General features: G+C 40.7%; 3 protein-coding genes across 10 annotated transcripts; 2 read left to right on the top strand and 1 right to left on the bottom strand.

The window, feature by feature from the left end:
- The first annotated feature begins 43602 nt into the window (after positions 1-43602).
- On the top strand, positions 43603-62336 carry GFPT2 (glutamine-fructose-6-phosphate transaminase 2). The gene is made up of 19 exons (XM_052772027.1): positions 43603-43710; positions 48649-48756; positions 49383-49481; positions 50160-50285; positions 50870-50928; positions 51442-51576; positions 53069-53130; positions 54679-54758; positions 55047-55164; positions 55868-56031; positions 56582-56677; positions 56787-56884; positions 57227-57347; positions 57664-57821; positions 57958-58072; positions 59263-59390; positions 60085-60252; positions 60697-60858; positions 61473-62336. Exons 1-19 carry the CDS (start codon positions 43704-43706, stop codon positions 61515-61517), a joined length of 2049 nt encoding a protein of 682 aa, XP_052627987.1. The 5' UTR covers positions 43603-43703; the 3' UTR covers positions 61518-62336.
- A 1928-nt stretch (positions 62337-64264) lies between these two features.
- Positions 64265-95536, top strand: MAPK9 (mitogen-activated protein kinase 9). 8 transcript variants are annotated; one of them, XM_052816143.1, is made up of 12 exons: positions 64265-64397; positions 68940-69114; positions 73948-74077; positions 75255-75313; positions 76346-76484; positions 78269-78434; positions 79445-79516; positions 84052-84234; positions 85167-85291; positions 85816-85879; positions 87517-87588; positions 88367-95536. In XM_052816143.1, exons 2-12 carry the CDS (start codon positions 68993-68995, stop codon positions 88507-88509), a joined length of 1275 nt encoding a protein of 424 aa, XP_052672103.1. In that variant the 5' UTR covers positions 64265-64397; positions 68940-68992; the 3' UTR covers positions 88510-95536. The 8 variants fall into 8 exon arrangements, with proteins under 8 accessions (XP_052672103.1, XP_052672102.1, XP_052672105.1 ...); XM_052816142.1 differs by lacking the exon at positions 79445-79516 and adding an exon at positions 79747-79818 and having other exon boundaries at positions 64266-64397; XM_052816145.1 differs by lacking the exon at positions 79445-79516 and adding an exon at positions 79747-79818 and having other exon boundaries at positions 64266-64397; positions 88362-88518.
- A 1708-nt stretch (positions 95537-97244) lies between these two features.
- Positions 97245-100537, bottom strand: LOC128154910 (rho GTPase-activating protein 24-like). The gene is made up of 2 exons (XM_052816151.1): positions 99576-100537; positions 97245-98371 (listed from the first exon to the last, which is right to left on the bottom strand). Exons 1-2 carry the CDS (start codon positions 99827-99829, stop codon positions 98164-98166), a joined length of 462 nt encoding a protein of 153 aa, XP_052672111.1. The 5' UTR covers positions 99830-100537; the 3' UTR covers positions 97245-98163.
- Positions 100538-104095: the final 3558 nt, after the last annotated feature.

Genomic DNA, 104095 nt, shown 5'->3' with positions numbered 1-104095 from the left:
CTTTAGCGTGGCTGTTTCCTGCCCCCGAGGCTGTCCCTGCACAGGCTGAAGCTGCTCCTGATGTGCTGGGGCGGGAGTGGGACATCATCAGGAGTGGGACATCAGGAGTGGGACATCATCAGGAGTGGGACATCATCAGGAGTGGGACATCAGGAGTGGGACATCATCAGGAGTGGGACATCATCAGGAGTGGGACATCAGGAGTGGGACATCATCAGGAGTGGGACATCATCGGGAGTGGGACATCAGGAGTGGGATATCATCAGGAGTGGGACATCATCAGGCGTGGGACATCAGGAGTGGGACATCATCAGGAGTGGGACAACATCAGGAGTGGGACATCATCAGGAGTGGGATATCAGGAGTGGGACATCAGGTGTGGGACATCATCAGGCCTGGGACATCAGGAGTGGGACGACATCAGGAGTGGGACATCATCAGGAGTGGGACATCAGAAGTGGGACATCAGGAGTGGGTCATCAGGCCTCTACACTGCCCAGGCTGTGGCGAGACCGCCCGGTGCCAGACGGTGCTAAGGAGCCTGCTCTTGCAAATAACGGACAGCAGGTGGTAGCACATGTTCATTTAATTCCTTTTTATTTTTTAAAAAAAAAGAATTAGGCTTTGCAAAGCTTCATCTTATTTTATAAAAAGGGGTAGGGGGTGGGAAAACTGCTTCCAAAGAGGACGAGCACCTGGCTTGCTTCCAAGTTTTTCTGCTTTTCCACAAAAGCTAAAGCTCCTCCCTTCCACTCTGACATTTCTAGAGACACTTTTCCTCTGTGAGCTCCTTCGCCGTATTACCAAAAGAGCTTGTCTTGGCTTGACTCTGTAATCCCGTGGGATCATTTTGCTGCGGAAGCATGCAGGTAGTGCTGAGCAAGCAGAGCACCGGGGCTGGGAAAAGCAGCGAGCTCACACAGACTGTGTGTACCTGCACGGGAAAGTCGAATTAAACTGGTTGCATCAGCTAGCAGTGCTGCTGAAAGGAAACAGTCTCTTCTAGCCCAAAATTCTCCGGAGAGGTGTGATGATAGCCAGGGCAGCGTTTCAAACAGACAGGGTCTGGCCACTCGGTTGAGTCTGCCCTCCAGCTGGCAGATAAAATGTACAGAGCCCTCTTCCCTACAAGCTGTACATCCACAGGAGCAATGTAAGCTATTTTGAACAAATATTCCTGTAAGTTTTGTGATAAGATGGTGCTTTGTATTGGCCTGGTGAGAACATCTGCATGGGACCGGACAAAGATGCAGATGCGGTTTTGAAGCATTCGGCCCAGTTAATCCATATGTCAATAATACATTCATCCCGTGATTTATTTAGTACAGACACTTTGTTTACTGCTTGCTTTGGAAATATTTCAGCTCCAATAAAGGTGCAAACTTGTTTGTTTTTTTTTAATAACTGGACCTTCATAATTAACTTACATGTTATGACAGGCTGCTGTGGCCCAAAAAGCAGAGCTTCAATGAAACATCTTAAATGAAATTAAGGCGATCTAACCTCAGGTTTCTCATTTGACTGGGTTTATAATTGCTTTCAGACTGCCCTTAAAAGCGCCCACATCTGGACAACAACATCTGCAGTTTGGCCGCTGGGATAACGACTGAGTTCTTTCCTCATCAGACCTGGGCCAGAGCACAGCTGACGTGTACCAGGAGGCTTAACCCTCCTGCATGGCATGTATTTCCAGGTGTAGCTGGTCGTGTAAAAAATATTATACATCTAATCTATTATATTTGTATATATCTATTTATAGTTGTGAGAGCAGAAATGCCAGCATTTTATGCTATAGGAGATGGATGCTGTCACAAGAATATGTGATCCAACTTGGCTCTGCTTATTTTGAACTCTTTAGTTTTTTTTCAGGATTGAACTATAAGCCTACTGTAATTAAACTGTGTTTGAGGTTTTATGTCTTGATTCTGACAAGCCAGAACTTTTCTTCTGCAGCAGCAGGCTGGGATCCTGTTCCCAACTTAAATGTAGAAAAAGTAACAATTCTCCAAGGAACTGGCCAGACTTCTAAATCTTCCAGAAGTTTGTTAGGTGTAGTTTAAATTAGTTCTTGATACACTGTAGTCACTGTTTTTCAGTGCAAACCTGTCTCAGGCAGGTGCTTATTACAGTATGCGGCAATATTACCCTTTCTTTCATTAAACTTTTACCAGTAAAACCATTAATTCTCATCTGGATAATCTAGAGGATGAATTATCACTGCAGTCCTCCTGTTTTCCGGAGTTCTAGCTGAGCCAAACACCAACTTTTCCAGGAAAGTGGATATTGTTTTTGTGTCCCAGTCAGCTGGTAAGCCACACGGTAAATGTTAATAGCAGGAATGGTTCCTCAATGAGGTTGCATGTTTCTAAGTTATTTTTTGTAAAGTTTACAGAAAAAAAATTACTAGCTGGCAAACTATCCTGTGAAAGACACATTTTAAGTGAAGGAGAAGGGGAGTTGCTAGTGATGACTTATTTGTTCTTAATTAAGTGAATGTAGAAGTAGCAACTGATATGAAGTTACTGGTCAAACTTAGCCAGATTCTGACGTGTAATTGCAACACGCTACTTCTGAAGGGTGGTGCTTGCAGAAATGTAAGTGCTTCTAAGTAAAATTCCCTTCAGGACAGGATGATAGGAAAGCTCTGGGAACAAGTCCTAACGTAGACTGGGTGTCCTGCCAGTAACCTTCACTGCGGTGACGTGGGAAGAACCACCCGTTGCACGGGTGCAGATGGCTCACGCTATTACAGACGTCCCTGACAGGCTGGTCAGCTCTTATTTAATTCCAGTACAACGGGGAACACACTGTTAATTGGGAACGTGGATGTGCTGGGTGGTGCCCAGCTCTGTAAACAGGAGCTAAAACCTGAATCTCCCCTCTGTCTTCTCCTACTTGGAGCTGATGGCATTGGGGGCTGGACCAGGGTCTACTAAACAAATTCCTTCCCTTGTAAGGTATCTTTTATGGCTTGCAGCAGACAAACGCAAGTTGTGGATAAACACTAGCAATTAGCAGGGACTGGGGCAATCTTTCTGGTTTTGCTTAGTGGTGTAAATGATCTTAACTTTGTTTCTAAGCTCTGTCTTTTTTAAAAAAAAATAAAAATAGAATTGCTCAGAGGCAAGTCACAGAGCCTCATTCAGGAAAAGAGGCACTTCAGTGTGAAAGTCCAACTGAGCTCATACATGTTTTTCTCTGATTTGGGAAGCTCTGCCATTCGACCCCCCCCTTGGTGGTGGTTCACATGGTGCAATACTTAAACATGTCCCTTGACTGCCATTTTACATTGTTTTCTAGCCAAAGTGAGAAAGTGTGCATGCCTAGAGACTAAAGGGATGCTTCGCTTAATTTTGGCAAAGAACATGGTGCTCCTATCGTTACTGATGGGTGGGCAGGTTAAAGGCTGTTTCCTTCGCTAGCTTAGCAAAGCCGTACATCAGCTCCGGCTCCTGCGGCTCTGGCTTTTTGCTGGGGATGTCACAGGTTCCGTTCTCTGGCTGTTGGCCAAGGCAGCCGATATCTCACATGGTGTCCTGCTATTAGATATAGATGAGGGCTGAGGAGAACATTAGTAATCAGAGCAACTCCACCCTACATGATGGAGATACAGTACTCTGCTGGGAGATTCCCATGGAAAACTCTAGTAAACCTGATAAGAACCCATCAACTGACCTTTGATGTCTGCAGGTTACAGCTGAAAAACATTTAACCTAAGGAAACAGTAAATCTGATGTGGTCCCAAGTGGATCTGAACAAGGGCAAGCTGAAAATGTATTTCGAGCTTTTACTATAGATTTGTGGGGTTAGTATGGTCCAGCCAGAAGGAAAAGGTTTTCTTTTCTATGAGAGGATTCTCTTGCCAGTTACCCTGCAGAGGCCAGATCCTGTAAGTCTTGTTTTGTTAGAAAAAAAGCTTCTCAGCTGGAGCTTTGCCCAAAGAGATTCAGGTCATGCCTGTGGGTTTTTTTTTTTCATATTAAATAGCTTTCATTTAAGTGTTTGTGGTGCTTAGGTGATGCTTGTGGTGGTCAGAATGGTTCAGGGGATTTTATTCTGTGCATTTTTCTAGTGTACATCCCTGGAGGCTTGTACAGCCCTAAGGAACACACTGGCCCCGCTGCAAACTGTATCTCACCACTGCAGAACTGAATGAAGAAAATCATAACACAATGCAGCAGGTGAAGTAACCTTCTGGCTCAACACCACGAAAGGGTTGGAAGCGAAGGAGGAGCAGCCCAGGCTGCAGACGTCCAGGGGGAGCGGAGGCGATTAGCATGCAGGAATGCAGAGGGGAGATCTGCTCCAGACCCCGGCAGTAATAAAGTCAAGCTGCAAAAATAGCCTTTTTTTTTTTTGATGGGAGATTTCAGGAATTCTGTCAGTTATTGCTGAAAACCAGACTTCAGCCTCAATCCTGCTTTCTCCAAGTGTGAGAATGTGTAGGTTCAGATCAAAGGATCTGGTTCATACTTACTTTGTAGCTGCTCATCATGGCCCTACAAAGCATTTCAGTGCTTATGCAATGAATGTGTAATTTCATTGATCTCATTGAAACTGCTGGTGTATTTAAAATTAGGTGTTGGAGTGCTTTGCGTAGTTATAAAGGCCTCTAGTAAAGAAAAAAGTGATTTAGTGGAAACATTCAAGTGCTTCTAAAAAAGAAAGTCCTCCTTCGTGCTGGACTGGCTGAATTCAAATGAGACTTATCAGACCACCTCTTCAGGTCAGATAAAAAAAGCAGATAATGCAGGGCAAAAGAGCATATTTTTAAAAGAAATTACTTCTTTAAGCATTGCTTCCAGTAACTTTGTTAGTGACGCAGTATTACTTGATGCGTCATAGGGTGTGTGTTGGGTGTATTACACTATATTATATGGTGTAAAATTGTTCTTATTTGGCAGGAGAAATGTTTGACAGTATTTTGAAGGGCCTGTAGCTTGTCCATAAAAGACCTCTAGTTCTCAACTGCTGTACTGCTATGCACAGGAAAAGTGACGTTCCATATAACCAAGCTGTAAAAAAAAAAGGCATTTCTGGTTTTAGCTCTAGCTGATTACCAGTATAGGCAGATATAAAAGACCTGCTTTTATTTGTTTGGTTTTTTTCTGAAAGAGTAATGATTAAAAGGATCGCGTCATATTTTTAAATGCACTAAAAGATAAAAAAGGTTGTATAAGATACAACCTATTCCTCAGATTTTTAATACAAGTTCTACCCACTCTGCAGTGTCTGGCCTACGCTGTTGCTCATGGAGGTGACTGAACTGATGCAGAAATTTTCCTTCCTACATCACAAGTAACAGCTGAACACACAAATCCCAGCGTTTCTCAGTCAGAACTGATCGGTTGCCTCATATGTAGCTTAGCAATATATAGAAAGTAGATTTGAAAACGTTCCAGGGAACTAAGCAATTGTCATTTTTGCCTCCTTTGTAAGCCAAACCACAGAATTCCTCAGGAGGTTTCTGTATCAGCCCAGATGCTCTAGTCCAGCTACCAGCTGTGGGGTAAAGATATGTGAGCTTCAGCAGGCGTAACTGCACCCAGACAATAGGAGGAGGAGTGGTAGAGGTCTAGTTTGAACACAGATCCACACTGAATGCCAGCTCAAAGTCACCATTGGTTTTGCCTTTGCTCATTTAAACCTGTTTCTTCCTTTGAATCGATAGCTGCCCTTATAGTATCATTTCAATTGATTGAAATGGTGATGACTCTGTTTCAGGTGGTCCTTGTGCACTTAACAGTATTAGAAGGGCACTATAATGTGCTCTCTCTCTTTGGCACCTTTCCCTGAGATAGCTATAGTAACTCCAAGGGACTACTCCTCACTTTGAAGCATCTATGAAAAAGTATCCCAGACGCTCATCTCTGGAAGACAGTGGAAAAGCTGAATCAGAGAACAGGCAATTTAAAAAGAAATGGTATAAAGCTATGCCCTGGTTTTGGCTGGGATAGAGTTAATTTTCCTTCTAGTAGCTGGTATAGTGGATGTGTTTTGGATTTAGTATGAGAATAATGTTGATAACACACTGATGTTTTCAGTTGTTGCGAGTAGTGTTTAGACTACGTCAAGGATTTTTCAGCTTTTCATGCCCAGTCAGCGAAAAGGCTGGAGGGGCACAAGAAGTTGGGAGGGCACACAGCCGGGACGGCTGATCCAAACTGGCCAAAGGGGTATTCCATACCATGTGACGTCATGTCCAGTATATAAACTGGGGGGAGTTGGCCTGGGGGGATCGCTGCTTGGGAACTAACTGGGCATCGGTGGGTGAGTGGTGAGCAATTGCATTGTGCATCACTTGTTTTGTATATTCCAATCCTTTTATTATTATTATTGTCATTTTATTATTGTTATTACTATCATTATTAGTTTCTTCCTTTCTGTTCTATTAAACTGTTCTTATCTCAACCCACGAATTTTACCTTTTTCCTTCCGATTGTCTCCCCCATCCCACTGGGTCGGCGGGGGGAGTGAGCGAGCGACTGCATGGTGCTTAGTTGCTGGTTGGGGTTAAACCACGACAAACTATTTGCACTGTTTGCCTTTTAGAAACCAGGTTGCCTGTGCCTTTTGCAAAGCGGCACAGGATACATGCCTGGTGTGATATTTCATGCAGTGTCCTGAAGATACTGGAGTCTCATTTCCAATAACCATCGCCAGCAGGAACAAGGCTGGCGTACCCTGCGGTTTGGCTCTACTCGCCGTGAGGCACTGCAGAGCTTCCCCACAGAGGACATTACGCTCCTTAAAAAGTTCAGCTCGACTGTGCCAACCACGAAGCAGAGCATTACACAGATCATTTGATTTTTCTACAGTTGTTCAGTCGCTTGTAAGAAATGGAAAGGAAAAGCAACTCTGTTATCACAGCTGCCTTTGTAGGGAAACTGGGTGACTTTTATGACCCTCTTACAAGCATTTTATTACTTAATAGTAATTCCTAAATTCTTCTTTTGTTTCCATCTCATTTGAAAGTAAGATGATTTGCGGATAAGTACCTACTTTTCAACCAACAGTCTTTCCTTGGGTTCTTAATAAATCTTTGGAGGTGTTTTGATTCACACACGTGCAAACCCACCTGCCAGGGCTTTTGTAAACCAGCACCTCCCTCTTCTGTCGCCGTCCTCTTGTACCTCCTCCTGCCCTGCACCGTGCCTGCTCCGAAAGCGATACGGCCCTTTCCCGTCGACGTGGCAGCTCCTTCCCCTGCCTCTCTCCTGACTTTAGTATCTTGATTCCCTGCCCTACTTCACTCAGAAGACCAGGACTCCTTACCCTCAGATCCCATTTTGATTTTATTTTTGCTGCAATGTCACTTAACTGCCTAGCTAGTGGTTGTCTAGCAAAAAGCCAAAGAAGGAGAGTTAGTGTTCATTTGGGATTAAAACACCCCACAAACCTTAGGTGTTTTAAAAACTTTATTATGTTGTATGCTATCCATCCTCCTGGCTCTCATAATTTATAAATGTACAGCTTTACAGAAGAACACACTCCTTGGCACAGCGGGATCCTTATTTGATCCTAATTGTGACTGCTGGGCCTGAATACGCTGTTTATAAGCAAACTGTACGCGTGCATGCAGCGGCAAGCCTAAGTGAGCCTAAGATGAGTGACCAGATTATCCGCCAGCCGTCACCTCCCTGCCCCACATCGTGCGAGACCCTCACTTACCCGCAAAGGGAGGGCAGGGGCACGCAGGCACCAAACCTGCTTGTGCACAAAAATTTGAGAGCCAAGAAAGCCCAATTTTGCTGGGTTAAACTCAGGACTAAGCCAAGCAAAGCTCTGCAGGGACCCAGCAATGCCACTAGAGGCTGCCAGGCAGCCTGCAAACCCATTTTTATAGGAGGCAAAGCCTCACCCAGGTCCCTGTGGACACGAGTGGGTGAAGGGTCCTCAAGTGGCCCTGGAGATGTCCCAGGGTGGCCGGCTCCTGCGCCGACAGCAGCCTGGCTGGGAGCTGTGCGGGGCTTAGCAAGGCTGAGCTGCCCCTTCGCGTCGCCCCTGAGGGCCCGTCTTCTCTTTCTGCTGCTTCTTGGGAATCTTGGAGAGCAAAGCCAAGGCATGAAAACTGTCCACATGTTTGTCTTAAAGGCAAATTACTTGGTGGTCTCCTGCAGCCTCTGCCAGAACGCTACAAGAATAAAGGCTCAGCTATGTCATAGATAGCTTGAAACCTTGTGTGTGAAGGTACTTCTGGGGTAATTAGGGTATTTCTCTACTTTAAGAATCCCGTTGGGATTGATCTTAATGCTCCCTCATGCACAGACCCCTCATTTGACTGCAGTCATCTTTTCATGGCAGGTTACTTGGCATAGCTGCAGACAGGGGCTAAAATCCACGTGCTCCTTTGCATTGTGGTGGTAACCTGCAGTTGAGGCACAGAGAGGTGGGTTTCAACCCTTTTTAACTGAGTGACCCCCTAAAATTTTTCTAGCCCCTTCTACAAATTTTGCATATGTTGATGGCAAAAGAGAATACAGACGTTTACAACTATGTGTTCCAGACCACTTAGTAGTAGTGTATATAACCTTAAAAATTTGTGAGGTGCTGGTTGAACTCCGCTAGAAAACATTACACTGCGTGTTGAAAGTCCTCTAAAACCTTCTTGCTCTCCCTCCCAGAAGAACAGACAAGTTATCTCATAGACTTATGCAATTCTTCTTCTGCATGACCACTGAGGGCCCCAATGAGCTCAGTTGGCAATGCCCCCGCCTCAGCCTGCCAGAGGAAGAGCTAATGCTGTGCAAACCCCACTGCATGTCACTGCGGTTGCCCCAGTGGAAATTGCAGCAAGATAAGTCAACTTCATTTCATACCAGCTGGAATTCCTGCAGTGTGTAGTTTTATTCTGATAATATTAGCCAGTCATTTTAGATTTTAACGGTTGCCTTCCCAATGGTGTGAAGGTGTAGGAGGGTGGAGTTCCCTCTCACTCACCAACATATACAGGAAGGGAGCACAGCACGAGAAGGTCAATGCTTGCTAAGATCCTGCAGAAAAATAACCTGAATGAGATTTGAAGTTATTTATTAAAACATTTATTATTCTTTTAGTCTTCTTCCATTAAACAAGTCACTTGTCCATAGGATGACCCATTTTGTGTCCCATAGTACTATAGAATTCAGCAGTGCCAGTGCTTACGGAAGATGTGCTAAATGGTGGATGCACAGAAAAATAAACATCATCTCCTCCAGAGCCAGTAGCAACAGCCTCTATTCTCTGTCAGGCTGGCTGGATTTAAACAAGTGATAAAGTGCAGGATTTTTCTCTAGCCTCTGAGGAACCTTCCATTTTTTATGTTTGTATTTGTATCTGCAGGTGGCATCTGATCCATAAGACAAGTTAATTGAAAACCTACTTTAATCATAAAATGTGGGAAATAGCTGGAGGGTGAAATATCAGGCTGGGATTATGAGACTAAAGCTATGTTTTATAAAGGAAAACCTTGTGCCTGGCAATTGTCCTTGTAATGTTGCAAGAGCCGGAGGCATTGAATTAATTCCCAATACAGCTGAGTTCTAATTATCCAAATAGATCAGGGGACCCAGCAGCAATACATCCCCCACTAAAGCTCGCAAAGCCGCTTCAAAGCGGCATGTCGGTGTTCCCTGAGATGCTGTTGTGCGTGCAGCCATCACTGGTGGTACCTCAGTCAACATAATCTCATACCTCAATGACATATTAAGTGACGCTTGGTTTTGTTGCTTTTAAATAAAAATGGGACATCCACTTATTTAGATAATGCAAGTAGGAGAACGTAACTCATGCTGAGATAATGGAGACTGGTGTACAAAAAGAAACCAGAAAATGGAGGTTTCTGCCGAGGAGCTTGCAATTTCTAGCCAAATTTCCATGTATTCTGAAGGAGCTACATTCCCAAAAGGACAAAGCCAATAGTTTATGATCTGAGGGTTTATCTGTTGCTTGCTGATGGTGTCTCAGTTTTCCTTCTTTCACCTCTTGTGCTCCTATGAGTGGAAGTCCAGGGAAGAAGGCAGAGCACACCTGTCAGCAGGGTTTCCAGGCTTATTGGTGTTGGATGCACACACAGGTGTCGGAGGAACTAGTATTCCTGCCAGCAGGGCAGAGGGAAAATGCAGAGGGGCGTTGCTGGTAGGTAGATGGAAAAGGAAAGGGAAACCACAGGACGACAGCGCACGGGCAGGTCTGCGCTGGGGTTGCTCATTGACTGCACTTTGGGGCTAAAATCCCGGGGCCTCTGGTATTTAACATGACATTATTGCTAAAATAATCAGTCGGTGACAGACTTGAAAGATTTAATGCAGGGTAGAGCCTAGAGACTGGCTCCTATAACCGCATGTATTTTGTTCCATTAGCAGCTTTCTGGTTGGAGAGCAATCATAATGGTCGTCTTCCTTAAAACGCCTTGTCTCCCAGACAGGTTGTCCAAGAAGAGTCATGGTCTGGTGGGTCGCTCTGGCATATTCACCACAAACAGTCGATATCTGAAATTCAGGCAGAGAAATGCTTTCTGCCAGGATGAGCATTGCTTCTGCAGCCAGGCTGCCCATGCAAATCCTTTCGTTACTCAGAGAAAGGCTGTGGCAGCAACAGAGGTCTGAAGGCAAGCTGCCCTGCTGATGTTCTCAGTGCAGGACACGTCCAAATCGAGCTTAAGGTTATCGTAGGCATTTATTTTAAATTGACAGAACAGGGTGTGGTATTTTGGGCGATGGGTGGAACGTGGATTTTTGGGTGTTTTCCTGGTTTATGATTGGAAATACTTAAAAAGCAATTTCTGTTTTGCAGAAGAATAGCTATGTCATCTTCCTGTGAATAACACAGGGTGTTCACATCTCCATGGCAATTGGACGTGATAAAATAAACAGATGTTCTGAGGTTCTTCTACAAGAAAAGTCCTGTAAAGGTTTGAGGTTTAGTGCTCCTAATACATATACCTCCCTTTGCCTTCACAGTTCTCAAAAATAACAAGGTCCGCCATGAGGCACACTACAACTCATGGGAGAAGCAAATACAGATCTGAAGAGAATTATGGCTGGAAAAATTTTCATTAACTTTGTTTTAAAAATATTGGAGAAGATTTTAGGAATAAGGCACTTGACTAAACAGGCCTACCCTTTATTTCCATCTGCCCTAATCCTGTCTTCAGCTTTCATTTCGTATCCTAATTCCTTTCCTTTTTCAGAAATGAATAGAGGTATCTCTTAAATTCCTCAGTCTCAATCCCTTGCTCTCCGCAGGCTGCAGTACAGCAGCCCCTCGAGGAAGAATACTTACGCTAAACGCCCTCCTGCCCAACACAAGCATGTTATACGGCTTTTTACCAGTGTGTTTTTGTGGACACGCACGCACGCACATATACATAGCCCCCTCTCCCCGCCCCCAATTTCAGGAAGCCGTAAGAGACCACAGCAGTCAAATGAATCTGAGCCTTTATTTGAACAAATGTCAGAATTTGTTGACCTTCTTGGCGCAGCTGCAGAGCCCTTCTGCCCGAGCCAGCTCCCGCGAGGCTCAGGGCGGCTCAGGGGGACTTTTGGGTCTGGGAAGGTGCTGCGGAGGTTTTGGGTTGCATTTGCTACACGGCTAGCGGCGATGAAGAAGGGGGGAGTGTTGCTGTCTAAGCCAATTTATTTTTGTTGATATTTCACTGGTGCCTAAAAGCCTGATATGAGAGCGTAGCTGCTTAGTGCTCTGTCCTGCGTGCGGCCTCGCACACACGCTGCTTTCCCAAAAGGCTCCATGCTCTAAACAGACGAAGCAAAGAGTGGAAGGGGAGCGTGGGGCAGCGGGGAGTGCTTCCCACCGCGCCTGGCAGGTCTCTGCCTGCGCTGGAGCAGCACCAAAGCCTCCCGGCTGCCAGGCCAACATCTCATCCACAGCATTTCTTATCTTTTTCTTGCATTCTTAAATGCAGTTGATGGACTACAGTTGCTGGAACACCCCGGACCTTGTAAGAGGCTCTCTGATGTGCAGTTGAGGATTGAAGTGTAAATAGAATATTTTTTGGAGAGCTAGGCCAGCTCCGGTGGTAAGCCTGGGGGAAGAACGGTTTAGAGTCTGTTCTGCACATCCCAGCCAAAGTGACTGCTGACACACGGGGCATCCCGTAGTTTTGGGAGTTGTCAGATTTGCTCTCACTTCGTGTAAATTGTGGAGAAGTGAGAATTTTATCCTCGAAGAACAATAGAAAGAAGTAGTGAAAGTACATTCACCACACTTTCCATCTTTTCAGTACCTTTTAATTTCAGATGCATTGTTCCAAGTTGTTTTTGCTGAAATAATTATAAGGTGTTGGAGTTTATCATCTTCCTGGATGACAGCCGTACCTGGAAAAAAGCAATGAATAAAAGCCACATTAGCAGTTAGCCCTGGGCTGGTTCCCACTGTGAGCCAAGCTCTCTGCTCTGGAGCTCAGCTGTTTGCAGTTGGCAGTCCATTTCTTTAAAAGCTGTTAAAATACCCAAATATTTTTTCCCTAGGAATCCGATGAAATTGAATGTAATTAATTTCCGCATTTCTAGCAAGCAGTTAAATTATTTTTGTTGCACATTAGCTAATAAAGCTCTCAAGATGGAAAGCTGTTTTCCTGCCACAATGAAGCAATAATATTTTGCTCTTGAAACACCAGCGTTCATCTGAGGGTCACAAAATATTTTGCAAAGGTGGACAAATGTAAGGGTTGGTATGTATACATACAGATAGATATATATATATATATATGTGGGCCATCTGTCACGGGCATTTCTATCACAATTTGTTGTCTCTAACTACCGTCACAGCTGGTTCCGGCTGGGGTGAAAGCTGACCCTCACCAAGGAAATGTGTTAACTTACAGACCTCTGAATTCTTCAGAGGTGGTTTAAAAAGCTTGAAAACACCCATTCAGTCTCTTTTCCCCTCTACCTCCATAAAAACAAAAAAGACTGGGAATTTTTTGATTATGCTTTTTGCTAAAAAAACCCAAGAGAGCAAACAAAACCCCTCGGCTCAAGTCGGCTGGAAAATTTATTAGGGTGAGTTGGGGGGAGCTAATTTTCTTGAACGGTTTCAATTTCATTTCTAAGCTGAAAGAAAATAAATTCTGAAACCTCCATTTTTTTATTAAACATAATGCTGTTTTCTAGCCAACCCTAAGTCGAAAAAAAAACCCAAACAAAACCTGACATGATCCAATCTTGGGAGCCAAGGAAAATCCTTTCTGACCTGGGTAAGAGACCAGTGTGCTCCAGGCAAGGGCAGGAGAGCAGGGAAAGGTCGGGGCAGAAGTTCTGGAGAGATTTTTTCCTCTCCAGGAAAACTCAATGGGAGGTCCATCAGCCCTGGATCTCTTCCCTTTATCCAACCAATACTTCAGGCTCGTAGTTCCCGGCCAAGTGCCTTTGGCAAGCCCTTTGGCCCCTGTCCTCTATGTCAAGAGACCGGTTCCCCCTTGGTTGTCTGAGCAGTTAATGGCCAAGCCTCTTCACCCGGGCTTGGGAGAGTTATCTTCTCCTGCATTTACCCTCGTGATCCTCACCGCTCTCTCCTCTCCCCTCGCACTGGCCGAGCCCGGCGTGGCCTCTCTTTTTTCAAACTTCTGAGATGCTCCTTCTGCTCCAGCGGATGAGAACTGTGACCACACACATTGAGAAACAGTCTGCCCCGACTCCTTCCCGTGGAGGCAGATTTGCTGGGGAAGGGGGCAGTGAATAGACTCTTTCAGTCTGAAGCCAGAAAGCATCTGTCTCATTTGCTGTATGACGTTTCAAAGGGAAAGTCGCATGATTCTGCCTGATGTCAAATGACAAAGCGTAGCCCTCTAATAGAAAATTGTTTCCAGTTGCTTTCCAGCAAGTGAAACGAATCCAACCCAAACCAGCCTGTATTACCCATGTTCACCCATCCGTGAGCAGATGAAGCTGCAGAACGGAGCGTTCAACGCTGAGCGGTTTCTAGAGTGAGAAGATAAGGGGATGTATCGTATTTAATTACGAAAGCAGCAGAGTCAGTTCAGAGATTTAGACTTATGAGCAGCTGTGAGGGTGGAAATAAAACAGACCTCTTTCAAAATATACTTTAAGATCCTTTGCCAAACATCTATTCTTATTCACCTTTCAATGAACACTAGCCTTTTTAATTAAAAAGGGAGCAAATTCCATTATTGTGAACTGCTGACTGTCAGTAGGAGAAGAAACATCTGTCCTGTGTTACCTAAACTTTCAGAAGGATTTTATTTCCCCAAAATGCCTCCTTTTTATAGGCTTTAGCTTTATTAATACTATAAATGCAACAAATTGTATCAATTTAAATATCCACCACATTTTATTCAAAATGAGCAGTACACCTGGCTTTTAATAACCATGGATGTAAGCCACGGAAGAGAAATCTTTATGAAATGCAGTGAAATTTTTATGAAATGCAGTGCAGTCACTGGAAGTTTTGCCATTAACTTTGCTGGAGTCAGCTTTTCCCTTCTGTTCACTTCCAACTCTCATTTCTTTCTCCAAACACGGGGACAATATCTGTCCCCTGCTGCCACCTGGACCTAAACCAGGCTGGCCAGGCCATCCCTTCCTTTCCATCCACAGGTTTATCAGCTTCCCCAAACCTCCACCACCACCACCCGCTTTCCTCCCTGTTGCTTTGCTGAAGGCAAATGCAACCCAAAGCAGTCTCCAGGCCACCTGCCTGGGATGCAGCCAGATTAAATGCAGGCAGGTCTCAGGTCTGAGGCTACATCTGCACCCTGCAGAGATCAGCAATGCCATTTCGGTGTCTAAGCAACATAAATTAGGCTGCCTGGAGCTTGGCAGTAACGCAGCCACTGATTTACTGAGGTGGGCAGGAGGACCTCAAGCTGTACCGCAGCATCAGCCGGTGCAGGATGCGTTCACCCATCCCTCGGCAGAATCATGGCCCCCACCTCTCCCTCCCTCCGTCTCTCCCTCCCATCCTTCTCTCCTGCAGCCAACTGGTTCCAGTACAAGAGCTGACACACCCCAAGCTGCCTGGACTATCTATAGTGGATGCTGCATGGTATAAGCTTGACAGATATTAATTGTCCTTCTTGGACTTACTCACAGCTTCCAGCAATACTGGTTTTATCAAACTGCAGTGGCTAAAAAGAGCTCTTTTCCCTCTTCAGGAACTCAGCAATCACTACCTTCCAGGGCATGTCCTAAAATGGAGAAAAAGACATGCACCATCACTAAGAAAACAGGAGTTATAAATATTGACCAGGTTGGAAAACAAGTGGTTCTTTTGTGTTCAGTGCTGGGCACAGCAACAGAAAATGACCCAAATGACTCCCATCATCAGTAAAGATGCTTGTTACCCAGAGCCTAGGAGAGGCTTCAGACTCTCTGGATAGCAGCACATGTTGCTACATATGCACAAAATGCCTGGCTTGGACATTTTATTTAGCTTGGTTTGTTTTCCAGTTTCCACTTCAGGCCTTGGAACTGGCCTGTTTTTCACACCTGAGGCTCACAAAAGGTCTGTAGATCGGTGCTAAACACGAGGGAAGGGGGCAGGAGATGGCTGGCAGGGAAAGCGATGCCTCCAGAGTCCAAAGGGTAATTATTTATGTACCCAAAATGTCACTGGCTGGACCAGTAATTGGAACAACAGACCAGAGCACTGAGAGCCGTTTCATGTTGAGGGAATGGGACTCCTCCAACAAGACTTGCACTCACGGGTGGAATTTCTAAAGTAAATGGAGCCACTGCTCTGCCTCTTGTCCCAGGGCCCTGACCCAGAGCCCGCTGCAGCCAACGGGAGTCTTTCCATCAACTTAAACACACTGGGATGGAATCTGAGGTACAGAAACACTAGATCTTGTGCACAGAAAAAATAATTAGAAAAATTCTGTTGGCTGCAGTTGTTACCATCTTGCATGTTTGTGGATTTGTCTGGCCGGACACATGGTTAGAAGAAAGAATTAGGACTACACACATATCCCCCTAGAGAATTAGCTTCCCTTACTCCCATCTGACCAAACCACCAACCCCAACAAACATCTTGACACCAGACTCTTTTCTAAGATGTTTGCTAATCAGCAATAGAAATGAGACTAAAAGGGCCAGATTCCATTGCTAAACTGGTGAGGGTGGACTGTGCATAAATCACGGTCAAAAATCTGTTTGAAGAACTCTAGATAAATCCATCTCGCCCACAAAAATCTTTTGGCTGGAGATATACTCAGCCAGCTGGGGCTTAAGGAGGCTGGGATCCTCACTCCAGTTTGGCCATGGGCCCACTGGGTGATCTGGGCAAGTCACCTTTGTTCTGTGTGGCTCATCGGAGGCACTTGAATTACACTGCAATTGGATGTTTCTGGCAGTCCAGATGCTTCACAGCCATTGGGTTTTTTTCCTTCACACTCCTGGGCACTCTGTAGAGAAATCTTGCATAACAGAACTCGGGAGGCACAGTCAAGTCAGAAGTAAATCCTGATGTCGGAGTGTCTCCAAGCCTTTCCTACAAATCTGATACTTCTGCTGACAGATCTTTTGCTCATGCCCAGTTTTACGCCCACTTAACCTGCTTTTATACATCTATTGGGAGAAATGGTTTCTTGCTGGAAAAAAAAAAGTTCATATATGATGAAATAATGATGGTGCTGGTGAAGCAGCCCTTAGTCAGAGACCTGAGCTGTGGGAGTTCATTACTCATAGTGAGTACAACCTTACTTTTGTCGGTACACTTCCTTGCTTAGGGTCAAGCTGAACACAGCCAGCATATCTTCACTGCGATTAATGGAGGTTCACCTGTTTGTGCTAGACTTGGGTTTGCCCCAGTATTTACGTGTCTGGTCCAGTTGCCTTTTTTTTCACTTGGGCTTTGGCAAATGCCAGTCAGGAGAAATATTAATCTGAAATGTGTGTACTAAACCTTTGATCGCCTTGAGCCAATGAGAAGCTGTGATTAATTTTAATCCTTTAAATGTTCAAATGCAAATCCAGAAATCTAAATTAATATATTGTGTTGGCATCACTAAAGGATTGTGAAACAGGAAATTAAGAGCACAATAACTTAAACAAAAGCTTATGGAGAAATAATGGCAGTGGAATGGGTAATGAGTCAGAGCGAAGGCTGGGTTGTTCAGAGAAGCCTGTAAGAGCTGGGTACCAGTTCAGCGGGATTTGGGGACCTATTGCCCCTTAAGTTTCTACAAAATCCCAGCCTAAAGCAGTTGCTAACATTTTATTGCAAGTTTATATCTTCATAGTAAAAATTCTTAATAAAATTAGCTTTCCTCTGACCTTGTGCTGAGCCCCAGCTAGAGCCTTTGCCTGTGGGTATTCCTGGAGCCTATTGTCTGCAGCAGAGGCTCTGATTTGTGTTGCACAGGAGGAGTGGAGACGGTCTCTGTCATCATGCCAGAGAGGCGCTACGGTTTAATTGCTTCTTGTTACTGATACTGGGCAGCAGCCTTACAAAATGCAAGATGTAAAATGTATCTGGGGTTTTGATCCTGTAAATTTTGGTTATGTGTTGTCAATTGATGTCTAGTGTCATTCATCATATTAAAAAGTGACATAAGGATTATTTATACATGACGGTTACCCTACTAAATTACTTACAAAGATTTAATAGGTGATAGATGTTTCCATGAGGAACAGGTGTCATGACTGAGTACAGTCATACGAGCAATAAATAACAAGTCATAAAAGACTAACTCTGTAACAACAGATTAATCATCATTAGCCCTCTCTGGAGTATTTATAATTGGAATCAGAGCATTAATTTTCGGCCTACAACCATCAACAGGTTAACCAGCCACTTTTATCACTGAGTGACACCTCTGGAGGCTTGATCCTGATCCTGTTTGCAATCCCATGGGGCTAGAAATGATGTTGCTCCAAACTCTGTGAACTGGTGCTCCTGGTGCAATGTGCTGGGCTCCTTCGTGGCTGCCACAGGCAGGGGACATCATTCCTCTAATGCACTCATAAAAATACCCCAAATATTTACTAGCCTGTGCGCTAGTCAGGTCCAGGGGGAATGAGTTTGGGAGTTCGTAATGTCTCTCTCTCTCATGCTGCCGGTCTTCGCCGTCTGTAGTAGTCTGGGATTATGTCTGAGCCTGCGGAGCTGAGGAATTGTGTGTGTGTGTGTGTGTGTGTGTGTCAGCCACTGCCGGAAATTCAGCATCTGGAATCGATTGTGCCACAGTCATCCTGAGCTGAGCTGGAAGCCAAAAGAGCTTCAGACTGCATGGGTGCATTTTTTTCCTCCATGCCTGTGGGATTTTTAAAGCACAGAGCAAATTCAAAAAAATCCAAATCCCAACATCTCTAATCCTCACAAGCTGACTTCACATTCTTTGGTTTTAAGGGTCAAATCGTGACCGTTGTGCAGGAGCCAGGGAAATCTCCCTCCTCCCGCCCTTTCAAACAGCACCCACCATTCCCAGGCACACTGTGCCCACAAAAAGCTGGCCTGGGAGAGTGCTGGCCCTACCTCCACACTGCCAGGGAAGGATGTGCAGTTGCATTTCACCTCTTTGCACCACTCACAGAGTGGTGAAAGGACCACAAAGGAGGCTGAAAACAGCCCCTCCAGAATCCCGCATCCATCTCCGAGATAGGCGTCTTCCCTGTGCTGTCTGCCTCCTCGTCCCCCTGGGTGAATACACACCAGGAAGAAAGATGGAGAGCAGAGGGAGGAAGAAGGTAGAAAGGGTGGACGGTGGGCTGCCGTTGTGCAGACCCTCATGAAGCAGCCATGGGACTGCTCTAGGTTACCCTGGGGACCGTGCCAGCCCTCCATTGCCTCCGGAGTGCCAGCAGCACAGGAGGATTTTTCCCCCTTTGGCATTGCTGAGCTCAGTTTTGCTCTGTTTTAGAGACAAGTTTCTCTCTGAGGTTTTTACAGGCTGCAACAGGATGCTTTTGTGCTGCAGGAGGCAGGAGCCAGAGGGTGGATTCAGCGGCCATGCCTGGAGGCCAGGGCACACAACAGGGCACTGGGAGAGGAGCTGGAGCATCACCCCGCTATGGCTCAGCCTGTGATACCTGTAGGGCTAAAGAACAGCTGGCACCTTTGTGGCACATGCTCCAAGGGTTTACAGTGGCATAAATCTGGGAAGAAATAATTCACCCTACGGCACAGTCCCCTCCTGCGTAATGCCACAATATGTGGTGCAGTTAGTTGGTTTTTTTGTCTGTTAGCGGCTATTCTAGAACCGCACAGCTCAGATGGTGAGAAAGCCCCCGATCCCCAGCCTGAACTGGTCTGTGGTCAGTTAACCTCATCTGTTCCCCTGCCAAAATTGCTCTTAAATAGTCGTCTCTCACATGCATTATCTTTCCAAGTCTTTATAGAAAGCAATTGGTGTCCATTCTCACTTGTGTAGAGTGAAGATGTCATTGCTCAAGATCTGTCTTTGAGGAACTCCCCAAGTGACGTGAGCAGTCAGTAGTTCCTTTTTCTGCTGCTGATTTGGTATTTCCCTTTTCAATGCAAAATTTGTGTTCTCTCTTTAGCTGGGGAAATTACTTAATCAACAGTTCCTTATTAATACCCATTTCCTCCAATTTATTTGATTTTCCTGGTGATACCTAACCAAAGGCTTTATTGAAGTCTTGGTAGCTGAGACCTACCACATTCCTATCACATATCAAGGGAAGATTCTGTTAGTGTAACTGGTGTTACCTGTGATGACTTGCAATATGGGTTTATCCTGTTTTTCTACATCTGAATATGGAATGAGACTTCAGGCACACTCAGGTGCTATAATGGTTATTCCATGTATGAAATGCAGTGATTAAAGTTAAAGAAGAGATTTGAAAGAGAAATACGTGGTCATCATCCAGAAGATAGATAAAACATCAGGAAATTAGGTTTGGAGCACAATGAAAATGCTTTGGGTTGCTAAATTTAAGAAAATCCTCTGTTCTGTTGGATTTGGGACAAGCAAAAAAAAAAAATCTGTGTTTCTCCTTTCAAGTTTCCTTTTGATACGTGACGCTTGGAAGACTTTGGGCCTTGACAGGGTAAATGAAACTGTAGATCTAGTGAAGGAGACCCTCCCCTAAAATCCATTATTTCTGCCTTTCTTATACTTTCTGGTCACTTTTCTTTCCCCTCTCTCATGAGCTGCCAAGCTGGGGGGGTTGGTGCCAGCTGGTGGAGAGCAAGGAAGACTTCTGCAATGAAAAACATGAATGCTCTTATTTCAAAACACTAAAATAAGCAGCAGGAGGCTCTGCCCATGTATGATGAGCCTTTGGGGGTGGAAGGGACTCGATCTGCCCATCCCTGATCAGAGCTGCCTTGTGCCAAAGAGATGGGAGAGATTCAGATCCAAGCCCCCAGGAGTCACGTTGGGTCCAATGCGGGTCTTCGAGAGCTCAGCACAGTTTTGCCAACGTGGATATCCGAGCTCCTAGTGGGTCAAATAGTATAAATTACATGGGAATGTCTTCTGTCTCTCTTGCGTGCTGCTTTCCATGCCAGTGACTTTGGACATCCTCTAAAGCAAGTCACCTGGAGCACAGTGTGCTGGCCCCACGCAGGGTCACTAGCACAGGAAACCCAAACGGCTCTTTCTCTGTTGGTACAAACCAAGGTTTGCTCACGTGTGCTCTTGTGTACTGCTCTTACGTACCACCTCATACGACTAACGAACAGCAGGAGCTGCCCAGGCATCAGGGTTGAATGTCACTCTTTTTCAGAGATGTGGGGGAAGGCAGTTCAGAGGTGAGGTCTGAATCTGGCTGGTTGTCCTGTGGCTTTGCTCTATGAGTATATCCAAACCCCTGTTTTATGGGTAGAACTGTGTTGCAGTTTATCAGGATAGATTAGCTAAGACTGAACATTCTAAGTGTCATAAGGAATTGAATAGCCTGTTACAATTTTTTGCTTTATTGCCTTAAAAAAGCACAAGTTGTAGGAGTAAAATGCCCCCCACCCCCAGCCCCCAAAGCTGACTTAGTGATTCAAATATTCCTGAGCTATCAGCTCCCTTGATCCTACCACAGAATTTCTGCCTAACTCCAGCCAGCAAGTGATTGCTGAGGGCTGTTTAAACCAAGAAAACAAATAAACCTTGGTGCATTCTGAAGGGATGCAGATTTTCACTGCGTATGAGTCTTGACAACGTACATTATGTCTACATTCAGCAACAAATCTGTTATCTCCTGGCCTCAAAAACATGCCACAGATGCAAGTTACAGAAAAACAGCTGCTACAAAAAGGGGATGTGTAAGTAGTTACCATCAAAAAAATCCACAAACCTAAACAAATGTGAACTACTATAATGTCTCGCTGCTTACCACAACAGAGAGAGCAAATCTGGTTTAGAAAGGAAATGATGCAAAGCACCGATCTCCAAATCAGGAACATCCCAGCAAGACCTCCCACAGCAACAAAAGAATCAAAAATTACAGGGAAAAAAGGAGAGGGCAAACAGCATTACCTGGGCTCCACAATGAGATCTAGAATCCCTCACTGTTATGATGAAAACATTTACTGATTAAACCACTTCCACCCTGACACTGTCGGTAGTGGCACTGCAGCGTGGTACTTCCAGCATCACTACTGTGAGCCTGTGCTCATACAATGGGAGGTCTCCTAGATATGGTCTTCAGTGCACTACCCCAATTACTAAAATCCAGACTTCTAATCATATAACTATATGGTTTAGGAGAAGGAGCTAGATCTAGAATTTAAAAGTCCATGGCTTTTAATTTGGCCACTGGGAACATTGCCTGCTGCATATTCGGGCAGGGGTTATGATGTTACATGAACTGCCATGTGAATATGTGACTAGAAATGAAGTGGGTCCTCAAGTACACAGAAATTGGCCATCTCTCAATTACAGGATTACTCTTTGAGAGGCTTGAGTGGATGTGGTCAGCTGTTGGCCATGAAGTCATGTCGATGGAAAACAAATGCCAGTGAATGAGCTCTTTGACACTGTACCTGGTAAATGATAGCTCTTCAAAGTGGGATAAGAACTAGACTATACAGAAATTCATTATGAAGCATTATACAACAGACGATGTATTCTGAGCCTTGGGTCTTAAAATCTCAAAATGTAGCCAGCTATTTGTACAAGATCTTGGCTTTTATATTTTCCTTAATTACTTCAACCCTTGCCTCTTGATAATTTCTGCTACGAGCTACTACAGCTCCATTCCTGGTGTGACAGTAGGGTCTCAGACTGTCTATGTTTGGATATTGGAGTCTCAGGGTTGGAACTATTCACTAATGATGATTTTGGCCGCTGCAGCGGCATATTGGGCTCTAACATCTTGACCTCTTCCAATTTAGAAATCGGAGGGCATCTGCCTCCCAGCCATCTAATGGTTATGTGCAGAGGAGCTTTCTGCCCAAGTCTTTGCGGGCACATGAAGTTTACAAATATGTGAAAAAGAAAATGCCATATAGCATTTTCTCCCGCCTAAGTATCTACCACATTATAACTCTGTAATTGCTGAGCTCTTTGCAATATGAAAAGAAGAGCTTATGAAAATGCAGAGGAAAAGCTCCCCAATTCCCCAAAGAACCAAAAACGGGAACAACATATTCTGAAAGTTCATCCTCAGCAGCCAAACCCTGATCCAACACAGATGTAGTTGAATATTGTAGATGGAGAAGATTATCATTTTATATATTTTTTCTCTTGCTTTATCATTCTCTACATTTTTATGGGCTAGCCACATCTTGCTTCATGCATGAATGTAAATACATATGTAAATGAATACTATTGTGCAAAGTCTTTTTCTGATACCAATAATGGGATGTTTTCATCCCAGGGTCAGATGTACAGCATACTAAACTGCACGCTTTTGACTTTTGAGTATTATACTATTTCCTGATAATAAAAGTATGCAACCCCAGTTTATTGCTCTCCATTTAACAAAGGAAATCAATGTTTATTTTGTATGTCTGAAAAGTACAAACTCAATTAAAGGAAAGACCGATGAAATACTGACTCAGGAGCTTGTACACAGACTTAATCACACATGTGGGAGAAACCCCCCTGGAAGATTGATTATGCTGCCCATCGAGAATGATGCCAAAATCTATTAGCTTCAACAGGAACAAGAACTGGCCAAATCTCCAATTGCTCAGCCAGCCTCTCCAGGCTAAAGGTTGGCAAGAAACTTCCAGCATCTGCTGCAGGATCCTGTCTTCTGCTGTATATACAGAATTGCTCCTTCCACAATAGCCCACATCTACAAAGACCCCCTGCTGCAAAGGGCAGCCAGCTGGACCCGGGTACCCGGTGGTGCATAGCTTGGATCCCTCAAAGAATTCATCCATTCTTTTGGTATTAATTTTACTGTACTTGAGCAATACACAGGAGTGGGCAAAGGTCACAATGGAAAATGGCCAGTCTTGCCTTGTAATGCTGAAAGGTGATGGCAATTTGCAGAGCGTTGGTTATGTATTTCCCATTCACTAATACGGCAAGTTTCAAAAATCCCAAATGTCAGTTATTTAAAATATCACTGGCAAATTTTAACAGGCCTCACTCTAGCATTTCTATGTCTGATTTTTAACACATGAAAAATAGAAGTCTTTTTACTGGGACAGACTGCATATTCAACATCATCATTGGTAAAGCTGAAGTCAATGACACAATTTTTCAGTCGTGTCATTTTCAGTGTGATTTAGACACAGCCACTTTCAGATGAAAAAGAATTGCATAGGACAAAAAAAACCGCACTGAGCATTATAACCCATGAGGGTGGTATGTTCCACTCCCCTACTACTGATGACTTGCGTAATTTGATGGTCAAACCAATTGAAACTACACAACATACTCTGTTTTTCAATTTCATAGACAGTGATGTAACTCCAAAACAAGCAATGATTAATGAAATAGCATCCATCCCACCCAATGCAAGAAATGTCACAGTGCTCCAAGCTTTGCTATTAGACTGAAAATGTGTCTTTAGAAGAGCTTCTGCAGCGGTGTTTCTGTCAGAGACAGGGCAGCTGGTATTCTCTGCCCCAGAAAATTTCATGTAACGTGGTATGGATGCTCTAGGTACATCTGGAGAATGATTCAAGTGGTTACAATTGGGTAAATAGTTCCTTGCTCAATATCCTAAGTCATTATATCTGCTAGTTTTTGTGTTTTCTTTAAAAACCAACAGAATTGGATTATCTCACGCAAAGCCACAGCTGAAGAGGAAGTATCAGAAGAAAAAATACATGAATTCGGGAATGTCTCTTTTTCTGGAAAGGTGACTCTGTCATGTCTCATGCATCAAAGACTACCTCATGCCTGGCCGCTGAGGGAGAGGTACGTGAACCCTGGACCGGGAATTCCCATGGAAACCTCAAAAATTCAGATAGACTTGTTCACTGCTCAGCTTCATCATCTCTCATCCTCATTAAAGATATCATATAAGCCAGGATATCACTCAGTAAAGCTTCGTCTGAATTAACTCATACTGAAGGAGTGGGAGATGAAAAAGAAAAGGAGAAAGCTGAAGAAAGGCACAAGCAAATACACAAGCAAAGTTGCTCTGTGAAACTTGTCCGCTTCCAGGGTCACAGAACTCAACAGCAGATATTTTAGATAACCTCTTGTGGCTGTAAGTTGACATGTCAAAGAGCAGCTCCGTCCTAGCTTCACTTTTTCTCCCCTTAAGAGGGTAACAGGAGATCTTTCTGTCATCCAGTAAAATTTCTCTTCTACTATGCTGCTAACACTGGTAATTCAATATATATCAGCCTCTGAAACTGATATATATCGAGGGGCTGTGGAGGTAGAAATCCCTCCAACCTTTGATACTCTTCTGGGGATTTATTAGGACACTTCCATGGGGCAAAAGACAGTGCTGAAATGCTCACAGCAGCCCACAGCCCCTGGGGTCTGCAGCAAGCGGTCTCCTTTGGATGGCTGCTGTTGTACCAAGCACAGGTGGGAATTGGGGTGAACGGGGCTGACATGCATGAGATCGATCTCTCTGTTGGTGTCACGGCTTTTTTTGCAGGTAATATAACTACAAGAATGGTTTGCTGAGGAGGCGGTTGGACTCTAATCCCTCATGGCAGAGCAAATGTGACATGAATGAAGCTGGCAAAAAAGCTTTGCAAAAGCACAGTCACTCGGCACGTTACTGAGATGAATATTTTTGTCACCAAAAAGTGGCAATTATTTCTTCACCCATGGGATCTCTGTCTTCTCCTCCTCCAGGCAACAGAGTAACATTTACGTTCTGGTATTCCTCCAGAGTGCATTATAGTGACATGACAGAAACAAGAGAGATATCTCGGATTTGATTAACCCTCATGTACTGAAGGCATGAAAAAATAAAGCCCAAGGAAAGCTGAAACTGAAAAGAAATTTCTTCAACATCTTCATCTTTCTTGAAGCAGTTTATCATATTCACTCAGCTGGCCTGGCATGGGGCAGCACCGAGGTGGTGAGCTGGCAAGCAGAAGCGTTCCTTGGTAGGATTACCACCAAAGTAACCAAACCGAATAAATATGCCTGAACTGCAGGCAATAACCTGAGCACACCAAAGACCCAAACTGAGTCTTGAGGTCCATTCTCAATAAATCCTTATTATATCACATTGCTGCACTACAGACACAGGATGAGGCTCCACTCACCCTCCATCATCACATCTTTAACACAACTACCCATATATAAGTCTAAAAGCACTTTTGTCCCCCAATAGGTTTAATCAATCCTTTCCTTAACAGAGGTTGATTTTGCTAGTTGTTCTCCTGCCTGCATAATGAAAAATACTGTAGTAAGAAGAAAATGCTGCAGCAGCTCCTGCTTATAATGAAAACCACATTGTGGCAGAACCCTGAGGACGGGCTGGGGGAGGTGGAGGCAAGGGGGCTCCCTGGCTCTGCTCACAAGTATGATTCAATAAGTCATTTCCAGGGTAAACATATAAATCTGTCCTTCCTGAACAGAATCCAAACATTCAGAAGTATCCCTCTTGCTTTATTCAAAACGTCTCTGCTGCTACTGAGGAAATAAAAGGAGTGGATAAAAACAAACACCCTTTGGTAGAAGTCGAAAAGGAAAAACATTCAGTGTAAATGTTCTGATGGCCACTGAGTAACTTTGCTCAGAGGCTAAAGTTCTGGCTGCTGCTTATGTTCCTGATAAGTACCCTACCTGACTAGTGGCATCACGCATGCACTGATGTTGTTGTTCGGAGTGTTAGGATTAGATGTTAGGATGGATGCCCCGGAGAAAAGAAAAAACATATGGGAAAGAAGAAAAAAATCAACAATTCTTCCCCTGCAGCAAATATGGTTTAGCTAATGTGCAAGTTTGGATTTGTACAGAAAGCAGAACCTACTATCGCTTCCTGTTTTCATCAGTGTGCCCTGCTGCGAAAGTTTAAGACTGGCTCAGTCAAATGGTGAAGATCAAGAAGAAAATTATTTTTATGAGGGTCAAAACTGCTGTGTAATCTGCAGTGTCAGATTAAAAAAACAATTCTGATAGATTTTGCATTGCAAATGAAGGCTATTGAGCTGTCATAATGCAAGCTCTCCCCCTGCTCAGAATCTAGCTCTGCGTATAATGTCATTGAAGAAGTCATTATCTGCTACAGTTAGTGTCTGGTATGGCTCACCCTGCTGTAAACCTCCTGTCTGTATGAGAAGCTTTTCACACCTAGTGCTGTTGCCTGCTATCTTGTTTAAAAAGTTGATCCTCATTGTTATCTTAAAGACCTTTTTCTGCAAAGGCAGTGATGATCTTAGAGAGTTGGAGTTACAATGAAACACCAGATGTTACAGGGGTGTTTTCCTCTGGACAGTGATTCAAACTAAGCATTTAAAAATGGTGATACTTGAAATCACCTCTGTAGCTATGTTCTAGGATCCATTTCTGCTGCAGAATCCTAAAACTTCCCATCATTTCCTACTGAGATGATACAAACACTTTTAAGTCTTCTGCTATTGGTCTTCATTGGGAACACCAAGAACAAAACACAGTGTTCAGCTTTAGCTCTTTCCCAAATTGTGCTATTCAATGCTTTTCCTCGCAGGCCCTTCCTTTAAATACAAGGTTCAACCTATACTGCTAGTTTAGCCCAGCTACACTAACAGTTTGTCTCTTTACACCGCTTTATGACCTGGTAAAAGGAGCACTCAGAAGATGAGCCAGGTTCCCCAAAGTATGGTTGTAGATAGCACAAAGCCAGTCAAGTCATGGCCAGTAGAAGTCAGAAAGATGCCATGAGACAGTTCATCCTCTCTGTAATCAGCTGGATTTTGCCCTGAGTATCTACAGGCAATTCAGCAACACAACTACAAGTAATCTTCCAGAAAACACACATAGGAGACTGTATATTTCTGTGGTTCTTTTACAACTTTTTGGTAGCTGCATTCTTACCTTTCCATCTGGTCAATCCTACTCATCAGTTCAAATCTGCCAATTTTAATGTAAATCGGTTAGCTAGAAGATGGTTTGGACTTTCTGTAGGTCATCTTTTCCCTACCCCTTGCTTGGCTGACTCGACTCTTGAGCTTATATTTATTGCAGAAGATTATGAGATGTAATTCCCAACGGTGCAAGACCTGACGCTACAACTTCAACAGGTCATTTCCATCTTGAATACAACCTCTTCCTGCATTAGCTCAGCTGTATGTGTCACTAAGACGTACATGATCGCATCACTTGACTCTGTTTCCACGCACAACGGGAGAGGCAGACAGCGGAGTGAGTAGTTAGGAAGGAATTAATTTTTTTCTGTCAGTCCTTTCACTAGAGAGAACATTTAGAGACATTATTGGCATAGTCATGTGAAGTGTTTTCCAGACTAGATTTCATCAAAAGACTTCAAAAGGAGTTTAGGGACATAAATTTAATACTTAGATGATTTTCTGAGGAATAGATTAATCCAACCTTGCTTTAGAGCTGAAGTAACTCCTAGCAAGAGTAGAATACTCTTCCGAACACATTTTGTACAGACGGATCCTCGCTATCTGAACTCATCTGGCGGGGACCAGAACGTTGAATCTGTTCTCCTCCATCGAGAATGGATAACACAGAGCACCCACACAAGGAAGAGCTGGAGGCACACCGGGGGCACTGCAGGAGGGCATGAGGGTGAGATGGGTTTGGCTGGTAGGGGATGGATGACGGTACATACAGGCAGGCATCGGGGAGAGGGTTCACAGCTATTCTGGAAGAGGGAACTGCCTCTTCCTTGTGTCAGATACACATACAAGGTCAGACAGATGTATTGGGCATCTGCTTTATCATCTGCACATCTTTCATATCAGGTCATTCATGGGTAGCTTTGATGATTCAGTGGGGTTTATTTCCCAGTTTCCCAAGGACATCCTTCCCTCCTTAACTGCTCTCTTCCCATGCGTAATTTGAAAGCATGGCTACTGAGGGCTGAAAGTGCTGCTGAATTACTTTTAGAGGTTCAGGACTTAAATTCCCAAGTTGCGTAGGCACGAGGCATTATGATACCAAGCAAAGTGGTACCCAGGAATTTTAATGATCTGGATTGAAATGACTTACCCACATTTATATAAAAAAATCAGTGGTGGAGCATGAGATTGAAATAGGATCTGCTAAAGCCCGTTTAACCCCTGAACCATCTTCCCCTGGTCTAACTGGTGCTTTAGTGCTAAAGGAAAATGCCACAAGCTTAGTTCTAGGGTTCACCTTGGAGACCCTCTAAGTAGAAAGCAGACTTGATAGGTATTTCATGTCCCTTAAGGGGTATATTCTGCTTTTATAGCACTTTCTAAAGGTCAGGAAATCAGCTGCTCAGAGCTTGTTCTGAACAATTTGCAGACTGGGAGATTCAGCATCTTGGCTAGTGGGATTGTTCTTCAAAGGAAAGTCGGGGCGGGGGGGGTTATACTGTAAAATTAGGCTCCTAGTCTACATCCATGGATACTTATTGTCTATTATTGCAAATTGCTGTTTTATTTCCTGCAAGAGTGACTGCTGAAACACTGCATCCAGCTGCTAACAGCTGGGGTGCTGGGGAATATAATGCATGTGCTAAACCATTTTCTTGGAAGATTTTAGAAATCTAAATACAGTCTGAGGAAGGAATTAATTTTCACTGAAGATACCTTCCTTTTGTTAGCTTCCTCTCCCAACTGCGTTCTTCTGATGTCTCACTTTGTGGAAGGAAACAGAAAGGGTTGTTGCAAACAGTGAGGATACTGATTTACCACAAAATATCTGGCAAAATGTTCTGCGGGTTTAGTTTCATTTTGAGCAGTACAGGATCAAAAGACCACCTTCTTTCTTTTTCTGAATCAAAATATGGAAAGCAGAGGAACCTAACTATTTCCATACACATGAGGCTAGAGCTGAATGAACACAATAAAATCTTATCAAACAGAAAAGATTAATTCACTTGGTTGCTATTAGCACGAGAAAGACCATTAATTGGCTGAGTACTGGAATGGCTGAACATTGATTTCTGGAAAAGTTTATGTCTCCTCAAAGAGGTACAAACAATATATCATCAGAAAATTCACATAGGGAAAAAGGATATTCTAATTCACTGTTTCTGTATTCTAACACTTTGAAATTTATTCTCTAGAATCCATTTGCCCCAAATATTGTACCGCAAATAGTGGAAATTAACATTTTCAGAAACTCATAGGCTGAACTTTGCCTTATAGTATTATTACTTGAACAATTATGTCCATATAAAACACAACCAACTGGCGAGCAACACATCAACAGAAAAGGGAAACTATAACTGATATTGGCAGATAGTTTATTTTGTATCTTACTGTCCTACCGACACCATTAAAGCTTGGTTAGCTTAGGATGGCTAATTGTTTTTGAAAGAATCTCCATCTGTGTAACATGTTTTGTTAAATCTAAGCCAAATTTGGTAGAAAGGAATTGTATTTTTGCATGCCAGAAAAGGATGTATTTCCTGTTAATTTTGCAGACATGCCTTTTAATTTTCTGCCCAGTGAACTGAGCTCAGATCCGTTAAAAAACAGTCATTACTGAAACCTCCTCTAAGTTGTCATTAAAAGCTATTTATTAGAGGTGATCCTTTAATAAAAGGGGAACAAGAACTGGATGTAGCTTACTCAGGGAATACTTCTTAGTTCTTTCTGTTGCCAAGAGGTTACCAAAGAAGGAAAGGTTTTTACTGCATTTTGGTACTGTTTCACTAGCAATGCATATCACAGGACAGTAAGAACAGGTAAAGAGGAGAAGGGTACTGGAATTGCTCCTTCATTTTTGTTGGCTGCAACAAAAGCATTCAATCGCCTCTTGGATATGTTTTCTCAAGGGCTGAGTAACACACCAATAAGTAAGAATTGCAAGGTAACAAGGGTTAGAGTCTTCAGAAGCTAAATTTGTAAAGGGCAGGTCCTGCATGCCTAGATCATCTGGGAGACCTCTTGTATGGAAAAGCGAAATAGTTCATCACCTTTTGTTTTTAAGTGTGAGCTGAGAAGTGAGAGATGAGCTTGTGGTTGGGACAGAGACACGACAGGGGCTCCATCCTCAGCATCACGCACTGCCTCTGGCTTTCTTTGGGACCTTTGGCAAGTCCTTTACCCTATGAGCAGGAATAAGAATATTTATTTATGACTTTATTTATTTCCTCTGCAGATGCTTTGCCCTGTTAAAACCAAATACAACTATTGAATCGTAGGTGCTGTGAATAATCCATCCTACGTACATCTCTGCTCATTAAAAGCCACGTGCACAGATCTGAGATCACAGCCTATGAGAGACAGCCCTTGCCCCAACCTACAAAGTGTACATGCTGCCCCCAGCATTATACTTCTGTGCTTTGAAACTTCTGGCAATGAAAACTTGCTTTCTTAGGAATTTTCCTAGCAGCTGATTGCCTATCTAAGGAAAACAGACAGATAGGAGTGTAAGCAGACACAGAGGTACTGGATGCAAATTGTCAGAGGGAAGGGACTCCCAGAGGCCAGCAGTTAGGCTTGGGTAAAGTTAAGTGACCACCTGGCCCAGAGCTGATAAGAAGCAATAAAACCCAAGAAACCACCAGTCTGAACAAGAAAGGAAGAAATAGGCTCCAGCTTCTTTCTCACCTATTTTAACTCAAGGGATGATACACAAGATAACCCTGGGGGCCAGGTCCTGCTAGCTGCAAGGCAAAATCAGGTAGTTGGTGCTGGCGTACATCATATGCCACTGCTTGTCTTGAACATTTCCATGAGAACTGCTCAAGTTGGAGCCAGTTTACAGAAGAGTGGTTTTTGGAAGAGCCTGATGGATGTAACATTCACAAATGTAACTCATGCTTCCAAAAGCTCAGATCTCATCCTAACTCCTTAAGCCATCTCTATGGAAAATGGAACTGAGGTTCCTAAAGCTGCTCTGTATTTGGGATTTTTCCTTGAAGAGCTTATAGTCTCCATCTGTGAATTAACTCAGTTGCTCTCAGCTGGTGTAGATCAGGTAAATTACTCTGTCATGGGGCTGAATTTCTCTAACTTGTGAGTGACCCTTGGCTGTATTTAAGGGCTGTAGTCTTTACCCCTTCTCCTGTACCTCCCAGTTGTATCTGACTGGTTATGCCTATGAAGGAGAAGTGATTTTTTTTTTTTTTTTTTTTGGTACATTTAGATCCATCAGTTTAAAGGATAAGGAGGAAGCTTAAGTTGGTTCAGTATTAGCAGCTAAATGGGGACATACCAAGTCCAAAGCAATGAATAAGCTGTGGTTTACTTCATTAACAGAGTAGGGAGAGGAAGACTAGGATTGGGTTTTCAATTTTGTTAGTCTGTAAAATAACTGAAATAGTATTTATGCCTGGTCGTGGAAATTTATAGGAGCTCTGTCCTTAGGAGGAAAGATGTGCTCTGTTCTGAGTTGTGCTTTTTCCCAGTCTATCTGGAAAAAATGTATTCAGACAGGCTGTAACAATTGCAGCACAAGCTATTTATGCGTTGCTGGGTATTCTGACTTGAAATATTTGACAGGCTCTATGTTAAATATGTGGGTTTAGTTTCTAAATGTCTATCTCGAAGCCTTCCTTTCCCCTGTGCCTTATTAAAAGAAAGGCTGTAAGAAAGGAAGTGAGGAAACTTGAAAGTTAAAAATATTCTAGGGGTTTGCCCAGAGAACAGAGGAGCGTGTAGGAAGCCTTCCATAGTATCAGCTCTCCTTGCCCTCTTATTAGTGGATTGAAATTCCTATATTAATTCTATTGATTAATTAGTTTGTGTTTCTTTAAAAATTAAACACCTCTAGGACTTTTTAAGGAAGAAGTTGCACTTAGAGGTAGAGCTCTCAAAGATACCAGAGTTAGACTTAGCTAAAACTTTATTTGCCTCGCAATATTTGCCTCCACAGTTCATGAGGATGTGTTTACTGGGCTGAAGGTAAGAAGCAATCACTTCAGCTGTATGTGTCCATAGAAAGTTTACTTAGAAATCACCTTCCAGAGGCAAAAGATAAAACCCTTGCTCTATTCAAGAAGACCATCAGGCTGCCTGGTGTGATTTGCGGTGGGAAGATGTGTATTACTGAGAGCAGACTGGCAGAGGCTGGCTCAGGCTAGTGCCTTTGCTGTCGAGTCCCAGTGATGATGCCCTTGCCTTGAAACACCACCCAAATTGTGACCAGGAACCCTCTGCTGCTGGAGCTGGTGCCTGCAGGTAAGGCATAGAAAGGTGGTCCTGATCCTCTTGAAGTCACTGAAGATCCTATACTATTTTTCAAAAGAGAAAAGCGTTTAGTGCTAATGCTTTCATCAGGTTCTTTGCATCAAATGGGTGCAATGGGGGTGACGGTTGCTGTTCTTGCAGAGGGTGGTCCATGGTGGCAGCAGCACGTTCAGGTTGCAAACCAAGCTATTGCCCTTACACTGCACACAGTCATTAGCAGACTTGTAGATGGATGTCCCTGATAGCCTCAGAGCTGGACAAAAGAATTTGCCCAGTTGTTTGCAATGTTAATGCAATGATTTGCTTTGAGGGACACCATAAGCTCAATGGACCCTCTTCTCGTTTACATGCATACTGTCTCCTTGAGAGCTGTTGGGCTGCCCAGGTACAACAGGAGAAACTGAGCTATTTAACATCATTAATATACAGCATCCCAATTCCTGACTCCCAGGTCAAAAGATAAAAGCCCTGGTAGTGTGCTTTGTCATCCACTGGCTCTTTATCATAAGATTTTGCAAACACAATGAAGACGGGCCATCTATGTAACCTGTCTGCCCAATGTGATCAGGATAATATTGCTCGTTTTTGCAAAGGCAAAGGTGGCGATAAAGCCTTGCATTGAACCTAGTGAGTTTCTCTAATGTACTTCAATAAACCAGCAAATTTGGGGGTGTAGAAACACAAGTAACTGTATAATATTTTGTTGCCCTTCATACAGCTGTGCTCAGTTGTTGACAACATGACTTGGGAGAAAGCAGATGGTTTTGCAGTCCAGAAGTCTGGAATTCATTAGTGGAAATTTTCAGACGTGGGTTGGTTTTTTTGGGTTTTTTTTTTTTTTTATTCCTTGGCTTAGCTACAAGAAGTCAAAGCAAACAGAGCTGAAAATTCATAGTGAGGGGTGTGAAAGAGTTTCTTTGCTCTCTTTCACCAAAGAAGTGACTGGACAGAAAAATCAAACACTTATGAATTTCTTTTTCCTGGTTTGCTTTATCTGTGACAGCAAACCTTTACTGAGATGAGGAGCTCTTAAGAGCTTCTCTGGAATTCAGGTTTATTTGGAGAACTCTAACATGATACTTGCTACTAAAGACCGCAGTTGTGCTAATCTCGTAAAGGAAAGGGGAGGAGACAGGAGCAGTGATGTTAATTTATTCACTGAAGAGTTCAAACTGTAGTTTTTCTTACAAGGATCTTTTTCTCCTACACAGGAACCCTGCACAGAAATAAAAACTGCATGGTGAATGTTAACCTGTGACATCCCGACTCAGATGGGAGCAAAGCTCTTTGATAATGAGGTGCCGTGTCTTGGAAAGGTGGAGTTTTGTGCTTGCACTTTTTATTGGATGAGTTTATTTTCTAGGTACTTAGTGAGAACAGACTGCAGCATTTCAATAATGTGACTGCCTGGAAGAAGCTGGAGGTGCAATTATTTTGGGGGGAGTGAAAAACTCTTTGCATGAGTAAAAGTACAGGAGTGCTGCAGCCTTCCTGAGCCGGGCGCCAGCCCCACTGCCGGCCTGCTGCCCTGGCACAGAGCTCTCTCTTAGCCAGGTTCTGCTTTGAGCTCTCCCTTCTCAGAGTCTCATATCTGTTTCTTCCACTTTGGAGGGTTTTCATCCATTCCCACCATCTAGATTTGTTGCTCCAGGCTTCCCCAATCCAGGGGGGGGCAATGGCATTGTCCCAGCTCCTGGCAACTCATTTCTAGAGTGTTTTCCTTGAGGTCCTGTGCCCCAAGCCTGCCCCAGGAGCCACCCTTCCCTGCCATGTTACTTCCCAGTATCCTTTAGACAACAAATACTTCCTATCTTGTTCCACTCCTCTGATGCTACGCCACGGGAGAGGCTGGGCTCTGGTCCAGGGCCAACAGCTTTCTGACAAGCACAAGCAACACAATAACAAATAATAAGGCTTTGGAGAGCTGCCTTTTCAATAAGTAAAGGAGAGGTGGAGAAAGAAAACACGCATGTGAAACCTCTCCTGCTAAAATCTTTCAGCACACGCTGTGGATCTGCTGTAAAGGATATTTCAACATGAGCTTCTGGAAGCTGTATTGCTCGTGAATGCCAAGGTGGTTTACATGCACCTACAGTCTGGGAAATCCTTTAAGCCTTATGTAAAACAGGCTCACAAAACTACTTTGCCTGGGAATTTAAAAGTCTTAGGTAAACTTCTTTGGGATTGGGAGACTTGGTTGTTTAAAAAAAAAAAAAAATCCTCTGTTTCTTCTTCTTCTTCTTCTTAGTCCTCTTGGATTTCTAAGCTGAGTTAGGTGTTACCCTCCTATGCAGACATGGGGGGAGAAGATTCAATGTGTCATAGCAGCCTTGAAGCAGATGTCACATCGTAAGAAAGCTTTGCCCACATCTGGACAGGACAATGACTCCTGCCAGTTGGAGCTAAGAACAAGCTAACCCTTCGGCAGCCCTCATCTCTAACCTATAATGTAGAGAAGGTGCTGTGGCTTGTTATTTCACTTAACATCTGTGCTCCTTGCTCTGAGGCAGCCAGTACACAATGTGACTAAGAGAAAACAAAACTGGATTTTTTTTTTTTTCTGTAAACTGGAATGTGTAATTATCGCAGATGATAATCCTCCATTTCTTGGAAAAGGCAAAGACTCTTAGCTGGGATTTCCTTAGCATGACCCAGTTCAAAAAGCAAATGACACTTCATAGAAATCACTGCAAAGCTAAAGTAGCAAATGTCTGGTCCTTAGTGCCAAGGGTGCTGGTGCTTGCTTGTGAACCGACACTTCGGTTCCCAGCATGGAAATTCATGTTCCAACTCCAGTGGCAGATGCAAGACAGACTAAAGCTGTTCCTTCTGCCTTCTTTTAGTGCTGCTTGTTGTAAATGAACTCAGAAGATAAATGATATAAAATAGAATGGTTCATTATTTGAAAATTTCTCATGAACTTATGATGGTTTTTAGCACATAGAAGTTAAAACTGCATTTATTTAGGTTGCTTAGAAGTAATTTCAATTTTTCATGCCAGGTGGATTTATAAATGCACATACTCCTGTTAAGTGTTGGCTGTTTCATGCCTTTAATTCAACACCTAACTGTGTTTGAGTTAATTTAAAATGTAATCAAACTGTATTACAACAACGTATCTGAGGCCAACCTCTGAACCTGAATTGACTATTGCATTCAGATGCTCTCTTAGGCTATGGCAGTGCCACATGTGTAGCTGTACAAGCACCAGTTTAAACATTGCTAGAGTTAGAAAACTTTAGCACTACTTCCCTCAAAAACATGGGCAGAACCTTCGTAGCTCATTAAGCCAGAAAAGACTTGTGATCGTCCCATCTGCCTGCTGCAGAACCCGGTGGTAACTGCCGTGACGTAGAGTTGATGTCCTGCAGCACAGTCATTTATGGGGGGTGGAGGAGAGTCTGGTGCATGCAGCTGTACAAATAAGGGATTTAGCTGTTTTGGTTTCAAGTTTGCCAGCCAGTTTTGGTCAACTGAATTGAAAACTGCCTGCCTTTGCTGTCAAAATGTACAGCATAGAAAAAAGGTTTCAGATCTGACTTGAAATTAAATGTTATGAGTGAGGGAGAATATTTTTTAAGAGTAAACCCACTTCATTTTAAGATGTAACTAAAATACAGAAAACAGAAATATCCTCTTTGGTTTTTGGCAACTCTCTCCTCCCCCCACCCCCTCAAATTCTTCCCTAAATTTTGTCCAGGTTATAGTGACTTAGTATATTTTTTTTCTCTTTAAATTGCAGAGGAGGTAGGAAGCATTTAAGAAACATGTGCTCAGTTTCAGCACACAATTCAAAGCAGCACAGTTGAAAGTGGAAACACTACTTTTACAATCAAAGAAGGAGCCTCGGAAAAAAAATCTTCAGGGATAAAAAAAGCATCATCTTGTCTCCCACTTGCTTAGATACAATGATGGGGTAAGTTGAGGACAATGTTTTGCTTCAAAACTGAATTTCCTGCTTTCAGTTAACCTACAGCTTACCTCATCTGGTGTGTTCACACTAAAATAATCATAGCCCAATGACAACTTTGGTTGCCAAAGGCAACTTTACAGTGCAACAGCATAAACATCCCCATGGGGATGTCATCCTATCATGCATCTCATGGGATACCCTAAACATTAGGTTCTAAATCTGTTCAGTAATTGGAGCTATTAGGAGTAAATAGAGCCCATCTGAGTGAGTGAACCCCAAAGGGGATTTTTAATTTTACTGTAACACAAAAATCCTATGCTTAATAGGAGGGAAAACTATATTGAGAAAGAGAAAAAAAAAAAGGCAGAAAATACAAGGAATTTTTACTGGCAGTAAAACAGTGCAATTCATAGCTTGGTCATAACAGTTGTTTAACTGTGTAGTTTGCAGAAGTTGTCAGGGGATAGATTTACAGCTGGACATGAGCCTGACTGAGGGGCGGTAGCAGCAGAGGTGGGTTGCTGTGGGACATGCGCTCTAGGTGACGCAGTGGGGGATCTGCCATGTCACTGCACAACTTTTCCTCCCTTCCGTGCTAACTTAAGGTTAACATCCTGCACACTTGTCATAGGTTGTACAGCATTTTGTTTCTGTTAATTTATCAACCTCTACTCAGCAGTCTCTATCACCCTGTCCTATAGCAATACTGTGTATGTAGTGAACAAATTGATGCCCTGCATCATTTCTTCTTAGGTGCCTCCTAATCCCTAGTACAGAGGAACTGCACAAGAACTGAACTGGTTTTGCATATGGCTGGTGGTAGAAAAGTTATCCTGAAATCCCCTATGTGCAATGTCTTTATTTCTACCAATACAAATGTGCCCAAACCTGATTTTCACAACTGCTAGATTATGGCAGATCTAATAACCCCAAACTCTAGAAACAGAGATACAGAGGAGTCATTAACTGGCAGTGAAAGAAAATGAAAGCTTCTATATAAGCATAGTTTATTCCATTTTTCTTTGAATAAGCTGCCAAAAGAACAAGATCATAAGCTGTTACAAAAACAACTTAAAGAAGCTGTAGCTGTGATTTGTGTCAAGCATTCAAAAAGAAAAATATAGAAACTGTAAGCAAGAACAGGTATCAGTGCAATAGCTGTGACTCCAGGACTGAAAATAACCCCGCTGTGAGATGACTTTCCTTCAATCATTTATCAGTTGCTAAACAATAGCATCGCCTATCTATTGTAACTGTTAACATATTTATTAAAGCTGGGGAATCTCTGGTCACCTCTTTAGTGGTGCTCGGGCATAAGGTACTTTACTTTCAGCCTCTTTTAAAATAAATAGTAACACTGCAGCTGCAATGTTAAATACACCAGTCCTAAAAATTACTGGTGTATCTTCAATCTGGCTCCCCCCATTTATTTATTTTAATCACAAATGGGAGAAAAGGGGGAAAAGAGGTAGTGTTTAAGTTCCCAGTACGTAATCTTTTGATGTCTGTCTCGATTGTAGAAGGAAGCGATAGGGACAGCAAATTTGAACGTGTGAGGTACAGCCAGATCCATCTTGTTATATGGGCTGCTTTTAGAAATTTGCATTTGTTTTCTTTTAGTCTAGAACTGCTGATAACTGGAGCTCTATGGAAGCAACTCGTACTCCCAGCACCTTGCTTCCCTCTAGCTCCTTCCAGTTGCTGCTGTACAGCTTCTCGCTGGGTAGTGGTGGCAGAACCAATGTTCGGGGGTGAGATGGTAGAGAAAATTGTACTGTTATTTAGCATCCCCTTGCCTTGCTTTGTGGAGAGTACAGGTATATGTTCTGCAAAACAGCAGGTTTTGATTTGCAAAATCAGAAGCTTCTTGCCAGAGAACTGTCTAAAGGGCAAACCAGAGGGCAGCCAGCAGCAAAACTATTTTCTAGCTTCAGAGGTGTTCCTTTCAAAGGCCAGTTTAAATCCTTGAAGTATTAAAGCTGTGAAAACAAATGAAGAGAAGAATGGAATGAAATTGTTCTTACCAAAATAGCAAGCCAGGTTCATATGCTTAAAATTAACCAGAGCAATGCAGAAGTTGCACTTCACCCAGCTCTCTGGTGTTCAATGAGCCAGTGTAGCTTGGCAAGTGCCGAACTACTGCACTTGGAGGGTGGTTGCTGCCAGGAGGGCTCTACGGGAACTGCGGAAGGAGTGTAAGGCTTTCCTTTAGTGGAAAAGAAAGGTGATGCTGTGGCCAGTCCTGTGGTGTGATGTAGCTGTATGAGCCATATGCAATAGCTGTGGTACCTGTTTGATTCTACAATCAGCTCCTTGTTCAAACACTTTCAGCGAAGCCATAATTTGGTGTATACTGGAAAGAACTGATTTTTTAAATGCTTTTTTTATCTTTGGAATTTAAGCTTTTTGACTTCTTACATGGGAATGCCTTCCCCAGCTATTTTAAGTAGCTAGCTTTACTCCCTCCAACCCCATGCAATCTGTGAGAATCCTGTATTTATGAAAAATACTGTGTGGATGGTCCAGATCCCCAGAAATGGGGCCGGGGAGGGCAGGTATACAGATATCTGTATTGCTTTGTCAGCATTTCTCACTCTTGACCTGAAGGACCACACAACAGGCTGAGAAAATTAATCCAGCACCAAAAGCTAGCTTGCTTGAAAAATCTACGCACTTTTGCAAACATTTCTTTTTCTCCCTGACACTTCCCATTAACTTATTTGCAGCTCCTGTTATAAGGAATTTACATCAAAAACTCAGGAAACCACTTAATGCTGTTTAAAACAGAATGCCTTAGATGAATTATTACTAAATGCGCCTTTGTGTTTTTAAAGTATTTCAAATCTAGTTAATTAGCCAGGTTGGTTTTACAATACACGTGTTCATCATGACAATTGGGCTGAAAAGCCATCATTGAATTAAATCATGGTTACTTAATTCTCAGTCATAGGTATGATGTTGATTCACATTTACGTGTAATTCCTCCTAACATGCATAATTTTTAGCATTTCAAAGGCAGCTCTCTGACAGTGATGAATGATGATTAACTCTCCCCTGTTCTCAAATGAAAAGCTGTTAATTACTATTATGTACTTTTAAACTGAAAATACCAACTCCTTAGTCCTAGACAGATCCTAGGTGAACAGCTAGTTGACACCTCCACTGAGAACCATCAATATAACAAACAAGTTTTCCTCTCCTTTGAACTTCTCAGCAGAAGAAAGGTGTTGCTGTCTTCACTTCAAAGGCACTTGCTGATTATCTTCAAAACTCACTGTGGAGCTGAGGTGGATGCAGAGGGTGGCCAGCCTTTCCTACGTAGCTGTGTCCTGCCCTGAAGCACACAGGCGCTATGCCATGCACAGCCTGACCTCCTTCAAATGCCAGCAAGGTCAGCTCCTTACATTTGTTTTTTCTGTTGGTGAAATTCAGCTTCACTGGAGTGACTCCTGGTTAACAGCAGTCACCATTATCAGACTGGGAAGAAACCAGAGAGAAATCCAGACCAAGTTGGCAGCCCGAATATTCTTGAGAGCCTTGGTAGGGAATAACTCCGTCCCATTTAGTTAAAATTAAAGTGATGGTGATGGGAGTGCTCAGCTTTTCTCAATGTTTTAAATATTGTTATTGGGAGTAATACATGAAAATTGCAGAAGCGCAGGAGTCTAGTTGAGGAGGATGATGATCTGTAACGTACAATGGCTGCTTTTGGTCTCTCAATTTTCACATTTGAAGCAAGAAAAACTCTTCGAGGGAATCCCTCCCAGTGTTCCTTTTCTCCAGCTTGTTATTTCTTTCTTTTATATATATATATCAAACTAAAGTAATGAACTGTCATTGTTAATATAAGAACTTGTGCTGTGTATTCTAGTATGAATCTAGCAACAGGCTATTAGTTCTCAGAAAATGCAGTAGCCGCTCAACCAGCAGTCCAAAAAGGGTAATTTAAAAGGAGTTTTATAACCCAGCTATAATCATAGAAGTGCTGGAGTTGGAAGGGACCTCCATTTGGTCACCCATCATCCTTCGCACCATACACACATCACTCACTTTAGTGATGCCTCACAAGACAGGGTCTACTCCAGCAGTGTCACCAGTGAAAGGGCCATACACCAGCCTTTGCAGCCTGTTCTATTGCATAACTGCCCCTCCTAATTTTTTCCTGATATTTATCACAGTTCTTCCTTTTTGCAGTTCACAGCCACTACTACTTTTTTCCTGCCCCTGTTTACTAATGAGAGAAGTTTGATCCTTTTACTCCCTGGGACAACTGAATTTACTGAAACTCCTCAGCAGGAAATTAAGTCCCCTTTGGTGTCTAGGATGGAACAGAACAAAGTATTTAGATAGGTATCTGAATCTCTTGAACATGCAAATGCAGTTTGAAATATCTGTCCTTAAAATGCTGCTGGCTGCTTTTCAGGGCAGATCATAAACGCTGTAAGAACTAGTACCTGCATTAGGCTCAGAGAGAGCCTAAGTATAAATTCCTCTTCTTTCCAACCACATCCTGAATGATTTTCATTGCTCCTTGCCTTTGCCTAATGGTGCCCCAGGCGACTTCCTTGTTACCTGACGCTAAAACAGTGATACAGTAGTCTCTATACTGTACCCTACTATTTCCTACTTCTATTTTTGATCACTTGTGCAAAGACAGAAAAAAGACAGATATGGCTGGGCAAAAATTCCTGATCCTTAGAGTGTCACTTCAGATTTGTGTTCAGACTTTCGTGGGAAGTTGCATCAATTTACCTCCTTGTTCCTTCTCAGATGCCTGTCTCTTACAGCATGAAAATGGCAACCTTCAATTTACAAACTCTCTGTGAAAACTGCTATCTGTTCTGTGGTTTGTTTTTTTTTTTTTAATGGTCTCCTGAGAAGAGCACTTCTCCAGAGTACAGCAGAATTGCTATATCCTTATTGTGTTGAATATGGTAGATGACACTTGAATGTATTTTGGCTTTTAGACTTTAACGAGTTTTAAGGTGAGACGGGATGTTTGATCATCCCGAGTGCTGTAAAATCTGTCCCTTCAAGCCAAACAAACCCACTAGTAAATACAATTAGTGTATTCTCTAATACACTTCCACAAAGTCATGAAAAAGCCAAACGTCGTCAGACAGATGAGTCTGGGAAGTGTTGACTGATAAGTTATCAAAGTGACACATTGGCCACTAATTAATGTAGTTCATACTTGCAGTCTCATTTTCCTTTAGTTTTCTCCCTAGGAATGTCACATGGAAACATGAAATGTCTTGCATGAGTGAAATTTTGGGCTCTGCCTTGTGATCTTTGGCAATTAGTATTGCAGTGATGTTAACAAAAATAAAAAAGTGCTTCTTTCCTACTGTCTGCACCACTCATTAGTTAAAATGCACGTTGCACAGGGAGCAAAAAAAGGTTTATCTTTATTGTATATAATTTAATATAAATAGCAATGCTACTTAACATGCATAGCTGAGATTAGGAACCTCTCCCTTTGCTTGGGCTGGACTGGGGGAAACAAGATCAGAGATTGCTTCATAGGAGGAGCGAAGTTACCTAAACAGACAAGACAAACTGGAACCGAGTGTCAAAATGACTTGCCTGATGTCACACAGCAGGTCAGTGACACAGCTGGGACTGCAATGGTGACAAATCATGGGTCTGTTTGGTCTTATTCTGGGGGAAAGGAGGAAGGAAAACAAAGTCGTTTTTATGGAGCATGGTGTGCATAGCTGTTTCACACAGGCAGTAAAAACTACACTTAATTTATTCCTTCTTGTAAACTAATTTAAAGCAGAATTTCTAACACTGTTTAATTTTATGACTTGAAAATATTTTAAATCTAGGTTTTTGCCTTAAAATTGAGACAGTTTCCCTTTCTTAAAGTGGCACAAAAATTTACAAAAAAACCCAAAAAGTATTTTTTTGTGGTTGAAATGTAGGTGTTCCCATCTTTATCCTTCATTCAACCTCTCTGTCAAGAGAAAAAGTGACAAAGTTTGAAGGAACCACTACTTTCTGTAAAAAATGACCTACAAAAAGAAGCGCAAGAGAAAATGAGCTCTTAAGTTCTGGCTTAAATAAGACACCTTGTGCTTGAGTTTCAATAACTCTATGTATAACTAGGATCATCTCTATGAAATATTGTGGTGCTTTTTAAAGAGGAAGAAGAAACTATAAGCAGTCTGAATCATCGTGAAACTTCACGTATTTTTTAAAAAAAAATCCTGTTTGTTCAAAATAGCGGTGTGAGCTACTTCTGTGAATGCCTGCAGTCCCGGCACGCTGCAAGGCACTCGCTTTAGAAGTCACCATTCCCTTTGCTCGGAGGAGGCTCCCTGAGATAAGAGATGGCAAGTTTCTTTAGAAGAAGATGAAGCTCGAGCCTCCTGCACGGGTCACATCGGCAGGACTGAACTCGTGCTGAGGCGTGCCCCGCAGACGATGCCGGCCAGGCCGGGGCCCGCGGCCTTCCTCATCCTCACGGTGCCTGCCCCCAGAAGAGCACCCAGCCCGGGGCGAAGAGGCCGGAGGAGGCTCCTGGAGCCGATCTGCGGTTTCTCTCTTGCCAAGTAAACGGAAGAGACCACACAGGCTGACCAGGAGTTTCGTCTGCTACTGCAGGGAAAGGCTCTCCCTCAGGCGGAGGCCGATGGCCCTCGCCTTTGGCCCTCGTTCAGCTGAGCACGAACGCAGGTGCTCTGGGTCCTGCCTGTGCAGATGAAGTTGGCTGCTGAGCCTGTGTTTCTAAATGCTTCTGGCCGAAAAGGCTGAAAAACGGGGGACGCCTTCCCCTACCAAGCTCGCAGAGGGGCTGCCCTGCCCCTCCGCCTCAGGCCCGGCCACGTTGCCCTGACAGGACGGACTGCTTCCCGGGTGCGGAGCCCGGGAGACCCCCACCGCCGGCCGCCACAGCCCTCGGCGGCCCCTGTGGAAGGGGTCGAGCCGGCCAGGCCTGCGCGGCCGCCGCGGCATGGCTGGGCCGGGGGCAGCGCCGCGGACCCCCACCCCACCCCCGCCTCCGGGCCGCCTCCTCGGCGGGGCTCTGCCCCCGCCGTGCAGCCGCTCTGGGCCCCGGGCGGAGCGGCCCCAGCGCCCGCTCCCCGGCCAATGAGCAGGGAGGCAGGGGCCGAGCCGGCCGCGCTATAAGAGCCGGGGCGGCCGGGGAGGCGGCAGTCCCTCAGCGAGGCCGTCGGGCGGGAGCCGCGTTTCCTCTCAGCGGGAAGGACCGTGTGGTGCCACCATGTGCGGTGAGTGACGGGGCCGCGGCTGCCGCCCCTCGCCCGGCCGTCGGGGCCCGCCGCAGCCCCTTCGTTTAGCGGGCGGGACGGAGCTGGGGGGTCTCCACCGGCCGGGGCGGGGGTCGCTGGTAGGAGCGAGGTGCCCGCGGACAAAGCGGGCTGTGCCCGGGGCCGGCCGCCTCTTCTGCCGGGGTGCGGGGACGAGGGCTGCTTTGTCCCTGAACTGAGGGGTGCCGGGCTGCCCCGCCGTGACAGCGGGTCCCGGGGCTGCGGAGCCCCGCCGGCGCATCCATTCGGGATTGGCCCCGCCGCATCCATTTTGTGGCGTTGGGAAGGGAGAATGACCGGCTCTTGCGGAGACGGCAGGTGAAGGTAAAGCTCCTCCGTCCGCCCCCATCTCCCAAGGAAAGGAGATTGCCTTTCTCTTCCCCACAGCTTCGTCTCTCTGTCCCCTCCGCGTCCCCCGGCTTGTCCCTAGGTCTTGTGATCGGAAAACGTCCCGTTCCCGCAGCCGGGCTGTCTTGGCTGCCTCGTTAACCTTTGCTCCTCCTGGTCCAGATGCCCCAGCGCATCGCTGCTTTGGCTGATGCACAGGCCGCTTGATGCGCTTGGCTCCGTCTTTGCTCTTCCAGGACTAGGGGTTAGTTGTGACTCAGTTCCCAACTGCGGCGATAGGAAGAGTTTGTGGTTTTCAAACAAAGGCTGCGAGGGAGCTTAATTCGTAGCTGATGTGAGTTTATTCACCTACCTTTATGTAATAAGGACGAGATGGTGAAGATAATGCTTACATCATGTATACAATTGCTTAGGTATGGTTTGGATCAGATTAAAATCCAAGTGCGGGTCCAGAGGCTGCTAATGCAATGTATTTTAGTTGCGGAGGAAACTTTAGTGAAACGTTACCTACCCCTTTACTCAAACCTCCTCACAGGTCTGGAAGGATACTTTTGTTGGCAGTAGAAAAATTTGCGCTTGTACTTCTTCGCCATCATGAACAAAACCTCTTTTGTGAGACGCAGACTGAAAGTGAATTGAGTTACTGCTCCCAAAAATGTACTTTCTGAGCTAGATATCTTTTCCCTGCCTCCACATCCTCTTTAACCTCAGAAAGAGCAAGGAGTCCAGTAAGCCTCTTTCACTTGAATGGAAACACGAGGTGATATTGTTTGAGCTCCTACGTGACTCAGGTCGCTATCAATGAGACAAACTTGGTGTCTTTTAAACAAAAGTCCTTCAGGTGAAAGACTTGGCTCAGTGCCTAAGCAAACAAAAGATATTGGTGGCAAGCACTAAGCAGTGAGATATGTAATGGTAATATCAAAAACTTAGCATATCTGGGCTGTATATTGATTGGGAAATGAGGGTGTTAACAGTGTTAAATGAGTTTGGTAAAACGTCTAGCTTGGGGTGGAGCGACTGAGTCAGTATGAAATGGCAAAGGAGCAGCAGTTCATGAAGTGCGGTGAGAGTAGTGCTAGTTTTCTTCCCATCAACATTTGGAGACTTTATATGTGACATTTGCTATCATGAAAGATGTCCCATATCTTCCTTGCTATGCTGATCTGCTGTAGGAAGTGCAGGAGTTCTTGAGGTTGCAATCAACAGTTTCTGAATTACTTTTTTGTTTGTTTGTTTTTATTTTTGCATATCTTTCCAGGTTTAAGTGTTGAAAATATGTCCTCTTGTGTTTTCTCTGACTTCAGGTAGCACATGAAGATTTAAACGCATTGTTTTCTGTTTTGAAAATACATAGGTCATTAAATACTGCCATAAACATGCTCTTTAGGAAACAAAGTTGAGATGTTATCACACTCGCATGCAAGAAGACTATAGCAAAAGTATGCAGGTTTAAAAACCAGGTGAGATGCTCTTAAACTGATGATCTACCTATTTTAAATCAAAATTATTTTCATCAGGATATGAAATTGAGACTTTCTCAAAGCTAAGTTTCTGGCATCAACAATGTGCTTACCACAGTAGAGGCAAATCAGTTTTGTTCAAACTTCAAGTATAGGCTGCCCCCTTCTTGATTTTGGTGGAGTCTTGCAATTGCAAGAGTTCCTGTGGATTTTTCCCACGAAAAAATACTCAATGTACTTTTCCTCTTCTTGATGCTCTGCTTGCAATCCTGAAAGGGAAAGGAGAAACTCTAAAGTCTTGATATGCCCGTAAAGGGAGAGCCTTGCTTTCAGTGTTTGCACCTGATTAAAGCTGGTTTTAGTAATGTTTTAACAACCTTCTGTTTCTGAGTATCTGATTCTAAAGGTAAGCCACACATGATTGACCTAGTTCATGCTTCTATGCAAACTCTGTAATTATGGAAAGTTATAAACTAGATTTAGCATTTGGATCAAGAGAGTAATGCCCTAGAAAAACGCTTCTTAAATGCCTTCATTGGATTCTATGTATGTATGACTTAGGAAAGTATTTCATTGCTAATGTTATGCTGACAAATAAACATTACCTTACTTGGTACATATCACTACAGTATTGCATTAGCTTAGAGAGTACTTGAGTTCTCATTGGGGAGGAGAGATGCAAGCTCTGGAAATGGCATCTGATAGCTTGGGGAGGCCATTATAAAGTAACTTGCGAGCATCACAAAACTCTCTTATCACAAGCATGATTCAACTAAGATTCAGTCATATTGGTTTGTTTCCAGAAGGAATTAAGCTACAAGAAGTCTTTATTGAGAGTTGTTTCTACATGAGTTGAGCAATGTGCTTTAAATCTAGCCAAAAAGATGACTGAGTAGGGAAGAAAATATGCAAGTGGGTAAATCATGAAACAGAAAAGTACTAGAGAAATGGTGCTAAGAGTAAGATTCATTTCCTTTAACTGAAAGTGTTTATAATATATTCCTTGAGAAGTCAGGCTGCAGCTTTTGCTTTCATTGTAAATGGCCTCTGGTGATTTCTGTGTCTTCTAATTCACGTGTGTGGAAGCACAGCTACAGTTCCCTGGAAACAAGGATCTTTTTAACAATTGCAGCACAGTAGTAGCATTGTAAGGACTGTCCCGAAGGAAGGTTCTTCCTGGAGCTCTGTGTAGTCAAAGATGCCACATGGAACATGCAAGGCTGATGCGTCTCAAATACATTGTGAAATCTGGCCTAGAAAGTAGAGCTGGATCTGAAAAGAGGTGTGTAGCAATGTTTTGGAATGATGTTGAGAAATTTGTATTGAAGAAATTGAAGAATACTGCTCTTGAGGTTCGTGGTTAGTGCCAGAGGACGGTAAATATCTGTCTGGAAGAATGATCAACAAGCTCTCAATCTAAAGTGACTGTATATAACTGGAGACATTATTTTTCAAAGAGTCCGCGAAGAAAGTATTTAGCTGTTCAAATTCCCAAATACCTCTTCAAATGCAACTATTGTCTTAATATCTCCATTAATGTTGGATGCTTTACAAATAATTAGGCTGGGCTCCTCATAAATCTCACTTCTGTAGAAGAAAAGCATTTTACGCCCTTTAATCCTTCCAAGATAAATTGAGAGACCAATGTAATAGTCTCTTAGTCTCTCTGTCAAATCAACAGCATTAATGGCTTAAATCCAGTGGGGTAACCAAATTCACAACGATATTTATAAGGGAGATTTATTGGTGTATCATTGTAACAGCTTCTTCACTACAGCCATTTACAGTTCAAAAGCCTTAATTGAAGGGGAAGAGGGTGTTAAATTTCAAACAAAGGCTTTCTCTATTTAAAACACTTGCTTGGTCTGAACTGCTTATCTGTTGAGCTCAGAGTCTGTTTTTTTGCTAACTGTAGTCTCTAGTCCTGACTTGTTGCTTGGAGAAACCGTTGAAACAGTGAAATTAGGTGTTTCTGTTTTACCGGGGTACAGATCTGCAAGAGTTGATAAAAGAGCGTAATCTATCCTTATGAATGTAGAATTACCAGGAGGAGCAGTAGGCAGAGAAAAGGAATGGTTGTGTTTTCCTTTGCAGGTGACCTTTTTATTACACCTTCTCTAAAGATAAAACAACATCCCCCAAACTCCTTCTAATGAAAAAATGCTTGTGTACTTTTGCCTTCCAAAAAAAAAAAAAAATTTGTGCGGGGGTGGAGGTGAGGGGGAACCAACCCCAAAACTAAAAAAACCACTTCTTGGTTGATGACCGGTCTATTCAAGAGAAGAGGGATCAGACTTGAAGACTCTTCCAGGCTCTGTTTGCCGAGTAGGCAAAGAGTGAGTTCACGTCTTTCCTTACAATGACTCTAAGAGTTGACCTGAGTAACACGGGGCAAGCAAACGATCTTATGTCTCTGTTGAGTTGGGTTTGGCAGGCAGCATTGTGTTGAGGCAGCGCAAAGGGTGAATGCTTGTTTTTTGGGTGACCCCGGTTTTGTATCTTCTGTTTCTTTCCTTTGTTGTCCTATCCTTTTGACTGCTACCCTTTCTTTATGTTTTCTTCTCTTGTCTTTTCCTGCTGAAGTGACTGTTGTATGCAGGATTAAGCTGGAGCCTTTCAGAAATAGATGTCGTGCCTAGTACCTACCTGTGGGTATTTAAGGCCATGACTTTGATTACAAAAGTCTCCTTGTGTTAGTACTGGTGAATATATTCCTTCTTTGAATGTCTGGATATGAAATAGATCACAATGTTCCCATTTTCAGCTGTGGTTTTCATGAAAAGTAGAAATTTTTTAAGCTCTCTCAACTGTTTAACTCTTGGTGGGTAACATGAGGAGGGCGAAACTGGCCAGGAAAGTGTATGTGTTGTGTGGTGAAAATGAGGGCCTTGAGTCCTTTATTGTATTTGAACTCTTTCCATTTCAAAACCCAGTAGGAAGAATTGTACTACATGGGAAGTTGGGTCCCCCTAGGACCTCTCTGTGATACTAGTTTTAAAGGATTTTAGACTGAGTCTGAAGGGATGCAAACTCTAAAAAAAAATCTTTGCTTCTTTTTTTCCCCCCTTCCCCTTTTCTCTTTAAACAGGAATTTTTGCTTATCTAAACTATAGAGTGCCTCGGACTCGGAAGGAAATATTTGAAACCCTGATAAAAGGATTACAGAGACTGGAATACAGAGGATATGACTCTGCAGGTATGTAAACTAACTCAACAAATGAATTTTAGCAACCAATAGCTACTTATGTGACTTTTTGGGTACTTTCAACTTCTGCGTGTTGGATTTTTCTTTTTTTATCCTGCTGATTAAAATATCAGAACTAATCACCTTGATTCGTGGAGTTTCTTCAGCTTTCCTCAGGACTTTAAATTGGGTATTTATTTCTGTAATCAGATGGTGGTTGAGGTTTAGTACACATAACCAAAGCAAACAGGGTGTGAGGAAGAAGACATCCATACAGAGTCATGTAGTTTGTGCCTCAGCCTTTTTTGTGCATGTGAGTCCGAGTGAAAGGACGAGGAATATTAAACTTGTCTTTAAATTTGAGTTGGCTAATTTCATCGAGCAAATATATTCGTCTGTCTTCAAGCAAAATTTGAGATGGCTCATGTATATTTTCATCTATGCAGTGGACATAGACTTCATCTAGTTTGTTTTGAACACACACAGGTCTAGCGACAGACTTCAAGTATATCCCTTTGAAGGATAATTTAAAAATAATTTTTTCCCTGGTGTGTGCTTGTCTGTATTTTCTCAGCCTTATTTTCATGCAGTGTATTTCATGCTTTAAATAACACCTGTGACTGTGTCCTATACTGTAGGAGTGGCAATTGATGGAAATAATGATGAAGATAAAGAAAGGTTCATCAAACTAGTTAAGAAAAGAGGAAAAGTAAAGGCCCTGGAAGAAGAGTTGTACAGTAAGTGTCTTAAAAATCACCCCTTTACTTTGGCCTCCCAGTCAGGTTATCATCTGCATCTCAGCAGAAAGTCAGACCGTGAAATTACAGTTACAATTTTGTACCAGAAATAACTGCATTGTGTAATCCAATGGCAGTTAAATTGCCCCCCAAATCTTCACTTGAAAAGCAAGCTGATCTTTAGATATAGTGCTGTGAAATTATCAGTCTACTCTCCCCTCTTTTGATTGCTTCTTTGTTCAAGACCTGGGCCCGTTGGTGCTTTACTCAAATGATTTCTGTGCTTGGTAGCTGAAACATCGAAACATGGACTCTGACAGAATTTATGGCCATTTAAGCAGCTGGCCGTCATCACAATCTGCTCTCTGCAGTGCTTCCATCTGTGAAGAACTGAAGTTCTGTTTTAATACGTTTACATTATGATTTGTAGTAATGTGGTCTGTTAGCCTAACTGTTAGTATTGGCTGAAAGTGCTCATCTTGGCAAACAAAGTTTTAATCACAGTAGCTTGAACTATCTGAAGTGTAATATCAAGAAAGCAAATGGTTTAAAAGAAAGCCAGAAGATAACTTTTAGATTTTTTGCCTCTAGGAATTCTCTTAGTGTTTTACTAGTTGTGTGTGTGAGAGAGAGAGACTCAACTTCAAATATTCAGTAAACTGAATTTCTTGTGTATAGAACAAGATGACCTGGATTCAAAAGCAGATTTTGAAACACATTTTGGAATTGCTCATACTCGCTGGGCGACCCATGGAGTACCAAGTGCAATAAACAGTCACCCTCAGAGATCAGATAAAAGGAATGGTATGTAATCTCTGCAGCACTCTGGAACTGTATGAATTTGAAATGGTTCAATCCACATAGTACATATGTTCTCTGTTCTTACTAGTGTTATGGCATCTATTTTGTACGCTAGGGCTAAGCTGTTGCCATTCTATCTAGTTTAGACACTTTCACAATAAAAGAGCTTCTTCTGAGGCAAAAATAACACTGTGAAAGATTAATGAGATCTGTTCTCTGAAAATTGATGCACATTAGTCAAAGTAAAACATTCTTGTTTTAAAAGGTAAGGCTCTGAAAATGTAAATGCATCAATATCGTCTGGGCTGGAAAAGGGAGATTTTGTGTTGTTTTTCACTTGAGGCGACTTGGTGCTATTCTACTGGATGTAGTTTAAAACTGTCTTAATGATTTGGAACAACCTTTGTATGCCGTCAGAATTTGTAAGCTTCTCCTTTCTGTTGTCCATGTTGTGGTAAACTAGGTCTGAAAGCTATAGCAGGTAGTTTCTAGTGTACTTCTAAGCTTTTTTCCCTCTAATTTTGTGTTCTGAGTTAAATATCTTAATTTTTCATTACTCATGAATATATATATTTTTTTCCTTTTAGAGTTCGTTGTTATCCATAATGGAATCATCACAAATTATAAGGACCTGAGGAAATTTCTGGTGAGTCTGTGGCAACTTGATTCTAAAACTAGAATGTAAATGCTCCACTAACTACCGTCAGATCTTTCATTACTTTGTTGGAATCTGAATTCAAGTTTCTTGATATCATCTATAAAATAGTAGTTTGAAGCAGTCTGGCTAATAAAGATACTTGGGAGCTGGTGAAGTGCAATATGTTCTTGTAATCCTAAATGCAAAGTACTTACGAGTAGAGTAGCAATTTGTGCTCAAATTCTTTGAAAGCATGTATGGAGTGGGCTCCCTCCTCTTTCTTATTGCTTGACAGATGCTAAGCAAGTCTTACTACATGTCTTGTTAAAGTATCTCTGAAAGAGTAGCTGTGACAGGATAAGTCTTTATATTTTGTCTGTAGTGATATATATCCACTAGTCCAGTGTAGTGCTCCAAGCAGTGTCTTACTGTGCAGTTTCTGGTGGGAGGCAGCTGAGAGGCTTTTCAGTGTTTCTTGTCTGAGGATGAAAACACTTTTTACTCTTCTATATGATATTTCAGGAGAGCAAAGGCTATGAATTTGAATCTGAAACAGATACAGAAACGATCCCCAAATTGATTAAATACATGTATGACAACAGAGAGAGTGAGGACACCAGTTTTTCAGCGTTGGTAGAAAGAGTTATTCAACAGTTGGTAAGTGGGAAGTTCTTTTTTTCCTGTACTACCGTATAAGCTATTTGTGGGGTTCCTTAGTATTCTGCATTGCTGCATTTATGCATTTAGATCTTCTGCAGGATTCCTTAGAAGGTGCTGCAAGTAATGCTTTTTGGCCTCTAAACAATGCTTAATGGACCAAGAAATGAGATTAAAATTTTGGAAACTTCAAAGGCTTTTCAATGGTAAATCTTTAAATTGCACTAGCAGTGGGTTTGGTGGTGTGGTTTTTTTGTTGTTGTTTTTTTTTTTAATAATAAGCAAGAGATTATCGCAGCTTTTTAATGAAGCAGCTTAATTAAAAGAAATTAATAGGAACCTCTGGGGGTTGAAATCTTTTATAAAGGGCAGTGTGTTCTTAAAGGCTATTCTGATCATGTTAAAACACTGCTGTGATTCAAGTTTTTCTAATAATATGCCTTGGCTCCCATATTTGGAAATAGATCTAACAAGCTGTACCGATTCGTGGTGTAGCTGGTTTCCAAACTGTGAGGTGGAAATCTACTGTTACTTAGTATGTGAACGCTTAAAAACTTCGATAGATGCATTGCAAACTTGGAGAAAGCTTGCTTTGTTTCCTGCCCCAGTCTCCAGGCAGATGTTTTCCCTCCCCTTCCTGCAGTTTCTTACACTCTTTTCACCTCCCCTTTCTCCTCTCTAAAGCAGCTCTGTAGGATTCCCCTAGAGCAGGGCTGGAATACAGACAAAGTAAAGACCTGTATGGGTCAAGAGGGAATAGCGGTGCAGCCACCTGGTTGAGGGGAAGGGTGACTTCACCTGACCGCAGAACAAGAGCAGAGTAGTCTGACTAGAGTCCCTGCGAGAGGAGTGAATGTTACCATCTCTCTTCTGTTTGTGAGGTTGGGGGGCTTTCACTCCTGCTTTTGGAATACTCCTCAAGTTTGCAAGCTGTGTTAATTCTATAGAGGGCTTGATTGTGTGTTCCTGGTTTTGTTCTTGCATTGCGGATTTTGGGGGGTTTTTTGGTGGAGGGTTGGGTTTTTTTAAAAAAAAACCAACACATTAGTGAGAGTTTGCTGCTTAAACTGGAAATAGTAACTCCAAAACTGTAGCTGAAAATGCGTGATAAAATGCAGCTACATTGACATTCTCATTAAAAGTCTTACTAAAAGTAAACATCTAACAGTCTTCATGTTGATAACAAGTAACATCCTGGAGATTCTCTTAACCCTTGCATTAAAAGATAGTGGTTTTATTTAAAAAGAGAGGCTAAGTGCTCACTTCCTGATCTTTCAGCTGTTGCAGTGTTACGTGCATGTTAGCTTGTTCTGTTCTGTGACCAATTCCTTTAAAGGTGCAGTCTGCCCTCCAGGAAGAGATTCCTGATAGTAGTAAAGAGCTTTCCTTTACAGCCCCCTCAGGAAGAGGGGCCCCAGTGTAATGAGATGCAACTAATTGAGATAAGTTGTTTAGGATTTTTTTTTTTCTCTTGTGTTTGCATTGTTTCCAGGAAGGTGCTTTTGCATTGGTTTTCAAGAGCATCCATTACCCAGGTGAAGCTGTTGCTACCAGGTTAGTAAAAGTCCATTTTATACATAATTCATGCTTTTTTAGGTTTAAAAAAAATGCTAACATCTCTTAAAAAAAAATACTAGAATACTGATGTTTAAAGTGCTTAATTAACCAAAACTCTGAAGGTAGACAGCTGCACTAAGTGCAGCAAAGCTCTGCTGAGCATCTCTTCAACTGGCTATTAAATATAACTGAATTTGAGCTGTACTGACTGCAGGTCACAGAATTTCCAGAGGCTTGTGTTGATTTTCTGTCATCTTTAACTTTATTTTGTTTAATAAATCAGCTGTGACTACTCACCTTTTGAGGGTGCAAAGATGGCAGTGAAAAGTTATCAGATGATGTTTTCTTGCTTCATGCACATACACTTTCGGTTGGAGATTGTCCAAATGACACACTCAGAAGAATGTACTACTGACAAACACATTCCCATAGTCCTTTTATCTGTGACAGTGTGTCAATAAAGCAGCTCGGTGTATCTTCTGTTTCTAAAGTTGTATTAAGAGTGTGCTAACATTTCTCCTATATCTAAAAGGGGAGGGAAAGGGTATGGTTCAATTTTACTTCATATTGAATGAAGACTAAGGTAAGTATGTTCAGGTTGGCTAAAATGCCATCATACTAATAGGTTATACAAATAGTGTTCTATAGCTGTCATAGAATTTACAAATTTTTTTCTGTGTAAGTTCTACTTTTATTTATGACTTGGAAAACAACTTTCAGGAAATGTAAAGAAATTAAAGTAGCAAGTGAAGTAGCAATGGCAAAAAAGACTGTTTTATACTACAACCAAAAAGCCCATTGCTTCTGTGGTCTAAAATGGGACTATATTAAAATTGTGAAAAAGCCAGCTGTACCATCACTCTAACTGGAGAACATCTTCTGAAATGAACTACTCTATATGTAGTTCAGGTTTGGGTTTTTGGGAGTGAGGGGATTAAGAGAAGCTAAACTTGTAATCTGAGGTGTTGGGTGTGTGTGAATTACTCTTTTATTCCTGTGAGGTATACATAATTTTTTAATAAGCTCTTCAGTGTGGCATCTGACCTATATAATTAAAAAATTATCTTAATATTCTACAGTTTCAGAGGTGCAGTAGTGATGATTGACATTTCTGAATTTAAAAGGCTAAAAGGTGGAACAGTATTTCCATAGTGAAGGACACTGGAGCTTATTGATGGCTCACTTCAGAGGCAGAGTAAACTTTGCTTAAAAATGGTATTCAAATTGGTCCCTGTGCTAAGCTGTTTTGTGATTACTGGAAGGAAAACAACTAGTTCATATACATTTTCCTCTACCTGGGTGTAGTTCATGGGGAAAGAATCACCAAGGCATACGGCACTTATTCATATAATAATATTTGGCGAATCTTACAGAAACAACCAAGTTTATATAAATCCTGCCATGTAATGGCTTTAGGATCAGGGTTGAGGAGAATCTTCCTATTTAGGAAGCTAGATGGGATATTGCCTTTAAGCTTCACAGATGTCCTTTGACTTCTTTGTATGCACTTTTCTCTTCATAAACTTGCATGTTTTCCCTTTGTAGGAGAGGGAGTCCTTTGCTCATTGGGGTTAGAAGCAAGTACAAGCTCTCCACTGAACAGATTCCTGTTTTATATAGAACATGTAAGTTGATAAATCCAGTTACATTATTTTTAAGAACTAAAATTGTTGTTACTTTAGGATTAGAAATTAGGTTAATTGGTCTTTGTACTATAAAACTACCAGCTGATGCCCCAAATAGCTTCTTAGCTGAGGATATTATATTTTTATACTACTGAATGTGTAGTTCATGTAAAAGTCCCATCCCCCCGAAATACTTGTGTAACTGTCATACCTTGAAACTGTATAGTCTGTAATACCTAACTTGAACAGATCTGGTTTTGCATTTAAAGTGTCTCATTTCTTTAATAGGCAACATTGAGAATGTGAAGAACATATGCAATTCACGAATGAAAAGACTGGACAGCTCTACATGCCTTCATGCTGTTGGGGATAAGGCAGTAGAATTCTTCTTTGCTTCAGACGCAAGGTAGTAAAAGTACTTAAACATCAAAATACTGTTTTTGTTTAGAAGTGAGGTAGTTCTGGAAATCATGCTGTCTTGCTGCTGTACAATTGTTTTCTGATAGAATAGCTTCTAATCCAGGTAACTTCATAAAGCCCCCAGGCTAAGGCACTTGAAAAATGTGAAGGCTTGACATCAGCATTTGAACTACAAACAAGTGCAATATCTGCCAATTGCTAACCTCTATATAAAATACATCTGGTGTAGGAAGGTAAGTTGGGTACAAATAGACACTATCAGCTGAGTATTTTGGCAGACTATAGGTTAGTCTGGGTTTTGGCACTTTAATCCAGCTATCAGAGGAGGAAATAGTGGTGTGGTTCCAAACTTAGCAGGAACCTGGGCATCAGGTATGCATTTATCTCAGAAACAAGATCGTGACCTTAGGGGTCCATCAGGGACACAGGGAGGCAAGATCAGATCAGCAGCAACTTGCTGATGAGAGATGCCGTGGTTCCCCAGCCTTCTGCTCTGGGTTCCTGTGAGAGTGCTGGAGGAGCAGCAGATGGAGCCATTTCCTTTAAGATGGCTCTATCTGTAGTTATGTCCAAAAGGAGGATAGAAGAGGGGCTGGAAGTGCTGTGTGACATATTTAATTGCTTTGAGGAGTGCTGCTACCAACTCTTACTGACATGTCAGGTTTGCCTTGCTCCTGTTTTTTCTGTAGTGCTATCATTGAGCACACCAACAGAGTAATTTTCTTAGAAGATGATGACATTGCAGCGGTAACTGACGGGAAGCTTTCAATTCACCGTCTCAAGCGTTCAGCTAGTGACGATCCTTCCCGGGCCATCCAAACCTTGCAGATGGAATTGCAGCAAATCATGAAGGGTAGGTTGAAACATCTGTAAACAACTGTCATCAAAGATGGATAGTTACTGACTGTTTGTGTAGTAGATAAGGCAGAAAACTGCTAATTTGTTGTGAAAATGACCTGATATTTAGGCTGTTTGTACTGGGAGCTGACAATTCCAAGCTTTACAACCAAGGAAGATGTGCGGTATGGGACTCTACCCATTTTTAGCCTTGGAAAAGTCCTAGATACTTCTGTTCATCTCAATATTTAATGAAAATGTAACTAATGTTACCATGTTGTTGTAGTTGTTGGCAAACTTTGACTGTAAACTAAGAGCTGAAGTGGAATACAGACATTTCCTTAAAAAGGAATTCAGTTACTTTGTCAGTGTTGGGAAATGAAACCAACCAAATAGAGCAAACTACCAATCCCTCCTTTCTTCTCGCCTATTCCTCAGTTTTTGTTTAAGCTAACACAGTCAAATTAGCTTGCTACCACAGGTTGTCTTGAAAGTCGTCTCTTGGTAACTGTAATATACTTCAAATAACAAACCTAAGCATTACCATGTAATGTTTTTCTAAACAGGTAACTTCAGTGCGTTCATGCAAAAGGAAATTTTTGAACAACCAGAATCAGTTGTCAATACCATGAGAGGCAGGGTGAATTTCGAGAGCAGCACAGGTAACTCAGAACAGATGTTCAAGCTGCACTAAGCCTGTAAATTTTGAACGTATGAACTGGAAAATAAAATACACCATTGATATATGCTTTTTTGTTTGTTTGTTTACAGTTCTGCTGGGGGGGCTGAAGGACCATTTGAAAGAAATCAGAAGATGCCGAAGACTGATTATTATTGGCTGTGGGACCAGTTACCATGCTGCAGTAGCTGTATGTTCAGCCTTAGCTGAAATGCATATGTAACTCCTAGTTGCTGGTTTTTAGACAACAGCTCTTCATTTGCTTTTTCTTCTATATCTCAAACTTCACCTTTCATTGAGGGGTCTCGCCCTTTTATTTAGTTTTCGTTTGTGCCACATTCTTTATAATGCTCCAATGCTGTTACCTACCATGCTAGAAATTAACTTTTTTCACCTTGGTTCTTAAAGCTCTGGTGAGCCGTAACTATCAATTTTTGTAATAAGAATCCATTTAGATTATCTCTGACTCTTAAGATGTGAAGACTTTTATGGGTGGCAATATTAACAAATATTGTGTGCTGCTTGAATACAGACTCGACAAGTATTGGAAGAATTAACTGAATTACCAGTGATGGTGGAACTTGCTAGTGACTTTCTGGATAGAAACACACCTGTATTCAGAGATGATGTGTGCTTTTTTATAAGTCAGTCAGGTGAGCTGCATTTACTGTTTGTCTTCAGTTGAGTCAAAACTGTAGAAAAAATTTTGAAAAAGCTAATGATTTATTACTTTCTGTATGTTGCAAGAGGATGATGGCTAACGGGCCAGATTTGTCTTGAATGACAGCTTCTTTCAGACTTGATTCAAATATATATACGAGCGAGTGCTGAAAGATTGTTTTCAGTTGCATTTTGCATTGTGTAAGTGTGGATGCAGTTATTTAGAACACACTTGTGTAGAATTTTATGCTTTTCAGGAATCATTGCTATCCTCTGTCAACCTGAAGTCAAGATGTAAATGTTTTCCAGGTGAAACTGCAGACACTCTTATGGCCTTGAGGTATTGTAAAGAACGTCGTGCTCTAACAGTTGGCATAACAAACACAGTCGGAAGCTCCATATCCAGGGAGACTGACTGTGGTGTACATATCAATGCAGGACCTGAGATAGGTGTGGCAAGCACAAAGGTAATTGCTGTTCAGTATTTGACTTTCATGCTTCAGCCCTGTGGAATCCAATTAAAATTTTAATTGTAGCACTTCAAACTGAGATCATATTAACTCTCTGTAGACTTAGCTGCTAAATGTTTTGTTTTCTTTGCAGGCTTATACCAGCCAATTCGTGTCTCTTGTAATGTTTGGCCTAATGATGTCCGAAGACAGAATTTCCTTGCAGAAAAGGAGACAGGAAATCATTAGTGGACTAAAATCATTGCCAGGTATATTGATATTTTGGGTTTGAGGAGAAATAGGGGATGTTGTTTAATGGGCAATATAAAATACCACTTGGAGATGTTTCTTTCTCATTTAAGTTTCACTCTCCCTCTCCTCCTGAAAGGTAGACAATATAAGAAAAATGGACTATTAGTTTCTGCACTAACTGCCAATTTTACAAGTGCCCTTCCAAGAAACTTGGCAGGAAGATCAGGATTTTCATGGGTTGGGTTTTCTAATTACAATAAGGTAGTTTCGTATGAGAAATACTACTTGATTTCCTAAATTTTTAAAGCCTTTGACTTTAAATCAGGATAGATAAAAGGAAACTAATTCAAGGTGACTTCTCGTGGTTTAACCCCAGCCAGCAACTAAGCACCACGCAGCTGCTCACTCACCTCCCTCACAGTGGGATGGAGGAGAGAATCAGAAGGGTAAAAGTGAGAAAACTTGTGGGCTGAGATAAAGACAGTTTAACAGATAAAGCAAAAGCCGCACACGCAAGCAAAGCAAACCAAGGAATTCATTCCCCACTTCCCATTGGCAGGCAGGTGTTCAGCCATCTCCAGGAAAGCAGGGCTCCATCACACGTAACGGTGACTTGGGAAGACAAATGCCATCACTCTGAATGTCCCCCCCTTCCTCCTTCTTCCCCCAGCTTTCTATGCTGAGCATGACGTCATATGGCCTGGAATATCCCTTGGATTAGTTGGGGTCAGCTGTCCCAGCTGTGTCCCCTCCCAGCTTCTCGTGCCCCCCCCAGCCTGCTTGCTGGTGGGGTGGGGTGAGAAGCAGAAAAGGCCTTGGCTCTGTGTAAGTGCTGCTTAGCAGTAACAAAAACATCTTGGCATTATCAACACTGTTTTCAGCACAAATCCAAAACACAGCCCCATACTAGCTACTGTGAAGAAAATTAACTCTATCCCAGCCAAAACCAGCACAGTAGTATTTAAAATGGATGTTCACGACTTCCTTTAGAATTACATATGGGATGTATGAGTACTGCTTAAGCCAATAGTTGCTTTAGATTTGTTACTATAAATAAGGCTAGAGAAAATATCCTTAAACTGCAGTTAATGGTTGAATTATATTAAGTGTATTTGTTCTAATAGATCATTAGAACATCCTACTACAAGCAAACTATTTTTTCCAATTAAAAAAGTTTTTAATATGTGCTTTTTGTGTGCCCCAATAGAGATGATTAAAGAAGTCTTGTCCTTGGATGAGAAGATACATGATTTGGCTCTTGAACTGTACAAACAAAGATCACTGCTGGTTATGGGGCGTGGGTATAATTATGCCACTTGTCTGGAAGGAGCTCTGGTAGGAACCTCTCAGTATTGTTGGATGTTATTTAAAATGAGCTTTTGTGGCTTCTGCAACATAGTTTATTTCTAATATTTCATTACAACTTAATTCTGCTGCAGTAAAACTGCTCTCTTTAACTAAAAGCATTTAGTCCTGTTGGATCGAACACATACATAAGGTGATCCTGGACACCATATCAGTTTCTTGTTTCTTTCACATAATAAATGCAGTGTTTTATGAGTCTAAAAAAACCCCAAACAAACAATTTAAAATGCTGACCCATTTGAAAATAACATGAGAAAAACACAATGTGCTGATGTTCAGATGAGACGCTCGTGCAGGAAACTCAAATGATGTTATGAATGTTCTGGTGGAATGGACACATATCCATCTCTCACAGAAGTTTGAAATGTTAAAGGTAGACTGCATTAGCCAAGGTTGTGCTGGGTGTTTGGTTCTTAAAGTTCCTGTTGATTACTCCATTTCTTTATCTGCAAATGCATATGCACGGGCAAGCCCTCCTTCTACTAGCAGCCTGCTAGAAATCCCAGCAGACAAGCCTGTCTGTTTTCGCTATTAACTGATCTTTGAACATACCAACCATATGTCTGTATTTAAGTGGCAGATATGCAGCCTTGGTGTTCTGCTTCTTGTGGCTTTTATTTCTCATCTGATTTACTAGTAACTTGATGGCATTTGCTTTTTTTAGAAAATAAAAGAAATCACCTATATGCACTCTGAAGGTATCCTGGCTGGTGAGCTGAAACACGGTCCATTAGCCCTAATAGATAAACAAATGCCTGTTATCATGGTGATAATGAAGGATCCTTGTTTCACCAAGTGCCAGAATGCTCTGCAACAGGTCACTGCTCGACAGGTAAGCTGTTTGACTAATACAATGTCATAGGTAAAGAGATTGTGCATGTTGTATTGCTGCTGACTGTGCCTCAGAAGAAGGATGTATTGGTGATTTTTTTTTTTTTTTTCCCCCCGCTAATTATTAAGTTTTCAATAAGATGCTATATCTGCATTGTAGGCTCTCATTACAGGTTAACACCAGTAGTGAAAACTGATTGCATGTGGGTCGGTGGTTTGGGTTTTTTGTTTGTTTTGAAGCAAATGGAATAATGTTAAAACTCTACAGGGTGAAAACATTCAAGTCTCGCAAAACAGTGAATGACAAAAGTCATTATGCAACACTGGCATTGTCGTTGTTAGCTACCTGAGCATCTTCAAACATATTACAGGCATGCTGTGAACCAATATTTCAAAGTAGTTCTAAGCCAGCTCTTCACTTAACACTGCAAAATTTTATTTTCAGGGTCGTCCAATCATTCTGTGTTCTAAAGAAGACACAGAAAGCTCAAAATTTGCTTACAAAACCATTGAGCTGCCTCATACAGTTGACTGCCTTCAAGGAATCTTGAGTGTTATTCCTCTCCAGTTGCTTTCATTCCACCTAGCTGTTCTCAGAGGATACGATGTAAGTGCTTTCTATATTTAGCACTCCAGTTACTGCAGTTTTGAACTTCCTCCTACCAGTGTAAAGCGAGAGACCCAGTTATATGGCCTATCTAACAAAGAACTATGACAATAGTTAGTGGAACTTACAGTGACTGTGGTAGTAGAGGTGGCATTTCAGTGCCAGTTCTTCAGCTGTATATTTTTTTAATCTGCATCCTTCTAAAAAAATTATAAAGATAATTTGCTTAGTTTGATTAGTTAAGAGCGCAGATAAGATTTAGTTCTCTGAAAAAGTCCTAAAATGTGACATTGCACTTTAACCTAAAATAGTTCAATGCTTTGTGCTGCTTAGTTTGTTGACACTGGCTAGGTGTGTCGGTTTGATAATGATGATTGCTTTGGAAAGGTACCCTGTGCAAAACAAATATGTATTTGTTAGGAGGGTTTTGGAAGCAAGGATGAATTCAACAGTGAGTCATTTTCTGCAGACCTATAGTCTCTTGTGTGTGTTCATGTGTCTAGAATAAAGTAGAACTCATTAGGAAGTCTAAAAAAAGCATGCTAAATGAACTGTCAAATGCAGGATGTCAGTATTACTCTGTCATATACTGAAAGGCTGTCTCTTCGTTCTAGGTGGACTTTCCAAGAAATTTGGCCAAATCTGTTACTGTAGAATAACAGCCAAGAACAGATGATGTTTTTGTCACCAGACCTCTGAGTTATACTTGTAGAAATGTGTTATTCTGAATTGATAGGTACACATTTTGCTAAACAGAACTACAGTACTAACTGGAAAGTGTCAGAAGGGTTTATCTTGCAGCTTTAAAAGCTTTTGATGTGCCTTGTACCCAAGTGCTTTTGCTCACAGCAAATATTCCTCTAAGTCCTGAAATTGCCAAAGAAGATAAAAATTGTTTACACATGGTATACTGAATGAACTATTCTACTGTGCAATATATATATACAGCTCTCTTCAGAGTAACTGTGAACAATTTTTTTTAGCCTACACTACTTAACTAGTTTTAAAGATATAGTATTTATAACTACAATTGTATAGCTTTTTTTAAGTTATTTTTTTAGTACATTGCTTATCTGTAGCATTGGTAATGCTCAGAATGTAAATACTGAGCATGTCGACACTTGTGTACAGTTGTTAGGGCTTTTTTCCTACTTCAGCCTCAAACTGGAAATTTGTTGTCCCTCTTCCTCCCCAGCTTCCCCTCCCCCCTTTGCACCTATGTTTTGTATTTAACCAGTCATTTGCAAAGCTCTTCTGTGGCTGTAAATTCCCATCTGTGTTTTAAATTTCTGCTTCTTTCAACTAATTATTTGAAAAGCTAGAGCAACATTTTGTTTTGTATGCCACCCCAGCTCTTATTTGCGTAAGATGTACAGTACAACAAAATAAGGGAACTGGATGTCTTTCAAGTGATGTTTCTGTTTGAAGAGTGTACAATGAAATTACAATGCAATTAAAAGATTATATAATTCTTCTTGTTTTGTGGTTTGCTTGGTTTTTTTGTGGGGTGTGGTTTGTTTTTTTTTTTTAACTTGATGACTTCTCGGGTCTGAACACAGGTACACCACAGCAGTACTCTGATAGAAGTAGGAGAGACAGTGTTCTCCCTGAGTCTTGCCTAAATCCTGGTATTGGAGTTCTTTCCTCTGTTTCTTAGGTTAGTTCTTTTGTGTCACACAGGTCTCCCAGGTAGGCACATCTTAGTTTTCCTTATCCAGCAGCTCTGTTTCAAAATAATGTGTCAGGTTTGGATAGCTTGCTCTGTATCACCATCTTTCTGAAGCACATGAGTACAGGAGAATTTAATTTGCTGGGTGTTTGTCAGTGTTTTGCCAGACATGTACTGATACAGCAGTGTCATCTCTGATTGTAGCTCCTACCGTAGTTTGCACCAGCTATTGATTAAACCTTTGTATTTTACCTTCTACTGAGGTAGATGAATGTGGGAAGAAATTTCCTGTAGGTGAAAATAGAAGCTGTGTCTGTATTTTTACATATGCTGTTTTATGGTCATAAAGTTGACTCCGTAGCCAGGAAAGCACTGCCATAAACTTGCATTTAAAATAGTATCTAAACTACAGATACTGAACATATATTAAAAAAACCCCACCCTATACCAGCAAAGAAGATAATACTAAGTATGTCTTCAAGCTAGGACTAAATCCCTATTTTATTAACGTATATATTTGCAAAAGCACACTTTGCTAGTTGTGAACTAACTAGCAGTAGGAAGCATCTATAAACCTCAAATAAATAAGGTAGATACACACATGAAGTTCTCCATTTGTTATTTTGGAACAGTCAGAAATCATAATATTTAATTTCTACATTTTATTAACTAAATCCTTGACTAGTAAAGTTTTCTTTATGATATTCCTCTGCAGGCTTGCTTCTAAATGGAGATGTTTGAATGCTTACATAGTTTAATAGCTTGAAAGTGTTACACTAGCTTGTTGTAATAGGAGCTGCTTACTGGAAACTGCTCTAGTACTTCTTACAACCACATAAAAGAACCCAAATCATAACAAGAAGCATAGTGATAATTTGACCTAGGTGCCAAGAATATGTAACTCAGTATCCAACGTGTTTTGGTAAGTGATGCAAAGGCCCCTTTTACTGTCTGTCTAGAATGACTATCCTCTTCATATTAAAAAGTGGAGCTATTAAAGGAAACTGATGTAATCTAGTCTGTATGATACATTAAATGGATTTATTAAAAAAAATTAGTGTGTTTTTCTAAAATCATCTATGAGAATAGAAATCATGGAAGAGAAAGCTCTCGTTAGTCCTAGGAGAGGTGGAAAATTATAAAGTTATTAGTCAGTGCCTGCTTTAAAACACAAGCAGTCCTAACATCAAGGCAGGTACAGAAGGCTTATGATTTTTGAGTGGGGTCATAAACAGCTGGGCTACCGAGGGAGGGAGTAAATCCCTTCCTTCTGACCCATCCGCCCTGGAAAAGCCGTGTCCCAGTGCTCGGGGCCATCGCAGAGCCAACGGGTCGGGGCTTGCAGCTGCGTGACCCTGCGCTCTGTCGTCATCCCCAAGCACGGAGGTGAGGTGAGGTGGCCGTGGTGCGTTGAGGTGCTGTGACTCGCTGCCCACGCGTGCTGTCATTTCGCTGTGGCGCTTTGAGGGCTTGGTGCCCCCGCGACTCATGACGAGGCACCGCTGTGAGGTGACATCATAAATGTGCTGACGGGTTGACGTGCGATGATGACATCACGCCAGGGGGCGGGGTCAGCGCCCAGATTGACCTGACCGTCCCTATCTCCACTGCAGTCCTCCACCGCCCTCCCTTATATAGCGGCTAGTAGGTTCCGCCTCCGGAGCTCCATTGGTTGAGCTTCGCCGGCAGAGGGCTACGATTGGGCTGAGCGGCTGTCCGTCAGCGGGCTCAGGCCTGGCGCGGCCTGTGTGGAGCACCGGGAGGCCATTGTGGCTGGGGCAGCTCTGCGCGCTGGAGGGAGGACGCGGCGGCGGCCCGCGAGCGCCGCGCCCCGTCCCGTCCCGCCGAAGCCCGACCGAGGGAGGAGACGGTGAGGGAGGCCGCCGTGAGGGGGCCTTGCGGGCGCCGGAGCCGGACGAGCTCCCGGCCGCGGGGCCGGCCCTGTAGCGACCGGAGTCCCCGGTGTGTCCCGCGGGCCCCGCCCGCCGAGGCGCGGGCAGAGCCGGGGTTCCCCGCCTGCCGCCGCCCCGGGCCCGGCCGAGCGGGAGGGAAGCGAGGGGGGGAGAGTGAGGCGGCAGGGCCGGGGGTCCCCTTCCTCCTCCGCGCCTCTGCTGCGGGGCTGCCCTGGCCGAGCCCCCCGCCCTGCCCGGTGCCGCAGTGCCGCCACCGGCCCCGGCCCGCTCCGCTCCCGGCGGGAGCCGCGCCCGCTGCGCTGCCGAGGGCGCTGCCCTCTCCTCCGCCTTTCCCCGTCTTGAGTCGTGTCTGGCCCCCCGGGGGGGGGGGGATCGCCCCCGGGGCCGCGGTGTGCGGCCGGGCCGGCGCTCGGCGTCCCCTGGAACCCCCCCCGCCCCGGTCCTGAGAGGGTCGGAGGGAGCGCGGCCGAACCGAGGGAAAGGCCCGTCCTGCGCGGCCCCCTCCACGCAATGAGAGCGAACCCGAGGTTTCTCTGGAGCCGAAGCAGTTCCTCAGCAGAAGTTTTAGAAGAGATGCAAGAAGTGCTCTTGCTGGGTTACGTGGCTGTTACGTAATTTTACAACAGCGTAATTGGTTACGGCAGATGCACGTTTAAACTTTTTCCCTCTTTCCGCCAACTTGCCCTAGCAGGGGCGCTGAGATACATCCAGTGTTTGTCTGCAGTGTGTGTTTAACAGCTGGGTGATACTGTAACAGGTAGTTGCTAAAATCTTTGGTTAGTAATAGCTTGGGTTGCTTAAAAAAAAAAAGTCGACTTTTCAAAGAGCTGAACAGATGCAGAGTACCTCAAAACTCTGCTGTAACCGATTGACATCACTCGGCTACTGCTTTGCTACACTTAACCTTTCGTAACAGACGGTTCAAGGGTTGTAAGTAGAGGGGTAGAAGGTAACTCACTGTGATTTTGTACTTGGACTCATACTTGTTGATATATATTGCTGCAAAGATTTAAAAAAAACAAACAACAAACCAACACTATTAGATAATAGTCCTTAAAAGGGCACACCTGAATTTGAAGTGCATTTGCAAGGGCGAATAAGAGAATGAGGGGAGATTTTCTGCAGAGAATTTCCATATCTTTTCATAAATATATTTATATGCTAATTGTCTTCATTCCATCTGCAGTAGAATTTTAGCTTGAGGCTTAAAAATCAAGCTAAGTTTCCTGATGTTCTTATGCTTTATTGTCAGTAATAACTCTGTAACCAAAACAACCCTGGGAATGTGTTTGCAACTGCTACAACCTGTTTATTTCAGAAGCTTTTGACTTGAAGATATCCAGAGGACAGATCTGGTTAATAATAAGTTGCCATTTTAATAAATGCCTTTTAGGGAAGTGACTGTTTAATACAGGATGTATGCTATAGTGCAGTTGCTTTCAGCTTCTAAAAATTTCGTAGTGGAATTCCGTATAACATAACGCATAAGCCTGCTGGTGGTAGGTTTAGTGTGTTTGTTATTTTTCTAGTTACCTTTCATGAACAACAGGTTGAAAACCACTCCTGTAAGTTTCCTGCATGTGATGTGCTCAGTCAGCATTGTGATTCTTAAATTTTCCCAATTGTACAGGTGAGTTATATTAAAAAAAACCCAAACAGCACTCAATCTGTGTGCATCTTGTGCATGCTCTAAAATAGAAAAATATCTTGAAACACTGTGACTCAGTAATGTGCTGTCATAAATAAGTAGAAGTATGTTTGCTGACCATCCTGTGACTTTTACAGTTGCTGCTGGTCATGTTTGGTGCAGCTGCAGCTAGGAAGCCATAAATGAAAACTTATATTTCAGAAATGTACATAATGCCTGCTTCCAAAAAATTCTTATATAGAAGAAATGTGGAGTATGTTAGCTGGAGTGATGAATGAAATTATTTCAGGTAGGAGAGTAACAGCTCAGGATTAAGAAATTTACTTGCAAGACATACTTTTCCCTTGAGCAATGGGATATCTGGGGTGTTTGGGTTTTTTTGAGGGATCTTGCCCCCCAGATAGATTGTCTGTCTGAAGTCATGTGAACCGTGACAATCCCTAGGCACCTAATTTTACATTAATGCATATGTCTGAAATAGTGTATGACCTGATGCCTCCAAGCAGCTTGTAGCCCAAGTAAAAACTAGGGCTCAGTGTATGGAGAGGCCGGGTACTTAGCATGCTGAATTGTAAAGGATGTCAGAATACATAAAACTTGTGTGTTGTGATGCCTAATTCCCTCTTTGCGTCTTGTCTAAAGAGCTTATCCTGATCTCTAAATGATTTTTAAACGATGGCTTTGTGCAGACAAGGTTCCTTAAAGGGAGGGTTTCTCTGGGTCAGGGTAACTTCCTTTTCCACTACTTCTTTATCTTTGTTGTAGAAAAGTGTTTTGTTAACCCATGAAGAGGTACAGCATAGTTCTTGTGTAACTAACAGGTCTTTAACTTGATACCCAGCTTATGCAAAATGTATACTTTCTTGGTTTTGTTCTGTAAGTCCTTTTCAGAGATAGGATCTTGACCTTCCAGCCGTACCTTTCTTCCAATGTATGAAGATTCACTGAAAATACCGTGGCTGCTCTCAGGGACTGTTAATCAAAAAATTTGGTACCTCAGAGTCCATAGCTTTGGAGTAATAAAAAGGGTTGTAAAGAAGAGTGGGGTTTTTCCTGGGGTGTAGTAGGAAAGGTTGAGAGCGCCTCTAAAGGCAGCACTTTGGTCTCACAGTAGTGGAACTGCATCTGACTGCCCCCAAGAATATTGTATAGGAGATGTAATTCTCTTCCTCCCTCCTACTACTGCTGTGGCAGAGGCAGAAAGTTGGTAGCTCACATTTTCCCTTTGCTGATCCTTTCTCCTGTGCTTTTTTCCTTAAGCTTCTAAGAGGAAATACCAAGTAAAGTTACTGTCTAAATTGCTGCCAGAGATGACCAATTTGAGTATCTGCTTCTTAAAATGCTGCTTAGATTTTGAGTAACTAGAAGGTAAAAGGAACTCTAGACGTTTCTTGAGAATCCCTTAAGACTAACCATTACCATGTCAGTTCAAATCCTAATAAAGACTGGGTTTATAGGTCTTCTGCCTGTTTTACTTGCAGATTTCTTGGAGTTCATCTGCTGGCTTGATCCATGGAAAAGATGCTGCTCCCTTTTACGTGCACCTAGGAAGAGAGAGGTCCGAGTTCTAATTCTTGAAGCAACCAAAAGCCATTTGTGTGGCTGCATGCCCTTCTAGGATGGGCTTCTGGGTTGCTCTTGAGGCTTTTCTGTTTTGCATTGGCTCACAAATATTCTGTAGGCCAGCAAAGAGAGACTAGTTGCTCTTTCTTTAGCTAAAACAGACATTGTACAGGCCAGTGGTTAGGACAGCAGCTCCAGGGGAAGGTGATCTGCTTTCATTTCCTGTTTCAAGGAACACTTGACTGCAATTTGCTCTCGGCTGTAATGATGCTATCTGTCATAGTGAATGTAAAATTAAAAATGGGAGAATGTTAGAGACCTCTTCAGTAGTTACTGAGGTAATTTTCTTGCAGCATTTCAAGAGGGGTTGAGGCCCAGGAAAACTGGAGGTCTGTACTCTCGTTACTGTAGCACTTCAGAGCTAAAGAGATTTAGTCCATTACCTTGCTCTTCAATGTAATTGCCTACCTCTAACTCATTCTTGACAGATGGATATAACTTATTCTCTATTATGGCATGAAAGTCTCCTTCAAACTGTAGCACAAAACTAATTCTTTAGGACTATAAGTACACTAACTGATAGCATAGGATGATATGGTGTGTTTAAAATGGGAGGGAGAACGGGTTGTGATAGGTATGGATCAGGGAAGGGTTGCCTGGCAGAGGTGAGGAGGCAGAGCTCTGCTTGAAATTTCCTACTGAACTAGGTTGAAAGGGATGTTGGAGAAACTGCAGCAGCCATGGGGTTTTGGGGGTAGTTGTTTTGTTTCAAAGCTGTTTTGCAGTTGTAATCAAGTCTTGTATTAAAACCCTGTTTCCTTCTATGTCTGTGGACTCCATGGGTTTCTGCTGTTGCTTTTACCTGTGTTATCAGTGTTTGAAAGACATCATTTATGGTTTGGTGTTTTTTTTTTTTTTGTAATACAGAAACTAATACAGTCCTAGCACATAGTAGTAATTCTAAGTTGGGGAGTAGCCTTCAAGGAGTAGAGAGTTATTGGATTTGGGTAGTTTTGTTTGTTTTTTACAGTTGTTTACTTATCTGCTTTTTGGTTTAGGGATTGGAATAGAAATATGCATTTACTTAAAGCTGTGAAGGCTATAATTATTTGCTGTCTGCCAGTATTTTTCATTAACACTGGTAATAAAATGAAGTTGAAAGAATGCTTATTTAATGGTGTGCTATTGAAAAATTCATATGTTTTAAAATATGTATAATATATTTTCCATCTTGTCTGCCTGAAATTAGTGAGAGATTGAACATTTGCTTTCTTTCTTTTTCTTTAAGATCTTGAAAACTTCACCGGGTCCTTGAGAGAGAAAACTACATGACACTACACCATGAGTGACAGTAAATGTGATAGTCAGTTTTACAGTGTTCAAGTTGCAGATTCAACATTCACTGTACTAAAACGTTACCAGCAATTGAAGCCCATAGGATCAGGGGCACAGGGCATTGTTTGGTGAGTAATAAATATTTAAATATAAAAAGCTACAAATATAAAACAAAATTTGAATGTATTCATGATAGAGGTGCCAGAATGTAAAATACTGATGATAATTTCTGTCTTTTGCTACAGGGTTATGGACTAAATAAATTCTAAAACACCCGCTTGCTATAGTTCACATGCAAACCTTTTTTGTTGTTGTTTTTAGTGGAAAATTAATATTTGCATAACTGCATAAATTAAAATGGTCAACAAATTTCCTTCTTATTAACCACTTTATTTCTGTTTCTAGTTCTCACATTCCCCATGTAGTTATGATATTGCAGTGTAAGGTATGACAATGCGATGGTGAGCGATTCTGGGTTTTACTCGTTTCTTCATCATGGCCCCCTTTCTTCCCCCCCTTTTATTCCCGATCACTCCTGTCCATTTCTAGGAGCCATCAATGCAGTGCCTTGCCATTAACTGGCAGGATGAGGCAAATCAGTGTCATTGTCACTCCATGGATTAACGAGAAAGGGATGCTGTGTGAGGGGTTGGGCTGGCCGGCTCTTCCTTGGTGTGTCACCTCAGCTATGTGTCCAGCCTCCACTGGCCCAGGACGTGAGAGTCGTTAGTCTGATCCTGAACCTTAGTCTCTTGTATGGCACCACACCTCTGGGCCAGCTAAAGGTAAACACTTTCAAATGTTTCTTAGACTGCAGCAATCCATTCTACACGACTTAGTGCCAGCCCGTATTTTGTTGGGCAAAACTTGCTTGGTAATAGCAGAAATGTTTATTGATGCTTCTTTTAATTCCATACGCAAGGGAGCAAACAGATATGCTCAGGAGCTCTCTAACATTAGACTTAATCACAAGGCATAGTGGGCTGTTCATGCTTTAAATCCAGTCTGCAGTTTCTCTTCATCTATAAATTCTGCAGAGTAAGTGTGATGACTTGTGTATTGTGGGCAACTCCTTATACAGCACCTGCCCATGTCTTTTTGGCCTTTTCATAACCATAGTAAGTTATATATGTAGGAAGAGAGTGCATTTTTGTGAGAACATGCCTTTATTTTTAAATTATTTAGATAGCCCTATTGCCCTGCTTATAGGTGAAAAATAAGCAAAATGAGAACACCATATTTCATTCTTCTTTAGTGGGTTGAGTGGTGAGTGGATAGGCATATTAGTGTTTGGTTAAGATTTAGTATAGTGCTAACATTTTCCAGGTATAAATATTCTAGAAGTTATGCTTGTTCTAGATGGCATGCAGAAATTTAGCATGGTTTTAAGTGTTCCTCCTTTCATTAGAAGTAGTGCATTTCTAAACTATATGACTTAAACTAGGTGTCTGCTTCAAAATGAAGTTAGGGTAGTATTAAGGTCAGCATTTTGGGAGGAAGAAGGAATGATCTGATTTATTCACTTGTTTTGAGAATACCTGATTTATGGAACAACAGAGTGAAACGTTGTGTAAATTTCCATCCACATGTAAAATACCTGAAAACTATGTCCAAGTTGAAGAAGGTGCAAAATCTTAATTTCTCCTAAAATTCCTTGTAGTACACAAAGGAAAGATACAAAATACTAGGATGTAAAACGTAGAAAACTCAGTGTAAGATGAGTGCTATCCTGTCATGATTGGCTGGAAAAATTGTCAAGTCATTAGTGTGGCACACAGATGTGATACTTTTTTTTTTTTATCATCCAGTGTTTAACATAAAAATTAGGAAAAGTATTTCTGGAGTTTTGTGTGGGGATTTTATTTTTTGGTGAGAAATTTTTAATACTGTATGTCGCTTCAGCTAGGAGAGGTCTGAATTCTGCTATTTTTTTTTTCTCAAAATAGTAATGGGAAACTCCATTGGTATTGCTTCTGCTTATTTTTTTCTTTGATATTAAAATGTAGGAAAATAAGTGGTTTTAAAAATACATACTTAGGAAAACCGATAAATGAAAGCTCTAGGAAGATGAAAAAGTAACTTAGTTGTTACATAGACGGTATTTCTAGCTTACTGCAAAGAGGCTAGGAGAGAAATTGGATATACCTTTTGTATTTTATATGCAAACTACACTTTTATGCATGACTACACATGACAGCACTTGTTTGTTCATAACTATTAATACATTTGAAGTCTTATAATCTATTTAGCACTGAATAATCACTTACACAAAATTATTCTTTTGAAATAATTTTGTCTTTGACTTCCTGACATGTTTTTCCGTTCTTGTCCTTGATTTCCTAAATTTTCTAGTGAATCTAATTTTTCTATCCCAGCAAATTTCTTTGTTTTGCAGTACAGCAAAAGCATTATCTTATAAATAGCACAGCTTTGACTGTGTTGATAACTGTACTTACAGTTGCAGTTGAAGAAACAGTTGGGATAAGTTTGTTACTATTTGCAAACTCCTGTTTAGACACTAGGGGAAGAGTTAGGGAAGTGGAACTGACTGAGCAAGAGTCCACAGGAGTAGTGTATTGAAGTTCAAAGCAAAAGTCATTTGCCTGTGGAAATGAAGTGTGATTTCCTACTATAATTTAGATCATAATGTTTTGTTAATTTCATCATATATGTGACATCACTACTCTTAATATTAAATGTTTGCAAAAGATGCAAAACTGTCACAAGTGCAGCGAAGACCCTATTACAACTCGCTATGATCAAATTGGAATCGCTGTTACACAGTGGGATAGACATTGAGATTCTTCCATGATATCAAACGCTGAAATAATTTGTAGACATTCTGTTAGTAGCCAAGGTGGTAATTGGGTAGACTCTGGCAAATCCACTTTTTTAAAATCTGTGCCTGAAACAGTCGCCATGATGAAAAGGTCTCTTTTGAATTCAAATGAGCAGGGCTGGAGAAAGAAATTTAACACTATTTACATCCATGATTATTTTTTTGTTCATTTATGTAAAATTACGTGATACTTAGAAGTAGTGTGGTCTTGGTGGTAATAGAGGTTATCTTCTCCCCCCCCCCCCTTGATAAATTAAATAAATGCATACTCACATAATTTTTTTGCCAATTTTTTTTTTCTTCTACCAGTCTGTTTTTAATTCTTCCCCTTGAATTGTGTAGGTAGCAGACAGCCTTTTTTTTTTTTTCTTTTTTGGCGGGGGGGGGGCTCCAATGTCAGTCACTCCCATGTAGATGAGCAAAATAAGAGGTTCAGGTGGAGTTCTTCATATGTGCTCAGACTGAACCTTGACATATCAGGTATATGTCAGATCACGAAGGGACGCTTCCCCTAAAATTGCTCCTTTGTCCGCTGCTGACCTGTGATTGACTTGAACAGCTAGTTCATGCAGACCCTGTTGATTATTGATTTTATACTAATTCCCAGGTGTAGTTAAAGTCATTAACATATGCGAAACTTTTAAGTTTACTTATAGCATCTTCTAGGTGAAGTGAATACTGAAACATCAGTGCTTTCATATTTGGGAGGAAAATAATTTCTCCGGTTGTCAACGGCCAGTTGCCTTCCTCCCATTTTGTGTTTTGTTTTGCACAGACATAAAGGCTTTAAATCTGAGAGTGATCATATCATTGAATAATGACTTACATATTTCACAGAACTAACCTGAAATAAATGCTAGCAAGCCTTTAGTGCAAGCGGCACATTCATTCAAATTTGGGACGTGTAATTTGGGACATGCCTCCAAGAAAACATCTCATGGGTGAGCCCTGCTTTGTGGTGGTATTGCTTTTTCCAGTAGGGAAAGCAGTGAATTGATGCTGGTAAACCTCATACAATTTGAGTATTGCTGTTACCACAGGAGAGCTGTACTTTTTGTAAGAGTACTATAATGTGTCCTTTCAAGTCTGGTATTGTACATATCTTGATGAGGTAGGGAAGGAGCTCACAAAGAGCTTAAATAAGCTTGGAAAATATATGTGAATGAAAATTCTTTCCTACCCTATGAAAGTAACATTATATGGAAATAGAGTAATGTGGGAATCCTTATTTAAAACTGGAACTATTTAAAGATTGGAGCTCTTGAGTAGTTTGTGGTATGAATTCACATATATTTTGCCAAGTAGTCTGGGTGTTAATAATGAAGAATATTCCCACTTTAGTCTTGTTCTGCAGGTACAGATAATTTAGCTTTAGATTCTTACAGCTATTGAAGCAAGTTTACACCTTGACCTCAAACTGCAGAGGGAACAAGCACAACTGAAAAACAAGATAAAATTAATGGCCATGTTCAAGTCTAAACTCTTGTATTGCTCCCTGCAATCTGAGTTTTCTATGTTTCTCAATTCTATGGATTTTTTTATTTTTTATTTTTTTTCCCCAAAACCAGATGATGAATGTAATTTTCTGCTAGGCACTACAATTGTTTATAATTGTAAACTATCTATATACAGGAGAGTATTGATGCCTGCAGAATGGATCACGGAGACATGGTTGTGACTCTGCTTTAGCAAAGAGAAATTTCTATTGCAATTACTAAATGACTGTCAGTCAGCAACAGTGTCCAAAAAAAATACTCCAAATATACAGATTAGGCAACTGAAATGCTTCTTGATATCAAATAAGCTTAAAATATTTTTAGATCTCGCAATTTTGAATGTGAGTCTTGAGTCAGCAGATTTGGTCTTAAGACAGAAAGGAGAGCAAGAAGACTTCTGATGAGTGTCAGTGGCTTCTGTTTAACCTCTTTGTATTTATTGAAGGATGTGTAGATTTTAAAGGTTTGTTTTCTAAATGAAAATTGGATGAAGTTAGTATATAACAGCTTAGTGGATATGCTTTGTCTCAAATCTTGATTTCTTTCCTCTCTCCTGTCTCCCTGTTGCCCACTCCTCTCCCTCAAACAGACTTCAACTTAAGTTGTTTGTCTTTGAAAACTTCTAGTGCTGCGTTTGATACAGTCCTTGGAATAAATGTTGCTGTAAAGAAGCTGAGTCGTCCTTTTCAGAATCAAACCCACGCAAAAAGGGCTTACAGAGAGCTTGTTCTTTTAAAATGCGTCAATCACAAAAATGTAAGTTTGGCTTTATATTTCTCTCCCTCATTATTGTAAGTTGTCAAAAAAGCTCAGGATTTGCTCTGTCTCTTACTTGCTATTAGTAACCAAAGTAATGGAAAAATAGTGAGAGAAAGACTGGAAAGAATTGCTGTGGGTAATGCAGTTCTCCACAATGTATGGTTAAGTTATTGGGTGAGCTGTTTGCAGTATGAAATGCCAAGGGGAGGTAGCTTTTGATGTGTTGTTGGTATAGGTTTACCATCAGTGTCAGCTTTATAGAGCTGGCCTTGCTGTGTTGTGTTTGTCCTTCTAAGCTGTACTGCAGCAAAGTCTGTTTGGCAGTGGGTTTGTGAGTTTGGCTCTTGTAACTGCACTGTAGTTAAAACTTTTGAGCTTAGGCAAGTGTTTAACTGGTGGGGTTTGCAGGGTGCAGCACTGTCTAAATTTATGGGTAAACAGAAGTGAAATACTATGGACAATACACATATATTTTAAAGTCTTTGAACCTTCTAAAATAACAAGCCTTAGTGTCAATACTTCAGTGTTCAAGTACAAGAATATAAGATTTGTGTGACTGTTATGTTCTGATGCTAACATGAACTGGAAACATTACTGATCATTGCAGTTGTGCGCTCAAGTCTCAAACTTCCTGGAGACAATTAGCCTTTTAGGATTGATTTTTAAATAAGCTTTTGGTGAAGTCCAGAAGTAGCAGAATAAAAGCAAGGTGGTTATTAAGGATGGCAGTACAGTAATTTTAGCAGTTCTTCTAGAAATAGTACACCACAATCTAAGTTTAATGGGATGACAGGGGCACCTCTGTGTACGTGTTGTTGGACAGTCTTGGTTAAAATTCCTTGCAAGACGTGTGATTTAAAATAAGATATTATTATTTATGGGGGGAAAAAGGGATATATTTCAGGCACTGGGAGGGAGATAGAGGGTGTCATATAACTTTAAAAAGAAAAAAGTGGTTTTGTTCTGTCTTAGTTCCTTTGGCATACATGCTGCAGTTTTGAACTATTTCTGAATTGGCAGTTTTTCAGTGCATGTGAATTAAGGGAAGCCAAATAACATTCAAATTGTATATAGTAACAGTGTGCATTTGATTTTGAATAGTAACTTCTGCAATAGTGGATTTTTATGTGAATTAAAGCAGAAGTTTCTTCTAATGTTTATTTTTATTTTATAGATAATTAGTTTATTAAATGTATTTACACCACAGAAGTCACTAGAAGAATTTCAGGATGTGTAAGTACTAGATTTTTGTTTTAATTTTCCTGAAAAATACTGGCCTAAGCCCTGGAGCTGTATTTCCAGTGTCCTACAGACTTCACGCTTTGAAAGCAGAGGGTAGCTAAAGGCTGAATTTAGCCTTTAATTAGTCTTTATTTCTAGATTTCTTTAAGAAAGACCAAGAAAGTTGTTTCACTACATGCATAAGTGGAAGTGGAGAAATAAAAAAAGGTTATATACCTTTTCTTCATCTGTCTGCCATACTTTGCTGCTTACATATGCATCTAGTTTGTGTGCATTGTCCTTTAGCTAAATGGGACACCTCAAGATAATAACTTGGTCTGAATAACCTGATACCATTTTTTTGGTCATACCAGTCACATCAGCACAGCAGTATTTTTGGCCTCAGTTAAGAACTGAGTATATTTCTTTTTTTATGCAAGCTATGGCAGTAGGTCTAGAAAGGATTCATGGTGATTTAATTGGTGCGGTATTCATAGGTTCCAGTGAATATGCTGTTGTGGTTTGTGAATGGGCTTCTGGGGTAAATGGGTGAGTGTGTGTGTCTGAAGGGGGTAAGCAGATGATATTTTAACTTGAAAATGAATAATTCCTTAGTTCTTACTGTGCTTTTCTTAATTTTTGTAATTTTTTTAAATTAAAGTGATAAGAAGCATAATTTTTTTGATATATGCAATGTCTGCAATTTCTGCATCAACTTCAGTCAGTCTTAGTTTTTCATGCTGCATAAACTCAGAATTTAGTTTTTCATGCTGCATAAACTCAGAATTATTCTTCTGTATTACTGTTTATAAAACTAGTGGAATTCTAATCTCTTGTGACAGACTATTGAACACTTAATAGTAAGACTATTTGAATAGATAATTTTGACACTGGTCATGCATGATTTTTTTTTTAATCATAAGCTTTTAGACATTTATGTTAGCAAAGTAGTTGACTTTTAATAAACATCTCTCATGCTAAGCTTAAACCTGATATGAAAAGTAAGACTTGAGTTTTCTTAATGCTTTTTTTCTTGTGCTTTAGATATTTGGTTATGGAGCTGATGGATGCAAATTTGTGCCAGGTTATTCATATGGAATTGGATCATGAAAGAATGTCTTATCTTCTTTACCAAATGCTATGTGGTATCAAACATCTCCACTCAGCTGGTATCATCCACAGAGTAGGTAGTATTAGATCATTAACAATTCTCTTTGTGAACACAGATGTTCTTATGAAACAGGAGGGAAGGCAACGGGTTGTTATTTCATTCATAAGAATATTATTAAACCTGAAGATTATTTCTAGTTCAAAGATAAATACTGCATTGTAAATAGATCTTAAATCAGGTTAGCTCTGTGGATTTAACTAATGCTGAACTGATTAAAAGATAAAACATGAGTATCTGTGGACCTTTCAAATTACTAAAGAATGAGTCTTTAAAATCTAATATTTACCTCTTAAATATCTCTATCCTTGGAGATATTCAGAAGCCATCTGGACATGGTCCTGGGCAACTGGCAGTAGGTGGCCCTGCTTGAGCAGGGGGGTTGAATCAGATGACCTCCAGAGGTTCCTTCTGACCTCAACCATTCTGTGATTTGGAAAAGTAAAGTTTGTAAATGATCATTATTTCAAAATCCTGTGCAGGCTTCATATATCTCTCTGCTTCTGTTGTTCTGCTGCTGTTCGTTTTTTTTTTTTTTTTTTAATTATTATTATTATTCTTTTTTATTTCATTACTAGTCTGTTTGACAGTTCTGCTTGTCTTCTCTTCCCTTCCTTTTCTTCCCCTACTTCCTGGACACACTTGCCTTTTAAATTTTTTGATTTTTAATTTTTAAATTTCTTTTTTTGCCTGGTGGCTGAAAACTATCCAGTTCTACTTGAATGTGCTTTTTTTCTTTATGTTCAATCCATAAACATAATTGAGAAGCTATATAAATTACAACAGATCTACTTCCTTACTTTGCTGAAAAAAAACTACCATGAAAATCCTGTGGTATTAGCCAGGAAGTTATATGTCATTAGCTTAAGTCTGTATCCTGATAGTCTTGGTACTGGGCTTTCCTCAAATTATGGAGTGAGGTGTGTAAGGGACTGAAGTGGGGAGGGCTGGAACTCCAGCTGAACTCCACCTGACATGTTGACTCTGATTTGGAGGTAAAGGGGAGAGACAGTATTTGCTGAGAAATTTGAGCTCATAGGTGCTAACGGAGTGATCAGCAGAACTGATACTGGTTGAACAAGACAAAAGGCAATGACAGGAACCACGCTATGAATAGTTAAACAGAGGTGTGAGGTTTATTTGAATGGAAAAACTAAAGTGGTGAGCATTATTAGGTTGGGTTAGTTTGGGACCAAAACAAAATGACCTTTCTGGAATGGAAACTCTTGATTAGATTGAGAAAAACTTTGTGTTTTCACTACATCCTACTTTTGTGAAATTTGCTAATCACTGTATCGCAGGTGGCTTATCTGTCATAAACAAATACACTTATTAATGCTTTTTGTGTTGGGATACTCCTTTTCCTACAGATACTTGACTAATTCATGATCTCTTTAGGATCTGTGTCCTAATAATAACAGTATTTGGAACACAGTCTCCTTTACCATGCAACTATTAATGCCCAAAATAGGTCCACTTAATGTGTCAAAGGAAACAGATATATGTACACATTGTGCATATATACAGACCATTATGTAACTGACTATACATACCGTCAGTGCACAAATGGGTAAAATAAGACTCTGCAGACAACTTTGATTCTGGTTTTCCCTGAATATTTTCGAGTACTTAGTCGTGCAGAATTTAACTTGTCTCTAGTCTGTAAATAAGCAGATACATCAGAGCAGGAATATGCAGTTGTTAATGAAGTGAATTGGTGGCATATATTGACTGTGGAGGGGTTTGTGTGTATTATTCTGTATGTTGATCCTTCCTTAACTGAAGTAATTTCTTGTTAGGATTTGAAACCCAGCAACATAGTAGTAAAATCCGATTGTACGCTCAAAATCCTTGATTTTGGACTGGCAAGAACAGCATGTACTAACTTTATGATGACTCCATATGTAGTAACACGGTATTACAGAGCACCAGAGGTTATCCTTGGAATGGGATATAAAGAGAATGGTAAGTTGCTGGAGTAACACTTTAAATCTTTTGTCAAAAGCGTATCTGTCTCAGAACATAACAGCTTTAAAAGGGGGAGGGAGGGCTGGTTTCCCCCTGCCATGTCTGTTGTTAAAGTATGTTAATCATGGTATTGGAAATGACAAAAATTACACTGTAATAATTTTGGAGAATATAATAGTTTTCTGCTCTGTGTGCCTCTCTACACTTAACATATACTGTTCCCTCTCCCCTGCTATTGTTATATCTTTTCATATGTTGTCCTGCTGTCGTCTTGCCATTTTTTTTATTCTACAAAAAACTGTTGAGACGCTTATGCTGGATGATATTAAAAAAAAATAACCCCAAACCAACCATCAATATGTAAACAATAAACCCTTTTATCAATGTGATTTTATTCTGAAGCATCATCTTTTGACAGTCTGTCCCCTTTTGCATCTCTGATTATTAAAATACGTTTCAGATCCCTATCATAAACCATGCCTTATACTCTCTTACAATCTGCATAGCACTCAAAGAGGCTGGGTGTTATATTATTAAAAACAACACAGCTATATTATATTGAATGTTGAGCCAACAAAATTGCTGGCAAGGAAATTGTCCTTGACTTGCATTATTGGGGGTTTTACCTGCTGATTTTTACTAGCTGTGGAGTAATACACTGCCTCCTCTGGACTCCTACGCTAGTACATCTTTTTGCTGTATCACAGAGGCTTGGCGATACCATGCTTTCTGTATACATGTAACTTTGGCTGTGTAAAACAAGGGACTTGCAGGACCTTGCTAGGCCACTGGTAATGAAAAAAAACCTTTCATTAATGTGCAAGTCAGCTTGTCATACAGCAAGTGTTGATGTGGATCAGAGCTTTAGTAGAGGCTGTTCTGGATGGGACAAAAAAGAAATTATCTGCAGGACTGTAGGAGTACAGTGTGAGCTTACAAATAAATAATTGTGGTATTTAAAAAAACCTCTTTAATCTTTTGTCCTTGTTGCACCTAACATATGATAGTGGATATCTGGTCTGTTGGGTGCATTATGGCAGAAATGGTCCTCCATAAAGTCCTGTTCCCAGGAAGAGATTGTATCCTTCTTCATGGTTGTTTCAGAAATGTAAACACTGATTATATTTTACAAAATGCTAATAACAAAATTTAGCAACGGTCAGTTGGTGTTGATATGATTGAAAATTCATGTTAGCAGTTTGGTTTTCCACATTGTTGTGTTTTATTGTAGATGCTAGATGTTTTTGTTTGTTTTCCTCACTTTTGTTCATGATACTTCATAATTTGACCATTTCATTTTTACTTTCAGTTGATATCTGGTCAGTTGGGTGCATCATGGGAGAATTGGTGAAAGGTTGTGTGATATTCCAAGGCACTGATCGTATCCTTCCCTAGTCATCCTTGAATCCTATTCCACTTCCAACAGAAACACAGTTATTTTGATCTGTATAGGTATAAAAGCATAAACAATATTTTCAATAATATGTTTTAATAGATCTACTGTATGATTTGAAGTTAGTGTCATTAACCAAATTGTTGAGCTTTCAATTTTATTTTCATAGTAGACTATATTTAATGTAATTCGTACTGCTCGAATCCATAGAATTTATATTAAGAGCTTCAGCTTTTGTGGCTTAAAAAAAAGATACTGTTAGGTTTAAAAAGTAAATAGTAGTAAGTATATTTTCTTACTCTTGTTCTTTGTAGATAAGTGTTACAAGCACAAGCCTACAAAGTTACTTTTTACTATGCATGGATTTTGCTTACTATTTGTTTGAACAGTAGACTCATTTTTTTATTGTACAATTTTTTGAGTTTCAATCAGATTTTTTTTTCTTCCTTACTAGCACTTGCTGGGCAACAGTGTCCTAATTGCAAGCACACTGCATGAGAAATCTTTTTTTATTACTATTATTTAATATAAAAAGAAAAACTTTTCTTTTTGGAGTTTGTTTCATTCTATGAAAATTTTATTTTGGACTTAGTTTTTCTGTAAGATTGTTATTCCTCCATTTCTCTCTCCAATATTTTTGACCCAGATTTGTCTTCATAAAATTCTGCTTTCTTGTATGATAGTAATTGTAAGAAATTTTACTGTATTAAAACCAAACAAAACCCTCATATATATGTTTTCATGCCTTAAGAGATTGGGAATCTCAATAATACATCACTGGATCACAAACAAGTCTTTACACTGTATTAAGTGAACAGAAGTGATCATTTAATAAAGTAAATTTTCTTTCAAGACTTTGATGTATTTCAAAATATTTTCCTAGGAACAAAATTTAAAACATTTGACTCATTATCAAGTTCCAATTATAAAAATTGGAGGAAAACCAGTTTCATCCTTTATAAATAATATCTTACAAAGTAGTAGTGTTGTAGGACTAGACATTCAAAATTGATCAGTAAATAAATAGAATCCAGATGATGTAATTAAACCATGATTGCCAGTTATGGCTGTAGGTTATAAGCTATAGCTACTAGTGGTCCAAAATTTTGAAGAAAGTATAATATTTTTGCTCTTCAGCAAGGAAAAGTTGAGTCCACTGCTAAAAATATCAAGTACATGTTCACAGATATCTAGGTATCTTATAGAGGACGACTTTCAATTTTAATGCTAAATTTCATGACACTAATCTTCAGCAGTTGATCATGCATTATTTAGTAGTACAAATGATTAATTGTTAAAGAAGTCTTTTTGTTTTCCACCTTTCTTCCTTTCTATACTTATTGTTTTGCCTTTTGAAGCCTTCAGACCAACCTAACACAATTCTTCATGTATGTTATATGTCTTTCACCTGCATGTTAGCATTGGCTATTTTGATTTATTCATGAATAAATGAAGGAAATTTTGTCCATACTTGTTGAATATGCAAGTTATCATTTGTGGTTCTCTGGAGATCACTGAAGCTCCACCAGTCTATGTTCCAAGGAGTTTCCTCCCCCAGTATCTTAGTGAAGTGCTTAGCTGTACTTACAGGGTTTTTTACTTCTTGTAAGACTTTCATTTCTCTTTAATGTGAAATACTGGTAATTGTTTGTGGTGTTGAAACTTTTCTTGAGTGATAACTGCTTCAGTCAGATTGTCACTTTTATTTGCTTTCAGCTGCAGGATTGTTTTGACAGTGTGGTTTACGGGTGATGCTGGTGTGCACAGCCATGAAGCTTTCCTTTTGTTTGGACTGTGTTTTGGGTTGGTTGGTTTGTTTTTTAATGTAAATTTTAAAATGTCTTAGTATTTGAGGATTTAAAGCAGGGAACCAAGTTCAGCGTGTTGTCTAATGATGTGCCCGTGGCTATCTTCAGGAAAACCTACTCTTAGAGTCAATAGTTTGTATTTTCCCGTATGGTCGTGGGGATTGCTGGGATACTTGCAGCAGTGCTCTGGGTGGAATGAGATGCTCTGCGTTGCCAGGGCGATGGATACACTGAACCTGCTCCTGACTGGTGCTGTGGAGGCCCGAGTTACTGGCAGTTGCTGTTGCACTGGAAATGAGAAATGTAGAAAAACGAGGCAACATAGGTACCCAAGATGAAATCATGGAAAGCCTAGCAGCACCAGAGTGTATTTAATGCTGTTTCTGCCCAGGTGGTGAAGGAAACTAATTGCCTGACTGATGCAAACAGTGTAAGGGGGTATTCATGCTTTCTTGGGAAAAATCATGCTTTGTGATTGTAATAAGGACTCTGTTTTCAACTTCTCTTCCTCCAGAGTCCTAAAAAGTAGGAAGTAGGCAGATACACGTGGCATGGGCTAAACTTCTAGTTACTTTTGACCCTGAGGTCACTAGAACAGGAAGGGTGGTTTTGTCTGCAGGTTGCAAGGTTATTCGCATAGCATGCTCTGTGTGCTTTACATTGAAATTAAGGTTTTTTCCAATTTGGGTTTTTGATAAGAGGCTTAGCTTATTTCAAGTCCAACCCTATATTGGGGAATTTTTTATTTTTTTTTTTAATTTTTCAGTATCTGTAAAGCACTTGGAAGCAATCCAACTGAGACATGGTTTTTTTCCATTTTTTATTACTGAAGTGGGATAGGCCATTAAGTTTTTCTGCCTTCCCCCCCAGTGCTCTGAGGGCGCAATAGTCTGGACTCTAATTTGGTTAGCTGACTAACCAGACTGCTGTTACTTAAAGAAAAAGCACCTTCTTGAATCTAGATTGGTGGAGATCTCACAGAAATCAGTTTTCCAGCTAGGAACAAAATTTCCTGATGTATGTTAAAATTTTTCTTTGTATGTGCTTTGTTTTAGCATAAGAGTTAACAATACTGACTTTTAATTTTGATTTTAATATAATTTTTCCATTGGACTGTATTCAATAAGCAAATATTTTCAATCTTTGTATCAGAAGTCTAAAGTCTTAGCATGAAGCAGTGACTATACATAGATTTCTAGTTGTATTCTTGGCACACTAACTGAAATAAAAGCACCTCAGTTTTTTTTAAATACATCTTAATTCAAAGTGCAGCATACTTCTTTTGTTACAAAATCTGTCTATGAGAATGGATAGGAAAGTGCTAGATTATGAATTTAGCTATGAATGTTTGCAAGGTCAATGGTTAGACTCTGCTGGAATTGCACATTCTTTTTATCAGGAAAAACTGTAAAGTGTAAATCTGAGTAAACTTAAATATCAGAAATACTAATGCAGTGTCTTCTCAGTGTGATAAAAGAGCTTTGTTATCCTGACTGGGCTCATTCAGAGCGGACTCTGGTATCCCTCTGGTAACAAGTGTCACCATGTCTAGGGGAAATGCTTTCCCTTGAAAGAGGGAGAAGGGTCAGTCCAGAAGAAACATGAGGCAGAATTTCAACTTGTGGCTTGTAAATACAATTCCTATAAAATATTTAAATTCTGAATTTCAGAACAGAATAGTCTTTGAGTATTACCACAGTTGATACACAAAAGACCCTGCTAAAAACTTACAGGAATCTGGATTCATTGTTCAGAACTCCTTTGAACCTTTTGTGAAGTTGAAAATTATTAAAAAAACCCCAAACAAACAAACAAAAAAACCCAAACCAAAACAAAAAAAAAACCAACAAAAACCCACCAACCATCCAACCAGCCCCTCCCAAAAAACCCTACAACCCAAAGCCTAATTTCTTTAGGAGACAGGCGCAAAATTCCTTACTTTGAATGGGGTGTATTTGTGCTTTAGGTTTTTTCATGTATTTTTCCCTACCTTCAAGTATCTTAAATGTTTATGGTATTATGTTGTATTTCAGAGGATTCAACAGCAGCCTTTCTTTTCTGTCCTTATAGGTTTTTTTGCTATGGATACAATTGCCAAATAAAGCTTCCTTTGGGCTCTGAAATAGTATTGCTTTCAATACTAGCCAATAGATAATAATTAGTAAAAGATACTTAAGCATAATGCATTGTGCAGCACTTCTAGCCTGTCCTTAAGATTACAAAATCTGAATCTTATTTTTATGTCAATCTAGCTTTTTGCATGGCAGCTCAGAATACTGTTGATGCTAGAATAAAGTTCATACTTGTGTCCTTTGTTCAAGTTTTCGTTAACTTTTCAGATTTCTGTAAGTGATATTTTTGTATAGTGCAGACTTCAAATTCTTCAGCTGATTTTCCTAAAGATATGGTGCAGATATTGATCAATGGAATAAAGTTATTGAACAATTAGGAACACCATCAGCAGACTTCATGAAGAAACTACAGCCTACAGTGAGAAATTATGTAGAAAACAGGCCAAAATATCCTGGTATTAAATTTGAGGAGCTCTTCCCAGACTGGATATTTCCATCAGAATCTGATCGTGACAAGCTAAAAAGTAAGGGGATTTTTTTTTTTAAGATGTTAATTTAAAATGTCGGCAATACATTTAATTAAAAAAAACTAATATAAAATGTTTATTGCAATAGGTGTCAACATTAGAGGCTGCATACCTTCTGTTTCTTTCATTTATGACATGTCCTGAAATCTTAGTAGTAGTCATTAAACACAGAACTACTTCCCTGTCCCCAGTATTCTGTTTAATTCTCTTAATTCTAATCCATTGAATAATATCTTTTGTTTAAATGTTCTCTGAAAGTAATACTTGTTATGGAGGTTATTTGCCATTATCTTTTTCTAGTTGATGTGTGCATATAATTCGTTTTGGCTATATGTTGACTTAAGATAATTAATCATAAAATAAAAAAACCACCACCTTATTATATTCTCTAGATGGTCAAATAATTTTTTTACATAAAATAACTTGTTATAGCCTATTTATTTTTACAGTGATCTTTCAGACAAAAAAGAAATGTCAGTGAAATGCCACTGCGACAATGGGTAGCCAGTTATCGTGCAGTAACACCTTTAAAAGAAAAACTAATTTGATGTTACAGAAATTACATCATTACTGTATCAAGATGTATTTTTAAAAGCTTATTAAAAATGTTTAGTGTGTTTTATGTTCAGTAGTTAGTGCCAAATAAACTGACCCATGTAAACAGCAGAACTATTCAAAACTGAGGTTGATTGGTGTCAGCTGCAGGGTTTATTTTGGATAATAACAAAATAACATTTACATTAAAGGGGTGGGACCTCATTTACAAAAAAAAAAAAATAGCTGTATAGGACAGCTTGGATTTGTGGGCCTGTTTTCGCAGTGAAATCTGTTACAGTGTATGTCCTATGTTCCCAGTATTCGTTTTCTGTGTCAGGCACTAAACTCTACAGGTCTTTTACATGTATGTTCTTTTCATTTTTACTTTCTAGCCAGCCAAGCTAGAGATTTATTATCAAAAATGCTTGTAGTAGATCCAGACAAGAGAATTTCTGTAGATGAAGCCTTACGTCATCCTTATATTACTGTCTGGTATGATCCAGCTGAAGCAGAAGCTGTAAGTTTGCATTTAAAATAAATCTTAAGACATCAGTTTAATAACTTTAAAGAATACTTTTAGTGAAGAGCATGCTTTGAACTCATTCTTCAGGTAGCAAAAGTCACACAGAAAGCCTTCTGATTAACATTAGGGGCAGAATCACCTGAAGAGCAGCTGCTGGAGTGGAGTTGATGTAATTTTGAAAGTGGTTGTTGATGGTTGCTTTTACTTTACAGGAAGAGTTGCCTATGTGGTGATAAATGAGGGCTTTTTGAAAACGGGACTTTCTCTAAGGCCCCATAAAGCCTTACAATGAGTTTAATTTTAGTTGATGCTTTTAAACAGCATTTCAGTGGGAGGCAGGACTTAAAAGCAAATTCTGGAGTTGTAAAATGAATATGTCTTTGAGGTATAGGGAATACACTGCCAAAGATGAAGGTAACAAAATGCTAAAAAAGTTGTCATTTTTAGGTTTTCTTAGTTACGATTGGTTATGTTAACTTGATGTAGTAGATATACTACAGACTTTCTTTTCTTTGTAGCCTCCACCTCAAATCTATGATGCACAACTGGAAGAAAGAGAACATGCAATTGAAGAATGGAAAGGTAAAAAGTGAGCATGAAAAATGACATTTATTGTAATAACTTGTATTATTAATGTGTGGCTTGCAGTACATGTGTGCTGGATTGTATAACTGACTGGAACCCACTATTCCAGTCATGCAGTACTGCCTATGGCAATAGGAAAAGAAATCAATAATGGAAAAATGTTCTATTTGGAGTGAATATCTATATATACACACGTATGTATGTACATATACATACATGTAACATTCTGAAGTCTATTCAACAAAATGCTGCAGTTTTCATTTTTTTTCCTGAGTATTTTGTTGTTGTTAAGTGTTTGTAATCTCTGGTTTTTTTCATGATAGAAGATTCTCTAAAAGAGAAACACGTGCCTCTTCGCAGTGTGCATTATTTAAGCCATATCTCTTGACAATAGTTACAATTAATTTGTTCTAGAGTTCTTAAATAGCAGAAAAGGTTTTTGGTGGTTTTTTTTTTTCTGTCATGATTGCTTATTTATTGACCAAATAGGTTAAACTCTTGACTTAAAGAAGAAACAGAATTGTGGTATGGAAATCAATTACACCTTATAGTTCTAGTCAAAAACATTAAGTGGTGAGGCAGTTCAGATTTTACACATCTACTATCAGAGGACCAAGGTTGATAGACATCTTTTTCTTAGTACTTTGGAAGTCACTTGTTTTTGTAAAATAGCTTTATAAATTTCAGGTATTGATTCTGGTTTATATATTATTTTCTTTAGGGCATGCCTGCACAGGTACACTTCAAATTATTTTGGATTAATGCAAGGTGGAAAATCAAAATGGATCAGTTAAATCTAATTGAATCCATTTGTAAATGTTGTTGCTCAGAATTAGACATCTTAATCTGTTTAAATATTGTTACTCTTAATTACATTAAGACTAAACTACTGTGAGTTAACTTGAAAGTATAACTTAAAGTGTACCTGATGCTCTGCAGCAGTAATAATCCTTTTGCTCTAGAAGGGGCTGAGGTAAGCCATCTTGCATGAACCATACTACAGACATATCAAACAGAATAATGGATGCTCCTTTAAAGTTACAGCTCTAATTTTTTTTGTTGTTGTTCATGTGCCTCTATCCTAAATTGTCCTTGATTAATAAATGAGGGCTTTCATGCAATATATTAATTGTTTAACCTGCTTCAGAATTTCCAGACTTTCCTCAATGTACCTATGGAGATTGCTCTTTACAGACATTTGTGTATGGTTTTTTAATCAAAGTAAAATTTCCACAGGGTTTATCCATATGGTTTTTAAAAACCAAATATTTTTTTTTCTTTTTACAGTTAATATTAGTGCATAGTAGGTATACATAAATTTTTGGGGTGCGATGGCTGTTATTTTTGAATGGACAGCTATTCTATTTATAAAATATGTTGATTTTGGTACATGCTTGGTGTCTTTCTGCGATGCATAAAGAAAATTGATAGAATTCTCTAATCATTGCCGTAGGCCTTTTTAAAAAAAAAAAAGAAAAAAAAGGAAAATAAATACCTATACTGTTGTAGTTCTAGACTGACCCTTAGCCATGTCATTGTACCTTTACACATATGTATATTGTATACAAATCCTCTGTGATCTTACAATGTTTTTTCTGTCTCATCTCTCATTCCTCCCACCCTTCTCTCATAAGAATTAATATACAAAGAAGTAATGGATTGGGAAGAAAGGAGCAAGAATGGTGTGGTAAAAGATCAGCCCTCAGGTTAGTCATTGTTTCAGTAGTTCTGTAACTATGCTACGTAGTGCTGATCTGTTGCACTGGTAAATGAAGAAATCCTGCTTAATAATCCAGGTAGGCAAAAGTTCTGTTGTTCAAGACTCTTGATTCTGATCTGCCTTTGGAGATCAATGTGCAGTAGTTTTTCATTGTTATGAAGTAAGCTGTAGAAAAACTTAAGAAGTCTTGTGTGTCCAACAGCCTGAGCTGCCTTCTCCCCAAAGGGCTCAGTCATCAAATGAAATAATTGATACCGTGGTACATCACCTGCTGCATAGATACCTTTTTATGCTGAATGCTTACCCTGTGGCTTTACATGAATGAGTCCCTTTCACGCAGGGTTAAACATCGTTAGGGCTTATTTAAAGCAGTTAATAGTGCAAAGTATTTATGCCCATGATTGAATCCTTGATGTTTGCTGCTGTTCTCTTGGTTCAGTCCTTGGAATATTGTACTGTCTTTTATTAACTGTATCTATTAGATTTCTTGATACTCAGGTCACTATTCACACCATACATTGCGCTCCCCCCCCCCCCCCCCCCCCCCCCGAGAGGGATTAAAATAAAAATCTCTTCTCTTAATGTTCACATTAGGTTTTGAGTGCTAGGGAACTTAGTGCTTGCTTTTCTACTGTTTTATTAATTTCTTTATTTTCTAAGGATTTCTGTGGGGAGAGTGATGCTCAGAGCCTAGAAGTGTGGTTATTTGTACCTGCAATATTGTCTTGCCTCAGATTTTATTATGTTTGGTTTACTTAGCACAGATGCAGCAGTGAATAGCAACACGAGTCCTTCCCAGTCATCATCTATCAATGACATTTCATCCATGTCAACAGAGCAAACATTGGCCTCAGATACAGACAGCAGCCTCGATGCCTTGACAGGACCCCTTGAAGGATGTCGATGATCAGCCAGGATTGCAGACTTGACTTTGGAAAAGAACTCTTGCTTCCATTGGGCCTGAATTGCTTGTAAGTTAATGGAACCAAGTAGAAAAACTCCATGTTCTGCATGTTGTGCTAAAGTAATGCCTGTTTTTTTTACTCAGTTGTTATGAAATTGCCTGCTTAATGTTGTAGAATGAAAGCAAATCAATGTCTAAAGAAAAAAAACCTTAAATTTAGACACTATTATAGGCTTTTGTTTGTTTCAGCCTATTTCAGGTGAGCAGTTATAATAGACTTCTGGCCAATAACTCCTCTTAAGTGGGTTCATGAATCTTCAGTCCCAACTGGCAGGCTTCTGTGACACAATGGTTGTTTACATTTTAGTACAGTATTGCTCGTTAGTAGGTTTTTTGAATGTATAGTCTCTATGAAGTTTGTTTTAATGTCTGACTCTGGCAGTTTGCTTTATTTAATGACTGGAGTGTTGTATGTAAGTGTGAACTCACACATTGAACGCTCTCAGGACTATGTTTAAAGGGCAGTTATTCTTCCACATAGCACTTTTTTTTTTTATTGAGCCCTTTCTGTCTTCACTTTCCAACAATTCTGTATCTTCTTGTAGAAGAGAGAAACGTGAAGTTTAAAGAACAGAGCCATTGCTTTGTATTTCACCTATGAGTATGTGTCTCTAACTTTTTTCATTTTTTTAAATGTGGATGGAAGGTACAGTGGCTTAATTAAATCTTAAGGAAGGATGAGTGACTTATCTGTGAAGCAATGCCTGTTTAGAAGGGGAGAGAGTGCTAAAATGTTCTGTGTTTTCTAGCTTGTGATACTGGTCCTTTAACAAAAAAAAACAGAAAAGGAAATTATATCTGTGCTCTTCATTCACTGCAAACTCTGATAAAAGGACAGGTGAATTGGAGAGACTTGCAGCCTCAAAAAGAGGTGCATAAAGGTTTTCCTTTTTTTTTTTATGGGTCCATTTTTTCTAGCGAGTAATTAAAGAAATAAAAATACAGTAGTTTTGAGTCACTTGTAAATTAAGTATTTAGTTAACAGAGCTTAGCTCTATTCTCGCCTTAGGAAAACCTATCCATTTGTATTGGGGAAGGAAAACATATTTAATACATATTTTCTAAATACGGTGTCAGAGAAGAGGAGGAGATTATTTGCTGTTTCAATACAGGCTTATCAATACAGTTTTCAGAATCAGGTAATACAAACATTGCCTGTTACATTGCGCAATATGTTGAATGGAAAATGCGTTTGCAGTAGAGTAGGGCTTAAATTGCTTTATACTACATGCTTGTGAATTTGTGCACATTCACTTTGGAGTGCACAGGTGTGAAGTTTTGCTAAAGGATCTTGTGTGTGCATGCGTGTGAGATTAAACTATATAACTATAAGAGTAATAGAGATGTACAAGATGAGGTAAAACACCACTTTCTTAAAGGCACTATATTTAGCTGTTGATCCAGATACTCTTGACTTGAATATATAAATAGAACTTATATACTGGCCCAGCCAGCCACTGCATTACTGACATATATCTCTTGTAAAAGAAAATTGTCTGTTGTTTCTGACCTTACAATTTGAAAAGCACCAATTTATCTTTGTGCAAACATTGTTTTTATATGAAAATTATACCCCTTCTTAATAGTTTAATTTGCTGTAGCAAAAAATATTAAGGTTCTACTGTCCCAGAAGGTTAAAAAAAATTAAAAATTAACAAAATAGTTAATATGATTTTAACTTCAGAATTGTTACCTGGAATCTTGGATTTTTAAAATTCTGTTAAATTGAATTGCAGGATATTGGGGCTTGGGTTATTTCTTGTTGTTTGGTTTTAAACCTACAGATACCTTAGTTTATCCTTGGATACTGATGTTATATGTGAAATACTTCTAGTGCATTTTTGTCACTGGAAAAAACATTTTAAAATACCTGTTAACCATATAGCAGAACAGTACAGGTTGCTGTTCTTTTGCATTTTTTTTAATCCTTGTTATTTGTGTAAGTTAAAATTACTGAAGACACCTATTCAAAATGAACATTAGTGATTCACTATGGAAGTAATATACTGGAATTAATTTTTCAATATTTTTATCTTTTTCAATGGAAGTTGCACTGTGCTATGTTCATTTTAACAGTTACTGCTTTAGAAGACAACGCAACAAAGATGGGGGGTTTTTTCCATGTGTTTTGGGTATTTGCAGAGTTGAATTTTTCCTATTGGTCTTGGGCTGCTCAGAGCAACATGGAGTTGGACCAGATGACCTCCAGGTCTCTTCCAACCTAAATTATTCTGTGATTCAGATTGTCTTTAATGTTTTTTAGCACAACTGCCCTATCTCCATGATTTGAACTAGTATCTGACCTTTTCCTAGTACATACTGTTAGCTTGAATATGTACTCTTGGAACAAAAAACCCCCTGAATTTAACTGTGTTTATTTGTAAGTCTTGTAGGAAAAGCTGTCTCATACCTTATTTTTTTTAATGTTGTCTTGCTATGGCATACATTGAAGCTTCAAAATTTTACAGAAATATTACTGCCTTTGGAGCATGCATGAAATGCCTGTGAATATTGTGGATTTTGATTCCAGTATAATTCAAAACCAAATTGCTAATAACCTGAATGAACATCGATCTCAAGAAGGCACATAGGCAGATTATATTCAGAAAAACACGTGCAGAATAGATGCATGCTAAAGTTCCCATGCTATTTCAGTGTGCACATACAGAATATAAATGCACTGCATGCAGATTATATACATATAGTTGTATTCCTGACTGCAGATTAAGTTCAGTGCCACGTTTGTGAAATGGTCGTCAATGCTGTGAGAACCTCATCACTGATGGAAAACAAAATGCACATGTAACTTGACAGGGGTTTAAAAGTTTAGAGAGTTTTGTGTGCAATATAATCACTTTTATTCCTAATACTAAAATCATGTATGTAAAGCGATGCAATTGACCATTTTTTTGCACTTTTGCATTTATAAATATTTATATGTATTTAAAGATTAAGAATATGTGAGTGTGTGTATACATATATATATTAAGAAACCTGCTCAGTTTTGTAAACATGAATGTTACTTTTCTTTGAGAGACTTTGTATAGTGTTAACACTACTGCAGTATACATAAACAATTTATGAAATATGACTAAAAATAAGTGGTGGTCAACATAGATACAATCTGTAATCTTAACTGCTCACCTGAAAAAAAGAGGGATCTATGGCTATCAATCAGATCATTTACTAGAAACATTATGTTAAATATATGAACACTGAGTAGCTGAATGGCATTGCAGAAATGGAGTATGTTTCAAACAGTTCATTTCATCTGTGCTCATATCATTTTTCCTCAAAAAAAAAAAAAAAAAACGAACCCAACCACCCTTAGAAAGAGAAGCTTGGTGTTTTTTGAAAGTCTGGATAAGCAGCCTGTAAGTGTGCTTTGGGGAAATACTGTGATATGACAAGTCTAGGTTTTTTATTGAAAGAGACAAGAAATGAATGTCAAAATTAAGGCTTTGTCTGCATGGATCATACAAAATAAACTAGTCTAATGACTGGAAACTAGTGTTTGCAAACAGCCTTTGAAGTTTTGTAATGTTTTGGGTAAGGGTTTGCATTTCTTTGTCAAAATAATGAAAATTAAACTCAACCTTAACTAGAAATTAACTAGTTGGTTGGTAAGTTTCAAAACTGTTAGGAACCAGAGGGCTCTTGATGTTTTCTTTGTCTGTTTTAAGTCCTAACAGAGCATATGTGTTTATTCAAAATTAATTAAAAAAAAAAAAAAAGTGATTCCATATGTTTAATTTTTTTTTTCCAGAAGGAAGGATCTTAAATACTAAATTGGTTTCCTTTTTAGATCTGACTGTATTTGGCTTATAATTTTAATTTTATGAGTGAAGTAGGATCTAGACATTCAAAATACAGCTTACACACCGTGTCTCCAAGAACTGAGTGAATGACCCTTCTTTTGGCAGAAGTGCAGTCCTCTGGTTTGGTGTGTGCTGGAAGTTCAGATGTTAAAGTGCAGACAAATCTTTACTGAACATAATGCTGTTTTGGAGTATGGGTTCAGTCTTGCAGCAATACAGTTTGTGTGGAGTGTTTCATTTGAATTGTGACACTTGAAATGGAAGTACTTTAAGCGTGGTGGGGGGTAAATGCTGAACAGCCTTTGTCTGTATATTCTACATATGTCATATGGATTCTATCAGGGCTTGATGCTAAACTTAGTGATACCATATACTGGGAACCAAATTCTTTCCTGGGTTGTGTATTGTATAATTCCTGCTCAAAACTGGTTTTGATCCAGGGACACCTGCACCCAGATGCAGAATTTGGACTTGAGTTCCTATAGATGAATCTAGCGATTTCTTTGCTTTTCCAGAGTGTCTTTGATTATTTTTTTTAACATGTTGAAATATGACAGAAAAAGTGTATTCTGGCTCATTATTTTACATGTATTTTAGGTTGTCTATTAAAGGAGTGATAGTGATGTTCTAAAAACTTATTACACAACTTATCAAATCAGTTTTATTTTTTGCCCGCTCTGCATGCTAAAAAAGTCCGGAGCTAAACTAATGTTTTAAGTAAACCATCTTTTCTCATATTAGTGTTGGAGGAAAGTGGAGAGATAACCATTGTTTCTGTTTGTGTTCTATAAAATGACTTATTTTTGTAGCTAAAATTTTAGTTGTTGGATTTCAATCCCACAGTATTGCTTTGTGGATATAAATTTACCCGGGTCCGCTATTTCAAACAGTATGTGTATAACAAGTCCAGTATAAACCTAAACCAATAAAATGCATTGTTCTGCAATTTGTTACTGAAAATATCGCAAATTATTTTGGTCCAAGAATTCAAAACAAAATAGAGAAAATACATTTAACTAAGTTTTTATTCCTTGATGCTGCTGCTTATTTTTTGAAAAGGTGCTTGCAGTTTTGCACAAAAGAAATCAACTTTATTAATTGCTGGGTTTGAAGCACTTTAGGATTCTTCTAAATACAACCAGTATATGGTGTAAAAAGGAATGACATAAAATGTTTAATATGTTTAAATTTTGGTTGCAATCTTTGCTATTCTGATAGATTTGATCAGCCTGTTCCTTTAAATATAAACCTGTTTTCAGAGATTTCAAATTAGAATTTTTTTTTTAATGGGCTGAAATTTAACACGTAAGAGATCATTTGAGAAACATCTTGTACTCAAATGCCTGTAGGGTGACTTGAATAGCAATGTGACTACCTAGCCATCTATTATATAAAGATACAGCGATGTTTGTTCCTATAGCAAGGTCAGCTAGCTATGAGCACTAGGATTCTTGTTTAAGAAAAAAAAACTTTTTATTAAGTTTTGGCTATGCATCATAAGGTAGTTGTATATGCTGTGGCAAGGCCAGAACATCTGCTTATTGGGACTCCTCTGCAATAGATGCTCTATGAATACCACAGGAAGACAGTGTCCCTGCTCTAAAATATTAGTCCGAAACCCTGATACTTTCTAGGGTGTACTTAAGCAAGTACACATGTATTTGTTTCCCAGGCTAGGTCTGTAGTTCAGCACACCATAGTTTCTTAGGATAACAAAAGCAGAAGAGAAAGTAATAGGGTAAGAACAACATTTTATGTTCACTACCTGCAACAGTAGTAATTTTTGTTACTGATAACAAAGCTAATTTAATACCCGTGAGCATATGCTATTGTATTGTCTTCTAATGGGGAAAAACTTTTTTGAGAAACCAAGTGTGTCACTAGCTTTTCTATGAATTCAGATGCTTAAATTGGTGCTAATTTTTTAAAAGAAAATGTAACAGATGGTTAGCAGTGTATTTGTCTGTTTTTGATACCTATATTTTCTTAAATGGTGGCAAGCCAAACTTTATAAAATTACTAATGTGCATTTTCAGCTGCATCAGATTCCCAGATTTTCCTGAAGTTAAAATGTTTAAACTTTCATGGTAGTTACAGCTTCTTTGGAGCTATTGCTTTCAGGTGTCTTATACACTAATAAAATGAACACAGTTAGGAAAGATAGCAATACATAACTATCCCTTTCTTTAAATTACATGACATGTTGGGTTCCCCAGGTGGTTTTAGCAGTTTAGTGTAATCAAGATACCTAATTAAGAGAAACCACAGATAACCTGTGTGCAGTTAACTCAGTACAGTGAAGCCTTACCAGGTCATTAAGGTAATTTATAAAGATTATACAAATGTTCTTCTATTTTAAAGAGGGAATAACAAATAGAAATAACTAACTGTTTTCGTACAAATTCAAATGTTAATTCCAGAGAATATATTCTATAGTGTACTCCAGAACACATGCTATTAAGGAGTATAATAGGCTCCTTGAGTGATTTGTTATGAAATCCAGTTTTATCTAATGACTCAAAATAACCCCCCTCCAAAAATTAGTTTTTTGAAATGCCGTTAGGTTTTAACTCCCTTCAGAATGCTTTGTATGTCTTGTTTTGGCCCTCTTTCCCACCTTCTGTTTACCAAACGTCACAAAAAGTAGCATCAAGCCCTATCACTTGTTACAGTGTTCTGATTTTATGGCCTTAATATTAGTTATAGTATGGTATATAATTTCAGAAGGAAGATGTGCTTTGAAGTCTAATTATACAGATACATGTGGCCTCTTCTGCCTATGAAATTAGGCTTTGATTGTCATATCTCATTTTTGATGCTTGTGCAATAGGAACATGTTCCTTTCAATGCAGTGGCTATTTTGTCTGATGCTGGACTTTGTTTTCAGGATGACTAGAAAGTTTTCTGGGTTTTGTTTGTTTTGTTTTGTTGGTTTGTTTTTTTTTTTTTATGGACAGTAGTCATGCTTCCTTGTTTTTTGGATTGATTTTCTTTAAGGAAACTAGAATTTCATAAGGAAAACTGTCAATAATTATTTCTGAAGTTCTAGTTAAAGCCTTGTTCTGAAGCTTTGGGGGTTTTTTCCTCCAAAAACCTTATCGTAAAACAGTACTAAAGCCACTGTAAAATTACAAATAAATATGTATACTTAAGAGATTTGAGCAGTTTGTCTTATTTACTGTAGCAATGGTTTTTTTTTTTGATTCTTTCTGTGTTGAAGTAGAATGTTTTATGTAACCGAAATGATGTATGCTCTTTATCTTAAAACATAAAGTTTCAGTTATTGCTTTAGCTTCCAGTTAACCAAAAAAGTAAGTGTTGGTATGAAAAATGAATGAAGAACAGCTTTAAGAGATTGGTTGGAGCTGCTTTCTCCTGCTCAGCTGGAACATTTTGGCACATTAACAGCACTTGGTTTTACTGCCAAGTGTATTTTGGTTTTTTGGTTTTTGTTTTTTTTTTTAAATTGCAGAAGCTTGCCTGGTAATACTGACAGATCTGTATTTCCATCCATGTGCTTAAACAGTATCATAATCAGATTGTCAGACTTACTTGCAAGTTTCAGATAAGCTACTGGCTATATACATGTGTGTATATATATGTACATACATAAAATGACTTTGGAAGAATTTTCTCTTCACCTTGTACCCAAACAGTGTTGTGTTTCATTTTGTTCTTACTGAACAAGACAGAGGTACAGCTAGCTTGAAAAAATAGTTCCATTGTACTTATTTTGAGGAAAAGGTAAGTATTCTTGCAAAGAGAGTGATGAGGTTTCCAGGCACTTTGCAAAGCTGTCTGCTCTAACTCTGGGGAAGATGAAATAAAACTTAACTGCTACTTTATCTAGTTGCTTTTCATGGAGGTTTTCTAATATTAGATGAAGGATTGACATAGCTGCCTTTCTAGATACATGGCTAGGGCTCTCAGCCACACTGTGGCATTGTAAAAGCTTCCCCTATGACAGTCTGAAATAATTTTTACAGCAACATTGCTATTTCTTGTGGAGAACTTGAAGTTTTATCTCTTCTCTACAGGGCATTGCAACAGAGTATCTGGATAAAGCAGGGGTGCCCAGCAGATCCCAAACCTCCCCTGTATTTGATGATAGAATGTTTTTCAGGTTGCCTCTTCAGCTACAGAGGAAGATCAAATTCATTAAATAGAGAACAAAAAAACCCAATGAAGCAGGACGATGATGTGCATGCAGTACATTCCTTGCCTTACGCCATACTTTTTCTTTATATCTCCTGCAAGTTCTTGAAGTTGGCAGGATAGTTCTAGAAAGGTAAGGAGGGAGGGGAACTGATTAAACAAGACCCAAATAATTTTTGAGGAAAGTGGGACTTCAGAAGTTGTTTTTTTCATAGTAATGAGGTCTCAGAAGATGGGGGGGGGGGGGGGGAGAAGTGGAAAAAAGAAGAATGTAAGTGCATAGAATTCAAATTAAAAAAACTGCTCAGTTCACAATTACTTGGTGTGAAGGTAAGGTGGCAAAGAAACAAGTTACGGTTCAATGATGCACTTGTGGAGACCAGGCAATGTATGGAAGGGGTTGGCCAGCATGCACTTATGAATAAAAGGGCCTGCAGCATTGCCCTGGGCATGCAATAGGGCAGGTTTGCTTCACTCCATGAGCCTTGTGGGATAAGACTCTGGGTTTTTTGATTGACCCGTATTTGATCTTAAAAGAAGCTGCTCGCTCATCTCCAGGGAAGAAGAAAAACATCTGTGCAGTTTCTGCTTACACATTGTAAGCTGCTTTAGTGAGATACTGAGTTATCAAGTAGATGGGCACTCTTAAATTTAGTCTTGCTGAAGAGCAAATAATGAAACACATGTTTTTCTCATAAAGTATAATTTTAAATTCAGTACAGGTTTAAGTATACAGATGCCATTGTTAAAATTCTTCTGCAGTGGGTTAAAAGAACAGCAATTATTTTCTTGATATTTAACTGTATATGTGTCATTAATGCTGGTATCAAAACAGTTAACACATTTCTCATGTGGAGAGAAGTAGCTCTGATGAGATGTGAGTGAGGGAGTCTACCAGTGACTGTCTTAAGAATAATGTGTTCATATGGGAGTCCTGTACGGAGGCTAATTATAATCCAGAGGAGCAAATGGCTTTGGAAGAGACCTCTTCCTTCTCCATGAATGCATATCCCTTCAGTAAGAGGACAGGAACTGCACAACGGCTCTGGATCCCAGGCACAGGGCTATGTAAGAGTGCTGATGGGAACTACAGGGAGGTGCAAGTGTGTTGTCTCATTTTTTTTCCTCTGTATTTGTCTCTACCTGAAACAGCTGACTTTGGGATGCAGGTATGAGCTCAGCACTCTAAAGACCATGCAATAATAGCTGTGTGACTTCTGGGGTGGCTGGTAAAACGCACTCCAGCAAGCATGGCATCCCTTCATTAAAAACACTTGGCCACTTAAGCATTTAGTGCATCAGTACAAGACTCAAGGCTAGCCAAAAAACACCAGGGTGCTTCCCCAGCACACTGCATAGGCTGGCTTGGGAGTTGGTAGTGCAGTGTGTCTGAAAGATTTTTCCAGTGGTAAGAGAAAGCATCCCTGGCATAGCAGGGTGGTGCAGAGCTCCTGGAGTTCAGGGATCCCAAAGTGTTTGTAGCAACTGCTCACTTTATAATTGACAGCCTAGTTTTTACTGTTGGGTTTCTTATTTCACCTCTGAAATGGGAGTATGTGCTGAAATCAGGATGTGGCCTTTCTCTCTCCTACAGTTTAGCTCAATTTGAAACTGAACAAGCTGTTTATTTCCATCTGTTAATTTCCCCGAAGGTTTCAAAAAACTCTTCCATTTCTTTTTGGAGCATTTCATTTCTTCTCTCTGCATCTTCCTTTGCTCTCTCTGCATTTTGCATTTTCATCTCCACAAGATTGTACCGCTTACGCTGCTGTCCCAGTTTTGAATGCATACCCTTAATCTCTGACTGCAGCTCTCTGTTCCGCTGCTCCAGGCTGTTGGAAAGACAGGCATCGTAAATTACAGGATTTTTTTTTCCCCTTTCTTAATGATGCTATAGGCTTTTTAAAAACTTTTTTAACATATGTTCCCATAAATACAAGTATTGTCATCCCCAATACTTTTCCAATTTATGGTGTTACATATTAAAATAAAAGCTGCAATTTTTAGTTATCCCAATTTGCAATAAATATAAATAACCATATAGCCAAAGGAGTCAGCTTTGGGGTTGGGTTTTTTTTGTAGTGGAATACTACAGTAGTCTAACAACAAATGGCAATGCAACATATTTTAGGAAACACTGAGGATTCTGCTTATATTGCAGTTCCCTTGAACTGCAAAAGAAAACATAAGCAGAATACAGCAAAGAGATTTAGAAAAAAAAAAGCTACAAACCTAGGAATAGCTTCTTTTACTAAGAAGAAATTGATGAATGCTTCAAGAAATTAAATGGATCTTCTTTTTCTTTACGCAATGTTCAAGGCAAAGTGTAATTCAACATTACCCACTTGCCATCTGTTGCAGTGATGCATGTTGAGGTATTTTATGATTTAATCAAGTAGTTAATTTGCACAATATACCTGTAACTTATAACTAATGAACAATATTGTATTTAAAATGTTCATTCCTTTTAACTACACAATAGAAAAGCAGCACTATTTGGAAAGCAGAGCCTGGAAATGTTTTTGCTTTTTTTCCTTGATAACAAGCTATGGCTTGTATGGCTAAATCTCTATTAAATTTCTAATCTGAGAAATTGGGAAAATACTTATGAACACTTTCATCTGAGTTGTTAAAATTCATGACTTGCAATTTGTAAAGAATAATGACTTACTGCTAATGCTGCCGAGAAGCCTGCACATTTTTCCCTAGAGAAAAGCTTAATATTGGATTAAGGCAAAAAAGAAAAATACACAATAGACCAGAGGCTTTTCAAGAGCTCTGCGCAACCCTGCAAAAAATCTTAGAGATGCTCTGGAGTTTCTCAAGGACCCACATGAAAATGAATTCGAATAACTCTGAATAATTGCTAACCTAATCCTGTAATGCTGGATCCTGGGTGACATTCACAGTGGTATGTGGAGGCATTGACTGCAGCAGCATCCATAGACCTTACTCACAGATAAGGATCCTGCAGTAGTTGTATACAGTAGGAAGGGATGCCTTCCCTGAAGCCTCATAGTTTTCAAAATCCGTTACCTTGCAATTTTAGATTCATACTCGGCCTTCTGTCTGGACATCAGCATCTTCAGATTTGCCAGGTGGTGCTGCGGGGAGGTTGGGTTTGCTGGCAAGTCGCCGGAGGAAGCAAAGCTGTCACTGTTGTCCACTGGGACGTGTCCGGTGTTTTCCTGATCCTGCAAAACATGACTTACAGCTGTGTTGGTTTCTTGGGAGTCTTCTGGGTGGGCAAGTCTTGTCAAATATCTTGAAGGAGGATTTTCCTCAAACATCGTTTAGCAGCGGGAGCCTGCTGAGTGTGTGCCTAGCCAGCACCACCCGTGCCCTCCGGGCGTTGTCAAAGACTCAATGCCTTTTCTGTTTTAGCGGAGACCTTGTTTTCGTGTCCGTCTCACTCTGCCTTGTCACAGGCTGTGAGAATTTTCTTCCTCCCCACAGCTGTTTGAAGCTTTTCAAATACTTGGAAATAGTCCATTTTGTTGGAGCCTGGATCTTATTTCAGGCTCCAGCTTTGCTTTTTGTACACAGCGGGTTGAGGTCTTGAGCTGCTGCGCCTGTCTGTTGCCCGCTTGCCTTTATCGTCATGGTTGGCTTATTCTCATCTCCAGGAACAACTACTGCTTTCCTACCCTCGGTCTGTTTGGTATAGTTTGTCTGACATCTGTAGGTGGCCCATTTGACAGCTGTGCACCCTTGACTAGTTTCATTCCTGGGCTGGGGAGGTGAATTCTGCAGCATAGCCCGGTCCCAGGGCTGCACAGAGGGAGCAGGGTGCCTGCTTTGCTTGTGTTCCCTGTCGCATGCATTAGAAAAGAAACGTGTTACATCTGTTTTGGCTGCACTATATCTAGTTGGTCAGGCGTGAGAAAAATTGCATGCATGTAGAATGGCTGGCTGTGCCACCTCATCTCTGGTGTATCTGCTGTGTCTGCTTCGGAGAGAGCAAATCGTAGTGGTGCAAGCGAGGGAGGCTGGTTCCTCTGGTCACGATGTTTCAAGGACAAGAAGCCGGAGGTTAAGGAAAAATAGGCCACTTGTCAGTTACATTTCAGTTCCTCTTGGAAAAACTATTTGATGTGAGTAAATATGGAGTGTTTATTTTAGCTGCCTGTTCTCACAAGAGAATCGAGCACAGTACAGAAATAACTTGATTATAAAAACGAAGAGCAAAATATGCATGCAGTTTAAATGCATATCTCAAAAATAATGGAGGTGGTTTAAAATAATCTGGAAAGTTGTTTCTTCTCCCTGCCCCCCACCTGTTCAGTCTCTTGGTACAAGAAGTGAAAATGAGCTGGTTTAAGTGATGTTGGATTTCTGTAAGTGTTTTACTGGTCTTCTATGTGAAAACCACTCCTGGTTTTCGCTCTGCACACCTGACAAGGCTGTGATGTGTTCCTTGTTGAAGTCGGGGCTGGGAGGTGTTGTGGTTTAACCCCAGCCAGCAACTAAACACCACGCAGCCGCTCACTCACTCACTCCCCCCCCACCCCCCAGTGGGATGGGGGAGAAAATTGGGAAAAGAAGCAAAACCCGTGGGTTGAGATAAGAACGGTTTAATAGAACAGAAAAGAAGAAACTAATAATGATAATGATAACACTAATAAAATGACAACAGCAATAATGAAAGGATTGGAATGTACAAATGATGCGCAGTGCAATTGCTCACCACCCGCCGACTGACACCCAGCCAGTCCCCGAGCGGCGATTCCCCGCCCCCACTTCCCCGTTCCTCTACTGGATGGGACATCCCATGGTATGGAATACCCCGTTGGCCAGTTTGGGTCAGGTGCCCTGGCTGTGTCCGGTGCCAACTTCTTGTGCCCCTCCAGCTTTCTCGCTGGCTGGGCATGAGAAGCTGAAAAATCCTTGATTTTAGTCTAAACACTACTGAGCAACAACTGAAAACATCAGTGTTATCAACATTCTTCGCATACTGAACTCAAAACATAGCACTGTACCAGCTACTAGGAAGACAGTTAACTCTATCCCAGCTGAAACCAGGACAGGAGGTTATTGAGACACTTTCCCACTTTAACCTGCACTCCCTTCAGTAGGCAGAGTCCTTAGAAATGAGCAGGCAAGTAGGTGAATATTTTGGGAATCTAAAGAAGGCCTGGGGTGAGGATTATATAACAAAAAGCACATGAGACTTTAGCCTTCTGAGGGTGAGATGCTGTACTGGAGGAAGGTGGGGAGAAATCCACTAATTTGATTTCACAGAAGTAAAATAATAAACTGATGTAAATGCCACCATCAGCACCCCTTTCTCCCCCCACAACACTGCAGTTGCTGCTAACCTAAACTTTTCCTCCAGAAAAAAGATATTCCTGGAGTATTAATGCCAGTGCTTTACATGAGTTCTGTGTCTATTAATAATCTAACAGATGGCTGTAGTTTCTGATGAATCGGATTCGGTTTCATTGATTAATCTGTCTTCTCTCCACCCCTAAGGAGAGAGGCAGCAGCTGGTGCTGACCTCCAGCTGCCATTGCACAACCGGGAGCGTCTCTGACCCCGATTCTTGCAGGCACCTCTGCTCGAAATGATTTGGGCATTGCTGCCCGTTGGGAGGCTGGTAGGGAGCAAGTCTGTCACCTCTGCTAAGTCAGGATGGAGAAGCGGGACAGCCGAGGGGTCTCCGTTTGAGAGCGGACGGACTGGGAGGAGTCTGACCTTCGTGGTCCCCTTTGGGGTTACAGTGCTGTAACAACTCCATGTGGGTGAAATTAAGCGGGATATAGGAAATTTGGAGAGCTGTGCTTAAGGCGTGTCACCTCTGGGCATGGTCACCAAGCCAATGTATTACTGGAACTGGTTTGAGTGGCTCATGTGGGAGGCCCTTTGGAGGCAGCAGGTTTTCAGGACATGGGGCAGGGAACAAGCAGCCCTTAGTCCCGTGCCTCTAACGCCAGAGCTGTGTGTTGGCACTGAGACAGCAACCAGTTCTTTCTCTTGATGCGTGACTGCTCATGGAAAGTGTAAAACCACCGCTCAGATGTGGAGCCAACTGTGTGATAAGGTGACTGGGGAAAATCACGTGAAGACATAGCATGTAGTGCTCTGCTTCGCCTTCCTTACGTGGCTTAGCACTGACTTGGCCACTTTGTTAGCTCGTGCTCCTCTGGGAGAGCTCTCTTTATTTTTGGATTTTGCTAATTACTCACCTTGACATTATCTTGGAGCTGATGTGCAAAGAGAAAACGATGATAGATGAAAGGAGTCCCCTTCCCAGCTGCCCCTCACACACGCTCACTTCTAGTGCTGTTGTGGCTTCAGAGCAACGTGAAGCACGTCAGGGCGGCCAAGAAAGATGCGGCTTCTCCGTTTTCTCCTGCAGGTCAGTGCTGGCAGTGGGACTTTATAGCAGGAAGAAAAATACTTACACCCTGGGTTAGAAGCTGACAGCTCCTCTGTGACAAGTCATTAATGTGTGAGCTGGGCTGGCAGCATCCGAGGGGAAAGATGAAGAGGAGTGAATAAAAAAATTGCACTGAAGGTTGCTGCACAGGGGCCAGCTTCATGGGTGGGATGAAGGTGAGGGAGCAATGCAGAGCGTCCCGCCACAGAAAACAGTTCATTCAGGCAGGAGATTGTCTTCTGTGTGTCCTGCAGTTGGGTTACATACCCAGGGTACAGAAGGGTTTGTGCATCTCGGATGGCTTTCTGTGGTGTATGCCAGTACTGACCACTGATTTCTCAGAAATCATATTGCTGAGATTCTTAGACAGTCCCAAAACACCTTTTTTATAGGGTGGCTGCCGAGCTCCAGGTTAGAACTCGGAGTGCATCAGAGCAGCATCAACAGGGTATGACAGCTGGAATCTCATCTACTCTGTGCTTCCTCTCCTAATTAGAACCTTGATCAGGCACAGCATCATACAGTGTTGATTTCCCCCCCCCCCCCCCCCATCCCTCTGGATTTACATTTATTCATATGCCATGTTCTCCTTTCACCTTCCCCGTGGCTTCTCGGGGAAGATTGCTTGTATTAGTTTCCTGACAATTTAAAGGTCAGCGATGAAGAGAGCTGTGTATTTGTTTGCCCTGAGGCAGAGGAAGAGCTCTGTTCCAGACTCTCAGCTTGCAGGGAGCTGGGATGTTTTGAAAAATTGTTTCTTATTTTGGACCGACTTGGGATGGAGTTTGTGCTTCTCTGCGATGACCTCTCCCTGGAGCACAGAGATGCTGCCATGTGTGGTTAAAATTTAACATGCTTGAAATAGTTCCTCCAGGCGAGCTGTGGGATTCAGCCTCCCTCAGTTCTGGTCCTGTGCCAGCTGCCTGTTTCCCTGCATCGCCTCTGAGCTCTAGAAGGGAGACCAGAGTACGCTCGCTTCGCCTTTTGTAGGGTATCATTTGCACTGCGGACAGATGAGATGCAACTGTTCCAAGAAGGATGTCAAATTGCCCGGGGATGTGCGCGTCTGAGGTTACTGCCTAGATAAAAGCTCGTAATTTCCTTTACACAAGAGCTGATGATAATTGGACTCTGGTTTTGTAAGCCAGGTTTATCAGCACTTTCTTATCTTCATCCT

Source organism: Harpia harpyja, chromosome 20 (assembly GCF_026419915.1).
Source record: "Harpia harpyja isolate bHarHar1 chromosome 20, bHarHar1 primary haplotype, whole genome shotgun sequence".
Lineage (NCBI taxonomy): Eukaryota > Metazoa > Chordata > Aves > Accipitriformes > Accipitridae > Harpia > Harpia harpyja.
Note: the sequence above shows the minus strand (reverse complement) of the source record. Positions and strands in the feature narration are given on the sequence as shown.

Coding starts and splice junctions, on each gene's coding strand:
- LOC128154910 (XM_052816151.1), bottom strand. CDS start 99,829: ATGTTTGAGGAAAATCCTCCTTCAAGATATTTGACAAGACTTGCCCAC. Junction 98,372..99,575: donor TATGAATCTAAAATTGCAAG/GTAACGGATTTT, acceptor TCTTTCCAACAG/CCTGGAGCAGCGGAACAGAG.
- MAPK9 (XM_052816143.1), top strand. CDS start 68,993: ATGAGTGACAGTAAATGTGATAGTCAGTTTTACAGTGTTCAAGTTGCA. Junction 69,115..73,947: donor GGGGCACAGGGCATTGTTTG/GTGAGTAATAAA, acceptor GAAAACTTCTAG/TGCTGCGTTTGATACAGTCC. Junction 85,292..85,815: donor ATCCAGCTGAAGCAGAAGCT/GTAAGTTTGCAT, acceptor TTTTCTTTGTAG/CCTCCACCTCAAATCTATGA.
- GFPT2 (XM_052772027.1), top strand. Junction 50,286..50,869: donor GAGATCAGATAAAAGGAATG/GTATGTAATCTC, acceptor TTTTCCTTTTAG/AGTTCGTTGTTATCCATAAT. Junction 58,073..59,262: donor TGGACTAAAATCATTGCCAG/GTATATTGATAT, acceptor GTGCCCCAATAG/AGATGATTAAAGAAGTCTTG.